At 36.9% G+C, this 144179-nt stretch overlaps 2 protein-coding genes across 3 annotated transcripts; both read right to left on the minus strand.

Moving 5' to 3' along the window:
- Positions 1 to 11565: 11565 nt before the first annotated feature.
- cplx2 (complexin 2) lies at positions 11566 to 62604 on the minus strand. 2 transcript variants are annotated; one of them, XM_049483824.1, is made up of 4 exons: positions 62583 to 62604; positions 24131 to 24287; positions 16560 to 16735; positions 11566 to 14905 (listed from the first exon to the last, which is right to left on the minus strand). In XM_049483824.1, the coding sequence occupies exons 2-4, from the start codon at positions 24159 to 24161 to the stop codon at positions 14708 to 14710; spliced, it is 405 nt and encodes a 134-aa protein (XP_049339781.1). In that variant the 5' UTR covers positions 24162 to 24287; positions 62583 to 62604; the 3' UTR covers positions 11566 to 14707. The 2 variants fall into 2 exon arrangements, with proteins under 2 accessions (XP_049339781.1, XP_007246492.1); XM_007246430.4 differs by lacking the exon at positions 62583 to 62604 and adding an exon at positions 50555 to 50640.
- A 4148-nt stretch (positions 62605 to 66752) lies between these two features.
- On the minus strand, positions 66753 to 76030 carry slc25a48 (solute carrier family 25 member 48). The gene is made up of 7 exons (XM_049483825.1): positions 75829 to 76030; positions 74099 to 74142; positions 72047 to 72118; positions 71588 to 71840; positions 70470 to 70745; positions 69413 to 69546; positions 66753 to 67766 (listed from the first exon to the last, which is right to left on the minus strand). The coding sequence occupies exons 1-7, from the start codon at positions 75872 to 75874 to the stop codon at positions 67662 to 67664; spliced, it is 930 nt and encodes a 309-aa protein (XP_049339782.1). The 5' UTR covers positions 75875 to 76030; the 3' UTR covers positions 66753 to 67661.
- Positions 76031 to 144179: the final 68149 nt, after the last annotated feature.

Genomic DNA, 144179 nt, shown 5'->3' on the forward strand with positions numbered 1-144179 from the left:
AACAACAGAGCGGCACAGGGCCACCGTGGAGGCGGTAAACAACAGCGTTGCCTGTGGACTTGGAGCAGCCCCCGGTCACTGGGGAATGATCGGTGAGAGAGATTAGACACGGCCGGGCTGTTAATCTTCCTCAGTGGTGACAGACTTTGCCGGCGTGAGCGTACCGTGTCCACATGAGGAGCTGAGAGGCTGGCTGGTGGCAGCTGTCCTCGCCCCACTCTCTAGTGACTCAGCCCTGCAGGCTCCAGGATGTCTCACTTCGCCACTTCCTACACACCGACGGGGAGCTACAAGCACCCTCTGAATTCCCCTTAATTACGTTTAATTTAACAGGAGCTATATCTCTTACTCTGCCCGGCTGCTGGCAGGGGGGTTGGCAGGTTCTCCACGCTATAGTCTCTGTATTGTTGTTGCTCTCCTATTCATTCAGCATAGTTTGCTGCTGCTCAGATTATCTTAGTCAGACTTTATTGGTCCAGTTTACAGTATATGAGGAGCATGAGGAGTTGTAATGTGTATAAATCTTCCTGTTAAGAAAATAACCCTAGGCAAAGAACAGTTGTAGCTGGATTCAGACTAAAAAGCAGTCTAAATTGCTTTTTGATGGTCAATGTGATTGAAAAGCTGGTCATCCAGGCAAAAGCACCACCCTACACCACACTTTCACAGAAGGCCTATTTATAACCCCTACTGGTTCCTTCACTGGCCCTGAGGGGGACCCATAACTGACTGATATTTGTGGGGCAAACATGGAACCTGTGGACAAAAATGAGACTTGGACTTCACATACAGCTCTGAAAAACAAATGAGACCACTTCAAAGGACAATTGTCAGTGAACATGAATGAGTGAAATTGAAATGAAACACAGCATTTCTCACAAATTCCAAATAGAAAAGTAATTTAGAGCATTTATAATGAAAAAATAATGAAAAAGATGCAGTGATGTCAGAGCTCAAATAATGCAAAGAAAAGTTCATATTCATTTAGAAATAAGAACCATACTAATTTTTTTTAGAAATCTAAATTTTGATGGAATAACCCTGTTTTTTAATCACAGCTTTAACACATGTTGGCATGCCCTCCACCAGTCTTTCACGCTTCTTTTGGTTGACCTGGAGCAATGAAAGATTCAAGCAGTGCAACTATGTTTGATGGCTTGTGACCATCCATTTTCCTCCTGATTACGTTCCAACGGTTTTCAATGGGGTTCAGATTCATATAGGAGTTGGTCATACAGGAATTGGCTTGTTGTCACCCTCCTAGTGCTGAAGATTTGGAAGTGATAGGGGGAGTTTTAGTAAACAGTGGATTAATTAATCTAAGATATGTTTGGTTACAAAAGCTCTTGTACACAGTATGTGCTTGTCAGTCCCTGTGAGTACATTTCACATCCATTGCTGATGTAAGCATCCCCAGCAGTCTCAGCTACCCTACACTTTAAATATATTGTTCAACTGTGGTGGCTTGTAGACTCTGCTATGTTCTGAGTAAATGCCTAAGCACTTTTTAATGTTGCGTTGGATAAGATAATGTCTGCTACAGTGTATGTGAAAATTAAATTTCGGTTCTCCTACTCCTGTATTTAGTAGTTTCTGTCCAATGAAAGGAACATTTCTCAATCTGTTTTCAATGATAAGATAATTGATCTACCCCCACAAATGTTCTGTATTGTTACATTTGGGTGCCAAAGCAGGGATTATATGCTTAGACCTGTTTGTTTAAGGAACTAAAGTCTGTATGTCTGTATAGAAACTGGAGCTATACTAAATTTGGAGGATTGCTTGAGTTATATAATGCTGTAATATAGGCCAGCGCTTGGACACTGCTTGTGTGCATGCTGTAAGGAAAAAAAAAAAAAAATCATCTTGGAGATATTTAAGGACGTATGAGGGGAAACTGTACACTCTGTAATACAAAATGTTCTCCATTTGACTCCAGGTGCTCCTGTAGTGGGTTGGAGGCTGGTAGCTCTGTGATGTGAGATCAGTCAGAAGGCTATGTCATTCTGGTTCTAATACAATTTCAAACCATTCACAGGGGTTATTCCATATCTGATAAAAGGCTTCTGTCAGGGTCAGCAGGAAGGGCACAATGTCCAACTCAGTCCAGGTGCCGAAAAAGCCAGTGCATTCTGATCTGCCTGTTTGGAGAAGGTGCAGTGTGTGTGTGCGTGTGGGTGTATGGATGTGTGTGTTCAGTAATTAGATCCAAACACTTTCATTTTCTGAAAAGGAAATGAAGCTATTTCTGTATCTTTAAAAGACCATTTCTAGAAAATGATGGCACCACGACTGCAAAAGGCACTTTGATTGATTTGGAGGTTTCAATTTTTGTTCTGTAACTCGAGCTCTGAAGGATACAGTGCTTTTTGTCAGTGCTTCTATTACAGAAGGAAATGGATGCCAAATACCAATGAAAAAAAGAACAACAGGGAGAATGTCTTACTGAAACTTTGATATAGCAGAAACATTATTTATGCACTTAATAAAAGAGGTTCTTCAAGAGTTTTTTAGTGCAGGCAGTGGCTAAATATAGAGCATCATTCCAAAACCACATTTGCAGCAAGAATCACACAGCACAGAAATATCTTCATAGAAATGCCAAATACCAGAATTATATTACCTTGCTAAAAATCCTAGAAAACTCTAGGCTTTTGCTGGTAAGTGGTCTTGGAAGGCCTTTGCTGGTCAAGATGGTTAAAATCCTGGCAAAAACATATCATATTATGCTAGTAATCTAGCTGGTTAGCCAACCCATGCTTAACAAGCTTTATCTGGCCAGGCTCTTCAAAAGGGTGAACTTGGTACACAATCAATGTTCTCCTCGATCTCTTTTGTGTTGTTGTCTGTTGGATTCTTGCTGTGTAACTCACCACAAAGTTTTTAAGATATGGACAAAGTTCCAACTTTTTATTTGGAGATTCTAATAAAGGTCTTTATTTAAAGATTATTTGGTTGGATAGTGTGATGTGGGCTTGCATACAGCTGTTTTTCTTTTTGATTGGAGACAAGTTTCTATAATCTGAATTCTCATTCCTTTCATTTACTCATATTAATGTTCTTAAGTGGCCAGGGTATAGAATTTCCTTTACCCAACAGCCACCAAACTGAGTGTATTGTTTCATGCAAGTCCTCAAGCTCTAATCCACAACCATACTGACCTGCACTCATCAGCTTTTTCCTCAAATTTATCTGTGTAACATTTCTAAATAAATAATAATAAATAAATAATAAAATATAATAGAAATACTTTATAGTGCTGTAATAATAATTACAGTTATTGTTATCATTATAGAAATCCTGTTGTAAATATTTAAATCTTTTGCAATGGTTAAACAAAGCCTAAAAAGGGTTCTGCCTTTTTTCCTGCCGAGTGTGTTTCCCCCCTCTTCACATCGTCTGTAAAGCCAAACCCCAGCCTTTCTTTATGAGTGTATTAAATCTGATCTGACTGGGGAGATAAGCAATGATCTCATATAAGTCATATAACCAAGAATAGCTCTGCCTGTTCTTCTATAACACAACTCATCTTTCTCATAAAGGTCTTCTGCTGCTAATCTAAATGGAATCTCTGGCTTGAGGAAAACAAATAGTGGGCCGTCTTACATCAGCCTGCTGTCTAGGCACCAGTCGGAGAGATACAGTACAAGATGAGGATGAAGATGAAAATGGAGATGCATTTGCAACAAGGTCCAGTATTGGTTTCAGACAAGAAAGCCTTATTTAATGGTTATTTCTTTCTTTGAAAAAACAAAAACGGGCAAACTGGATCGGATGTGATTCTGAAATCTGATCTGTTGAGATGACTGTCCTAGCTTTTATTTGCCTGTGATCAGATTGGCTTGGACATCATATAGGTATCTGTGTGGGTTGCTGTGGTAATGAAGGTTGGCGTGATTAACTAACCTTTGGTGCTCTTGGACCTCCATTCCTCCATCACTCTGGATTTGATCAGATGGTTGTTTGTCGTGTTGAAAAAAACACACGCACACAAAAACAGGTTAAAATCTGAATTAAGCGTCTATAGTGTATGGATCTGATTTGCAAAAAACTGATTTGTGGATTGTTTGTCCACAAAAATCAATCTGGATTAAATATGTGGCTTGATATTCCAAAAATCTGATTTAGGCTAGCAGTTTGAACACACTTAATCTAGATACCTTGGAAGCTTCAATGGGATTTTATTTGCATCTTTTGCATCACTCTTCATGCAACAAAGAACAACCTCATTATGTCCAGAGCGATAGCAGGGCGAGGCCTAAGAATACTGCCAAAAAAATAAAGTTACAGACACATTGCCCTCCTTACCAAAGCAACTTAGGTTGATAGATTTGTGATGTCCTGTTTGATCCGATCTAATCACTTCATATAACAGTGCAGACAGTCTGAACATCTCAACAGATCTGATTTGGGAAATAAATCTAATCTACCTGTAGTCTGAACACAACCTACAGTATCTGAATGTGCAGGGCAGGGTGCCTCCAGCATCAGAGTTCATTTAGAAACATGTTGTAGGATGTTGAAAACATAAAAGTACAGTTCCCCTGAAGAAAAACATACGGTAAAGCAACACAGATTATAATGAAAATAAATTAATCAATCCAGATTTTGCCAAAAACAGCATTACCATCTGCTGCCTCTCACTCCCAGTCTTTTCCACCTCACTTCCCATTTGTGGTTCTTCTCCAACGAGCCTGTCACCTCCTCTTCTCATGAAGGGGGACAATGTTGGTTAGTGAATGTCAAGTCTCTCTCAGTCCCTCAGGTGTTTATCCGTTCATTTCTCTCTCTCACCCTCAGCTCCCGCCGTCCTGCCTCTTAGCCTTTAGTTCTTTATTCATATAAATGATGGTGCTTCCTTTGAAACAAACCACTTTTGACATGCAATTTATTAATAATCCCATCTAGTAACCTTTTTGTCCTTCCATATCTCTCTAGAAAGCATTTGATTTGTGAAGAATGCATGCTGGTCTTTTTTCTCCTGAAGCCTTAAGTATAGCTTAATTGCATTTGTCTTTCGCAGGTGGATGTAATGAATCACTGCTGTCCTACAAAACAAGAGAAAAGCTTCTAAAAGGAAGCCCCTAAAAGAAATGTATTTGCTTTTAACATATTTAATTACTACAAATCTCAAAAGTGTATCTTAGAAATTGCACACTAAAGAGGCTGGAGTGCACAAAGGAAACAGTCTGAGCCTTTGAGATGAATATATGCCGTATAAACAGTTTTTGTGTTTGTATTCTCCTTGTGCATTTTAGTTGATTCACGTGGAGCCTAAATCTATGTTGACTCATTAATGTCTAATAATGCACAAAAAATGCATTTACTTTGGTCTATATGTTGTCTGAAGAAAGTATTATATATATAAAAAAAAAAAATATATATATATATATATATAGTAACACTTTACAATAAGGGTCACACACAACAACACTTAGACAGTAATAGAAATTGTTACACAATTAAGTAATGTCTCAGATTATTAATTGACATTTGTTAATGCATTATTTAATTTTTTATGCTTAAGAATGTGGTGAATAATAACGAATTTAAGCATTAGATATGTTAAAATGTATGTCATTTATGATAATGTAAACTATTGTTAATTATTAATTATCTGTATACACTGTGACACATCTCCAAAATCATAGGCTTTTCTTTTTAGCCTTTGATAAGGGTTAAGGGTTTTTTCCAATAAATTTTCGAGCATCTCTATTGGTCGATTCATCTTAAAATACCGAAAAATAAGGAGAACAAAAGCTGATCTGTCCCTGTAACAATGCAATTAAACAGCAAACTACACAGAAATATTTTTACAAACAGTTTTTATTTGTGTATGATCTTTTCCAAAAAAGTTGAACTTTTATTAAAATGACAATTTTACAGTGATTTGGTTTGACAGATAGTGTTCTATGTGACATGCAATAAAAGAAAAATCCCATTTGAGCTCACACTGTACGTTCTCTACACGCACACCCTGATAAAAAAAAAATGGTTTAATGCATTCTTTTATTTTATTTATTTTTTTTTTTTTTATCATAGATTAAAACCTTTCAACTTTATCATTTTTAGACACAATAAAGAATGAAGAGTCCGAAAAATACACCACAGCATTCAGGCAAAATAAAGGAAAGTACTGGTTGTCATAGCATAGGTATTATTTGTTTTATTAAACTGGAAAAGAAAGCTTTTCCTCAATCCCATTTTGTGCATGACTACTTTCAGTGTTCACTTGCAGAGTGCAATATTGTATGCATAATCTCTAGTTTCCTTTAGTAATATTTGCAGAATTGTAAGAATTTTAGAAGTACTCTTACAGTCTCAGATACTGCCTCAGGCTGTTTTAGATTGTGGGTCATGCTTAAATTATTTTTCCTAATCAATTCTCATCATTCTCATAAAATTACCAATTTTAGTGTCCCCCAAGAGGCCTCAAACAAGATTCAACAAATATAGTAGTTTGATGTTGTTGCTTTGATTGTAATAGTCTACAGTTTAAGTGTTGCTATTTAACAGCACTTACATTTACCAGCTAAAACTGTTACTTTTACATACATTAGTCCAAAAGATCTGTTTTTAATATTCTAAATACTCACAATCTAGTCTGCCATGCACTCAAAGAAGAATTGAGAAAACAGTGCTGCAGCAAGGTAGCTCTGATCATTTTCATTTACCACATACATGAAAAAAAATCCAAAATAAGTAAATAAATTAATAGCTAATATTAAAATGCACACAGAGGGAAACCACCTGCAACCAGTTCCTTAATTGAACAGGATGCTGATGCACAACTTCAAATGTCAGCATTCAAAAATCAAGAGAGTAAGTTAAATGAAAGAAGATTATCAGAATAAGATCAACACATATGTTAAAGGGTATTAATACATGCATACGTCTCACAACACTAAACCATTTCATTTAATTACATTCCATTTTTAGAGAAAATTAAACCCTCTATTTTGACATGATAAAGTTGAAAGGTTAGCCATGTCATTATTATTATTACTTTACTATTCTCACCAGTTATAATACCCATAAGTGCATGACCAAATAACTAACATAACATAAACATTAAGCAGTAAACGTTAACACACTGGTTCTACTCACACATCACATGTCCAGTTACATCTGTATAATTGCTTTTCAAGAAAGAACATTCCAACGTGATTCAAAAGTCTGAGCTTTAAATACAGTTTAGTGTGTAAAAGCTGTTTGACTCTTGATCAGAAATGCAGTATGAACTGACTGAGTTTGAGAAATAACAGTATTTCCCTGATTCAACTTAACCTAACAGATCCCTGTCAACAGAAACTGATTGAGCAACATTTAAGTTTTACGAAAGTTCTGTTGTCCTGCCAGAAATCATTCCCAGCAATAGAAATATACTCACAAAGATAAATAGGCATTTATTAGCATTAGCGTTATTAGCATTCTCTGCATCCACTGTGCAAACCCTATCATAAGAAGAAGAAAAATATATTTATATTTATATCTATGATCTGAGGTATCTAATATGATTTATGCATGGATGATATTCAACCAATTAAGCCAGTTTAGACATTTAACTTTATCTAGGGAAGTTATAAATTGTCAGTCCCTATTATTTTGCTTGGGAATAAATTGGATGTTTTTAATCATATTTTTTACAAAACAGATGTGTAAAAAATCAATGATCATTGTATATTGATCTGTTACTTCCCAAAGACATGCTTTTTATAGTGTATTATTAGCCACTATTAGAAATGAAGCTGCTATGAAAGGTTCTTTTTTGAAGAATGCCATAGAACAAGGGTTCCCAACCCATCAAACTTGAGCTTGATGTAAATGTTTGATGTTTTTGGCCTCCACAATCCCCAGATTCAACTGAGATTGTGATTTGAGGTGATTTGGAATGAGCTGGAACTTCACAGCTTGAAGGAAAAGCTGCAACTATTGTTCAGCACCTCCAGGAACTCCTTCAAGACACTGATACCTCTTTTCCACCGACAAAATGCTGGTGCCGGAGCCGGTTCCTGCGAACCGGCGAACATTTTAAGAACCGGCCCGTCTTTCCACTGCTCTAAGGAGTCACTCACTACGTATGTGAATGTGGGTGTAGGCAGAAGCCGGGGGGCGATTTGGAAACGACATGGCGGAACCAGAGCTCCTCTTGAAACTTGTGCTGCTGTCCTCTGTGGACCACTGTTGATTCATTTTCATTCATTTAGCCGCACGAGTCACAGGTTCGCTGGTTCCAGACCAGAAAGATTGTGGGGCCAGAATGGAAACGGCTTTTCTGGCCCAGAATCTGTGATTTTGTGGTGGAAACACAAAGAACTGTTTTTGAACCTGGCACCAGCACCGGCACCATGCCGGTGGAAAAGTGCCCTGAGAAAACTATTCCAGGTGACTTTACCTCACAAAGACACTGAGATTAAAATACCAAGAGTGTGCAGATCTGTCTTAATGTGGCTCCTTAAAGAAATCTAAAACATATAAAATGTACATGCTAAAACCACAGCCCACACACTAAAACTGTCTGAGAAGAACCACTTTTTTCCATAAAGAACCATCTTTGTAAAAGAGATCAAGGATTGTAAACATATATCTTTCCAGAATCAAAATAGTTTTTTCTTGGCATCGCTGAAGAGCTTGGCTTCCTTCATAGCAGCTTCTTTTCTAAGAGCACAGAGAACAGTCACAAGAAAAAAAAAGAGTTCTGAAAGTATTTGGCTGACCTGAAGAGTAGCATGCTGCTGAGGTTGTGTAATTGTGTCTTGTTTATGTTTGTTGAGAGGGGTATACAGAGCACTGCTTAAATGTCAGAAACATGGTGTAGTGTGCAGCCCGTCCCTTTGTGTACATACAGAGAAAAGCAGTTAGAAAAAGACCAGCCATGGCCTGAAGTTAAAGTCTCCTTAATCCATCTCAATTGACATTTCTTTCACTCGTAATTTGTTGGTCCGTTGGGCTACAAGTCCTAGCTCCTGTGTGCAGATGCTAACAATGCTAGTTTGAGGTAAATGGGTGAAAACAGCTGATTGACTGAGGCGCTGAATATTTCCGTGTACCTAGTTTACACAACGCGCAAATGAATTCAGGAATTAAATCTGTATTTTTCAGCTGAGGAGAAAGCGCACATTCAGGAAATTGAGACAAATGTTTCAATCCCCCTTCCAGCAAAATTAAGCTGTTTTTCGAAAGAAACAACAAAACATCACGGAGCCATGGAAATGGAACGCTGTCCCCTGTGGAAATGTGCTGATAATAGCCCTTAGCACAGGAAGATCTACAGTGTTTGCCTCAGAAAGACACAGATGAAGGCCAACACACACTTATAGCATTTGAATGTGGACAAATATATGGGATATATGGGATGTATGAATGTTTTTTGAGGTTGAACAGTCTAGTAATAAAATAATAAAAAGAAAATCCAGCCATCGATGCCACACACATGTTGCGTATACATGGTAACTACTAGATATTTGTAATGTGGACAGACTGATGTTAAAGTGATTTTATACATTAATCATGATTAACATCATGACCTGACATGACTTGCTTTAATAACCAGCTTTTGTTTCTCTGCACAATTTAATATGCTAATTTCACTATTTTTCAGTGGTCAGGACCCCAGAGAGCAGCTATTATTTGCGTAGTGAGTCATGGTGGTAGTGTGTTAAAGTGTGTGTGTGTGTGTGTTATGCTGGTTCAAGTGAATCAGACACAACAGTGCTGCTGTTCACTGTCACTACTGAACTGAGAATCCACCAACAAGAAATATCTAGCAAATTGCATTTACATCTACAAGGTGGAGCTGTAAGGTAGCTGTGTCTATTAGAGTGAGCAGTGATTGGACACAGTGTTTAAAAACTCCAGCAGCACTGCTGTGTCTAAACCACTTGTACCACCGGCACAACACACACTAACACCTCATACACCACCACCATGCCAGTGTTATTTACTGCAGTGCTGAGAATAACGACCCACCACCCAAATAATACCTGATCTGTGATGGTCCTGACCATTAAAGAACAGGAATGAAAGGATGATAATAAAATAAGCAGAGAAACAGAGGGATTACAGTATGTAATTATACATATCACAATATCATGTGTATGGGTATGATACCAGTGTGTCAAAGTGGCAGTATTTATTCATGCAAAGTAATGCCAAAGCTATTACAGCTATAGCAGCAAATCAACCAGTTTTTAGTTAATAGAGTAAAAGAGGAAGAACCATGAACATGCCCACCAAGACATATTCCATATTATCATATTAATATAAGAACATTTTTTCAAATATTAGTCTTCAGATTTTCAGATTCAGTAAATTCAGGGTCTTTCAGGAGTAAAGATTGATCAACACATTCAGCCCTTTTCCCCAGTTGATGAGTATGTAATGTAGCTTCACACAGAATATAAATGCCATTTAGCAAATAAGATTAGTGTGAAAAGACGTCAGAAATGTGTTAGATCAGAGAGTGTGAGGTGTATGAAATATTTAGTGTGCTGCAGTGTTCTGTCATATCAGCTGGAATGTAGAAATCTAAGCTGTAATATTTTGTCATCAAAGACTGTAAAAAAAATGACCTTAACTTTAACCCTCATGTTATGTTGAGACTAGCTTCATGCTATCATTGTGTATGGGCCTAGAGATCTCAATGTTGCAAATGGAAAATTAAGAAATAGAGAAATTAAGAATAGTGCAATATAATTAAATGGATTTGTATGTAAATCCAGAAATTCCCAAATAAGATATTATTAGACTAAATAATGCCAATAATGTCAAGATTCATATTACATATACACCAAAATTATTTTTATATCATATTTTATATAGTCACTGCCAGGTAGAAACTGTATATCTCCAAAAGGGCAACTTGGACCAAACTTTCTATTGGTCTATTCATCATTATATTCTGGCCAAATGTTAACAAGAAAATCTGCCAGATTTAGATTTAATGGCAAACATTGAGATACAATGTTTTTTTCTGACAGTGACAAAATTATATATAGGTCTGGAAAAAAAATAAGAGACCAATTTTACCATATTGAAAACCTCTGGAATATAATCAAGAGGAAGATGAATAATCACAAGCCGTTACAATAAGTTGAACTGCTTGAATTTGTGCACCAGGAGTGGCATAAAGTTAATCCAAAAGCAGTGTGTAAGACTGGTGAAGGAGAACATGCCAAGATGCATGAAATCTGTAATTAAAAACCAGGGTTATTTCACCAAATATTGATTTCTAAACTCATGTTTAGACCAAACTGAATTGGTCTCTTCATTTTATCCAGTGCTAGATTCAAATTATGTCAATATTTAAAAAAATAACAACAGAGATCTTGTTTTTAGAACAAATCTTCTATGCATATTTTTGTCATTTTCCGTATTTTCTACAACCTGGAAACATTTCTTGATGGATGCACCAAGAGAAATGGTCTAATTACAATCTTACACTGACTTCTACAATATATAGATGTACAAATCAACACAGAGATAGGCCCTTGATACTAATCAAAGCTTTTGGAAACCCCCCTGAGACCCCAAACAGAAGATGTACAGAACTTCAGAAACATGCCACCAGGTCACAATAATATTTATTCATAAAATAAATCAAGTATCAAGCAGATAAAACAGTGTGAAGTTTTTTTTAATATATACTTTAAAAAGAGTCTGTGGTCTTCAGGACCCCAATCATAACATGAGAGTTAAAACTACATACTTACAAACATGTTAATCCTCGACCATGAATGTTGAAAAGCAGAAGTCCACAGGGCCTGCTTGTTGTTAGCTATAAACGTATTTCTAGGCAGTGGTCTTAATTCAGGGACTAATTCAATCATTAATTCATTCATTCATTTATTCATTCGTTCATAATAGAAAATGGACCCTTCAGTCTAGTGAGCAGCTTCTGTTGCAGGGACAGGGACACAGACACAGCACAGGACCTTGTGTTTTGGCATCAGACTGCATGCATGTTGGACATTAGCCTGCGCTGACCCCGAGACAATGAGACGGTTTGATTGGTGCACATTAGAACATTATGACAGCCACAGCATCCACATAGTACATGAACCAACAACGGGTTTTACAGTACGACCAAGCACAGACGTAGACACACTTACACACAGAACTCGAGGTACATACAGAGGACATTAACAATGGTTTTTTTAAACGTGTTTTTCGATGGAAGAGAATAAAGACACATAAGCTAGGTAGATAGGATCCACAAACCTTTACATCTTTACAGCAAACAAATGCATGACTAAAGGTGAATTACCTAGTTATTATTCTTCATTAATTATTGCAGTCTAAACAATATGGCTTCAACTAGTGAAAAAACTTTCAGCACTAGAAAAAAAGTTTACATTGTACTTGTTTACTTTCTATGAGAAATAGAAAACTCACCTGGTGTATCGACCTAAAACTATTCCTAACCTTTTTTATTGACTCGTAATGTAATTTGATGCATTAAAAGCCAATTTACTCAATTTCTCTAAATTGGGTTGCACCACATTTAAAATGTACAAATTCATTTTTTTCTTTCTTTCTTTTTTATTTTCTACATAGTTACTAATGATAACTACTATCTTTGTCTTGTTCACTATAGATAAAGGGAATATAGAGTCCATCATGCAGTACTAAACCCAGGACATTTTCTTTACCTGACTTTTTAAATGAGATCACTTAACACATAAATACCTCCCCTCCCAAAAAGTGTTGTTAATTCAATGTTAATTATTGATTTTTCTCTAAATTTAATGGATTTAAAATGAAAAGGAATACAGAAAAAAGGCTTTAGACACTGAAAGGCTTCCAGCCACATTCATCCAACTAAACCAGCTTTTTAACCAAAGACTCTGTTGTTTTTTAGTTATTTTTGTAATGTTAGAAATTACATGGTGGTTTAAAGACTAGAAAGAGATGAAGAGGTCCAATAGCTGCACATACTGTTTTGTTATGTTTGAAATGAATGAGTTGATTATCGGATAGATTAATCGTGGCAGATCCTAAAAAATCTGGAAACACCTCTGATTTAATTAAATCTAAAAAAAAAAAAAAAATAGACAAAAAAGTAAATAATTAAGAACATGTGGTTTTGATAATGTTAGACAGCTAGGAGCTAGACTGTGAAATCTCATCAGATTTAATTGAATTTGTAAGTTTTTATTTAAGGGCTAAATGTAAACTGCAGAAATTCTGAAAGCCCTGGCAGTTATCTGATCAGTTATCAGTTCGTGGCAGATAGCAAAATTTGCCCTGAACGCCAGTCAGGTTCAAACAAAATGAGAACTTCTTTGGTCTAATGATGGTGGTCAGGAACAATGAAGAGAAGGAAAAAGTATTGTACAGAAAAGAAGAGGCGTCTGCAAATTGGTGGTTTTAAAATTAGCCAATTAGAGATCCTTTTGGAGATCATATACAGTATTGTATCATATGTTATATAAGACGTATTTTACAATAGTCTAGTTCGGCTGAAGTAAACTGCAAGGCCTGCATTTGGTCCCATTGGTCTTAATATATGATTTATATATATTTATATAAATTATGTGGCAGGATGGAGGAGTTTCTCCACTAGCAGTGATTACTGTTGATTGTCTCTGGGGCAGGTTTAACAGCTTCAAACAAATCTGCTTGCTTTTTTGTCTGAACAAAATCTAGCTCCCTCCAATGCATTGATTTAGATGACTACTAATGCATGTGTGATAGATGTTCTCATGTTTTAAGAAAAAATCCTTTGCAGAAAGGATTTGGCCCTATAAATCATTCATTAAGTAGAATGTGGCAGTGTTTTAACCCAGTGCAAATGTAGACATTTTCCTCTCCTTAAATCTTAAGTTGGCAGGACTGATGCAAACAGGATTAAAATCTCTCTCACACACACAATAACAAAATATTAATAATATAATATTAAAAAAGAAGAAGTGAGAACTTCCAGACTGCATACAAGTTTAGCATTCAGGTGGTCTGGAATGGCATTACTGAGACAATCAATCATCTCACCTCTCAGGCATGTTACGAGAAGCGCTCCAAACCTAAGACATAAACCAAGTAAACAACTGTTTTGTTGGGAGGTTGCAGTTTTTTTCCACTCCATTCAAAACATATCACAACCTGACGTCTTGCATTTCACAACAGAGATGTCTGCAGTCTTTTTTCCCAGAAAAAAAAAAAAAAACAAACAAAAAATAAAATCAGTTATACTTCCATGCATAGGAAGTCAATGGAAGGCAACATGCTTAAATTGCTGTTGTAAATTGCCCTCAAAGTGTCACACAAGGGGGGATAAAGAACCAAGCTAAGTGCATCCCAGTGCCATCCCAGTTCAGCAGTGTCATCTGTATGGAATGTGTACCTTGACATTGTTCCCTTTACTATTTAGGCTTGACCACCTAAATACTGATGGCCCACAATTGGCCCACCGAATGTATGAGGCCGTGGTTGTGCATATAAGTCAACTAATAGAAAGACCTTTAAAGTGTAAACAATTTGAACCTGTATGGCAGTGAAAACCTTACTTGAAAACCTTGTAGGGGAATTAATTGTTTACAACAGTAGAAAGAAAAACTAAGACTTCTTCAAGGCAGTGAAAAGCCTTCCACAGTTTGGCAACATACCCACGATGCTCCAATCCCAAACTACACATCTTCTTTTCTCCCCCCCTCCACCCCACAAAAGAAAAAAAACACCCACCAATCCCGAGGACAGAGTCTTGTGTCCATTACTTTTTAAACATGTCCTGCAGAGGTCCAGGCAGGAATTTCAGAACGGTATCTAAAATGCTCTCCTCGTCCTCGTCGTCCTCGTCCCCGCATCCTGCAGGGATGGCCTTTTTAGGGCGGGTCAGTGAGCCCTCGCATGCCTGCTCCATCGCTGCTTTCTCCTCAGCCTCCTTCTCCTCTTTCTTCTTCAGTCCGTACTACACAACACACCACAAGCATAAAATAGCTTTTCAAAGAGAAACTGTTTCGTCATGTTACAATAATAAGTGAAATATAATTTTACTGATAGTTTCTTACTAATTCAGTATCATCAGAAAAAAAAACCCACAAGCTGTTTTAAAATGGATGATGGTGTTTTAGTTCATATTTATGCAGAATTTGCTAGTATTGACCCACGCCCTTCACTGGGCAGAGAAGAAGAAAAGAGGGGGAGCGAACTCAGAGTATTTGGGATGGAGTTCGGGGCAGCTTCGCTGTAAAGCGTGAAGCCGAAGCCCCCCCTCTCATGAAGAGAAACATGAGAAGAGAATAAAATTAAAGAAGGAGGAAGATGGGGAGGAGGTGGGTGCGAGGTTTGTTCAATGAGCAGGTAGAGAGGAAGTGACAGTTTAAATAGGGAAGGAATTGGGAGGAGTGAGGGCGTGGTTCACTCCCAAAATTTAGTTATTATACATAACTCCACATATAGAAAATTCTGAAGGGTTCACAAACTTTTAAGCACCACTCTATGTGCATTTTTTACCCTTTAATTTTCTAAATATAAACTGTTCATTGACCACTTCGAAACAGATCCACACTGCAAACCTTTAGAGTGTTTTGTCTGATTGTTTGAATTTTTTTCTGAAATTTTGTCTGATCTCTGATACGTTAAAATATGTGTGGACTGGCACAAATCCTGATCCACTGGATTGGATTGGAACGCTAGTTGTGATCATGGTGTTTGACTAGTTTAGTCTTGTCTGTCAAAGAACACCAAATACAACACTCAAATAAAAACATACCCTATAATATTTTTAAATAGTATTTTTATAGATGCTTTTTCTTTGAAAGCTAATTAATGTAATGGTGGTAAAACGTGGCAAAATAAAACCTGCAAAAAAGGCATGTTTTGTATTTGATATATAGCTCTGGAAAACATTAAGAGACCACTTCAGTTTCTCTGATTTTGCTCCTTATAGGTAGCTGTTTAAGTAAAATGAACATTGTTGTTTTATTCTATAAACAATGAATAACATTTCTCTCAAGTTCCAAATAAAATATTGCAATAAAGAGCATTTATATGCTGAAAATAAGAAATGGAAAGAAAACAAGTTCATATTTATAACTTTTAAGAGTTTAGGAAATAATATTTGGTGGAATAACCCTGGTTTTTAATTACAGTTTTCATGCATCTTGGCATTTTCTCTTCCACCAGTTTTACACACTGTTTTTGGATAACTTTATGCCACTACTGGTCCAAAAGTCAAGCAGTTCAGCTTGGTTTGATGGCTTGTGATCATCCATCTTTCTCTTGATTATATTCACTTTCACTTTCAAGTTTCTTATATTTTCTAAGAAACTCATAATTTTTTTAGTGGTCTCTTATTTTTTTTCCAGAGATGTATTTTGTTCATTTTGGAAAAAATGTTTTATTTAATGTGTAATTCGTAATTTTAACAGAAATGTAGGGGAGGTGATTGTGAATATGTGAACTATAAGCATATACTGTATGTATCTAGATTGTTGAAATCTGATATAAGTGCTATAATGGTGTGTTCAGTTTGAGGTTAAGCATTGACTATAATTACAGTAGTAGGATAAACACCGAGTGTGATTAGTTTACACGGTTTGTGGGTAACAGGAGAAGCTCACCTTATCTCGGATGGTCTGTCTGACCTTTTCCCTCTCAGCCTCCATGCGAGCGTGTTTAGCCTTCCTCTCCTCCTCCTGTTGCCTCAGAGCCTCCTGTCTCTCCTCTTCCTTCTTCTGAGCATCTGGATCTTTCTCCTCCTCGCCACCCAACATCTTCCCCATGTCTTTGGTGGCCCCTGTAGGAGACAGCCAGAAGTCAGCTTATAATCAGACGGTTATTATTAAGGTTGACTGTGTCTGTAAGATGGTGACAGTGACCTGCCGCTTGATTGCTTGAGAGCTGAAGGGGGAGGGGAAGGGTTGGTGGTGTGTTACTCGCAGTCAGCAACTTGATACAGTGTTTGCCTCACATTTACTATTTTTGTGTTGGAAAATCGACAAAAAATCACTGATAATGGTGTTAAGAAAAGCTGTACAGCCATCTGCAAGGAAATTATCTTCACTGGTTACTTTTTTCCTTTTTTCTTACAGCTTCTGAAAACGCCAGCTGGCTTTTAACATGGTGTGAACAATTCATGGCAAATAGACTGATAAATGTGGTTCCTAATTACTACAATGCAAAAAAAAATGTTATATAAAAGAGGTGATGATACAACAGTGACAATATGCTCTCCACTATACTGTGCTATTTGCTAAATTTGCGAGAAATATTTTTTTGTAAGAATCAAATTATTAATGCAATGCTCTGCATGCATATACAGCTCTGGAAAAAATTTGGGCGAAATGTTGTCTGTAGTTTATAGAATAAAACAACGATGTTAATTTTACTCAAACATATACCTATAAATAGCAAAATCAGAGAAACTCTTAATCTCTTAGTCTCTTATTTTTTTTCCAAAGATGTATATTGCAAAGTCAGATTATATTTAAATTAGCATTGAGGCTATGCTTTTTTTTTTAGCAGAGAGTATATTGCAATGTATCACTTACACTATGGTAGTGATTTTCTTTTTTCTTCTTTTTTTCTTCTTATACAACAACACCAAAGAAAACATTACCCAATATTGCAAACGTTATCCAGAGAGATATCACATTTCAGGAAAAAATACTTACTATATTTTTAGCCTAATTTAGAACAATCTGAAGCACCCAGCAAATGACACACACTGCAGTTAACTGTCAAGGCCTGGATACCAAAAGTGAAGCCCATGAAACAGAACTGAAAAACAAACCACTTGGCAACAAGGCCAGTGCTATTTAATCCACAATGTATTTTAGATACAGTGCACATTATCTCTCAGACGTGTAACTGTAGACAGTTATACTACAGTGTGTCAGTGTTATGGTATATGTGAAATGTGATATATAATATTCCAGCCTAACATACAGTAAGTATTCTCTTAACCTTACAGTTTCATCTAAAAACACTATATTTTGTGCAACACTTGTGAGCCTGAACATTATTTAATAGTGACTGCACTAACATACAGCACAGCTCCAGTGTTTCCAGATGAAACTCCCACATTTATTAAACTAAGCACCAGGACTGGGAAATAAGGCCCTACATAATATCAAAATATTTCTGGGTATTTTTGCAATAATGGTATTTTTGGCAAAGACAAAAGCATATACAATAAAAATATTATATAATTTTAAGAATATACAACTGTAAAAAATACATTTCATAGTTTTATATAATATATATATACACAGCTTTAAACATTCAGTAGAAACAAAAACCTAACTTACCAATACACTGATGTGGTATATTAATAATAATGTAACAAATTAAATAATGTACCATAATAGATTAGAATGTATGTTCATGTACATGTACAACAATCTACCAAAATGCAAAAGTGCAGTATATTTATAGATGCATATAATTTGCAAATACAATTACACAAAAATTAGCCAAAGCTTCAAAGTGAAAATAGGGTGTGTTCAAAATAGAAAAAAATATATAAATCACAATAAGGATTTTTAAATCCAACATTATGTTGCGTACTATATGATATGAAGTTCACCAGGGCTGTTGCAGGCTGTCTTTAAGCGACCTGTGGCTGCTTGTGAAAAGGCTGTATCACTACCATGGTTCACTCTGTTGGAAGCTGTGATGTTCTCAGTGTGACATGCCAGTTAACTGGCTCTTTTTTAACGCTTATCCTCTCGCTGCCATCTGTTTCACATGTCCATGCACACCTTTATACGCAGACCTCCAAGTCAGTGTGCATTTCTTATATTTCTGTTTTCTAAGACGTAGGTCGGCACTGTGCTTCAGTGAAGTCGGTACAGTTACTTTGAAATATTTACAGGAACTTATTTATGACTGGTAAGAAAAATATACAAATAAATATTGAAACAATTTGATCTTATTAAATGTGTTTTCTCATTAATTAATAGGAGAAGTAAGATAATATTAATAGTGTAGTGTAATATTTTGTATTGCATTCGTGTATACATTTTTAAATCATACTATACTATATACACCGGTATATATAGAGTTCAGAAATCAACATTTGGTGGAATAACCCTGATTTTTAATCACAGTTTTCATGCATCTTGACATCATGTTCTCCTCCACCAGTCTTACACACTGCTTTTGGAAAACTTTATGCCGCTTCTGGTGCAACAATTCAAGCAGTTCAACTTGGTTTGATGACTTGTGATCGTCCATCTTCCTCTTGATTATATTCCAGAGGTTTTCCATTTGGTAAAATCAAAGAAACTCATCAAGTGGTCTCTTATTTTTTCCATTTCTTTTTATTTTTGGTAGGAAAGTATATATAGAAACCATCTAGAAAAGTGTTATTAAACTGCAAATGAATGAGACCATAGTTAAACTGGTCCAGACCGAGATCCTCTTGTTTTGGTCTGAGCAAACTTTGGGTTCTTTGGGTTCTTGCGAGGAGCAAAGGTGCAGTTATTGCCTTTGGTTTTTACATCATTGCATCATAATTGTTTCATATTGCTTTAAGCAACTGAGAGGTGTGTTCTCTTTGAAATCAGGATATTATTAATCACAAGCATATATTACAAACCACTGCCCATCTGAAATCTATCCCGAATGTTAAAGCTCTGACTTCACCTGAGTTTAATTACTTCCATATGCCTCGCAGGGCATTCGGGCCAAAGGACTGCCAGTGGACGCTTTAATTGGCAAATGTGTGTGTAGGACACCTTGGGCTAACAGATTAGTACTCAGCTGAGGTCTAGCGGCAGGTACCCTACTACCCCCACAGGCTGCAGAGGATCAGCAGTGGAAGGTCGTTCAGAATCTTGGGACTGGGCCATTTCTACCAGCGTCCTAATAGATAATTAACTAGCCAGTTTGGCGGTCCCCTCTCTGTTAACTGGATTTGTATGCCTGAGCTTTTATGACATTCCCCACGAACTCAAGGTCATTAATCTTTGCTTTTCATTCTCAACTGAGTGCTACAGTACAGTATTATACGGTCCAATGTGTCTCAGAACTAAATTTAATATAGTCTCTTTTCATTTGCTCTTAAAATGTTCTAATAAAACGTATGCATTTCCAGTAAATCATTTTGTAATTTGTTCTTATTCTTTTATCTATATAATATATTTAATTTGCTATATATAATTTGCTTCTAATGGCACGTCTAGTCAGCATACAGAAACTATGTAGGCCATTTCATTCATTCCAGTAATTTTTTAAGCCATACTGAAGATTAACCACCATAACAAAAGAAGAGCTTTTCCTCCTCTATCAGATTCTGCATGGCTTTACATCAAAGGCACTGCAGGAATACAGACAGTGCTGATGGATGTGAGACAAAATCCCATGATTTATCATCCAGCACTCGTGGTCTGAGCTATATTCACATATGGGAGAAAAAAAAAAAAAAACTAATTCTTGTTGATATGCAAATCATCAGGGCTCCTTAAATTAACATGTTAATTAGGTTCTTAGTATTCTTTGATAAAAGAGTAATAAAATAGGTCACTTATTACCACCACCACCCCTGCAAGTATCTGTACAAAAGTTTAAAACATAAGGTAAGAGTTATAAAACGTCTTTTTTCTTAATCATTTTGCTTTAAAGTCTCTTTAAAGCATTTATGGAGACAAATGTACTGCATCAGTGCTGAAATCTTGGTTAAGTGTTACCTTCAAATGATACACACTATTACTAAAATATTAAAGAATATTAAAGTATCAATATCTTCAAAACAGCAGAATGAATACTAATATGCAAACATATTCTGGTTTAATCTATAAAAAAAAAAAAATATATATATATATATATATATATATATGTGTGTGTTTTGTGGTGTGCTATATTGTATCAAATGCAATAATATCGCCAACATTTTTGAATATCGTGCCATATAACCCACCCCTAATTATCACATTAGGGTTATCACGTCAGAGTACATTTTTGCTGTTTTTAGCAAAAGAAAAATTCACACTGTTCCCATTTTCCATTATATATCTACTAGAGACAGATTATATCTGTCCAGTATTATTCATTTTACTTTAATTCTGGATATTTTGAGATATTTGGAGTGCATTATTAGTATCATGGCATTCTGGATCATTGACTCACTGTTACAAATCTGATAAAATACTTGTATTTTTTAATATCTTAGTTAATGGTGTGCCATATCATATTGCATGCAATACTAAAATTACATTTTCATTTTGTTGCAGTAATGTTTTCTTGAAAAAACCTTAATTTCGTATCGTATCCCCAAGAGTATCAGTATCACAAAATTAAATGAAATATGAAATATTGTGATATTATTTTAGGGTCATATCGCCCACCCCCAATGTACATATTTGTGGATCACTGGCCTATAAACTATTATTTTTGGTCTACTCTTCATAATAAATGATTACACACATGCGTAGCTTTATTTTTACAGTCTACTGAACAAGTAGGAGGGCAGGAGGCTGGGCTGGAGCCTCGGAAGGAGCTGCTGAAATGTTATATTCTCCTGAATAATTTGCAGCGGATGTGGAAATTTGATGAGAAGAAGTGTTTTGAATAATGAATGACCTTCATGGATAAATCATGGCCCTCTACCATTAAGGTGAAGAGAAGTGCAGACACATTTGCTCTAAGAAACACATCACACACAGTGACACAAAGGCTACAGATTTGATAAGATCCTCGTGTCCAGTGTGAATGCTGAGGTCAGATTTACTCTGCATTGATCTATTAGGGTGGAGTCGACTCAATGCTGTAATACAAGACCTTTAGAAATAAATAATCTTTTACTTTAGTGATATTTTAACTGGGTTTCAATTTCAGATATTTTAAGAGGCCAGATATTCAGATATTTTTCTTTCCATTCTTTAGCTTTTCCAAAAATCCACTGATAATGTTTTTTTGTAAAAATGTATTTAATTAATTAATATATTAATTTAATTCATATAAGATGATTTTCTGACCATACAATAACATTGACTATCTTTTAGACTGGCTGATTGGCTGTTTTGATAAATGAGTGAATAATCTGAATAATGTGTACAGACCTTCTGATTAAGGTGCTCAGTACTTTTACATATACAGTACTTTCTCAATTAATGTAAATTAATACAAAGAAAATGTCATCTAGACTGGGATGCTGTTAATTTGTGGTTTCTGAGGCTGGAAAAACTGATGAACTTATCCTGTGCAAAAGAGGTAACTCTTGAACCGACTGACCTCCATTTCTTAAACTATTTTTTTCTTTACTTAGTTGAGTAGTTTTTGCTATAAAATGGAATAGAATAGTACTCAAATAGAGCTATTCACTGTTTACCAACTCTACCTCTTCACAACTTTACAAATGATGCTTTTAAAGAACATTAAGGGGGCAAGAAACTCCTGACAAGTTCAGCACAGCTGTTAACTATTTTAGGTGACTCCTGATTTCCTAATAAAGCTGACTGAGAAAATCCAGCCAAGATGTGCAAAACAAGAGGTGCCTACTTAGAAAAATCTAAAATAAAAACATATTCTGGTTTAACATTTTTACTGTACTATAACTATAAAAATATATTTAGGTGTGTCCGGTTCTGTACATTATTTCTTTGGTGACACAAAAAAACATTTTGAATATAATGCAAGTGCACATTTATAAAAATGCAAATGCAACAAAGCCATTTTAAATATTTAAAAATCACTGTGGTGCGAAGCTACTGTGAATGTTTCAGCTGACTTTCAAAAATAACACTCGCTACACTAAAGCACGACTGAGGCAGCGTTTTATAAAGCCTTTCTCTTCAGAGTAAACAGACCACTACTGAGGACAGAAAGGGTAATTTTCCCAAAGAAAACAAGCTGCCCTCTACCATAGACCTGAAACTAGGGTAGGAGTTTACCTTTCAACATAATAATGACCCTGTTCATGCCAGCATAGCAGCACAGGGCTGGTGCTCTGACCTGAATCCAGCTGAAGCTGAAAAGCACAGAACTTCCATTCTGCAGCAGAAACTGCTATCTGCAGCATAAAAAAGGCTTTTAGATAACTACACAACCAGAACTACGACATAAATAATTGTACAGTGTTTATACAACCAACGCATCTGTACACTGCCAGACACAGTACATGAAAGGTCATCACACGGTCACAATAACAGAAGCGCCGGTCACATCTGGCCCATTTGGGGGAAGTGGCAGGCAATGAATATATTATCTATAGTCATTCAGCTGATGAAACCAAACAGGGAAATTGATTTGAGGACTCGTTGACCTTTGAACACAATGTGTCCTCTGAAATCAGAAAATCTATAGTTCATCCATACACAAGGCTGTAATCACAACATGTTTAACGCCAGTCGATATAACAGTCAACATCCTTCTCAGAGACGAGTAATTGAGTAATGCTGTGATTGTGGGTGCTTGTCTTGTTGGTGGGACTTTTGCTTGATGAATTTGTATTGGGAGTATATTTCTAATAATTGTCTTAACCCTGTGCCATGCCTGATTTGATCTGTTATTGCATATTTGCCTTAAATATATATATATATATATATATATATATATATATATATATATATATATATATATATATATATATATATATATACACAATATTTTTCAACAAGGAGAACAAAAAGATTTGGATGGGATTTTTTTATTAAGCTACCAAATAAATGCAGATTTATATGGACCATAACATGTTGGTAAAGTGATCTTAGTTTAATGTTACATTTTATTTAAAAAACAAAAAAAAAATTGTGTACATTTTAATGTACTGAAATTAAATTTCACCCATAGATTTGTAGTTTTTTATGAAAAACAAAATGTTCCATTTTCTTACAAATATATATTATATTATATTATATTATATTATTATATTATAATATATTATACATGTCTTCACTAATAAGGGAAGTTTTTTATATAGACATTGGCTACATCAATCATGCTAGTTTGAAAAATAATGTATCATACAAACATATATTAAGATAACAATTGTAAAAATAAGTTTATATAAAATAATCATCGACATGAATCATGTAATGATTTAATTTCTAGTAATGCTGTTACTACAAATTCTGCATATATTACAGGTACACACATGAATGCCTAACAAACTGTCTGTTTAATTTTAATATATCTTGAAGAGATATGATAAAAATATAAATGTCTGTAATAGTTAAAAAATTACTCTTACCTCCCAATGCTTGCTTCATTACAAAATCCATGGTGAACTTCAGTGTCTGGTTTTCTTACAGCTAGAGAGAATGGTGCATGTAGTCGATCTGTAGTTCTGACTGTTAGTCCTCCACAGTGTGTGTAGTATCCTTTACTTTACGATCACACTTTCACGTCTGCAGGGGGGAAAAAAAGAACAAGAGACAGAAACTATGAAAAGCTGGTAGAGACATGTATACTTTACTTGATTAAAATTAAACATTAGATTGAAATGCTTAGTCTAGGCATGACAGTAAGATATGACATGTGGAGATTAATAACTTAAGATACTTGATATTTAAAAAATATAGTATATCAGGTCATCTGAATTCTACTTGAGGTTGACCTGGCAAATAAAATATGAAAACATACCCATCCACTGGTAACTATGCTTTGCATGACCTTTCAGAGTTAGATAAGGGTAATGGACCCAAAAGCAAACAGGTGGAGAATTGCTAAGCTTTTATGTGGAGCATGTTGGCGAGAATCAAACCCATTATGGTTTTTAGTAGTGTGTTTAGTGCACCATTATCATTATGCTTGTTAAGCAAACCCTGGATCCTCAGGCTAGTCCTGAAGAATCACTGCCTCAGCACCTTGGTTGCCCTAGCAGCTTGGCATGTTTTGGAAAAAGGGGAATTGCAGGAAGTGAGGCATCTCTGAAATCTATGATGAAAGAAACTGTTAGTACTTTGTAATATATGAATTATTTACTTGCTTCGGTAATATTGAAGAAGCTGAACACATTAAATCCTACATGTGTATACAAACTTCAGTAGATCCTATATGGAGCACAAACCTTGTCAATCATTGACCTAAGGTGCTACTGTAAATATTGTGGCGTGGAAGAAGAAGGAAGACCCGTGAGACTAATGCTGAATGCTCAATAGCTCCTTTATTACACAGGCTTGCCACTCACTTACAGTCTTTAACAAGACTAGGAGAGCTAAAACCATCCTATTCTATAGGCTACCAACAGAGCCAAGTGACTGAACTCACTATCCACCTACTTTACGGTGAGTGCCCTAACCAGCACCCATCTGCATGGCCCCTCCCCATACCCTAGGTTACGGGGGAGGTACCAATTACGTAGGCTGGAGCAACACAGCACAACAAAACACAAGAGGCCCCACACACAGAAGAATAGAAACATGCCTACAGGCAGCCACACACACAACCCAGAGCCGCCACAATATAGTAAAGATGTTTCTTAGTTATAGACTTTTGAACAGGGCTGGGCCTTAAATAAAAAATAATCAAAACCAACATTCAAAACTGTGTTTCCAGAGATTTCTAGAGAGTAAAATATACACTTGAGTGAGTTTAACGTGAATGGGCTTTTATGGAGAATGTTTATACTGTTAAATGTACTAATTTCACCCCTAAAAAAACAAACAAAATGTTTCAGTATTGCAGACATAATTTGAAAAGCTTTTAACTTCAGCTATAAGTCTTTAAATCATGCTCTGACTGTGAATCCAGCATCAGCTCACCATCCAGGCAGCAATCAAAAGTAGTAATGCTAATGTCACTATTGCCCCAAACAATGCAGATTGCTGTAAAAGCATGGACATATATAGGTAAGCTTTCTTAGCTTTATTAGCAAAATACTTAAGTCTACTTTTCTACAAAAGTATAGTACTTTTCCAGTTAAGTACACTATTTTAAATGAGAGTTTTTAGCCATTCAGCTCCATTTACCCACAATAACTGTGTACTCACTCACAGGCTTCCCCTTCTACTTTACACTCATTTTCTAAAATAACAGGAGAAATAGGAGGTGGGCAGGCTCTATTCCTTTAAGACGTACTGTTTGTATTGTCACATGTGGGCCTGCAACGAGGCCATGTAACATTTATTTTTGTGGACAATCTATTGTCACAGAAATTATTGCGAAAAATTATATTCTATTTATTTATTAATATATAGTTCTACTGTTATAATCTTAATAAAGTAGCCCACCCAATCAATTACATATGTCTAAAGACAACCTTTTTTACCTACAGCAGTCCACATGGTGTGTATGTAGTTGTAGATATTTGAGCATTGGTCCTTGTGTGATTGGCTAAAATACTGTTCACTGTTCATATTTTTGTAAGTTAATTTGTTTGTGAGCAAAAACATCACAATTATCAAAATTATTGAGGTTATGTGCATGTACTGTACGATAAATCGATAGTTTATTTATCGTGACTGGCCTCAAACACTGAGCCAACAGCGCAACTCCAGCAGACTATGTCAGAATCAAGATAAAATGTTCAAATAATCATTATAGTGATTTGAGATCATATTGCCCTGCACTACCATTAAAGCTTTGCTATATTTTTGCAGCTGATGAAAGATTAATCCTTCACTTCTTAGAAGCTCTATTTCCAAATATCCTATTGTATTTGTAAATGAAGCATGCATAAGGCTCCAATTCAATCTTGGCTGGAACATTACTTATTTCAATGGCGCAAAGGGAAACCCTGCCAAACAGAGCGTGACCAAATGGTACTCGTGTGGAGAGCGTATGGCACTGCTGGGACTTGTTGAAACTGGTATCCCAGCAGGTTTCTGTTTTATGTTGGAAATACATCATCGTGTACCTCATCCTGGTTCCACTCCTGAGCACTTAAGTATAACATCAATGAAAACACATTATTGAACTCGTAAAATACCATATTTATTTTATCTGTCTTTCTTGAGCTAAAAGAACATTCAAATTACTTATTAACGGTATGACCCTGAATGATTCAAACCCACAGGTTTTTTTAACCATTTAATATTTTAAGATACTGTTTTTTAAAAATATACAGCTCTAGAAAAAAATAAGAAACCACAAAAGTTTTTGTATCAGTTTCTCAGATTTTTCTATTTATAGGTATATGTTTGAGTAAAATGAACTAAATTTCCTAAATTCCAAATAAAAATACTGTCATTTAGAGCATTTATTTGCAAAAAAAATGAGAAATGGCTGAAATATCAAAAAAGATGCAGAGCTTTCAGACCTCAAATAATGCAAAGAAAACAAGTTCATATACATATATTCATATTCCCAATTCATATTCGTTTAGTTCAGAAATCAATATTTGGTGGAATAACCCTGTTTTTTAAACACAGTTTTCATGCATCTTAGTATGTCCTCCTCCACCAGTCTTACACACTGCTTTTGGATAACTTTATGCCTGCACTCCTGGTGCAAAAATTCAAGCAGTTCAGCTTGGTCTGATGGCTTGTGATCATCCATCTTCCTCTTGATTATATTCCAGAGGTTTTCAATTTGGTAAAATCAAAGAAACTCATTATTTTTAAGTGGTCTCTTAATTTTTCCAGAGCTGTATATATATATATATATATATATATATATATATATATATAGACATCTATATCATCAAGTTAACAAGTATGCATAAGGCTAAGTCTCATGGGTGTTAATGGGTTAATTCTAAAATTAATTCTGAAATGAAAAGCATATGCTCAAATACAGTTATGAAAGAATGAAGCAGTCAGCAGTTATGAAAAGCAGTCAGCTGTACGTTGTGCTTTTCCTGGAAACCTTTAGCACATTTTTCATGCAGAACTGTGGAGGAGTATAATCCTATGAAAGTTTGGTTTGCTGAACTGTACATGATGTCTTACTGAAGAACAGAAGCAGCACTTTTCTTCCTGCAGCTATTAGCAAACTATGATCCTTACATAACTTCCATTTCAGCGGCACACTGCCCTACCGCAGTGGAACACAGTGGAATCCAATTTCACAACATAAATCAACAGATATATGGAACTACTAATGGCAAATACGTTGCAATCAGTTCATTTCAGCCATCCATTTCCTGTTCCTGTGCTTAGTGCACTAAGATTATGCTGCGATTTAGAAGACCTACAATCAACACAACATTAAATAAAGCATGTGTCAATCTCTTAACTGGACAAAAGTGGAATAAGCCAGAAGCTGATCTGAAGTTTGTGTTATTTCTTTATGAACTGAAAACTGTTACCACATTAACAGGGATGCTACAATATAATTTTGTATAGATATTGTAAATGTATTTTTTTTATTGCAAAATATTATACTGTTAGCTTAGGGCACAGTGTAATATCAGAACAGTTACGGGGTTACATGTGGGGACCTAATTTTAATTAACATAGTCCAGTTGTGTGGGTAGTTGGTTGGTTGGTTGGTTTTAAACTGCTCCTCAATTCATAGCATAGTCAGTGTTAGGCATTGAACTGAGTAACTGAGTAACTGAGTCACTGTAAAACTGCAATATAAAATGTAAATATCTTTCTAAAATGTCCTAAGAGCTTTAGATGCCTGTGGGTTGGTTAGATTTGTCTATTAAGAAGAGCTATATCTAAATTGGCTCTGTGCCTTTAAAAACATGGTTTTGGACGCCCAATGTCCAGCACATTTAGAGTGTTTTTACACCTGAAAGCATCTGAACCAGGCTGTGTGTGCTTGATACACTTTATGCATTTGGTCAGGTTAGTTTTGGTTTCACTCTGCAGTTTAGTGAGCGGCTTAAAGAACGTGTGTGAATTCTCCCTATTGTTTACACAGATTATTTTGTAGAATGTTGTCGATACAGGGAGTTGCCTTTCTAGGTGTTTTGCCAGTTTCTGCACCCATGGCAGAATCACATTCCCTTCAAGTGCTACAAGAGTTGTAAGCATAATCTTTTGTGACCGTCCAAACTGAGAAGTCAGAACGTCTATAGCAAACAATGTAGGAATAAGAAAAAAACTATTTCTTAGCAATCTTGACCTAAAAAATCAAATAATTAACAAGTCCTTACTGGGCCCATAATCATTGCTTATTATTTTTTACTGTTCAGCTGCTGAAATGGTTCCTGAAATGGTTCTTCTCTATGATGGAAAAACCTATGTAGATAATTTAATGGAACATTTAAAGTAGATCTATAAATTGCACCAGATGTTTTTTACAGTTCTATACAGAAACTTTTTGCTATTTTGGTTAGTATGACTAAAACATGTATTATAATACTTCTACTATGTCTATGTCCTGTTTTTTTAAGACAGAAAACATGTATTTCTTTTTTTTATTTTTGTTTTTATAATTTTATTTCTAATTTTCCTATTTTCTCCCCAATTTACACAGCCAATTAACCAACCCACTCATTAGGACTCCCCCTATCACTAGTAATGCCCCAACACACCAGGAGGGTGAAGACTCACATATGCTTCCTCCGATACATGTGAAGCCAGCCACCGCTTTCTTTTGAACTGCTGCTGATGCAGTATTACCGAGCAGCCAGCGCGCTTGGAGGAAAGCGCAGCGGCTCGGTTCCAGTACATCAGCTCACAGACGCCCTGTGCTGAGGACATCACCCTAGGAGTGATGTGGGGAGAGAGTGCCATCTACCCACCCAGAGGAAGCAGGGCCAGTTTTGCTCCCTCTGAGTGCCGGCAGCTTGATGGCAAAGAGAAAACAGGTATTTCTACCACCCTGCTACTTCATATGTTCTGTAATCCTAGTAAATCAGTGCTTCAACAGAAACTGAATGACTTTCCAGCAAAACGAGTGTGATCCTGCATCCCCACAACAATATGACACAATCATTCTATTATGAAAAGAATCAAGGATTTTCCTCTCATACATCCCTCAAATGTATTTTCCAGACATGCTGATCAGAACACAGAGGTTCTACTAGAATAAACTGACTGCAACACGAAGTAGGTGCTTTGTATTTGTTATATCTGTTGAAGGCACCTCTCTGCATGTTCCTCGTGTGCTAACAATGTTCTTAAAATGAGGGAATCTTACAGGTGTAGCTGTTTAAGAGGGATACGCCTGCACAGTCACTAGATACTTTCTGTAATCCTACTGCAATCAAGGGTCTTCTGTTTTCAGTCACATTAATGACTTTGGTAATCAGGGCCAGGTGGTTGAACAAATCAGTGGATAAGGAAGGACATCTTGCAGCTGTCAGAGCGACATGTTAATACAAATTGCCGTTTGGCCCAGCAGGTGCTTATATAGAAAGATCTTTAAGAAAGGTTCCAGGTCTCAAAATGTTTGTTACATACTAACACTGTTACTAAATGAACCTTTTACAACATAAACATCTCACAGACTCCATCCACAGCTAGCCAGTTCACAGGCCAAGCTACTTTATTCCTGTAGCTGGATGGTGATCAATTATAGTAGCAGGTCTTGCTGGAGGGTAAGGTGGCCTGGTTCTATTAATTTTTTTTATAACAGAATGATACACGCAAGCGCAAGATCTTAGAGGCCTATAACAAATTGGTATGACTCAAATCATTTTTACCCTATAGCCTGTGAATAGCTTCTAAAAAAAGCCATCTCATTTCCCGCTGCTTGAAGGACAAAGTCATTACAAAATAGATATCTCACAGCAAATGATCCTTTGTCAGCTTAATACCAGACACATTCTAGTGGGAGATTCTTTAAGTGTCATGGAATACAGTAGATGGCTGGTAATATCCTGTAGTCATAATGTACAATAGGTTATTCCAACAGATTTATTTTTACTACTTTTTGATTATTGTTGTAGATTTGCAGCACTGTCAGCACAGTTCTAAAAAGTGAGAGATACCTTAAGAGAAAATTCAGAGTGGTTAGTTCAGGTGAAATGATTCCTAGCAAATAGAATTAAACTTTTTTAAGGCCTTTGGTGGCTAACCAAAGGTCTACAGCTCAAATCCCTGCTGTTTGATCAAAATCTGGATCTCCAAAATAGAATATGAGAAGAGAAAACTTTCTTAACATTCAATGGAAGTCATTCTGGAGCATTTCTACTGGTCCATTCATTATGACATTTTGACACAATATAAAGGACAACTAGTTGATGCACTAGTGACAACAAACAACAAAAATGGGGAATCATGTTTTTTGCTTAACCATGATAAAATATAGCCAGTTTACATACTACCCAATTTAACTTCTGAATCTTCATGTGTGTTCTGATAGTAAAATAGTGATTAATCTGAAAATATTATCTTTAAGGACTCTGTTATCTCTCCAGTCTCCACGATTACTGTATTTAGTTCAAAATCCTCTTGATCATCTTCAAAACTATCATAAAATAATATCAGACAACATGTACATAATCATTTCATGCAATAACTAGTTTAGTAGGGAGCTTTAAGGAAACGCTTTAGATGTCTGGTGCCGATCACCACTGTAATTGCATGGCAGTTCAGGCTCTGCCCACACATCCTTTGTAGAAAATGTGAGGCATCCACACAGCTCAGTTTTTGTCAAAATGTCTAAATTTAGACTGTTATGTTAAATATGTAAAATGTAGGTTTTTGCAGTTCAATCAAGGTGAAGTTAGCAATGCAGCTAATTCTATATTTTCTCTCAGTCTGCTGATCTCAGGCATATCAGGACATTTGAAGTAGGTAGTATCAACAAAATGTGGACAAATAAAGGATGAGACATTTTAAGGGTTCAAGGCTTAAAAGTAGGTGTTTTGGAGAGTGAGTTATGCATTAGGTTATCATTCAACCAATCAATTAAAAGTTACACTAATAAACAAATACATTTAATTCATATCTTATGCATTATTCATATCTTCTTCAGGTACATTGTTTAGATAGCTGTAATTGTATGCAATGTTATGTAGCATGTCTTAAACAAGCGTTTAGAAGTATTTTTTTTCCAGCAATGGATGCTGCTTGTTTAACTTTGCAATGTTGGCTAAACTAGAGACATCAGTGGGTGGAGCCTGGATGAGTCAGCCTCAGTGATTCACATAAAAAGGCTTCAACAAACATAATCATGACACTGTACAGCAGTAAATGGATACAGTGCAGTTATAACCGTTACACTATTTTAATTTCCAAAAACTGACAAAACTGGAAAGGGTCTTAATTACACAAACCCCACCCTTACCTAATGTTACAAACCCAATAACTCTACAGCATTTCTACAACTGTGAAATACAGTGTAAAATAGATGGGCTATTTCCACAGTCAATTTCCCTGCTCAATTTTAACTTCTAATTTTAGTCTGTCTCCACCTGATCTGACGTACTGCACAGAGTACAGCGCAATGGAATACATTACAGCCAGCAGAAGGAGGTGCAGAGAGAGAGGGAGAACTCTTCTCTCCTCATTAGTGAAACTCTGCATTGACTGGGCCCTTTGCATGTGCAGGCATTGAGCGATGTGCAGCTGGAAAAAGGCTTGAGGTGAGTAATCGGATTGGCGGAGAAGATTGTGGTTAATCACCAAACCTCTGCCCTAATTTCTGCTGCTCTTCCATAACTCTTAATTTGAGCTGAGAGCATCGGATTTGTAGAAACTGGGCACATTTTGGCTTGTGTGACTTTGAACCATGTAGGAGCATTCTGGAAAAATCACTGTATTTCCACCCTGGTCATTTGTTACAAAACAATTTCACAAGATATTAGTCACTTACTGCATTTAAATTTGTTGTATATTTATCTAAAGTTACTTAGACTACAAATCAGCTCATATACTGTACAACATCCCAGCATCAGTTTAGGAAATCTTCCCAATTTATGCTATTGTCAATTTCCTTACAGCAGCAGTTGATGTCTACAAGAAGATGCGATCTTTATTATCATAATAGCATAACATCATAATTTACCTCATATATTAGCGTTCACCATCTGGAACCCCATATGTTATCGTGCAGCATTTGATAGCACAGCTTTATTTAACCTCACTATCTTACAAGCAGAGACAGAGAGTATTAATGAGGAGACAGGCCACTGATGGCTGCATTAATGGTATTTCTTCTAACGCTTAACATGGCAGCTGTTTATGGATAAAGTCCCGACCTTAAACAAAAAGAACCAATCAGTTTGCTGCTTGTGCAGAGAGTGGTGGAGAGTCAGTGGGCAGGAGGGGATGCCCGCCTCTCTATCTGTGGAGATCTGTGCAGGTGCAGCAGCCATGACAAGCCGAAAAATATTTTTTTTGTTGGGCATTTTTAAACCAAATGTTATAAACTGTTCATCAGTGATGTAAAATATGTTTGGTCTAGAGTGTTAAAAAGTGTTTTGTAGCAAGGCAGTGAAAAATGATAAGGCAAGTTAGAAATTAATCTAACCAGTTATTTAAGATAACTAACACACTGACCTTCAAACCAGGTGACAAAATTAAACTCAGAATAATGATGGCCAAACAGTTTCTGAGCTTGGCTAAAAACAAGTTTGTTGGCTACATTTGTTAGCTATCTTTTCTGCCAGCTAAAATCAGTGAGACATTTAAAATACTGAATTACTGCACCCTAGGGCAGCTTTTAAAATTTGATTAGTATATATATATATTTGTATTCCTGCTGTAAAAGAAAGGAATTTTGTGCTATAAAATGTTCATTTATTAATTACCGCACCAGCTTCTATAATAATTAATAAATGTAATATTAATCCAATTAAAGTAGCATTTATTTGTAGTTATATATGATTGGTTATATATAATATATAATGTAGATTTTCTACATAAATGTACAAATGTTTATGTATCAATGTAGCAATTATGCAGCAGTTATGTAGATACTGGCCTAAAAGCATTGGCCTAAAATGTACCGAGCGCTGTTCTATTATCTGTGTTTATTTGCTTCCAGCTGCACTTTAACAATGAGTAAATTCAACACTAGGGCTTTGACGGTGTAAAGTTTGAGCACTCAATAGGATCAGTGCATTTTTTCATTTGGAATTAAATTGTCAAATTAAACTCACAGCTCATTCAGTGTCACATCTGGCTTCTTTTTTCTTGACAATTATCATGAATTAGGGAATATAAAAGGCATTAGAGAAGCCTACAAGGACCTAATTTTACGTGGGAGAAAATGACAATAATGGATGGCATTTAGTCTTAAATGAGAGTTCTCTTAAATGCATTGGAACTGAAAATGAGTATTCTGTCTCTAAAGGGAGCAGCTACACTTACAAACGATTTCAATCACACTGTAAATGTCACTAATTGTGGAACACAAAAGAACAATGATGTTTTGTTGGGTTTAAAAAAAGTGTGTACCTCTCAGTATATATAAAATATAAAAAACTTAATATCTACACCTATTAACCAGATTAGTATAGAAGAAAATGACATATTTTGAATATAATACATTTTAAAGACTTTGTTTCATTTCAGAATATTTATTTTGGTCTATTTTTCATGTTTTTTTTAACACAGTGTAAAAACTGACTGCTAAATGAAAACAATGTAAAAAAATGTTTTTGCATGACAGGAAGTATATATATATATATAGTTTGTACTGCTACTATGAATTTTAAAATATTAATTTAGTTTAGCAGTTTAAAATAATACTATATAATCTATATGTGTGATTCAGCACTGTTTTTTTGGTATTGATATTATTTCCACATGAATAAGATGCATTACAGAAATACGTAGGTTAATGTCACTGAATCCAGTCTTGTTCTTCAGTACAGTCTTTATCATTACTCCATTTTTTTCATGTAAAGAAAACAAAAATGCTATGAACTGTTCCATTGGGGTGAAAATGTTCACTGGCTCGAAAGATAAAAAAGACTGAGATCCTTCCCACACGAGGAAAGGAGTGGGAGTCGCACAGAGGGATACTGGAAGTCAGGGCATGAAGGGTAATTAGGTTAAACTCTGTGTTGCTCTGCCTGGTTTACAAAGTGATTCTGACAGCAAAGCACCATTGATGATAAGATTAAATATGGGGCATGCAGCCAGGACAGAATGCACTGCACATGGGAGGAAAATGAGCCTGTTTTTACTTAGCTTGATGCAAGCATACATCCTGGGGCCATATCCTGCATTTCTCCTGGGTTTTATGTTTGCACTGAGGACTGATTATGATATTTGGGTTTATGCATCACAAATAGGAATCATTTTCTTTCTGAAGTTTCTTTAAGACTTAGAAGAAACCAGACTGTTTTTAATATGCTAACTCTGAGAGTGGTATGTCTGCTCTGACTGGTTGTCATTTAAATAGCAATCCAGACTAAGACACTGTGTATAACTGTGAATAGTGTGAATAGGTGAGACTAAGTAGATGTATACATTCCTTTTTTTGGAATTTGCTTTTCATATATGGATAACAGTTGTACATGGACCTATCATTGGCCCTGATGCAGTTGCATCTAATTGTGATAAATGATCAGACCTGTCCGAATGAATCACACCAAGGGTAAAAACGAATCAAGAGTCTGAATTGCCCAGAGTAAAGAAATGCAGTGGAAATATTAAGCGAACAGAAAATAAAAAGCACCTGATAGCTAACCAGCTAAAGCTATTTCAATCAGCATAATCCAAACCTAGCATTCTAGCTTATATGTATGTCTCTTTGACAGCTTGTCATTTGTTTATTTGTTTGTCCATTCATTTAATCATCTCTCCATCCATCACAGCACAGTATGGGTGCATTGCCTAAATGCAACACCACGTAAAAATGGGATAATGTTTTTAATGAACACAGCAGATCTATAGTAAACTCTAAAAAACAGGTACGATAGAAGTACTTTCTTGTATTTAAGGGTACACTCTTCATAATTGTACCCTTAAAAGTACAATATTGGTCTTTACAGGGTCAAATTTGTTCCCTCTGAAGTACAAAGTCTTTCCTAACAGCAGGAAGTACATATTTCTACCATTTAACCAGACAAAAGGTACATTCTGTGTTCTTTGTATCACTGTACTAATAAACAATATATATTTTAATTGCACATTTTCCATTTGAAAGCCAGACAATTTTGGATCATCAAGTTCTTGACACATATTTAGTTGATAATGTTTGTAATCTTTATAATCTTTATTGGCACAAAAAACATTGGTACAAAAAAGGACTTAAACTGAAAGGTACTTTATTGTACCTCAATATAAGGTACAGCCCCAGCGACAAGCTTTGTACTCTTTTAAGTACAAATGCAAAAGAGTTTGATTCACACATTTCTCACACACTTCAGGCTGGGTGTTTTGATAAGAAAAGACAGGCCTGCTCAGCTGTCATATTTCAGCCTTTTTCACCTAAATTAGTATATATTTAATAATAATCTATTTCTATGTTTTGCAGTTTTCTCCACTGTGTTTCTTTACAATATGGGTACATAACAATAATTCCCCAAACCTTGCTGTACATCTGCTGTCATGTTGTTTCAGCATCACTTGCATGCATGCACAAGACTGAGAATTCTGAGAATACCGGTTAATAAAGTTTAAGAGAATGCATGGACTGGGAAATACTTTATCTGATTTCTTAATTGGATTATTGGATTTTATTCCAACCATAGAAATTAAATTATGCTGTTTACATGACTATTTGGACAATCAGACAACTGCAGAAATCTGTTTAGAACTGGATTATGAAGTGGATGTTAACACACTTCTTTCTTAGGCAGGATGATTTGAAATGTTTGGCAATTTTCACCCCAAACAATGTTGCATACCTTACTGTTTATGTATCAAAGAACAACTTAAAACACTCAATTAATGCACGGTAAATGTAGTAACACCTTTAAATCATGTCAAGTGCATGATTTGTGCTACCATAAAAAATGCCAGTGACTTTGTGTAGCCCTAAAGCCACAAGTAAACCTAGCATGGGCTTCTGCTTTTGGGAAATTTTCAAGTGCGTAGCTTGCGAGTCTCTCGGGTGGTCTTTTCTCTTATCAAAAACATTACAGAGCTGTGTGAGGTTCGACTTTATTTGACTCTTCGTTCATGCCTGCTGTGTCACTAATTAACTTTGGCCTCTCCTTTGTCTGCTTCATGACATGCTTGGCTGAACAATAATTCACGTGTTTTATGATGAGTGACGGTGTTCCTGAAGCTGCTGTGTGTGTGGATGACCTTTCTCTGGCTTTTCACACACACACACACACTATTATTCCAAACCAAATTCCCTTTAAATTTTAAACTCACACGTGGGGAGATAGTGAAGTAGGTAGCAGTTCCCCCATGGTTTGGAGCATTCAGAGAGTGACTATAATCTATATTAGAATGATGCAACGGCTAATAGAGAGGAGAGGGCCTCTTAGATATCTTCACACTAAGCGTATATTTATGCATTGTCTCAGGTCCCTCCTGAGCGGGTCTCATAAATTGGCTGGGGCAAATGAAGTGGCATTACAGAATCAGGTGTGAAGTGTTGTTACCAGGGCAACGGCTTCTTGTGTAAAACATCAGCTGCCAGGAGAGGATGATGAAGCCTGGAGGAGTGCAGGAGGGCTGCAAGAACTTCGCACATCACTTCTTCATTACCCATCACTCCTTCACTGCACCCTGAGCCTGTCCACACAGCGAGCAGTGCAGCTGTATTATCTGTCTGTGCAACACCTTCTTGACATTTTACTGTAGTATATAATGACTCAGTATTGACCCACTCGAGTCAGCATATGAATGTTCCACCCACTGCAGAGTAAAAGCAGTTGGGGACACTTGCTATCCGGGAGGGGGTCTGCATTCATTGCTACTGACCTCCTGCTAAGTGAGTGTCAAAGTATATCAGTAGCGTGAGAGGTCACGGGAAACCCCTTCTCCAATGGGGGCCAATTAGCCTCTGTCACACTGCAGTATATACACAATGCTGGTGCAGCGTTCACTGACTTCAGTTTAATCAGTGTTATTAGATTTGTGCAAAAAGAAACTGAGAATAAAGATCCACAAAGAACAAACAAGCTATTTATAATTTCAATAATCAAATATGTTAATATGTGTTTTAAGATTATCATTACTTATTTACAATTCATTTCACAATGTAAAATACTGGATCAAAATCCTCCAATTACATTTTTGTTCCATGATTTGTTTATTTCCTGTCTTACACAGGGACATACAGACATACAAACCAAAATACCCTGTGAAGCATTTAGGTGTTTTCATCTGAGCAGCTGTTAACTTGCGGTTTCTGAGGCTGATAACTCTGATGAACCTATCCTGTGCAACAGAGGGAACTCTTGCTCTTCCTTTCCTAGGGCATTCCTGATGAGAGCCAGTTTCATCCTAACATTTTTGATGTTTTTTTCAACTGCATTTGAAAATACTTTCAAACTTTAACATTAAAGAAACTTAAAGTATTTTTTCTTTCTTTAGTTCTTAAGTTGAGTAGTTCTTGCCATTACATGGATTAGAGTATACTCAAATAGGTTATTCACTGTATACCAACTATACCTCTTCACAGCACAACTGTATTCAAGTGATTAACTCTTGATAAGTTCAGCACAGCTGTTACCCGAAAGCCATTCCAGGTGACTTTACCTCATAAAGCTGACTGACCTAATGCCAAAAGATGTGCAAAGCTGTCATCTAAGCAAATATGTGCTACTTTGAATAATCTAAATTAAATATATTCTGGTTTGTTTAACACTTTTTGTTTAGTCAATAATTCCATATGTTTTTCTTCATAGTTTGGATGACTGGTTGAGCTGTTACATCTCTGTTTAATTTTTTTTACCATTAAGTATCACTTATCACTGAGTATCGCTCATTTTTCTTTCTTTTTTCTTAATGTTTTTCTTTCTTTTTTCTTAATGTTTTTCTTTCCTTTTTCTTAATGTTTTTCTTTCCTTTTTCTTAATGTTTTTCTTTCTTTTTTCTTAATGTTTTTCTTTCCTTTTTCTTAATGTTTTTCTTTCCTTTTTCTTAATGTTTTTCTTTCTTTTTTTCTTAATGTTTTTCTTTCCTTTTTCATAATGTTTTTCTTTCCTTTTTCTTAATGTTTTTCTTTCCTTTTTCTTAATGTTTTTCTTTCTTTTTTTCTTAATGTTTTTCTTTCCTTTTTCTTAATGTTTTTCTTTCTTTTTTCTTAATGTTTTTCTTTCTTTTTTCTTAATGTTTTTCTTTCTTTTTTCTTAATGTTTTTCTTTCTTTTTCTCCAGTCTGTGTGTAAGCCCTGCTTTGCCTATCAGGCTCGTAGAAGAAGCCTAATTAACGTCTGTTGTTTTGTCATCTTTTAAGCACGAACCTCGGGAATAGTAGCAGGCAGTTAATAGAGATCCTACAAAATAAACCCACATGAATAAACAGGTTTGCTACATCTGTCATGCAAACACGTCTGTCAGTTTTGCACGCTCCACATGCAGTTTTTAAAGCAGGTAAAAGATGTTTGCCCATCTGTCTGTTAAGAGTAAGACTTTAAATGAAGTGCATTATAGATCATTTTTAAATGTTACCCATTTTGCTTAAAGGATAAAACAGTGTTTAATAGAAATTGTATAATGGATTAATGGATTTTGATTCATTGCTAGGTTGAGGTGTATAGCATTGTGCTAATTATTTGGCGTAAGCTTCTTGTTTGTCAGAGTAAATTAACACTGTAACTAGGGATGTCCTGATCAAATCCAGTGACTTGGTATCAGACCTGATCCAGGCAAATTTTAATGCATTTGCAATCTGCTATTTTAATTATTTTAACCTCAATCCAGTTCTGAGACTTTCTGTTACCCACAGTGTTCGGAGCTTCATCTGGGGTCCACAAGCCCATATTAATGTACATTTGTGTACATCCAGCAGGAGAGCTCTCAAAAAGTAAATAAAAAAGTTTAGTTAGAGTCTATAGTGTGGATGTATTTTACAGTGGAGCATGAAACAAAATATCTGACATTGTTTAAAACTATCGCTCTGTTTTACCAGTGGGAGAACTGCACATATTTTACTTTTTGAAACCCAGTGAAGGCTGTTGCTAATGCTAATACACACACACACTTTAGAAACGCAAACCATAACACATTCACTTCACTGTGAAAGAGTTATTCACATCAGCAGTCGACAAACAACAACAGATATCAGTGCAGAGAGTGTACCATTACACACGCACACATAGACTTGACTGTGGCGTTTACAAGGAACTCAATGAGCTAAAGGCAGGTCAGTCAGACTGGATTATGAAATTAAAACACACTATAAATCTTTTTAAAAAATGGGCCCTGCTCTCTCTGGGCGCATAGATGGCGCTCTCTCTTTCCTTATCACTCCTAGGGTGATGTCAATCAGCACAAGACGTCTGTAAGCTGATGTATCAGAACCGAGTCGCTGCACTTTCCTCCAAACTTTCCGATGCTACTCGCCAATGCTGCATCATCAGCAGTTGGAAAAGAGGCAGAGTCACATGTTCACATGTATCGGAGGAGGCATGTGATAATCTTCACCCTCCTGGTGTTGGGGCATCACTAGTGATAGGGGGAGTCTTAATGAGTGGGTTGGGTAATTGGTCTTGTAAGCTGGGGAAAAAGTGGGATAAAATAATCTAAATAAAATTATATAAAAAAGTAGTAGTGGAGATTAAATAATTATTGAATAGCTCATGTAAACAATATATTTGACCTCCAAAACTCCACAACTCATATCTGATTACCTCTATTTTTTAAACTTTTAGCTAGCTTGAGCATCTTTTGTGTGTTTGAAGAGTGCTCAGTGTCCATTTGCGTCTGCCCAGGAGCTAACCACTTAGAAGGAGGGAGAATCTGGGGAAGGGAGATAAGCTCTCATTTGAAATGCTTGCCGCGAGCAGCCAGTCCAAAAGAGCATTATCTCCACAGCATTTTGCTAGATTAAAGGTCTTTTCAATTACAGCCAACTTCCCTAACATCTCACCACAGCCAGAGATGGTGTCACTGGCGTCTGCTTAAAAAAAAATCTTTGGAGAATCAAGTCCACTCCCTGTCCACACAAATAATACAGAGGAGCAATCAAAGGCAATAAACATACTACTGTACTACTTGTTGACAGCTGCAGCACTGCCAGTTTATTTCTCTCTTGTATTGAACTCCAATCAAAAAAGGGTGTTTGCTGCCAATTTCACAGCTACAGGATTATCTCAAGTAGCCAAGCTAATGAACTACAGTGGAAGCCTTCAAAAAGACATCAAACTCTCCGTCGCCAACTCTAATCTGCAGCGGGCCAGCAGCGAGGAGGAGAATTGAACACGACACAAAAGACTTTTATAAAAGTGCTCCTGCCGACCTGTCACTGCCACACCTGTTGAGTTCCTTTAAGCTCCTTAGCTTTCTGACCGTTTTTTTTTGCCAGACTGACATGTTTGAGGCATTTCGTGAGGAATTAAGGTCAACATAGTCTACCAAAAAATGTAAATCTAAAACAAAAAAAATCACACCACATCTTGACAGGGCTTGTTTTTTTTCGTACAAATGTGAATAATTTAGCAAGTAGCATTTCTATCCCAGCTGGTAGGTCTGTGCTGAGGCATTTTCAGACGTAAACACAGCAGAGAGAAGGTTTCACAACCTGCAGCTCCCTCACCTGCTCTGTACAACACATTGTCCACAATAGCTGCGTGTATTTTGCTGCATGTATAACCATGTCTTAGTGACTTACATAAACCTAAACCTATGATCTACAGTGGCAAGAAAAAGTATGTGAACCCTTTGGGATTTCATGGTTTTCTACATAAATGTCATAAAATCATAACATGTGATCTGATATTCACCCAAGTCAAGGGTACTGACAAATATAATGTGCCTAAAATACATGTACAAAACAAATTATGATCATTCATGTCTTCATTAAGAAGAACTATAAAAACCTCAAAGTGCTAGTGCAAAAACCTGTGTTTTAATGGCCTATAAATTTTAAGTAGAGTCAACTGTTACCATACATGATGAAGTCCTGCTAGTTTGGAGGTGTGTGTACTAGAGCTAATTTTACTAATAAAAAATACGACTAAGTTTTTGTCAAAATGATCCTAAGAGCAAAATGGAGACACAACCCAGAGTGACAGACAAAGATTTAAAGGCCTAACTGGTACAAGCTAACATCTGTGTTTATGAGTCTACAATCCATAAAATCTTGTACAAGCAGACACCATGAAGGAAGCTGCTGCTTACTGAAAGAACACTGCTGCATGCCTGAAGCCTGAAGTTTGAGAAAGAGCACACTGACACCCCCACAATAGTACTGATACAATTTTGTGGACAAATGAGGCTAAGATTGAACTATTACTGCACTATATCTGGCATAAAAAGGAGCTGCACATCATCATGAACACATCATCCCAGCCGTAAAGTATGGTGGAGTGAACATCATGATTTGGGCATATATTGCGGCATTAGGGCCTGGCCAGCTTACAATCATGTAACCAGATATTGATTCCAAAGGTTCATTTTCTTTTTAACTTGTTCATTTACACATTTACCTTGAATGAAGATCATTTTAAATTTTATGACAAATCTATGCAGAAAATCATGAAATTCCAAAAAGTTCACATACTTTAAGATATAGTATCTCATAGGGGTGGGAATCTTTTACTATCTCACGATTCGATTCGATTCCGATTTTGGGGGCCACGATTCGATTCAAAATCGATTTTTGATTCAAAACGATTTGATTTATAAAAATTTCTGCTTCTGGCTTATGAATCTTATTGAAAAAAAGCCTCCATAATATACACTGGTCCTGGAGAAGGTAATGTGTTACAAAAACAATAAAATGTGCAGGAATGTGGGTCTTCAGTGACAGAGGAATCACTGGGATATCACAATGACGTTAATGAACAATAAATAAATAATAAATAACACTGCTTTATTACCAGGCTACTAGCGGTGGTGTGTAGGTGACGCTGCTGGGCTGATGTGATGATAGCAGTGGAGCGCTAAAGTTCAGGAGCAGCTGCTGATTAACTAGTTAATTTTAGGCCGTTGTATTTCTTCAGAAAGGGGGCAGGAGGTGGAGAAATTAATTCATATTGTCCATTCCTTAATTCCTCTGTGATGAGGAGCTGAAATTAGCTCTGATTAGCTTATTGTTATTTTTCCGTTCCGCCTTAAATGCTGCAGCCCGCTGCCACCTGTTGCATTATTTAAGGTGGAACTGGAAAGTTAGCTAGTTAGCTAGCTAACAGAAACGGAAACTAACTACTAGCGATCTTTTTTATGCTTGTTATGAAGCATTCTGCCATAAAACATTAAAACTACACGTTAATCTAAGGTAATATAGTGCTTGTTCTGCCATCTTACCGGTGATTCTCATACACCTACGCTCTGTGTGGGTCTGACGGTAAGTTCAAACTGCAGCGGCCACTTGTCGCTTTGGGCAGTGGGAGGCGGAGCGAAAAACGCTTCGTGCCGCTGCAGTGTGAACTTACAGTGAGGGGTAGGGCCAAGGGAAGAAATGGGATTGGACCTTAGAATCGATTTTGGGACATTTTAAATCGATTCTGAATCGTAGTAAATGAGAATCAAGATTCTTATGTGAATCGATTTTTTGGCACACCTCTAGTATCTCACTAAATGCACAGGTCTTAGTGTATATAAAGCCTTCCAGAGCTTCTCAGACACTTTCTGTCTTCTCCACTGATCTGTCTTGTTGTTCAATTCTTGTGCACTTAAAAAAAGGCTGTGTAAAATATCACTGCTCTGTTGGCATGTGTTCTTTCTTCCCTCTCTGCCTATTTTTAAAGGTACCCTAGAATGGTACACTGTATTTTCCTTGCCACTGTTGAATAATGAAAGTACTGCACACAAAACTGACATACTGTGAACCTCAAAAACAATCTGATACAACCGGTATATAAACAGAGCTGGGAAACGGGCCAATTTACAAAACACAAACCTTTTTATGACAAGCTTGATTCAGTAAATGCCCAGTACATTTACAGCCCAGTAGCTAAGACTCTGGTTAAAGAGTTAACCAATGATAAGCAGTGGTGGTTTAAGGATAATATTGTGATGTTGGTAATAGACTTTGCGTTTAAGGCGCCAGTGTCTGCAGAATAGGCACTCAAACTGGGAAAAGCCACTGTTGCAAGCAGTGTTGAACTCTACACTAAAAGTTCCAGTAATGCTAGCGTTTCATCATCGCTTTTCTACACCAACCACTATCTTAAAAATAACAACAATTATAAAACTAGAGCTAAACACACATGAACCTGTTTTCATGCTGGCAGGTCACAGAGCGACAGGTGACCATTTATTTCCTATGAAAAAAGTGATGTGTGGCCGCGACATGGCGGCAAGCAACAATGGACAAAGCAAAAAAACATTGCTTGAACTTTATGCAAATGAATTATGACACAATGAAGCAACATTCTACACTGTTCGGACAAATACATTCTGTGGGCCAATCACAGACAGGGGGTCTGAGGTCTGTAGCTTCTGCTCTATAAACTTTTGATTTTACAGTACTTCATTCATTTCCCCAGCAGTGTAAACGGTTCTGAACACAACAGAAAGGTTCATAACTGCTGTTTCTGCTCTTTCCGTTTTATATGATGCCTTTTTGCACAAATACAAGACAAATTGTAAAAAAAAAAATAAAGCTTCAAAGAAAGTGGATAGCTCAGTAGGTAGCTAGTTAGCATGCTAACTGCCACACTAATACTAGCCCACTCGCGACAGCGTGAACATCCACAAAGATAAACGTGGGGCCACACAAGCGATATGTCACCTGCCAGTGTTAGCGCAAGGTTAGAAGTCAAAGAACTGGCTCATTTTTTCAAGTAAGATCTGAGAAATCCAAATACAGGGAACTGAGTGGAGGCAAGGCTAAAAATTAACTCAGTTACAGTCTATTCAGCTTGAAATTGCAGCACATTACTCTAAGAGGAGTAAAACTGATAAAATCAGGGAATAATTACAGTGTTTTTTCATTGCTAAAACTGAATTTAATCAAAAATGTTTTTTTTTTACCACTAGCCTTTTTATAAAAGTATAAAGTGTTTTTCAATTGAAGGTAAGATAACAAACGTCACAAGATCATGTTTCCTCTGGGCTTATGAATGCCCACATCTGAAGCTATAAGTTGTAAGGTGTTATTTTGTAAGAGAGGCTGGACACTTGCAAGCTTAATCATGGCAATGAGACCTGAATTATCGAGTTTAAGGACTGATAGTGGCAGCAAGATAAATGAGAGTTTCGAATTTTAATTTTTAAACTGAATCAATAAGCCATTGGAGGCACATCTATATTTAATTCAAGAGGCTTTACACGTATATCCCACAGGTCAATGAAGTGTTCTTTAACTGTGACACTACATTATCTCCCATGACTTTTGACATGTCAATGTATACATCAAAAAACAACTCAATAAAAAGAAAATACTCAATAAGGGCATTCTTTAGCTATTTTTATACAACACAGGATTGTTTTGGGCTGGTGCTTTTAAATGGCTGATCAAAGCCCTCTTCACAACATTTACCTATTTATGAGATGCAGGCTGACACACTGCATTATTTATTTGTAACATTTTCTTTTTTTAATCTGAGCTAATCTGCTGGATAAGCTTTTTACGATCTGAGTGCTAATCACTGTACGGCCATTCAGGCTTTGATGTATGTGAATGTACTGTATGTCCTCCTCGCTAACCTTCATGGAGGGAACAGTACACTTAAGTGTACGCTGCAGTGTAGCCCACATTAATCACAGCTTCAGCATGTTTTTTTTTTCCTGACACAGTTACAGCCATGACAGCATGCTCGCCCTTTCTGAGAAAGCAAATGAAGGATGGTCAGGGGCTACGTATGATTCTTGCTTGGCCTCAGGAGTCAGTGGTGTAGAACAGTAATGTGCATTTGGAACATCCAGTGTGCAGCAGCCCACTGAAAACTAGCACTGCTGCTGCTGAACAGGAAGTCTGCTTTACCGTCTCCTGCACTAAAACGATGTGAGGTTTCTGCTACTGTAGATTTAACCATGTGTATTCAGCAGGTGGGTATTAAAAAGTACACACTGCCTTTGTTTTTAATCTACTCTCTATCTGTTGTGACTGTAACAAGGAGTTTATCATCATAAAGCATAATTTTGATTCAACTGATTCAAAAACGAACTGACTGAAATTACATTTAAAATAGACGTATATGGTAATGCTGCACAATGTATTGTTTTTAGCATCAATATCACAATGTGGTTATGTCGAAGAGTCAAAAAGAGGTTGCGCAAAATTAAATTGTGTAAATTTAGCTAGTTAACAGTTCTCATTACTTTGTTTTTTCAGACTTTCAGATTATATACACCTAATATAATTTATTTTACTCCAATCTTGGACACACAGAGCGCATTATTAGTATCATGTTGGATCATGGACTTTGTCTGCATTTTGAATATTGCAATATATATCACATACAAACAAAAATCGCGTTTTTATGCAACATGATATTGTAAATGTGTAAGTTGTTGTCTGTGGTAATCACCCATATGATACAGGTACTGTGCTTGTGACTCTAAATGTATTTAAATATGATTATATTTTATCCATATCGCCCAACCATTTACAGAATGAGAGGTGGCAAAAAAAAAAATTACACAACACTACAGTGCCTGTCACAATGTCATCAACATGTGCAAAACCACATATGGGACGAATTAATAATTCATAGGTGCTATTACACACTATACCCTGAGGTCAAAGCTGGTCTGTTTTGGTCAAGGTGACAGAACAACTGAACAGCTGGTCACCCAAGCACAAACTAGTAAGCCAGAGGGTTAAGCTGGTTGACCAATTTAGCTCTTGACTAGCGACGTGTACGTTTTCAGATGCATGTGGTGGATTAGTTGGGTGATTCTCACGAAATCAGACTAATGAGGTGGCATTAAGGAGTGTGATGAACAGGTAAATGCTATCAATTTGGGAAACACTGGTTTATAAACATCTCATCAAAGGCTATATTGGAAGTGATTAAAAGTAGACATTGTGATATTTTAAATTATGTATTTTTTATAATTTAGTGTGAAATTCTCAGTACCGCAACGCGTCCATTGCTGAATCTCGGCTCTTCAATTACACAATTTTAATATTTAAAATAAATAAATAATAAAAAACTTAAATGTATCTCATAAAGTAAATTGTTACAGTCAATAAAAATGTATTACTTGGAATTCATTGGTAAAAGAAAAGAAAATATTTAGAAAAATAACTTTGGTCAGAACCAATGTTCTCAGCCTCCGCAACAATTTTCAAGCACCATTTAAGACCACAAGGAACAGAAAAAAAACAGCCATTTTGAGAGGGGGGACACCTTTTAGTATGACACCCAAGATGGCTACCAGGTAAGCACCTAATTTTATACCTCTCCAGATAAATGTTAAAAACTTGGTTGTCAGCGAGCATACACAACTTTTTGTTTCTCATTACCGAAACAGCTAGTTTTTAATGTTTAAAAAAATGAAAATGTTATTGTGTTTTGGGAATTTTTAAGGTTTTTAAAGTCTAAATACAAAAAGCTAGCAAAAGTTTAGCCAGGCATCATGGTGGCCCCACAGAGATCAAAGAAGGTTAAGGTCCCTCATACTCCGCAACAGCCTTCTCATACACCGCAACAATTTAAGGCCTGTTGCGGTAGAGAGATTCACTGTTGCGGTAAAGAGAAATTAATGTTTTAAGTGACATGAACTTATATATATATATATATATATATATATTTTTTTTTTTTTCATAAAAAAGCCTTTATTTACTTATAATAAACAATATATAAAACAATACATGATGCAATTTCAGATAAAAAACAGATTTATGTAGCAGGGCAGTGACACCCATATAACTTCCGCATAAGATATAAAAATAATATATAAAAATAATAATAATAATATATATATATATATATATATATATATATATATATATATATATATATATATAATTTTCATATATATAATATATACATTTCATGAAACAACTTTTATTGTTATAAACTGTTAATAAAGGTTGTTTCATGAAATTTATTTTTATAAACTTTTATTGTTATAAACTGTTTATATGTATATATATATATATATATATATACACACATTTTATGAAACAACCTTTATTAACAGTTTATAACAATAAAAGTTGTTTCATGAAATGTATATATTATATATATGAAATTTATATATATACACACATATATACATTTCATTAAACAACTTTCTTTAATTTTATCTTTAATTTTAATTTAGTTGCACATTGATGTTTACATTTTTCATGAGATTAATGCTTAATACAAAGATGTTTAATGAGATGTTGAATTGCTTGTTTCATACTTAAATATTTAATTTCAATTTAGTTGTACATTGATGTTTATATCTGTCATGAAATTAATACTTAATAAAAAAGTTGTTTTATGAGATGTTGAATTACTTATTTTGTATTTAAACATTCCATTTCAATTTAGTTATACAGTGATGTTTAAAGTTTTAAGGAATTTATGTCTAATGAGGTATGTTGAAATTTGTTTTATTAAAATACACAGTTCAAAATAGGATATTTTCACAGCTTGAGTCTTACTGAGAATAATTTTCAACAGCAAATACCACATTTTGTTCAATATTACTACTCCATACAAAACTCAAGAAGTACATCATTAGAGTTTGTTATTTATTCACAGCATTCACACTCTGTGTTTGTTGTGTAAAGTGTTATTGTTAATTAAGTAGGAATCCTTGTAATGACTCTCTTTACCGAAACATTGACTCTCTTTACCGAAACACCATTCTCTTTACCGCAACACATATTTATTTACTAATTATTTTACTGTTATAAAACAAATTCTAGTTTATAATGGTATTTGGATAAATTGTATTTCTTCATAGGTCATCTGTACTAAATAAGAAATTATACATGTAATTTTTCAGTTAAATATCCTGAAAAGACAGGACATGAATCATGAAATCTGTTGCGGTAATGAGACAAATCATAAAATAAAAAAAAATGGGAAACTTATAAATATAATATTTTCTGGGTTATATACACATATGAGCACAACTGTTAATAATATCTATTTAAAAAGTAACAAATGTGTAACTTTTAAACCATATCTGTTCTGTGTTATCATGTTGCGGTACTGAGAATGTGTGTGCTCTGACTGACTAAAATGGTGCAAAATATACAGAAAAAAATTATAAAATTAAAAAAAAAAAGTATTTCTAAAAAGTTCAGACCCTAGTCTTGCATAACAAAAAGAAATTTTATATTTAAATGCCTTTTGAAATTTTTCAAGTGTGAACCCTTTTAAATCTGTTTTTCGTGAGAATCACCCAGTTGGTCAATCAGCATGACCGGCATGATTGAGTTGGTGGTTGTCAAGCTGATCATATTAATAAATCAGCAGTGTTGGGCTGGTCATGGTTGTCTAGCTTGGCTTGGTAAATTTTTTATACTGCTATATCAGCTAAACTATCAAGCACAATATAAATCTGCTTATGCTACAAATATAGAGCCGGTGGAACAAATAACAGAGACAGAGCAACAAACAAATGATTACATTATTTTTGCATGGACTGAAATTTACCAACTAAAATTATTCAGACAAAAATTCCACAAGACCTAATAATTACTACTGATCAGTGAGGATATTATTTAGACTTCAATAAATAAATTTAAATTTTAGTTTTGTAATCTCTTTGCAGTTTATTATGCTGTTTAATTTATGCACAGGCGTAAAAACTGGAAAATTAATGTTTTTCCATTTCTGTGTTTCTTCATTAATTTTGCCACCTTTTTATCACTTTTTTCACCATTGCATCAGTATGCTTAGTGTGTTTTAGTGTGTTTGACCAAGTAAGTTTAGACTAAGCTAATTTAGCGACCATGCTGGTTGAGCATGACCAGTTTAATTATGTCTGGTTTTCATTCTATTAATAAAACCTGTATTTTTTCTAACAAATTAAAATAGCACAATAAACAACAGTAGAGGGCCTGACACAATGTCAATAACTTGTATAAAAACACAGGTGACAGTGACAATTATTAATTCATATATGTTACTACACACAATATACACACTATACACACATAAATAAAGAGAGAAAGAGATGAATGTGAAGCAGTGAAGCATCAAGAAAGATCAATAGAGCGCCCAATCAATTATTAAAGACATAATACATAAAGGCTTGACACCAGCCCAGCCAGCTCTGAGCCCTGAGGAAACGAGAACATTAGCCTGCCTGCCTGTGGACCCCCAGTGTAGCCCACCACACACACACACACACACACATACATACAGCCTCTGCTGCAGCCAGCTATAAGCTTTCTATAGCTTCAGCACATCAACAGCAGCCTCTGAGGCTGTGTACAATACAATCAACACCCCCTCGTGCACAGACCCTCCAGCACGGGCTGTACCTGCACGTTCCGTCCTCTTTTCTCCCCGCGAGGACAACACTTCCGAGCACGAGGGACAGAATTAAGCCCCGTAGAGCTCGCGCTGCACTTGCACTTGTTTTGTTCTTTTCTTTTCTTCCACATCTTTTGCAACATGGAGCTGAAGCTGCCAGATCACGCCTTACCCAGCATGCTCAGCCCTCCCTCATCCCGCATCCACCATCCGCGCGCGAGTTGCAGGCACCACTGCAGCACCATCACCACCACCAGCACCACCAGCAGCAGCAGCAGAAGCGTTCAGGCAGCGAGCGAGCACGCGCTGACGGGTGGCTGCCGTGAGTCTCGAGCTCGAGACCTGCTTGCTGTTCGCGCGCTGTCTGATGATAGTGGCAATTCCAGCTGTGGAGGAAAAGAAAAGAACATGCAAGAAAGATAGATGATGCACAAACCTGCGCGCGCGGCTCCAGGCTCCTCACTCGTGTGCGGCTCGAGAGACTGCTCCTCCCGCACGGTCTCCAGCATCCCCTCCTCTCCTCCCATCCACTCCTCCCCTCCTCCCACTCCCTCCCTCTCCCTCTCCATCCATCCCTCCCTCCTTTCTTCCCTCCCTCCCTCCGGGCTGTTTCCTCACTACATCCCCCCCCCCCACCTCCTCTCATCAGCAGCACTCTTGCACTTCACTCAGTGGAGTGAAAAAGCTGCTATAGATACAGACTGTGGACTGTGTGGGGTCACCATATGTAAAGACTGTTTCTTTTAATGTATGCAAAAACAAACAAAGCAAACAGTATTCATATTTCATATCATTTCCACATAATTTTGCTGGAAATTACTGCTCAGGACCAGCTGTTGCTGTTAGATACATATATGCACCATGATTCAGGGGTTTCAATTCAAAATATCAGTATACCGAAATCTGTGTAGTATAAAAGTGTATAGTATATAGTGAGTATAAAAACACACTACAATATTTATAAAATCTGGGTAAAAGTTTTTAAGTAGTTTTTTTTTTATGCAGTCATAACAATAGGATCTGGAGACAAATCAAAATACTGCTATCTAGTGGTTGGATTAAACACACCACAATGTGAACCACTTATTGCAGCCAATCATTATACCTAAACTAATATTTAAAAAAAAAAAAAACCTGGTGGGCAGCTGATCTGTGGTGGGTAATGGGAAAGCCTGATTTCATGAGGCTTACATTATAGGCCGGAGAGGTGACAGGAGAATCTGAGGGTCAAACATCCATTCAAATCAGGCCGAAGAGTGGGCAGTCAATAATTTAGATGAAGACAGAAAGATGGCTTTAGTTTTGACTGAAAAAATTGTTTTTTTTTTTTTTTACTGGATTTATGGAGAACAGACAATATGCAACATTATGAGAGTGTGATGGGGCACATTTGGGAATCCCAAAAGGATCCAAAAGACAACACACATAAACACTGTTTAAAAGCTTTAGTTAATCATAGTATGTATTCGACCAGGCCCATGGTGAAAATATTGCATCACATAATTTTGCATTTATTCAAGTAAAATTATGTTGTTGATCTCCTGTTCTACCACTGAAGGCCATTAAAACTGAAATCAGAAAAACTGAAATCAGTTTGAGATTTTTGCTTGGTGGTTATGCTGGTAGTATTCTTTAGAAAATAGATCATTTAAGGCCAATACAGAAATAGACTCTGGCAATTAAGCAATGAGTGATTGCTGTTAGCATCATTTGTTTTCCTCAGCAGAAATTGATATTCATCACACCAGCCTATATTTTTTCCAAATTCTGTACAGTTCTGATTAGCCTATGGCCATGGCAGCCTCAGCTTTTAGTTCTTCGCTGACAAAAGTGAATCCACATAAATGGTCAATTAAAATTATGTTATAATAAATTATGTTAATAAAAAGGTGTTTAGGTGTTCCAAATAAAGTGTTTGATGAGTGTATAAATACAGTACTGTGGCCACTAACAGCTTTTCACAGTGTAAGAGTTATCTGTCGCAGTTACATCGACAGGCCTTTGTGGAAAGTGTTGAAATATAGCACAGCCATAACTACAGTCAGGGCCTTTCAGCCAGTGGCACCATCAATCAACAGCTTAGCATTACACATGTTCTGTAGTTCAGCCTGTACTTAGAGGGGTTGTGAAGAAGCCCTGCTCACCTGTCATTACCTGCCCCATTCATCAGATCCATGCAAACAATACTGACAGCTGTTCAGCCTGCGCTGTACACAGTGTTCCACAAGGTTAAAACAAACAGCCTTTAAAAAAGCTAAATATAATTTCTTTAAAAAATACATCATACATACTGTATATTATGGTAAAATACAGGTGCACGTTAATACATATATATATATATATATATATATATATATATATATATATATATATATATATATATATATGAATATATGCATTATATGTGTGGCACATTACAAATGTATAATAGGTATGTAAACGCACTTCATAATTGCTTAAATAGCAGGGTTGGTATCATTATGATATTGGATATGGGCAAAACTGAAGGTGTATACGTCAGCAACCATTTTCTGGATCAATGTTCATACACCTTAGACACCTTTTACATAAAATCCACTATGCTATATCATTTTTATTGGCCAAATAAAAATGAACAGTATTCTGCTGTGCTATCTAAAAGTGAAAAATGAGATGGTGTGGAATGACATTACGTCTGGAGAAAGGGAACAATGAGGTCATGAAGCTCCAGACGCAGTGCAGTCATAGGAGAGATGTCAGTTAATGGGCGTGGAAGACCATCAGCCCAGACTTAGCACTGCAAATCCATGTGATGGAGGATTTAGCTAAGGTCGAAGTCAAGGTCATCCGTATAACAAGGTAATATTCCAGAGACAGAACTCATGCTATGGCAGTATATCTAGACTGTTAACAGTGTAAGAGACGAGGGTTTGCTTAGCATTAGCAAAATGTAAAATCACAGAAAATATGAAAATATGAAATTAGTTTCATTTATGCATTTCATAAAGCACCTTTTGAAATGTTTTCACCTATCATTGTGCTAATCATACACTGAAATACAATAAACACAATAAACACAATAAGAGGGCTAGATCTAGCTCTGTGCAGCACACTATCTCCAGTGTCCATGTTTTTCCACAATTAAGCTTAGCTAAGCTAACTTTTAAATACATTTTATCATACAAGCAGCTACACATCCATACTTTAGCCCTATTGAGTTAGCTAGCTTAGCAACCGAATACAAGCCATTTTGGTTAGCTTCCAACAACATAATCTGAAGTTTCACAACGTTGACCAAGCATATATGCACATAAACACAATTTACAATATCAGATATGCTTTAAAGTGTCCGTTAGCCACATTTTGGACATTTCTGAGCACAAGTCTAGCACAAGTCCCCACTTCTCCCAATGCAGCTCCTAACCCCTCCCACTACTCAGGCTTTAGACTGACAGCCAGCTAAACCGATCACCTTGAACCAACTAAAAATAATGAATTAAAGTGACTGAGCACAAACAAACTATTATACGAATAAACTTTCTTAGAATTTCCTCTTAAACTTTATTTAAGTTACAACAAAATTCAACAAGACTACACAAATGTGGTCAAATAATTATGAAATGTGAAGGTGACATGACCCCCTCAGAGTTAATAATGGCGATTCCAATGGTAGCATTAAGTAGCTTGCAAGCTAACGTAGAGCAAACTAGCGCAGATAACTACCCAGAATCTGGAACAAAAAGCTTAATTAACCGGCTAAAGTAGGTGAATGTATCTGAAAATTAAATCCTTTTTTATTCTCCGATAGGGAATGAATGTATGTTTCCACCTACCATACAGAGCTAGCTGTAGATACTGTCAGGATCTTATGAAGTCCCTGTGGTTTTAGACAGCCCTCTGCCTTGTTTAACTCAATATATCCAACCCAGTAACTTTAAACATGTAGCAAAGAGATTTCATTAGCAGATACATCACTTTGTATTGTAATCATTTTAATACATGTTTTATGCTAAAATATTTAGCTTAATTCTCAGAAATATGGGGATGTATATCTATATAATGATCATGTAAGATCATGTTGTTTGTGTGAAGAAGAATGCTGCAATGCCACAAACACGCCTTAATGCAATTGAATTAGACAGGCTAAGATGCATTTGAATGTCCTCAGAGGAAAGCTGTGTCATTTGGGTAGATTAGTGTCTTGTGTGCACAACAGATCTGTGTCTGCTTGCTTGTCCAGTGCTGCATCCTGACAGCCAGTGGCTCTGTAGGCAAGTTTAGGGAAGTGCAAAATTAACATGATGCTGTATTTATTACAACCTGGGGACTGACCTTGTTATTAGGATTTACAAAAATGACATACATAGTATTTTAAAAGTGATGATAGCTTCACCATCTTACATTGCTCTTATTATCTTTACAATAAGTTGAGCTTGGAGCCAAAAAAACATATACGATACTAACATTTCATTTTGCTGTTTTGAATTGTGTATTTACTTTATATTATTTAAAGCTTATTTGTCATAGTGAAGACGAATATTTCCTACAATCTGCTCTTAATGTTCATTGACAGACTCTGCCTTCCAGGTGACTCAACCTACTTAGAATAATCTAAAGTATAAAACAAATTCTGATTCCCACATGTGTTCCTGTCTAGCTGTAATATCCTTAATATTAAATTTAAAATATAATAAAAATCATAAAGAAATAAAACACATTGAATTATGAATGACACATTGAATGAGGTGTGTTCAGACCTTGACTGGTACTGTATATGCCCTTTAAAACTTTCTTATATATATATATATATATATATATATATATATATATATATATATATATATATATAACCTACAAGACACATCATAATTGTGGTCCAGGTCCCAAATGATATTACCTTGTGATCCACAGTATTTTATATTCTGCAGCAGGTTTTGGTAAAGAGAAAGCCGTAGTGAGGCCAGAGGTTGGTTATTATGTTATTCTGGTCTTGTGTTTGCTTTCTGTGGTGAGGCACTCTCGGGGGGGGGTTATATTGCCAACCAGGAACAGCAGCTGGCATGCGGAACCTTTCCTGTCCCGACAATAAAAGAGCAATAAAACCTTATTCATGACAGCCACGGACAAGCAGAGGTAACCCAATCACAACGTCTCTCCAGAGAAAGTGTCACTGAAGCAGGGTGAATTACAGTGTGTGCACTCTATAGTGCAGCAGAGATCAACATGTGCTCACCATTAGTGAACAATAGGGTTACTATGGGTGCTCTGGTTAAGCTCACAGCACACATTTTAATTGAGAAAACCATAAAATATATTTTTCAGACACCAAATACAATATTGTTGTAATGGTACAACCATGAACAATGCACTGAATATTTATCTAAAATGTTGTCTTTATTCAACTTTTATTAATAGAAAGCTTGCTCTATATGACAACAAACAACTACTCCTACTTTCCTGGGAGGACTTTACACTAGTGTTTAAACATCGCTGTTAGGATTTGGAGGCTTTCAGCCACAACATTATCAAACTAAGACATTGCACTTATAAATATATAGGACTTCAATAAAATAATCTTCAAATGCTTCTTTAAGCAATGCCACGGAAGAACAACATCTAATTCCACGAAAAAACATGATTGTAATAGGGGTATATAAGTATTAAAACTTAGTAAATTGGTAAATTGGTTCTTTGACTTTCAAAAGGGTTTTTCACACTCACATATGTCCATTAAAGCATAATTCTTTGTGGAACCAAAAAGGTTCTATGGCATCAAACAATTAACAATTTGAAACACCTTAATTTTAAGAGTGTTATTTGATTATTTATTCTGGATAACAAAAATGACATTCCACCACAACTCAAAGGTTTTAAGATGCTGCATTCATCCAGAAAAATTAGGGGTGTAAGAAAATACCAATATACCAGAGTATTGCAATATTATGCTTTACAATACTGTATCAGTTCTTACAGTATTTTTAATTTTTTTTTAATAGTAAAAGATTTACGATTTACGGCAGACTTTTCATGGATACATTCACACAGTAAGTAATAGTTGCCCAAATCCAATTTTCTGACCAAATCTGAAATTCATTTTAGGCTGTTCTAATTGGAATATAAAACATTATTAAAACTCTCTTATGCTCTTTTTGTGCTATATGCTGTTTGAATAGCCACATAAATGACACACCTGTGTCACATATGACGTAAAATATCAGATTTGGGCCACATGTAACTGCTTTGTGAACATAGCCAGAAGTGTTGTACTTTGTATTCAGATCCCAGTGAAAGTATTTAATTCTAGTTGCATGCATATAATGCTGGATGATGTGTTTTTCATACCATGAAAGCTTTTTCTAAAATATGACTTTAAAACATCACAATAAATTGTCTTGCTTATATCATAACCCCTGTATCATAATACGTGTCGTAACCTATTGTATCATATTGTACAGTATTATATAATGCACAGCCCTTTTCAGAATCCAGTTCTGGATCTTTGTATTTCTACACTCAAAGCTTGGCAATAGGCATGTTGGCACATGTGTATCTTCTCTAGATCATCACACTCTGTTGACAAATCAATGCATTATTTAATTCAGTGCATATCAAGCCTCAAACCATTACAACATATATATTTTCACCCTCTGTATACATGCAATAACAATGAAGAACTATCTTTATTTTGGCTTATGATTCCTTTTACTATCTGCGATGTGACATCCAGGAAGCAGTCCAGTGAAGCAGCCGTGGCCTGGCTGACAGAGATGGGGAGGACACCCATCCATCTCTGTTAAGAGTTTATGTGAGCTCTGAGGCTACGCCTGAGTAGGATGTAAACCTCTCCCCTCCATTTTAATCCCCTGGAAAGGATCAATGATCAAAGTGGCTTCCTTCATTTTCATATTGCACCAAGGGGCTTTCAACGGACACTTCTGCATATATTTGTACAGCTTCAGTATGAACAATATGACCATGATTCTTTCCCTACCTATATAAAAACTGTATAGATATTATACTCCCAAGATTCTAGAGCATAAAAACAACTAATATCTGCTTCCAGGTGGGAAGATTCAAGCGTTTGGAATGATGCAGGTCTATACTGGAGTATTGATCATATGCTGTTAAAGTGATCAATCACTCTGGAATTAAATGGATTGTGTTTGTTTAGCATCAAATTGGTTGGGAAAGGAGACACCTCTTGAACCTCCCCTGCAAACAATGTCATTTTGGGATAATTTATGAGCAGATGTCAATACGCAATTAGAGAGTTTTTTTTCTAAAAGAAATAAAGCTGCTGCTATTTAATGTCTGTTCTCCATCAGAATGTGTATGATAAAGGAATAGTTTTGTGATGATATGTATCTGTAAATTTGCAATGTGGGGTTTATATTTCTGTGTATCCTGCTCTACAAGCCTGGCCCAATGACAGCTACCACGATCAGTGGTAGTGGTAAGTTAAATATAAAATCTATTCATATTTGCCTATTTAATTTCACACCAAATAGATTGATTCAAATAGATTGAAATACCTTCAAACATGCATACACATATAACTAGGAATTAAAATGTTTCATAGCATTATGCTCTTACTTAGAGTTTAAAATAATAAAAAATGTAATACTTCATGCAGGTTTAAGGTCACATATTGATATTAGACAATAACCCGAGTTACATAATACTGTTGGATAATGAATAAGACACTGTCCAATGAAAAACATATTTCTCGAAATATGGTTACTTTAAAGGAAAATGCAACAATTGTCTTAATTTCTAATAAAGTTAAATTTAATATGGAAAACTGAGTTTATTCCAAGTTATTTTTGAGCATTTCCATTGGTCTGTTCATCTAGAATTATGCACCCAGTATACAGAGCAGCTACAGGGTTACAATAGAGAAAATTGAAAAGGAACAAAAATGTAGATAATTTTTTTTTCATTGGACAGCAGCATATAAAAACACTATAAATAACAAAAATGGGATGGGACTCAATTTTAATATCACAATACATCATATCGGTTTCTTTTTCAATACATTATCAATACATAATTACTCCATGAAATGGCGCTAAACAAATGAATTAGGTAAACGTGCTGTGAAGAAAATTATTTGTGTAATTCAGTGAAATTGACACCAATAAATTTATCATTTCTGGCAATTGCTTATGTAGGAGTATTCAACTTCTTCAGTAACACAGATGCCACGAAGCATCATGTAGAATTGTCTTGGAGAGTATCGAGTATCACAAAATCACAGTACTGTCATATCATTGTTATAGTTGGCAATGTATCATAAAAATATGATGCACTATGATTCCCACCCCTAATGACCAGTACTACCTGTAGAGTATAAAAAAATATATAGCAAAAGAAACACAGAGAGATACAGAGAAAGAGAGATGAAGTGAGTGAAAGAGAAAGTCTGGGTGGTCAATCCTCTCTCCTCCCCCTAGCCCCGTGGGATTCTCTCTTTCTGAGTTGTACTCCTCAGAGATGTTGACTTTATCCTGACTAGATTGTTATCTCCTAAACATCTGCTGGTGAAACCAACCAATCCAAGGTGCCCAAATGTTCAAAACCCCTAACTGACCACCACCACCACCACCACTTTGGGGCAGTTTGAGGTGGGGGTTAAACAGCCCTAAAGCATCATGTTGCTATAATAAAAAATAAACTCATGTCTCAAGTGGTGCCTTCATTGGAACTAAATTATGATTTAATTTAACGTAACAAACTGAGTAATTTCACCCAAGATTAGGCAATTTTACATAATATAGTTCAGTATGTAAAAACGTATAAACGATCACAAACACAATTTTTAGTTAAGATTATTATTTGAGCCATTTCAATGACTAACCATTCATAACTATAACCATATATCAATATTACATATTTTTTACGTGCTTTATTTAAACATATTTTTTTCATTTATTAATAAATGTAAAATTAGACAACGTAACAACAATAAAAAAAAGGGATAAATGATTGATGTGTGTTTATTTATTGAAAGGGCTTACTTCAGAGCAAAGTATAAAACATAAACTCAAATAGATATGGGCCAGAGGCTTTAGATGATATCATTGTTAACTATCAGAAAAGGGAACAAACATGAAATCTCAGTCATATGGTTTAAGAATTTCTGTAATTGCTGATCTGATCGAATCTACAGCACTCAGGATTGTTCAATAAATAAATAAACATCAAATGAGCTTAAAGAACTGCATTGTTTAGAAAGCAGAGAAGTCAAGTGAAAATGGCTGGACTGGTTGGAGCTGACAGAAAAGCTGCAGTAACTCAGATGACCACTTTGTACAATTGTAGTGAGCAAAAAACAAAAAATCTCAAAAAATCTCAAGAAGCACAAAAAGGAAACCTTGAAGTAGATAAGCTTCAACAGCCAAGAATTATGACAGGAAACATTTCTGTCAGTTAAGAACAGAAAGCTGAGGCTGCAGTGAGCATAAGCTTACCAAAACTAAACAGATGAAGACTGGTAGAACATACAGTATCCTGGCCTAAAGGATATTGATTTCTTATACAGATCTACAGATGGTAAGATCAGAATTTGACACCAACAACCTAAATCCACAAATCCAATCTGGAGGAGAAGGTGTAACGGCGTGGTGTATGTTTGTTTTGGCACATTTTGTTTTTGGAGGAATAGGCCTCCATAATTATCTATCTAACTAGTGCATTTTAATCACACACATCAGCAACCGGGGTTGGCTGCTAAATCAGTGGAAATTGGACCTCATGATGATAAGATATGTAGGCCAGCTAAGGTAGAAGATTGATAAGGTTTATTAACATCTGATAAAGGTTTTTTTTTTTTAGACTAGTTCCAATTTATAATCAAATATAATCTTTAGTATCTGTTCACAATAAAACTATTATACCAGATGTTTTATATGGTTTAGTTAGTATAGATTTTATTCTACTTTAATATCTGCTAGTTTTTAAAACATAAGGCAAACGCAGGTCACACATTATAATAATAAGGATAAGCATGCACTATAGACTATGCAGTTATTCAGCTATATGGTAATGGCTTGATTAACTTTAAGTCTTAAGGGCCTTAAGTCATTCTGTTAATGGCGTTTGGAGAAGACTATGAGTGAGTGGAGGAAGGGCTGGTGGTCAGCTTTCAGCTGTAATGAAGTAGAGAAGCCGTGCAGGCTGGTGGCCCATGGTCTCAGCTGTTTTCCCTTAAAACTCATCTACCACTCCACTGCCCATGGATAAATGGAGTCAACTGTGAATGTTGCTTTTCTGATGCAACACTAAAGAGGTGCAATGAAAACACTCCTTTTTTAGTAAATTAGAATGTTTTTGACTTTTTTATTTATTTATTAAACAATACCTTTAACCTTTTTCCATGTCTTCCAACTTCCATGTCTCAACTTCTACTTCATTACAACTATCAAATAATCCATAATATCAAATAATCCATGAGAGCGACCACCAACACCAACAGCTTTCGCATTCTTAAAGAATCACAGGAAAGAGCACATCCTGGACAATTCAGTTCTTTCTTTGTGTAAATAATTATTTCATCTGAATGTCTTTTCAAGCACTTTCATCATTGTGATGCTGAGTGCCATGCCGTGTCATATTTCTTGTCTGTTAGATCATTTGTTGTTAATAATTGATCTAAGCAGCCGAAAGCTTTTCACCACCTCTATATTTTCACTGTCAATGATAAATGTTAGCGGATTTTCTTGCATACTGAAGGTAAATGAGAGTTCCCCACCAAAATCCTTCTAAATCTTTAATCTTCATCCAGTGTTGCCTATTATACTATAATTTCATGTTGTGGTATACAGCATGGTCTAATAATTCCTTTGCTGATGTGAACCAGCCTGTTTTAGTAGGTGAAAAGGTAAAGCCAAGGTTTCAGCAATCTTAAAATAAAAGGTATCTAAAGGCTTATTTTCTTTTAAGGCAATGGTCCTACAGTATAGAGGACCATAACAACTAAAGAACCAAATTTGGATCTTAAAACTGGTTCCACTCAGGCTTTTCAGCAAACCAACCCACATTTGCATTAGTTTATTATTATTTTTAAACCAAAGATACGTCACAAAATACAGAGAGATTTGCATAACAGCTCTTAGTTTTTGCTGAAGAACCTACTATTCTTAACGTCAGGATCTAGAAGGTGTTTTTGTTGGTGGAAATGTGTTTAGCCGTTCAAAATGAATACATTTACCTTGTATTAATAAATTAAGGTTATAGTAAATTAGTGATTCAAATATGTTAGTTTGTGTAATTGTGCTCATTTAGTACAAAATAGTTGAGGTTAGATTTACAGTCAGTTGTTTAGGTAGCACTGGGGGACTAAAGGGGGGAAGGGCAGGGCAAACAACTGCCCTCCCCCAGGTTCCCCATGATTGAAAAAGCAGCACTATAGTTCCCTCTATGGTAGCAAAAATGAGAATAAGTGCCCTTTTGGCAGCCCTTCTGATTGTGAATTGTAATGGTGATGTGCCCTCTAGATCGAGAAAACTGGCTTACTGTTTGCCCTTCTATGGGTCCCCTTCTGCCCTTCCAGTAGAAAAGGATGCTATTTTGAAGGAACTTCTTTTCCACCCATACTAAACAGCATGCCAGGTGCTTGATTAGGTGCCCACCAGTGGATTAAATGTGATATGGTGCCCTATAGGTGCCCTCAGAATGAGATAAACTGTATGTGATCAGGTGCCCCTGCCCCTAAACTGTCACTGTTATGTAGTGCAATTTATTTTCCATCAAAATAAAACTTCTAATGTTAAATATTTGGTTATTTATTACATTTTCTTTGGTCACCTTTCTTAGATTTTGTGATATAAAGAAACCTCTACCAACGTACAAACCATTGAACATTTTTCCTCATAATAACATCTTGTAAACAATGCACAAACTCTGAGTTGTCATGAGGGGAGAATAGTACTGTTGTCATATTTGTGTAGGCCAGGAGCAAGGTTTACCAATTCTGTGTAAAACTTTATTTTATTCAGTTTTATTTTTTGTATGTATTGTGGCGTGGAAGAGGAAGGAGGACTCGTGAGACTCATTGGCCCCGGATTACCATGACCCGCCCCCACAGGCACACTAAAAGCTGGCACACACACACACAGACGCCACAGTATTTTGAGTACTTTGAGGAAGATTGTTTAAAGTTTGCTAAATAGTTCATCATGCTTACAGTTTGTATTTTCACATTTTTGTAAATTTATATGTTTTTTTGCAAGAAAAATGTGTTTACCAGAAATTAAAATGTTTCTTAAGAAATTAAATAAATAAATAAATAAATAAATAATACATTTTATTATATACATTTAATATATTTTATATATACTCAAAGTGCTAAATGGTAAGAAGTATTACTATGAAAAGAAAAACGTCTTAAAACAAACTATAGCTTTGCTCTAGGTAAAAAAAAAAAAACCTTCACGGCTAATTTTAAAACGTTTAAATGAGTAAAATTAGTAATCTCAGTTACTTACATGGCTCTTGAAACAATGTCAAAAGAGGTTCTGTAGTCATTTCAAATTCGTTTTTTTTTCGTGGCTTTTCTCTTAAGAACCCTGTCTCTTATCTTCAGTAGAGCGGTGCTGACCCCTAGAGTTCAGTTTAAAGCATGACATGTTGGGTAGATCATAAAAGGAATTTTAACTTTAATTTTGTTTTAGATGCAATGCAGCCACCTAGTGGAGGAATCCTTCAGACAGCGTTTACTGTAGTTTATTTTCTCCCACAGGGTAAAACCCCATGTGCCTGCACTCTCTGAACACAGAGTGGTCCTGTGAATACTTTGACCTTAAAATTGGTTAAGATCGTGGCCATCTTTCCCCAAAGATCTTCTCTTTCCCACAGTTGTTTGTCTGTTTTTCCTTCGCAAGTCTTTGTGATTGTGAATGTTTCCAATTAACTGAAAGAATTTCCCTTTGGTTTTGTGGTCATGGCCAACATATGTGAAGAACGATGCAGAGAAATGATTCAAGGCTATGTTTTTAAATGTTCAGTAAAAGAAGAAAAGTGTATTAAAACGAGAGTGGATTTAAACTAATTTTAGAGAACACTGAATATTTGTAATTTTATCTGCAATGTGCTTTTAAGACTTTATTATTTCTGGTAAATGGATTTGAAAAGATAGGGCTTAGTTCTTATTTAGGGTTTAAGTGTTGTTTTTAGTTCAGTTTATAATCACAGGTCAGCTCTGATAGGTCATACATAAAAGTATGTAAAATTACTGCTTATTTGCATAATGGAACATATTGGTAAACAAAACATGTAAAACAGGCTGAAAATTCATTGTTTATTTTTTTGCAGAAAGGAAAAAATAGCAGAAAATTTTTATATTGTTTACAACAAAATAAAAAAAATCATATTTTTAAAAGAGTTTGACAACTTTTTGATATGACTGTCCATTGGGAATATGTCTATTGGTTGTATAATGTCTATAAAATTTTAATACATCTAATTTTTAATGTTTGCAACATTTCTTTTTATTTTATGTGATTGCAAACAATTGTGGGGTGAAGTTGAAATGGCACTGATTATAGCCACAAAGAAATGAAGTTGTATCATCCATTATGAATACTATTTAACAATTCAGCCAACAATTTGTACAAATAATTCTGGCATTAGAATTGAAACTATTTTCAAATTTCGTGAGTGAGTATTATGCCAAAGTACACTTTTAGCAAAAGTCATGGGATAGCAGTGTGTAAACTTTTCATGACGTGTTACCCCACGGGATGACTTTTGAATGCATACGCCTGTTTAAGTTGTGAGGTGTTTTCTTGTAAGTGTGACTGAACATTGGCCAGTGATGATCAGAGTTTAAGTGAAGTTATGCAGGTATTTAACATTACACAGTTTCTCACCTGTACCAAGAATTTCTTGCAGAAAGCATAATTATCACCCACAATGGACAATGCAGCAGATTGTCTGTGCAGAAATCACAACTACAATCAATTCAGGATGCTCCATTTTTAATTCCAAAAGCTAAACTCCTTTAGAATCTACTCAACAGCAATATTACATACCTCAGAATTTGTTTTACAACAGTTCTGAGACACAATATAGACATTTTAGCTTGTAAATTTCACTACAGAGCACTATTCACATGACCTCAGCGTTTTAAAAGGAATTCCTCTGTCAGGGTTGCTCTTAAACCTGATGTCTTAAAGAGGTCCTGAACTTGTTCATACACGTTGGCAGAATCAGATGATGAAAAGGTGCTAAGAAAGCAAACACAGCAGCCTTGCAGAAAAATCAGTGAATGTTTAAGATATCCTAAAGATTATGCAAAAAGACAAGACACAAGAGATGTGTCAGCAGCTCTGTTTCTAACACAATATTACCCTGGATTCTTTATTACAGATTTTATATGTATTGCAGCTTTTGAACTCTATAGCTAGCAAATAACAATCAATGATTAACTCAGTTTTGAAGGTTTCCGTGTATAAAAAAAATGGACTAACTGAAAGTCTGCGTAGCTTCAATCTATAATTCATGTTACAATGTCCATTCCTGTTTTGATAAAACTAATGTTTTTCAAAACAAGCTGCACTGAAGCCACGGAGTAAACATTTATTGCCAGTAAAAAGAGCTGTGTCTGTTTGCTTATTGCATAACAAATAATAAGCAGTAACTGTTTACATGCTCTTACAGTGGCATAAAAAGATTTCAAAGCTTTACATTTTTTTTTATTTTTTAAGCAATTTGCTTTTTTATATAGCATCCTGGATATTAAAATATTGTATGCCCACAAAGCAGCAGAAGTTTATTATTAGTGTTTTTAGGTAGCTGTTCCATCAGTTGGTAATGAAAATTAAGAAATGGTAATTAACCCTATAAGATCTCATAACATTTGCACATATACAGCTCTGGAAAAACATAAGAGAGCACTTAAAAATTAGGAGTTTCTTTGATTTTACCAAATTGAAAAAACTCTGGAATATAATCAGGAGGAAGATGGATGATCACAAGCCATCAAACCAAGCTGAACTGCTTTAATTTTTGCACCAGGAGTGGCATAAAGTTCTCCAAAAGCAGTGTGTAAGACTGGTGGAAGAGACCATGCCAAGATGCCTGAAAACCCATTATTAAAAACCAGGGATGTTTACCTAAATATTGATTTTAGACCTCTTAAATGTTTATGAATATGAATTTGTTTTCTTTGCATTATTCGAGGTCTGAAAGCTCTGCATCTTTTTTATTTTAGCTATTTTTCATTTTCTGCAAATAAATGCTCTAAATAACAATATTTTTATTTGGAATTTAGGGGAAATGTTGCCTGTAGTTTATAGAATCAAACAACAATGTTAATTTTACCCAAACATATACCTATAAATAGCAAAATCAGAGAAACTGATTCAGAAACTGAAGTGGTGTCTTAATTTTTTCCAGAGCTGTATGACTAAAAGTGCCAACAGTCATCCTGCTTTTCTTCATTATGAAACATTAAATGAATAAAATGATGGAGACTTAAGCAGTGGGAATTTGATATTGTAATTTGGTCAGGATTAGAGTAATATAATAGATATAATTAGATCTATTTTGAATGTATTTGTGGCCACAAAAAAATCAAATAATTTAGTTATATCTTTAAATAATTTAAAGTAAAACAGAGATAACTTATTTGAGTTCATGCAGAAGAAAACATTTTTTGAAGAGCAACATGTCTTTACATATCTTATATAATATGATTATTACATCTCTTACGTTAATGACTAGTTTTTGCAACCCTCCACCACCCCATCTCCTCCGTCTTTAACTCCATCATCTCTTATTCCTGGCTCCTTTTATCAAAGAGGGGGACTGGCTCCATACAACAATGAATTTCAGTTCTCGCCTCTATCTTCAGTCTTTTCCTAATAATTACAAACTGATGGCATGTTTCAAACTGCCAAAATTATGGGTATACAGTATGTATTTAGGTTGATGTGTTTAGGTTCAGGTTAGTTTGGAACATTCAGTCTTCATAAAATGTGATTTCTGCTTGCGTCGGTTGTGTCAGTGATTTGTGTACATGCACAAGGTTGTAACTACATTACCACACAACGCTACACAAGTTTTTTTAAAACCTTGTTCCCACCTGGTCATGTAACTTGATGTAACTAGATTCTGCACTCCTGATAAGACTTTAGTCACATGCATTTGCATTTGATAGTCAAATGCAAGTCTGGTTGGTTTACCTCTAATTGCTGTGTGGGACTGGATAAGCAAATTTGCTTTGCTAAATTTTAATGACAGTATTACTGGTATTCTTGCTGTACTGCAAGGGGGGGGGGGGGGGGGGGGGGTTGTGTTGTTATTTTGGAGAAACAGAAATTTTCAGCAAACTGAGAATCAGTAAAAATGTATACACACAAACACCAAAGATTAGGGAAAAATACACCAGACTTTATTTAATATATACAGTGCATCCAGAAAGTATGTACAGTGCTTTAGTTTTTCTACATTTTGTTATGTTACAGCCTTATTTCAAAATGGATTAAATTTATTTTTCCCTTTTTTACACACAATAATACAGGGTTCATACAGTTTTAAACCAAGAAATTTAATGACTTTTCTAGAAATTGTCATGAACATATGATTGTTAAAACATCAGTGCAGACATACATTTAAAAAAAAATGATAATAATAAACTAAAACTATAAAGGACTAAAATTATTTTTTTTAATAAAATAAACATTTCTTTAAGCAATGTTAATACAATATTCAATAATAAAATGTGTTTTTAGCACAAAAGCTTTTCTCCGTCAATAGATAACAAAACACAAATATTTGTAGATTTTCATGATTTTCAAAACATTTCTGGCTATTTAAATTTTTTCAAAACTCATCCAGGCCTGGAAATAGCTATTTAAAAAATTCCATGACATTTACAGGTTTTTCATGACCATATAAACCCTGATAATACCACATAGTGACAACCTTTTTACTTTGTAATTATGGGGTATTGTGTGTAGAGAATTTTGACTAAAAAAATAACGTCATCCATTTTAGAATGAGGCTGTAACATAACTTGGAATGTGGAAAAAGTGAAGGACTGTGAATACTTTCCAGATGCACTGCATCTCTTTATGGAATGCCATTTCTTGTATTTACATATTTGCACCATATTCACAATATAAATATAAATTTCATGTTTCTGATATTTTGTATCTACAAAGGATAGAATCATGCAAAACAAGTATCTTAAGACAGGTTAACTGTTAAGCAACACTGATCATTTCTCCAATAGCAGTATAAGTGTTTATAGTTTGTATATTTATAAGACATGTAACCATTAGACATAATATAAAAATTAGTATGCTGACTCACATACACATACACACATTAAAATTCTCTGGTAAAACCAAGTTTAACACATATAGGTTATATCTTATTCTTGTCTCTGTAATTTCTTAATATAAGAAAATACATAAAAAGTGCAAATGACACTGTAGCAAAGTATCAACATCTACTGTACCCAACCTACATGCAGATGCTGGTAAACAGTAGAATCTTGGATGAATATTATCCATATTAAGAACGTATAAGTCTCTGTGTTAGGGAGAGCTCTGGAAAGGTTAGTTTCCTCGAAAGAACTTGAGTGAAAGTTCGTAAACCAGGAACATTGTAGCACTCATGGGAAATCCTCTGACAGCGTTCACTGTAGCACCACGGAAGAAAACCTGAATTTGGGAACAAAATAGCAATTTGTTAGAAAAAGCTCAATCTGCAATGCCATCCTAAATGGTTAGTACTTGAAAAAATTAAAATATGCAGTTTTTATTAAGAGCTTGATTATGATTATTATACACTCATCATCACCCAGAAGGAAGTTTAATGACTACAGTAAACAGTAAATGATTAAAATGCAGTCTGATATGGGCAATATTTATTGAGCTACACCAAAGTATAACACATGAGTAACACAACATGCCAGACATCTTGGCATGGAATTGTTGTTGTTTCTAAATGTGTCCTGCGAAAATTTATTCTGTGAAGCTTATAATTTCATGTTTGCCTGGTGATTCAGCTGGTCATGGAATATAAGCTGTGTCTTTAAGGCAGGTTACAGAGATGGCAGCAGTATGAAGATGAGCATTGACACCAGGCTTTCTGGATGTTTGATGTGTAACAACAAACCATTTACCTCTGTGTTAAACACAGTGCCTCCACAAACGGATTTGCTGATCATCTCAGAAAATGTGTCGAATGCTATTTGACACAATTCAAACCCACAAATCCCACAAATCCATACTGTACAAACTACATGAATAGTCAAGCTGCATAGGCTGGATTAGTGCATGACACCATAGAAACCTCTACAACAACCTCTTACATGTTGTTACACACTGTTGTCACACACTGCATGTTTAACTTAATAGATATTGAGCTGCCATATCAGTCTAAATTATTAATATTGTTCCTGGTAACACTTATCTACCTTCCAAATCATATTACAATCTACACTTCCTTCTGGATGAAACTGTTTTTTTGTTTTATGATGAATGTATATCCTGCAGTAACCTCTACTTTTCTAGGAAGGGTTTACATTAATTGTTGGTTGGAACATTAAGTACAGATCTGAATGTATAAAGCCACAAGAGCACTAGTGAGGGATGTGGATGATTAGTTCTGTATCACAAAAACACCTCTGGAAGTTGTGGTGAAGGGGTGTAAATATTCTGACATACATACATACATACATACATAAATATATACATATATGTTATTAATAAATCAGTGAAGGCTATTGATGCAACAGTTCACAGAAAAGCTTTTTTTTAATTTTGAAAGTAAAAACCCAGTAGTGCTGGATGGTGTACATAATCACACACTGATCTGAGCTAGATAATATGGTATACATATTATATCACAATATTTAGGACTTTTTCATGTTTTAACATGTAGATTTAATTCCAAGTCATTTTGGAACTGGCCCATTTATGATGAAATGTATGAACATCTGCAACAATTAAGATACAAAAGTTTTGTGTGATAGAAACAAAATACTATTTTTTTCAAAAACCGAATGCAAATACACTGCAGTCAGCTTGAATGCTCTCAGCTGGTGTACTCTTTGACCCTATGGATCTCTTCCAGATTGGCTTTCAAACAGACAGACAGAAAACCCAGTATCTTTCTAATCTATGCAAGGTCAACCTTTCGTACTAATTTTTTTTATTATGCAACAGTATCAGGTACAGGTCACTTCCTGTCTGGCCCTACCATAAAACTTTCACTGGTAATCATGCTCAGCTGGTAATCACTTTCAGCCTAGCACAATTATGACGCAGCATAAAATTTTATCGATATAGTTTAGTGAACTTACATGTAATCCCTCTGTCTTGTAACTCTGTAGAATGCAATGAACAATTCCTTTATATTTCCGGTCGTGCATGGCATCTGCCTGCAATCGGCTCTTTACCACATCTGCTGGCGTTGCGGTGACCCAGGATATGGAGCCTGCAAAAAAAAAACAAACCAAACACATATGTTACACTCGAGTGAAATGAATATAACACAAGACCACGAAAAACGATTTTAAATCAGGTGTTTTAAATATGCTTAACAGGAGACAACAGCACTGAGAAACGGTGCTATTAAAGAATAAGACCCTTATAGGTGAGTAGTGGGTATAGTATAATTTAAGCATTTAGAGACCTCTCTGGTGAGAATATGTAATTACATCATGTGGAAGAGTAGTTTTATTGTTGGTTCGTGTAAAACAACTGATGTACAAGTCTGTGGTTTTCTGTGGTTGTTCATTTAGAACACAATCTTATCCAACTAACCTACCAGACAACTCTGTTTTCAAAGTGAATATATTAGACAATGCAGGGATGGTCATGGCAGGACACTGAGACCATTAATTACAATAATGTGGCTCCTCCCAAATCAGAAAAACTATTGATTTTAATTTAAACGTTTAATTAACTCATACTGCAGGTACTGCAGCTTTAATATAATCAAACTAGGTACTGAGTATCGAAATGCCGCAAAATAATTGTCATCTGTCCTAAACTCTGATAAAGTGCAAGTAGTCATAGTCACAGATATTTTGCATTATATCAAGGTCCCATAAATACATAAGAGTCTAATATTAACCAACTGATAACAAATACAATATGACCCCTGAAAATGAACAGTCATGCTGAGTGTTAATAACCCTATGACCTTTTGATTCATTTAAACTGGTAAAAGAAAAGAAGAGCCACCTGAGTAAATACACACAGGGCTAACATTGTACTGGCTGTCCCTGGAGTTTCCTCAAGACCACTTGTGACAGACCACTTGCGTGTCCGTTCTTATGATTAAACAAACATACTAAATCAATTCCAATGACTAATGAGGTCAACATTTCACATTTGGTGACCAAACTTATATACCTGCCAATCCTCCAGCAAGACATATTGTGCAGGGGTGAGGAGAGGTGTTGCCATTCGGGTTTAACCAGCCACAGAGCAGCGTGTAGGGGATAAAGTAAAGGGCATAGCCAGGAACATCTCTCAGTAACATGGCTCCTGCTCCTCTGTAGAGCCCTTGGATTCCTTCATTCTGCAAAATGCTGCTAATGCAGTGAATGGGGCCTCTATAAATGGGCTGGGACTGCAGACCTACTGAGCGAAGAGGGACGCTGCCATTGCCAGCAAGGGTGACGTTTTCTGGAAACAGAGATCAGAAAGACATTAAATAAGAGTATTATTATATTGTGTCAGAATGTTTTGTGATATTATTGCATATGTTTTTAACTTTCAGCCTTTAAACTAAAAAAAATACAATGTGTGATTTCAGTAAATTTGATTTTTCAAAATACCTTTTCCATTTAACCCCCTACACCCTGATATTTGGTTCTCAACTATAAAAAAGTTGATATGTCTGCAATATTGCAACATGAATATATTCTATATTTTATACAAGCTATAAACAATACTATTGTATGATTTAATTCCAAAACAGAATGTGCATGGCTCATCATAATTTGTATCATATATCTCCAATTTTCTTTAATCGTATTAAGATACCAGTTCTTAGTCACATCACCCAGCACTATTTCCAAAACAATGAATTAATACATTCATTTTAGTGTGCAAAGGCATCTTAAAACATCTGCATAGTTTAGATACTTGGAATACCTTTATGAATGCCTTTATGTCAACAAAAAGGACTGAGTAACAGGTTTGTCTGTTAGTTGTTTTATGTTTTTAGTAGATTAGATTAGATTTAGTAGACTAAAGATTTTTTTTTTTATATTTAAAAGCAGTAGGAGCACAATATACTGGTGACGAGAAAAAGAACAAGCATTCTGACAAGTAGTTCTCACAAATTAGAGAAGTAATTTGACTGGATGTAAAAACAAAACTGAAGTAATCAGAAATCACTCAAGTCATAAGCAGAGTTCCCATTTAACAAGAGCATCTCCAAAGGAAGAGCACTTCATGTTTGTCTTGGCAATGACCTTTTCTAAAAATACACCCTCTCTGGATCATCTGAATTTCACACTTACCTGCGAGAATGGTCTGTGTTTGCATCTGCAGCCTGATTTTGACCAGGTCCACAGGGGCTCCGATGCCTACTGATACAAAGCCGGTCATCATACTAGCCACAGTCAGGTCTAGCAGGCCAGACGGGTGCCTCCCGTCACCATAACGAAGTTTGCTAATAAGTCTTTGAGAGTTGCTGAAGAAGCCAAACACCAACGAGTTGTAGAGAGTGATGCTTGCCAGGGGGAAGGAAAGGCCTTTGAAAAAGCCAGCAACCTGCGAGAATAAATCAGAAAATCACAGGTGTTGCTGAGACGAGGGCAGAGCTGGTCAGCTGAGCTCGTCCCTTAGGCAGTTCTTGCATCAAATATCTAAGTAAGTTATTTATGAGAATCAATCCCCTCCAGGGACATTCCAGAGCCAAGGTGCTTTCATACATCCACACATCCACACATAACATTAGAGGAAAAGTGTCTACTTACGGTTTCTTTTTTGTAGATGGTTACAACACAGTGGAAGGTGTTCTTGTAGCTATTGCCTGCTTGTAAACGTGTCTGTACGATACACAAAATGAAACAACACTGCGTTTTATAGATCATAAGACAACTTAATTTATTGCACAATTAACAGTTTGCTGCCCTGTGTAAACTAATTTGACAAAATGTATCAATTACGCTTCTTTGCTACAAAACAGCCTGTTATAAATACAATGTTATTATGATGAAAACAAGCAATGGACTTCCATTTCTATCCCTCTAAGCTTACAGTGCTTTTTGTTTTGTTTTGTGTTACAGGTATTTTTGAGATCTGGTTGCTTTTTAAATGAGGCCACCAGAACAGAGCTAATTTGGGTATTTATGTCATCCTTAACATTATGGGAGAAGTGGCATTGGATTTTTACTATTAAGCTCCCATTCTTCTTATGGGAATTAATGCACTTTTACAAAAATGCAATAAATGCAAATCACACTTTCATCATTTGTTGACAAGCTGAAAGACAGTGAAGTGAAAGAAACATGGCCAGCTGACGCAATAGAGTAGTATTACAGAACTGTACACAGATATGGCTCAAGTTACACAGTGTCACACAGTTCTTGCGGGAGCTCTTGTGAGCTCAGATTCAGATCAGATTTTCATGTTTGTCCATACCTTATAGCGTGGTTAAACCTAAAAGTCCCAACTGGAGCAGTTTGTGATGAGAACCTCTGTGATCAGACCTCAAATCTGACCCAACTATCAGGTGTAATCGACAGGTTTGAAATAAATGGCATACTGGAGGTGTTGTTTAACCTGGTATACTGCTCAATTAGGGAAGTCTGTGTACCATAACAATGACCCTGACATAAAACGCTAAAGGCTGAGGAAGGTTGGGAAAAGCTAACTGTTTGCTCATCTCTTTCTCAACCAATCAGAATCAGAATAAATCCTTCAAGATTTGTTTTGCTCACCTTTGTTCATGTTGCTGGACTATTGCTGAAGCTTTGCAAAATAAGTCATGAGGGTGGGTAGGATCAATGTTTTTGTGTCTTGCTTGGCCCTCTATTTTTCATGTGTGCTTTTTGGGAGAATTATTTAGTGTTTTATTGTTGGGAATATTAAGGACTTGAAACTATTTGGAACTGGTGCCTTTTTCTTTTGGGATCTTTGACTTTTGTGTTTCTCTTTTTGTTTTTGTATGGAAGTGGATATATGTATCTATATAAAAGATACTGAACAATGTCAGAATTTTCAGTACCGGGATGGGGTGGTGGAGTGGGAGGGGGGATTACGCTGGTATGGCCTAAACTTTTGTCTTTAATGCCATTTTTCCCCTTACATAAATTTAACTTTTACACTTTAACCCTTTCAGACCCTGCATACATTACAATGGACAGTGTTTTGTTGCACATAACACTATTTGAGAGCTGTTGTCCATCAGAATAGGCCATTAACCAGCCAGTGAACATGTTTATAAACCAATAAAACAGTAGCTTGGCCCCGCCTACTGCACTGAAAAACAGCAGTACTAGAGCCACTAAGGCCTTAAAGTGTAAAAGTTAAATTTATGTAAGGGGAAAAATGGCATTAAAGACAAAAGTTTAGGCCATACCAGCGTAATCCCCCCTCCCACTCCACCACCCCATCCCGGTACTGAAAATTCTGACATTGTTCAGTATCTTTTATATAGATACATATATCCACTTCCATACAAAAACAAAAAGAGAAACACAAAAGTCAAAGATCCCAAAAGAAAAAGGCACCAGTTCCAAAGACCATTTTTACTAATTTAATGTGATTTAGAACACTTTTTATTCATGTTTTTTGTGTGTTCTGTGTTTAGGGATGGTTTACAAAAGACAAAAAGAAACAAAACAGCATTTTTTTTTTTTTTCATCACTGGAGATAATTCAGGTCTGAAAGGGTTAAGTCGTTTTAAAACCAGTATTTTTACACTTTTATTAGTAAAAAAAAAAAGTAAAAAGCTTGAGTTGATGTAAAAATGTAAATTCTTATTTACACACTGTTCTTTCAGACAGAAAAACAGGTTCATATACCTTAACTGTATCGAGTGGATGTCCTACAATCACGCTGGAGGCACCTGAAAGAAAATAAAGCAGTATTATTGTGTGTGGGCAAAAAAAGTGAATTATTTTAAAAGGCCACCACAGGCCACGGGGAATGAGGAGCAGCTTGTTATGACAGCTTCTGTGGGTGGACGTCCTAGCAGCAAACTGATGAATAACACTTTGTCCTTTTTGATGAATACAACAGCATTGTGCTTTATGGGTGTCAGAACACAGACAAACAGCAAGTAGTAAAAGACTGACACAACGCCAGCAGGCCGGCCGGCAAGCAAATCTGAGCACTGGGTGGCCACACAGGCCGGTAACCCACAGAGCCTCGAGCTCTCTCCCCACAGCAATATGCGGTGCAAACAAACTTGAAACCCTTTAAACTCCTAAACTAGGAGTCTGGGAAAACCTATCCATGCTAAAAAAATACAGCTGGTAATTCAGAGAAAACATACCCTGTGCTGGTCAAAATCTTGTTAATGAGCTTGCCAACCAACATAGGGTGAGTTTTTTTCTGGTTGACTGGGGTGTTCTGTCTAGTTGTGCTACCTTGTCAAACTGTGCTTCCCTAGTGTATATTTAACTTAAAAAACAAAAAAACAAAATAACCACTATATTAGGGCATGTACCCAGTAGAAGTAGGTTAGTATATTTGGATAGCATAAACCACTATATAATGGTAAAGATATGGCAATGAGAGTCATTACAAACTGCTTTTGAATTTAATAAATATATATATATATATATTTATTATTCATTTCCATTTAAAATTTTGTGCAATGACAGTAGGTCCAGGTTGTTTAATGCAAAAAAAAAAACAGATTTAATACAAGAAAATAAGAAAAATAATTAAAAAGTGAACGTCAGCGCATGCGCAATACCTATAGGAAACACGTATCGATGGGTAACATAACTCGACAGAACACCTGCTTTTCTTGTGCTGGAGTTTTTTACGTTTAGCAGGGATAGCTTTTTTTTCACTAGTGGAAGCCCTGCTGAAAAAAAACAAGCAAACAATATGCTGGTAGTTTACCTCATTCAGCTAGTTTGTTCCTTACCAGCATAGAGTACCTAGTTATATTTTTTTATATCTTTTTTTCTGGCTAGCTGGTCTTGAGCTGTTTTTTTGCATGGAGCTTATTTCATATAAACTGGGGAGGTTCTGTAGTGTCTTTAGGTGTGCAATCATGTTTTTTCTATCTATCCATATATCGTGCTTGCTATGTGCCATTGCAGCTATATGCATTTCAGTTGCACTGAAAAAAACGAACAAAAAGAACAAAAATGCGAAAAAAACCCTGCAGAAACTGAGGTAAACTAAGGACAGAAACGCCCCCTAAAACAAACAAGCAAACAAAAAAAAACTATTTTACGGTTTCTGTGTTTATTTTCTTGGGTATTTCTTTCTTAAAACTCCACAACTGTCCACAGAAAATCACGAAAAAAGCTCTGCTCCTCACATTTAAGTTATCTAACAATAGCTAGCAAACGGTTCTGGCAAACTGTTGCAAACGCGGCTCGATCTGGTTACTTTTCAACTGAAACAAACAAGCACGTGCACAATGTAACTAAACTAGTAACTAAACTAGGCAATTGTGATGAAATATTACTATTTCTGTCTGTTATTATTATTATTTTTTTTTCAGTTTATCCGCCTCTGTGGCCACATAAACACACAGCAACAAGCGAGAACACACAGAAAAGCCACTCACCTCCGATCCATCCAGCCAAAAAATCATCCAACTGAAAAAAAGCCATCCTGCTCGAGCTGCTCGACGCTTCGCTCTGAGGTAAAACTGACTGATGTGTTTGAGCACAGACGCCCCTCAGACTTCCGAGTACATTTTAAAGCTCATGGGCGGATTCTGAAAGCCCACAGCACCCAAACAAGCCAGACCTGAAGCTGAGAGCACAACTTTCCCTCTGATATGTGCATTTTGGGGGCGTTGTTGAGATACAAAGTCTGAGCACCAATAGCGTTGCGAGGAAGGCTGGCTCTCCTTATCAGGATCAAAACATATACCATGGTGGCACACTTCCAGCTAACTCATAGCCTTCATATAGATTATAAGCTGTAAATGTATAGAAAGGGGCACTGCCACTTTACTGTCCTGTTAGTTTGGCTTACTTTATGCAGTTCTTTAAGAAGTTGCCCGATGCAGCCAATTTCTGTTTTAGAACTAGTACTGACTGACCCATATTAAAACTGAAACCTTTAGTATTTGACCGATACTGATCTAAAATGTATTTATTTATTTATTATTATAAAATGCGTACTGTAAAATTATAATCACACAGATAGCAAAAGTATGTAGAATCAACATTATAAAAATTCTTCTTTAAAACATCACTGATCTCCGATGTCAGAACTGATTTATTCAACATTGATTCATCGTTATGGTAGTGTATAATTGTGTATAAAGTACTAGAGACCCAGACTACAAGTACAAGTGCTTTATCAAAAAAGTGACTTGAATATAAGTAGATGTGTTTTTAAGCACCACACTTAAGTGGAGGTACTAAAGTATTCAACAGTTTTGGAATTTAAGTATTGCGAGTACACAGAACAAAAAATAATGGCTCAACTTAACTTAGTCAAGTCATCATTTTGCCTTGACTCAGTTAGGTTGTAAACATTTAGAATTTTAAGTTCATTCAAGTTAACTGAGTCAAGTTATCTTTTAGATTTTGTAAATACATACAATTTCGAGTCAAAACTAGATGATAACTTAAATCATTTAAGTTTATTTAACTTAACTGAGTTTTGTTCACACAACAATAGTTTAATTAACTTAACTGTTTTTTTCCCAAGTATTGTGGGCTTAAGGAATTTAGCTGTAGGTCCAGGTCAACATACTGTGACAACTAGGAACACAGAATAAAGGTAACTTGCTCTTACAGCCTACAGCACTGAGGGCTGACAATCAACAAATATATTACTCTAATTCATGCCCTGGATAAGGTAGCTTTGGGCAACAGACAACACATAGATGGTAAGTAAGGAAGAGGGCACACCCAATATGCAAATATAGCTGTATGAAACAACAATGTAAAAAGAGCATTGACACGTGTAGTACACTAAAAGTTGGTTGAAGTCACATTTTTTAATTGTCTTAACAAACATTTTTAAGTTTTCAGGTTGAAGTTCTCTGAGCTCATTTTATTGAGTTGTACTGGCCGGTAAGTTCACTCAACTTTATAATATTAGTTCTTCTGACTAAAACACTAGAGTGTAGTTTATTCTTAAATGTACTACTAAGGTACTGAAAGTAAAAGTACAGTACTTTGTTATTAGTGTAGTTATTACAGAAAGTACTGGAAAGTTTTCAGAGTGAAAGACAGAATGAGAGAAGTGCTCTTATTATGAGATCAGCTTGATTGCTTCATTTACTTAATGAGGAGCTTCATCAAAACCGGTAACAGTGCAGATCATCTACTGCTCTGGCTTAAGTGATCATGAGGGTTTGGAATTGTTTGTAACTTTTTTGTAATTGCAACGAGTAACGATGCAGCACATAAAATATATTAAAGTAAAAGTATTAAACTCATGAAAAATATGCAGTGAAGTGAATGTGGAAGTAGGAAAAAATAATAATTCTTCAGTAGATACAGATACAGCAACTATACATCTCTGGTTGTTTTTAATACATTTTACTGACATTAAATAAGTATATCTTGTTTGTATACTTTTCTTGTAGCTTATAGTATGTTCTTACGATGTATCTTATAGCAGCTTATAGCGTGTAACAAGATGCAAAACAATGCAAACTGACCAGTTTTACCAGTTGGGGAAAAAACAGGAACCACTAGTGAGTTAAGAGGTTAAATAAATTTTCCAGCTTAGAAATAAATATTATGTATCAATGTTCAAACATTACCATAATTATTGTGTTTGTCTAACTGTTAATACTGCATGATAAACTTTCTAAATGCTTACCCTCTTGCAACTCCCTCTGATCACATCACACAGTGTAAGGTTGTGTGTGTTATTTTCAGGCCAGATCAGAATAAATTTATTCTCCATAGCATTAGGCTGTGGAGCTGTAGAATCGCCTTCTATGCAGTAATAGAGCTTTATCTGATTCCTTAGGGATGAGTTGGAGTGGAGGTTGTGATCCAGAACTAATCATTCAACATCAGCGCCTAACCTCCCTAATGATTAAATGTAATCAAATCCTCACTGCAATGTCCTAACACCTTGAATAAAGCCTTCCCAGATGAGTAAATATTGTAAATACTTTTGATTTCTAAAGAAATACTGGATAAGCAGGTGTCTACAAACTTTTTGACACACAGAGCCAGTCTTTCAGACTCAAGCATAAAGTAAAAGCATTGTGTCGTAGCGCCAGCCCACTGCTTGGTTGTTGTTATTCTACTTTGGCGCATGCGCGCTGTCTGCCCTTCTCCTGTGTGTACCCTTCCCCCGCTTCGCTCTTCAGTAAAGTTGTGCTGTTATCACACACACATACTCTCTCGGCTGTGAGTTGTTCCTAATTACTGGCGTGGTGGCAGCGCAAAGTTACCGAACCCAGCCTTTCATCTCCACTTTCTCCAACTCCGACGAACGTGTCAGCAGCCGAGGTGGTAGTTTGAGTGAACTACAATTTACGTGATGGCAGCTAATATCAACCGTGCACCGAAACAATGGTGTCTGACCAAACAAGAGACTCTGAATTCATTCGAAAACTGGAAACAAAACCTACTATACACACTCTCGATGGATCCCGTGTTTGCTCCATTTCTCATCGATGGCACGTCATGGGGTAAGAAGAGCCGTGATACTCCTCTCCGAGGATTTCAAGATGATGGTGAGTCACTTGCTGCAGCACACAGGCGGACTGCCCAACAAAAAGTTCGCCAGTTAGAACTCATGCTAGGCCAAATTGCCAATTACTGCCCTGTGATTTCTCGTAACACTATTGTCAAAAATTCCACATCCGTGGAGGGCATATGGCAAGCCATTCGTTTACATTATGGCTTCCAAACCACAGGGGCTCAGCTTATTGACTTTGTAGACATTCATTTAGAAGCAGACGAACGTGCTGAAGATTTATATCAGCGGCTTATGGCCTTCACAGAGGATGGTCTCCTTAAGGCAGCCGGGTTAACTCACCATGGCGTTACTCTAACTGAGGATGAAGAGCTGTCCCCGTCCCTTGAGAATTTTGTAGTCGTGTCATGGCTGCGTTTGATTCATACTGACCTACCTAAGCTTGTCAAGCAGAGATACGGCACTGAATTGCGCACTCGTACATTGGCGTCTATTAAACCCGAGATTTCCCAAGCTCTAGACTCCCTGCTCTCTGAAATCCGTTCAGCTGACGACGCCAAAATCATGCGAGCAGCCACCTCTAACCGCACATACAGTGGCGCGGTACCCCGTCAGCCCCTCTTCGGTGCCCTCAAAACACAGATGCGATCAAGCCCACGAGAAAAGTCGTGCCCCCTGTGCACACAAGCAGGCCGTCAAAACAACACACACTTCCTCAGTTCATGCAGATATTTACCCGAACAAGACCGTAAATTCATGCTCAAAGCCAGGCAGATTGTCTCTGTGCTCGGTGAGGAATCCACCGACCCATCCACTTACCACGTATATTCTGATGACGAGCCACCTCCCCCTGTGTGTCCTGAGCTCACACAGCCCCACACTGCCCGCGCTGTTCAAGTCAGACAGTCACCGTATATAGACACCTTTTACAAACACCACCATGCACGCATCATCCTCGACACAGGCGCCACTTGCAACATGATCAGACTGTCTGCTGCGCACCGCCTTGGTGTTCACATGACCCCAAGCTCCCAATCCGCTCACCAGGCTGATGGTTCCTCTCCCATGAAGGTGGTGGGCGAGACCCGTCTTACTTTCAACCGGGGTGCCAATAAGTTCCACTTCGACGGCCTGGTTGTGGAGAACCTGGATGTGGACATACTCGCAGGCACCCCCTTCATGTCTTCGAATGACATTTCAGTGCGTCCCGCCAAGAGACTGATTACCTTAGCCGATGGCGCCGTGTTCCCTTATGGCTCCACCGACACAGGTCTCTCAGAGAACGCGGTTCGCCGCACCATTACGTTGCGTGCCCCTCCTGTGTCAACCACCATATGGCCTGGTGAATTCCTTGAAATTCCGCTCCCACCCCACGCTCCATCGGATACAGCCTATGCCATGGAACCCCGCCTGGGGACACGCACAGGCAAGGACGTCACAATACATGATTGGCCCTGCCCTGGGGTAGTATCCAGCGTCGCAGGGAGGATCCGGATCCCAAACCTGTCGGGCGAACCGCACGTCGTGAAGCGCCACCAACACGTCTGCCAAGTGGACCCCCTCTCCACACTGACTGTTCCGTGTCATGCGGCTGACACACACACCGTCATGCCTATGGCCCGGCACCTTCCAGTTCGACCCGCTAATCTCCAGCATTCCAGGGGCGTCCAAGTTGATCCAAACAACCTCCTCCCTCCTGGCTTCAGAGATAGGTTTCACTCCTTGCTGGACCGATACGATGAAGTTTTCGACCCTGCTATCTCTGGCTACAACGGCGCCGAGGGCACGTTCGAGGCCAAAGTGAATATGGGTCCAGTCGAACCTCCACAACGAAAAGGTCGCTTACCACTGTACGGCAGAGACAAACTTGCTGAGCTACAACAGAAGTTTGACGAGCTGGAGCGTCTGGGCGTCTTTCGTCGCCCTGAGGATGTAGGTGTTTCGGTGGAATACCTCAACCCCTCCTTCCTCATCAGGAAACAGAGTGGTGGTTATCGTTTAGTAACCGCCTTTGCTGACGTCGGCCGCTACTCAAAGCCACAACCATCCCTCATGCCCGATGTTGACAGCACCCTACGTCAAGTTGCTCAATGGAGACACCTCATTGCCACAGATTTGACAAACGCATTCTACCAGATACCACTGTCACGCGACTCCATGAAGTATTGTGGCGTGGTCACCCCCTTCCGTGGAGTTCGTGTCTATGCACGCTCAGCCATGGGCATGCCCGGCTCGGAGACTGCACTTGAGGAACTGATGTGCCGCGTGTTGGGTGATCTGCTGCAAGCTGGCGTGGTGGCGAAACTTGCTGATGATTTATATTGCGGTGGCAACTCACCTGAGGAGCTGTTGAACAACTGGTCCTGTGTCCTTCATGCTCTGAGTCGTTGCAACCTGCGTCTCTCTGCATCCAAGACCGTCATTAACCCACACTCCACTAACATCCTTGGGTGGGTGTGGACCCAGGGTACGCTTAAGCCAAGCCCCCACCGTGTATCTACCCTGGCTGCGTGCGAGCCACCTAAATCAGTGGGAGGCATGAGATCCTTCATTGGCGCAGTTAAAGTAATGGCCCGCGTCATCAAACACTGCTCTGCCCTCCTTGCCCCCCTTGACAATGCCATAGCAGGGAAAACGTCACAAGATCCCGTCGTGTGGACTGATGAGTTACACTGTGCCTTTAGTAAGGTGAAGGAGTGCCTCTCCTCTGACCGTTCAGTCGTCCTGCCCCGCCCAGATGATCAACTATGGATCGTTTCTGATGGCGCAGTTAGGAGACCTGGCATAGCTGCTACACTGTATGTGATGCGCGACAACAAGCTCGCGCTTGCTGGTTTCTTTAGTGCCAAGTTACGCGACCATCAGTTAACATGGCTGCCCTGTGAAGTGGAGGCTCTCGCCATTGCTGCGGCCGTCAAGCATTATGGTCCCTACATTATTCAGTCGACGAATAAAGCATGCGTCCTCACTGACAGCAAGCCATGCGTCCAGGCCTACGAGAAGCTGTGCCGAGGCGAGTTTTCAGCAAGTCCCCGTGTGTCTACGTTCCTCTCCACGGCGAGCAGATTCCAAGTGTCGATCCGACATGTGGCTGGCGCAGCTATCCTTCCATCTGACTTCGCCAGCCGTAACCCTCCCGACTGCACAGACGTGACGTGCCAAGTGTGCACCTTCGTGCAACGCACCCAGAACTCAGTAGTCAGGCTGCTGTCCATCGATGACATCCTGGCAGGTCGTGCAAGACTGCCATTCACAAGCAGGACGGCGTGGCGATCACTCCAGTCTGAATGCCCTGATTTACGCCGTACCCATGCTCATCTTACTCAAGGAACCCGACCATCTAAGAAGCTTACGGACATCAGAGATGTCAAAAGGTACCTCAGCGTGGCATCTATTGCGAGTGACGGCTTGCTCATCGTTAGACGTGAAGAACCCCTCTCCCCATGCCGGGAGTGCATCGTGGTTCCCAGGCAGGTCCTCGACGGCCTTGTGACTGCGTTGCATTTACAGCTCAGTCATCCCTCTGCCAACCAGCTCAGAAAGACGATGGGCAGATACTTCTTCGCTCTCGATCTTGACAAGGCTGTCCTCCGGGCCACAGAGGGCTGTCATTCGTGTGCGGCCCTCCGTCATACGCCTCAGGCCATCATCGAACAGTCATCATCTGCCCCCCCCGCTGCGATTGGTGTCGCCTTTGCTGCTGATGTCATGAAACGCGCACGCCAACTTGTGCTGGTAGTACGAGAGTGTGTGACGTCGTACACAATGTCGATGCTGGTAGATGATGAGGGTAGTCAGACCCTGCGGGATGGACTCATCAGGCTTTGTGTGGAACTACGACCCCTGGACGGTCCATTTGCTGTGATACGGACTGACCCGGCCCCTGCTTTCAAAGCCCTGGCTTCTGACCCGCTCCTCACAAAACATAGACTCTCGCTGGAGCTGGGTCGAGCGAAGAACCCAAACAAAAATCCTGTTGCAGAAAAGGCGGTGCAGGAGTTGGGTGAGGAATTGCTGCGACAGCAGCCTCGCGGTGGCCCCGTATCACCCAGACTCCTGGCAGTCGCAACTGCATGCCTAAACTCCAGACTGCGTTCCCGCGGCCTCTCTGCCCGGGAGATGTGGACACAGAGAGACCAGTTCACCTCCGCCCAACTGCCCCTCGCCGACGAGGAACTCATACGTTTGCAGCACGAAGGGAGGATGAGGAATCACGTCCACAGCGAAAAGTCCAAGGCCCCTCGTGGTCAGACCCTAGTCCCATCTCCAATTGGGGTCGGTGACCTTGTCTACCTCCACGCTGACCGCAACAAGGCATGCAGCCGTGACCGATACCTTGTTGTGGCTGTTGAGGGTCTCTGGTGTGGCCTGCGCAAGTTCGCGGGATCGCAACTTAGGGACTTCACTTATCGGGTCAAGTTGTCGGACTGCTATAAGGTCCCGGTTACCGGCCCTGACATCACCCGTCCCTCTGAGGATGGCGACGCGTCTGATGAAGACTGCCTTCCAACCCCGGAGGCACCCCTGGTGGTGCTTCCTCTGGCACCTGCTATTCCTCCGGAGATCGCATCGGTCCCCTCCAATGCTGGGCCCTGTGAGCCCTGCTTTGTTCCGGGATGGCAACTGCCTGCCGCCGGTACTGTGCCCAGTAACCCGCCTGAGGGCCCAGGGCCCCCCTGCATTGACCCTGGCTGCACACCCTCCTCGCCCAGGCGTGGTGCCAGGCTACGTCGGCAGCCGTCCCACCTCAGTGACTATGTGTTAGACTTGTGATGGACTCACGTATCCTTTCTTTTTGAGTAATGTTCTGTGTAGTTCTCACTGTGTTGATGGGTTCTGTGTATGTGTCTTATGTGTTCGGATAGTGTTCCTTGACCCGTGCTGGCGCGCTGGTTGCCCTTGTGTTGTTGGGTTGCTTTGCTGTGTTTCCTCTGGTTGGGGGCGGGTGTGGGGAAGAAAGGTGGTCACGCCAGCCCACTGCTTGGTTGTTGTTATTCTACTTTGGCGCATGCGCGCTGTCTGCCCTTCTCCTGTGTGTACCCTTCCCCCGCTTCGCTCTTCAGTAAAGTTGTGCTGTTATCACACACACATACTCTCTCGGCTGTGAGTTGTTCCTAATTACTGGCGTAGGATTATTTCTGGAAATGAGTAGGCAAATGTAAAGCATGGGCTCTGAAACATCAGAACTCGTCTGTTTTTCCTGTCACTGCTGGACCGTCACAGCTGCTACAGTAATTATGAAAGGCCCTAGGGGTGGGTCTCCTTCGCAGATGTTTACAGAGTTCTCACAACTGTGAGGGACTGATAACATAGCTTCTATCCAAATAAACCCCCTGTGCACAAGCAGTTGACACTTTTAGCTCTCTTTTGGTTATCTCCTTTTAGATTGACAAGAGTGCAACTCACAGCTAGATCAGATAAGCTATACTTTACACTCCAAAAATGGGAGGTGCCATAAAGGGGAAACGGAACAATGGAAAAGAAAACGGGAGCAAAGAGAACTTAAATGACTTCTTTACAGAACCATTTTTATGTACGATTTTAAAGTTGAAAAATGTCAACATGATACGAACGTGTTCAATAAGTTCAAGCAAAGAAGCATTCAGCATTCTTTAAAAAACACATTTTTTCTATTTATATAACCAAATTGTCCTAACATTTTTTAATGGAACCAATGTCATTATTTCACGAGTCCCCAATATAGTGCGAAAGATAACCCATATTTTACACAGAACCCTATTTACAATTTACAAACAGCTCATTTTTTGTGTTTATGTTTGTTTGGAATATTAGTTTGTCTGAAAACATGAATCACAAGCTTACTGTATGATTTGTAAACTTAACATTTTGTTTTTGCAAATGTATTTGCAATTTAATGTAATTTGTTCTAATTATTATTGAAAAGTATTATAAAATATACCCTGTATATTCCTGTATATTTATACACTGCACTTCAAAAGTATTGGAACAGTCTGACCGATTGCTTTATATCTGCTGTACATTCAAAACTGAGAATTTGGGTTTGAAATTATCATGTGAATATGGGACAAAACTTCAACATTTCAGCATTTATTTACTTGTATTTATATCTGAATATTATACACAGTTCAGAAGATATCACCTACCGTCTGAACCCACGATTTTTCTTTTATTCAAATTTTAACAGTATTTTAAATTTTTTCAGTATACAGCAGAAATACAGATTTACTTTTGAAGAGGAGAAAAATATACTGTGTACTTAATTCGCATGTAAAACAGGTTAGCTGTGTCAATCCATCAGGTAAGCTTCTTGATGAATCAGTGGAATGTAAACTTGTTAACATTTGGAAAACCAGTAGACTCTCTCACTAAATATAGCCTTGACTCTGGTTTCATATACCATGTTTTAAATCTGAGCAGCCCATAGGATTTAAAGCAGAGTCTCATTTTGACCACCGCTTACAGCTAAACTCACAGCTAATGAGCATGGTCACAGCACGGTTTAAATAAGCCTTTGCCTGGTTAAAATGTTTCTTAATGACTTTATTTTTTAACACAAAGCACCTCCCACTTACATACATCCAGAACAAACAGTTTTTTATCTGGAAGCTGTAGGCAATTTTGTCTTATGATTAACACAAGGGCAGTTATAAAGTGAACTCAGATGAGTCATTCTCACTTTGTAGCCTCTAACCAAGGGCAGGTGAGGTCAGAAGAAGAAAGCGAAACATGCATTTTGTTCTATGTAGTTTGACCATTTTGAAAATGATGTCATATTCAGATGCTTTTGCTGTGCTCTCTGTGCTGCAAGTGACATAAAATCCTACATAGATACTATAAATCCCTGTATCACACTTTTATGGCTGGATATTTGAATGAATATGCTGAGCAGCATTCACTAACGTAAAGGTTACGGTTTTACTGTGGTCAAACTCCATGCCAATTTTAATCTGCAGTGCAAGAGAGGCTCGGGCCCTATCTTACACCATGCACAAGGTGCGTCATGATGCTCATTGTTAACTTACACCCCGGCAACAGTCTATTTTTACGCCTTGCACTTTTATATAGCGACGGAGCTTAGAAGTATATCTACGAGATGAGTGTGGTTGTCTGGAAGTGAGGTGTGTTCAGATATATTTTCGGCGTATTGCTATCTCGGCCACGAAAAACACAGGTGGGCCGCGGGTAAACCTCCGCTTGTTACACAACTGTCCTGTCTTTAAATTGTCTCGTCTTTTGTATTTATTGTATTTATTGTTATTTAGTGTTATAATTTTATAATTTTATGTTGCACTGTCGTCACTCCTGCACTTTATGTTGTCTATTGCTTGTGGTTCTATGTTGCACCATGGTTCCGGAGGAACGTAATTTCATCACACTGTGTACCTGTACTCAGATGTAATGACAATAAAAGCCTCTTGACTCTCTTGACTCTTGACATACAAGGACATGCAGCAGTGCACAAACCCAACTTGTACATCAACAAAAACATTGCCATTCTCATAATTGAGCTGCTCTAGCACTTTTACAGTGTGAATGAGCAGGTCAGTTTCCTCTGCTGAGAAGAGCAGAAGCACTGCGCCATTAAAATACCAATCCGCCAAAGCCACAGTGCACTTGGCTCTAAAAGGAAATGACAAGTGACACATTGATTGGTTTATTTCACGTTACGGCCAAAACACACCTATGATTAAGGGAATGAGTACATGACTTTTGCATGCTTTGAGATGTCTACTTGTTTAGGGCCCTAAGTGTTAAATTAACAAAGAGGGCACATTGTGGTGGCCACTGTAGGCCTTTCATCTCATTTTTCAATGTGGCTTTTCCTCACTTCACTGTAAGGGCACATCTTCATGTTGTGAGTTGGCTAAAAGGCCATTAAGATGCTTTTTTCATGATTGTCAGATTTTTACCACTCTAAAGGGCAATTTAGTAAGAACATTTATTTGCATATTGGATGTGTCTTTTACCATGGTTTGTCTTCCCCTTCAGGCACCATGAACATTTTTGACAATGTAAAAGTTGGACAATAGGTCATTTTTTCTTGCTTTTGACATTCCAGAGCAAAACCCACCACAGGAGTCTGCCAATGCATAGGTATATAACCTACAGGGAAAGACTAGTAAAACAATGATTAACGACACATCCAATATGCAAATAAGTGTTGCACTAATCAATTGAACACTACATCCATATATTTACTTTTCAGCAGAAACAACACATTGACTTTTTTATTGGACTTGACTGACTTTAGTCAATATAACACTTGGGACAATGTTGTTTTTTTCATACTTTCAGTCCAGTTTACAAATAGTGGTGTCAAACATTTAAAAAAATAATCAGATTAATTACAACAATATTCTGTGATTAATCATGATTAATCACCCTTGTTCAACTTAAGGGTTTAATAGTAGATATATAAATATAAATAAAAGAATGAATGTACTATTTGCTAAATGGAATAAATTTATATATGTGCAAAATCTTAAAAAATATATTTTATTAGTTACAACAGTTTTCTCTTATTAAAAATAAAATAAAAAAAATAAAATCTGGTATTTCCTGTATTACTGGTAGGGGGACAAGAATAATCATGTAGCATTGGCATTGTTAGTGCAGACACTGGTAGATATATATGTGTGAATCTCACTTGCTTACTTTCGGCCTGCAAAACTGAACATCTTTTCTGTAGCTTCAGTTTCAAGTTGCAGGGGTGTGAGCTTAGAAATGTGACCTGACTCTGAGGGAAGTGTATTTAGCTCTGAGCGTGAGCTTGGCCTCATCTTACAGCAAAGAAGGTGGATTAAAGGAGGAGGAATAATGCTGTGTTTAGTTCCAAGTAGGACATTTGAACTGGGATGCTCCTACAGGTTAGATTTCCTTCTAGGAAAGTCAAGTGAGGCTCACCAACCCTGAGGTCAGAATCCAAGATGGCCACAGCACTACACGCCAACAGTAGTAAAAGCAGTAGCAATACACAGTGTTATGAAAACGTCTATCTATCAACGTTGGTTGTAGACACAGTACTGCCCAAATTCTATATGCAAAATATAATGGGCTCTATCTTACACCCTGCACAAGGCACATTGTGATGCTCATTACTATCTTACACCATGCCAACAGTCTATTTTCACACCTTGCACCTCTGCCATTGAACTATTAAAGACACTTACAAATATATCTATGCTGATGTGAAGTAAAATGTGTTCAGGTACATTTCTGTTGTATTGCTTTCTTGGCAAAGATACAAGTGCACCACTGACTGATTAGAACCCTGACAACAACAGTCAACCATAAGACGTTCATTCCTTTCTTGGCAGTGTGGGTGCAACCTTCAAATTGTGAACAAGCAGGTCAGTATCCTCTGCTGAGAATCACAAAAGTGCTGCACTGTTAAAATACCAAATCTCCAAAGTCAATAAGAGCACCTGGCTCTTAAAGGAAATGGCAAGTGACACGCTGATTGGTTTATTTTACGTTACGCCCAAAACACACACTTGATAAATTAAGAGAATTAGCACATGCCTTTTGTGTGTTTTAAGATGCGCAAAGGCATATTTCTTGCATCCTCACAATACCAAAGACACACCGACACACCCTTATTCATGCTGCGTTGTGCGCGATTGATGGCTTGCCTATAGATTGCTAAAATTTAGCCCAATGAGTTTCCTAAACTGAGCAAATATCTGAAACCTAGTCAACTTGGGTGTGACCTTATTCCCAGCTATGACAACTAATTTCTGAGATAAATGGATTCAACATAAGTAAGTAAGACCATTTAAAGAATGTTAAAACTCTCAGCTTAGTTCATATCCCTGATCAAACAAGTAAATGAATTTATCTTTGTCACTTCTGGATTCCATTTATCCAACCAGTGAATTCTGTTTGAAACCGAAACCTTTATGCACACATTCTACTAGGTCGTTGTCTGATGTGATAATGAAAGTGATAATGGCTGAAAGACATTCTTTATTAACAGGGGGTTAATGAGGGAGTCGTCTAAATAACACAATGTCACAGTGAGTGTACTTAAAAAAATGTCTTGTTGTGAGAGTTCTTAGGATTTGCTTATCACAGACACCTCCCATTTCTAAGCATTAATCCTGTAATTGTCAGCATGCCTCCTTTGACCTCAAACAAACCTCAACATAGTCATGACCTAACAAAACATGTTTTTATCTACGTTTGTGGCATATATTGACTGCAGACGCAAAGAGTAGCAGTCAGAATCATTAACCTTAACCCCTACTACCTGTTTAAAATGTTATTACAGCAAATGGAAGAATGACAAAGGAAAAAAAGAATTGCGTCATTCTGACACAAAAGCACCTAGAATTTCTTCTAGGGAGTGAGAGCAACTTGATTTTTTGTAATTACTGTCATTATGTATGGATAAGCCCCAGTCATACCAGTTTGGTCATGTCTCTGCATAACTTAGCATGAGTAAAGGTTATTTTTTATGTAAGTTTTCTGTCATTTTTTTCTATAATTTCTAATTAACAGGCTTTAAATGTAAATGCATCTAATTTTATTTGGATAATTTCTTATTAGGTACCTATCCAAGCACTCTATTCAAGTCAAGTCAAGTCCAGTCAAGTTGAGGTTCAGTGGAAATTTACACATGTAAGGACATTTCATACATTGTGTTGTGATTGTAGGCTTAGATAATTAATGTGTCACTATTAACACTGTTTACCTTTTCACTACCGGTAGCAGATACAAATCCAATAAAACTTGCAAACTGAGATTTTCAGTGTTTAGATGATGTCCTCAATAAAAAAAAAACTGTTTAGATTATTTTCACTGTTTAAATCATGATGGCTAAAATCACCTTAAAATTACAATCCACATTTTTATTACACTTTTTTTGGTTTGGTTTCAGATACTGCCTCTGAATAAGGCAGTCATTTAATTTGTTTAATATTCTTTTTAGTTTAATAGTAAAATTAGGTTTAGTAATTGAAACAGTAGGTTTATGCTTTTTATTGTGTTCCTCTCATCATCACATTTTATGACCAAAAACCTAAGGCACAAAATGTCATATGACTCTTTAACTTCCCTTAGAATGATCTGTCCTGCATCAATTGTTTTTCCAGTCATAGAAATTCCTTTAATCATTAGCTGTTGGTTGACCCCTCATGAACAGTCAATATCAAGAATAGAGTGTGTTGTTATTCAGAGACCAAATTCCCTGAAATAACATTTTATTCCAGCAGTAAATTCAGAATCCCTGTTCCTACTGATCCACGTGTCCTCATGTGAGGTTTCAGTGAGATTCAGATAATATAGAGATAAGAGAGATTGGGAGATAAGCAATTAGGACAATATTCAGCTAAACTGTATTAAGAGAAAGTGTAGTTTCATTTACTCAGTGTTTTGCATTTGTAGAATCTTTTCTTCCCTGGGCATTTTTTTAAAAAGTAAAGAGTTTACTTGAGTATGGGTAAAAACTTTAAATATAGATTTCAAATTAAGCTTATAAGCATTAAGCTTTAGGCTATTGTCTACCACTTTAAATGTGCATGACTTTAAGATTTGGAATTTTAGAAGTTGAGAATATTTAAGGGTTCTAACCAGAGTAAAAACTCCTCCATATCCAATGAATGTGTCATTTAACTTGTTTTAATCTCATTCTTGTTCTTTGCAAGGCTGCAAATCTTATATCTGATCATATTTTATTACTTAGTGTTGAATGCTGAACGTTCATGGTTGAATATCAGATTAAATGTATTCATTACATCACTGAGTTACATCAGTTTATCTATATTACATTATGACACTCACTGCTCTATAATCAACGTTATCATCAGTCTGGCTAAATCAGTGTCGGGACTAAAGAAGATAACAGGGTTGTGATGCAATTGAATTCTCTCAGCAGTTGCCAGAGCAGGCAGGTATAAAGTTAGACCTCACGTTTTGGAATTTGTCCACAGATTTCTACATAAATGATGACAGTCCAGCTGATTAGCAAATGTTTCACCACACCTCCTGTTCTTGAGCATTGATTGGCTGCGGTGAACCCATACAAAGCATTTCAGCAATGACCCAATCACCCCAAGTTCAGGTAACGCTGTCTAGAATGAACAGTTCTGTCTGCGTTGAATGTTTGTTGTCGCATGTCCTGCAGTTACCTGAGTTGGTAAATATTTTTTATGGACAAGGTTGCCCTCTTTGCTTATCAAAAACAACTTGGATTTTATGTGCAGCTTTGCTAAAAAAGTAGCTTTGCTGTGTTGTAAAAAAGAAAATGAAAGATGGGTTCACACCCACCCCTCCTCTGGGGTACAACTCCCCTACGTGTTCGTTTGATAGAGTCGCAGACAGGTGGAGTGAAGTTGGAAGCAAACCAAGTATTTATTACTGAATTCAGGAGAACCAATACATACAAGACAGTTATCAGCCGTCCCAGTAAAAGTTCTGACCCCCCTCTGATCTGACTCCATGTTTATACCCCAAATGACGTGAAACCTGCTTATGAGGCGTTGCTAAAATCATTTCATGTTAGTATGCATAATTTCATGTGTTAGTAATCCATTTCACGTGTCTGACCGGACCATCAGTGTTTGGCCTTGACTGTATCCAGCCGGACAGTGTGGCGCGCGTCCTCCTCCCGCTTTGGTAGGTGAAGAACTTTGCACGCACAGAGAGAGAAAGGCCGCACTGTTCGTCCCGAAGTCTCCTCTGTATCAATTCTGTTCATACAGAGTGCACTAGCTGATGATTGATGGCCGTTAGTCAGAGACATGCAGTGAACGAAATGCTTCAAGCATGAGCTACACAATTCACACAATAGATTTCATATGTTATATGTTAATGTGTTAGTAGCGCGTGGTTAGTCCGCCATACAATAGATCCTATGTGTTAGTAAATGCCTTATGTATCATGTGGGTTAATTTGTCATAATAAAGTCTGTGTTAGTCACATGCCTGATCAAACCATGTTTTACTATATATGTAAAGAATATATATTGTGATTATTGGTTAATCTTCTATATAAATGTGTATAAAATACACTGTGAGTATTGGTTAATGCATATAAAATACAAGGTTTCACACAATGATTATGTAATTATAGATACTAAGTTAAGTAATCATAATTGAAAGATATTTGTCAATACACCTAAGGTATAATAAACAGTTACTCTTCAGCTGCTGTACTCTGAAATGCTTAAAGCACTTTTAAATTCTTCAAATCAGTCCTGTAGAGCCAGTGTATCATCATCTGTACATTTTATGGTGCAGTTTGTGTGTTTGAGCAGGGAAAGAACAAACCAGTGCAGAAAAGCAGACTTGTGTGAAACAGAATGTGTGAAAGCTAAATAGCTAAATTAATAGCTAAAACTAGTTAATAATGGTCACCAACATTGCTATTGCAGTGTTAGCACACTGGCCTAGTACAACCTTTTTTTCTTGGTTTTGGCACACTGGCAAACACCCTAATTTACCACGGCTACTGGCCTCATCCAACATTGCTACCACAACATTAGTGTATCAGCTATACAGGTTTCATCCTACATTTTTACAGTGGTATTACTTCATTGGATAACGGCCTTGTCCATAATTTCTACTGGGATGTTAGAATGAAATTTGCCAGCTTTGTCCAACACCACACTTTTAACATTTTTGAGTTCTGAAAAACAATATATAAATATAATCAATTATAGATCTGTTCCTGTTATTTATGGAATATTACATGCATGGCCTCTGTTTAGTACCATGTTATCAGTGAGTCGCAAGCCATGATTACGAGCCCACCTAAATGCTTCACAGAGTATTTTGGTTTGTACAACACTAAAGCCCTGTGCAGACGGGATTAGTTTCTCAGTGGGACGTCTGGAAAAAATATTTCACACTTCTACTCAGTGATAAAACTCTTGCATCCAGACTGCAATTGAAAAAACAGGAGGACCAGTGAGTGAGTTTTTGGGCTTTCTTCATCAAATGACATCGAGTTCGGTAGCTCCTTCATTTCCACTCGCTGTTGTGTTTTTACATGGATCTCCGTGGAATTGCGCATGGGATTTGTACGATGCATGGCAGTGTACAAATAGCTATTTTATTTAACGCAAGGAGATGAAACTTAGAAATATGCATCCGGATGGGAATAACATTTCCGAAGGACCACAGAGTTCAGCGAAAAACAGTAGGTAATTCAGCCTTTAATTTTCTCAGAGGATGTCTAAAAAAAAAACACGTACATGGTCATTCTGGACGGGAATTAAATCACAGAGGACCCCCCATAAAAGAGAAAATTACCCCAGGACCCCCTGAGAAACTAATCACATTCAGATAGGACTTAATAAACACTTACGTTTACTAAATGATTCCTCATGTCTTCCATCATATTCTGGATGACTTCAGCATCAATTACCAATGTAGACAAAATAAAATAAAATTGAATCAGAAGATTTGTCCAAACTTTTGACTAGTACTGTACATTGAGATGCCAAAAGTCATGGGATAGCAGTATGTAAATGGATCATGAGGTTCTACCTTAGAAGACAGCTATCTTGTGAGTGAAGATGAACACTGGATACCATGCTCATGGCAAGGCGACGCACACTATCAGAGTTCAAACGAGGTCTGATAGTGGGTGCCAGACGGATGGGAGATTCCATTTTCAAAGTTTCTTAATCGATAGTGTCATGTGTCTTTCAGGAATGTGGGCAGTCTATGTTCCATGTCAGCTTTTTTTTTTTATAAAGGTTGAGATTGTGACACTGCATGGTTTTCATTTCTCTTAAATCTATGACTCACTTAAAGTTCCTATTTCTGCCATATTAATACTGCTGACATACAGACGCATATAGAAAGGGTTGAGTGCAGTAGAGTCAGAGTGTATGGACAAATAACATCCTACACACTTATCTAGAGAAGGCACACTTAACCAAAAATGGGATTTAGAAACAGCAGAGGAAAAAGATCAAGATCAAAAAGGGCAAAGAAAATTAGCTGAATTGAAGCTATTTAGTGCATCTAAATTAACTTAGCCACTTTATACATCATTCCAATTAGCGTTCAGAACAGCAAACAAACTAATTTTGAACAAAATGTGAAGAGACTAAAAGTGTACAATATGAACAGGTAGACCCATGATAAACTTCAGTATCAATGAATACAGAAAAAAAAATAGGTTGCCAGCATGAAATATAGATGTGGCTTATTGATGTTTCACTGCCAAATGCCTGTAGGCCCTTGCAAAGACTAATGGCTTCATTAAGTAGTGCTGCCTTCATCTACTATGTTGTGGCTGCAAGTAGAAATCTAGAGCCACCACACACTCCAAAAATCAACAAAATGTGCATTTCAGTTCCCTGATTTGAACAGTGGTGGACTGGATGGAGCATGGTATAATGTTCCTAACACTAGTGCTACAATGTGTAAAAGTAACTACTTAGCCAACATGCTCATGTGGGTCTTATATGGGTTAAATGTGGGTTAGGTGGGTTTCAGGTAGATCCAGCTGGGCTATTCAAATGGGCCCCACTGTCTCATCCCACTTTAATATCTCATGGGTTCAGTCTATGCCCCCAATAGGGCCTATGTTTAACCCCTCCAGGTCCCATCACTGACCCCGATGGGGCCCATTACCGCTATTCATATGCGGCGCCAACACAGAACCTGTGGAAAAAAGGTTCTGGTTCTCAATCTAAGTACATACATGTCAGAATTCAGTCAGAACAAACATTCCATTTACACTATTCATATCAGGACATGTCCTCAGCTCATATTTCTTAACATGGGTAAAAAACAGTGCCTTCCAGTCGTTATGCAGGAGACATGTATGAAGTGTAAAGTATAAGATTGATTATACATGTTTTTGTAGATTTTGCTCGATCAATCCTGACACTGTAAACCCACAAGTTAGCAAATCTTAAATATTTATTAATAGTTAATCATTGTCTTTTAAATGTTAGTAAGTTTATAAAACTAAATGATGTTTTGGAAACCTACATACAGTAATAATCATGGTGGTTGATAAGCTGATCATCCTGGGAAAAACATATACTTCATTGGAAGCTTTATATGTATGGTAATGTGCACACTGCAGAAAACAAAATCTAGTGAAATTGAAGTGAAATGATCTAATTTCAAGACAATAAAGCTTATTTTTCTATTATAAATGTTTTTGTATTATTAAGCATTGTAAGTAAGTAAGTAAGATTATGTTGTTTATAAGCATATATGTCTCAATTTACATATGTTTTATTGAGTTTTTGACAATGGATTTATGCCTACTTATTATGTTGCGACAAAAAAATCAGCCTATGCTTTAAGAATGAAGCTGCTATGTGCTGTTAGATGTGTGCTTTGTTTTCAGGCATTTTACCTATAAAGCTTAACTTTATTTTTAGATGATCTCTCTGTTGGAGAATGCTTCAGTTTGGCAAACCCTTCTCAACCTGGGAGCAGCTAGATTGTTTTGGGCCTCCCAGGAGCTCTAACAGGTAAATCCTCAATATGCCACACAATGTTATGCCCTAGGCTACGGCCTGGGTGCCACCACGTGTTCTTTTGATTGGACTGGACAGGGAATTTGGAGTATTTGATTGTTTGTTTATAATTCAGTAGCTCATAGATTTAGACAGAGCAGTGTGCTTTTTTTGTTCATGGTCATGCATGTGTTAAACCAGCCAAAATAATAATGCAAATTGTAGTTGCTTTGTCTTTAAAGCACATAAGCTAGCATTGTACTTCTTTTAAAACTGATCCTGAGCAGTAATGAATGTTCCACTAGCACATGTTGTTTAGCTGCAGTCAGTACTGAATACTAATATGGTTTTAGATTTATGTATTGCATTTCTTGCAGTAGGGGGCAGAAGAGTACAGCATATTTCTCTCAGTCTGTGCTTTGGGTTGTTATGAGGAGCTCCCTGGTTAAAGCTGAACCTTTCCCTGTTTAAATTACCACTGACTTCTCCTCTCCTGCGATGGATTCATATCACGGACCGTGAGAGTCCTGACCCGTTCCTTCACCTCAGAGGAAGTATGGAGAGGGCAAATTTCCCATAAATCTCTCCTCCTCTGTCCTCCCTTCACCTCCCTAAGTGCACATAGATGGAACTGAATACTCATTTGCTGTGTAATGCAATCGAGTCCTTCCCTTTTACAAGGAATTTCATTGTGACAGCGCAATCTGTTGAAAGCGTCATTTGTAAGATATTTAATTTTGTCCTGCTCTTACAGCACTAATGGAAAAACACCAGCAAATACTATGATATGAAATGTTGTAACCAAAATGACAAATGTATGGTATATCTTTCAGCTTGGAATATTGGTGAAAATGGTTTTATTCTGAGAAGATATAAAAGGAGACGTGTGTACACATATAGCACACATGTTATAAATGACCACACATAAAATTTCTACAAATTTCTGAAACTCATTACTTAGCAATTCAAGCCTAAACTGGTTTGCATTACATTCATCTAAGCATCAAAATATAAAAAATTAAATAAGATCAGAATTCTACCTTGGAAAATATGAGATAATAAACTGAATAAAATGAGACTATAAAACAGAACAGTAATATTTGTCGCAGAGAAGCTATTATAGAAAAAACTCAGACTATTAATGAACACATAAAGAATCATGTATACAATTTAAATGTGTTAAACAAACCAAAATATTTTGAGAAACACTTGGTTGGCTCTTATCTGAGCTGCTGTTAACTTGTGGTTTCTGAGGCTGGTAACTCTGATGAACTTATCCTGTGCAACAGAGGTAACTCTTGATCTTCCTTTCCTGGGGCGGTCCTGATGAGAGCCAGTTTCACCATACAGTTTTTGATGGGCTTTTTTCGCCAGAACTTGAGGATACTTCTTTGAATTTTTTCGGATTGACTGACCTACATTTCTTAACATATTTTTTTATTTGCTTAGTTGAGTAGTTTTTGCCATAATATGAATTAGAACATAACCTTAATAGGGCTATTCACAGTATACCAACTCTACCTCTTCACAACTTTACAACCGATGCTCTAAAAAGAAATTAATGCATAATGAAAAAACACTTAATGTAATATGTTTCCAAACTTGTGACTGGTACTGTATAATACTATACTATAGAGCTGTGTATATGTTTAATGAATACAGTGATGTTAAAGCACAACTTTTTGTAGGAAGGCTATTTGTATTCATTCTAATTTTGGTTTCTCTGAGCAAATAAACCCTTACTGCCCAGTTAAGCAGCTATTCTGATTTCCACAGATGTCTTAACAAATACCACAGTACATTAAGCATATATGCAGTTAAATGTATTGATTTGAATACATTGATTATCTATACAAAATAACCTGAGTGTATTCCAAGTGTAGATTAATGTATCCATAGATATAGAGGCAGTTTCTTAGACAGGGCTTAAACCTAGTGTCAGGTGCGGGTGCAGGGAGGACGCGGAGGCGGACGCAAATGCAAACAAAATGGGATTTATTAACGAAAACATATTAACACCTTAAATAGAGGTGCACACACACAGGGAACAGGAAACACCTGGGACGAAGGGGCGGAGCTACGAATGAACACAGGTGAGTGGAAAAACACTGGGAAAGAAACACAGACCTGAGAATAACACAGACATAAGAAGCAGACAGACTAAAGACCTGACACCTAGTCTTAAAGTACGAAACTTTTTTAATGTAGATTTTCCATAAAAAAATATATATAGTGTACAGCTAGCTTATTCCTCATAGTTAGAATTATTCCCTGGTATCTGTGCAGTGACTTTTAACTTGAAAATCTAAGAAAGAAAAAAAAGGACATTACGCTTGATAAATTGAATTTCATTGTTCACGTGTTCACTGAAAGGATCAAATTAGGAAAGCTCCATGTCCGGAGGGGAAGTGAACTGAGTGAATTGAGGCTAAAGATTGTTCATCACACCACTGACTTGGTTTAAACCCTTTAACTACAGTCCAGGCTTTTAGTAACTGCTAATTTTGACAGTATTGTGCAGTTCACACAGCAGCTATTGCTTATTCAGTAACTGCAACTTGTGACTGTGACTGTTTATATAGTTTTTACGAGTTATATAGAAGGTTTATACAATGGAATATTATATTATCAGCATGACAATTTAAATGGACAGCAACATCTTTAGCATTTTCACTTGAATTCCAGAGTATTCTGCCTATATTTGTTGGTATTTGCTTCAAGTGTGCATTTAAGCTGACCTAGACCTCACCAGCTTGTGAAGCAGACCAAATCCACCAGAGAGTGGAGTAAACACGAGCTTCAGTGGATGAGATAAGACCAAAAACAACCTGACCTTTTGGTACAAAGGTCGCTACACAGTAAATGTCACAAATTGGGGGAAATCTGAATATTTACCCAGACACAGAACATAATATTTACGCTTCATTGTCACAACATTTCTTTGTATATTTATTTATAGGTTTGTATGAAATGAATGACTTGATTTATTTTATTTTAATGTATATATATATATCACCCAATTATCTTAACCCCTATTCATATTCATGTGGGGGGATAGGGGCAATCGTAAAAAATGGGCCATGGTTAAAAATGCGTCACTAAAGTGCACTGTGGTGTGGCAAAAAACACAAGCACCCTATTGGCTGCCCTTCTTGTAAGAAAATCAGAATTACAGTGATCAAATGACTGCTAGGATACACCTTGTTGCAACAAATTGTGATAATGTGCCCTTTTTAAGGATTTAAAATATGTAATGCATTTACTCCGCCCACTCAATGTACTCCACCCACCCACACTTTTTTTTTTTCAGAAAGGCACCTAAGCATGGATTAATGTATGGACAGTCAGGGTATAAAACGGTTCTCACTTACTCATATTATACCATATCAGCATTTAATTAAATGGCTCTGGGTTTGGGAATACTGAGAATTTTCCAAATAAAGCCTATAAATGTTGTTCAAATGGGACTCTGCTCAGATTTAATCGAATTACGTTCATATTTACTGCAATAAGTGCAATAAGAACAGAGAAGAAATTAAATGATTTTCAAATTAAGCTTTAAACAGATAAAACAAATTCAATTCTTTGGCTCCAACTGGTTAACAATGTGCAGCAGATACATATTCAGTTCCATGTAGGCCTATATGCACTATACGTACTGCAGCCACTCCAGTTAGTCTAGACTCGTATTACTATAGACTTTAACTGTCATTATTATACACCCACAAAGGTGCAGTATATAAATACTAAACCATAAGACTGCTCATACAATAGTATTTCTCCATGTGTGTGAAATGGACAATTACAGAGAAAGAGAATCAGTGGTTCTAATGCGCTTACAGCGTTAGAAATCTGGCTGCTCCTCATGGTTAAGCCCTGTATTGATGCTATCATGTTACTGAAGTGTAATTAGCTGCAAATGAGCTGATGCTGAAGTATTGATTAATTACCGAGGGGTTTTGTTTCCATTAGTGCAGGCACCCTCTCATTTGTAAACTTGATCTTTACAGTGATCCCGTATGCATGTAGACTGTAAACACATGGCGAGGCACACGGCGCTGACTTGGGAGCAGATGTACAGAGCTGATTTGCATTCAATGAATCCATCCCTTTAAAAGTCAAGGGCATCAGAGAGCTCAGGAGGGGGAATACAAATTTGCCTGGCTAGGACAAACATAACGCAACCGTGGCAGCAGATACAACAAACCAAATGGGCTGACTGATTGAGGTTGTAATGGATAAGATAGTGGAGACAGATCAAAAACATACAGAAATGTCTTTCTGGGAAATCTAATTACTGTCAGTTTAAGTTTTTTTTATATATTTTTTTAATGTATACAGTGACTTGCCAAAAGTCTTGGGACAGAACCTAGTATTTCTACCATGTCCCATGATTTTGGCCATGGAAGCTAAATAACCCTGCACTGATCTGCAGGATCTGATGGTGTGGTCTTATGTATTGAGTGTGGATGTTATTTTGACAAGAGTTGCTTTTCTGTTTGCTTGGACAATTCAAGCCAGATGCCAATGGTCACAATTATAACCAACCACAGCACTGTTCATTTTGGAGGGCAATTTGATTAATTCTGTCTATGTTGTTTTTACATGTACTTATGTAACTAAGTGGATTGAGAAATGTGAAATGCCAGCACATCTCTAGAAATGGAATGTTTCATCAATCTAGCACCCACTAGCATGTCTTGCTTGAATGAGGCTGGCCAGTGTTGAGCTTCACTCACAAGATAACACCTTATTTTTTTGAGGTAATAATATACATACTTCTGTCCCATTTTGGCGTGCTAAACAGCTGAGATAGCCAGTAGAACAGATTGTAGCATTTTTTAGTTGGGTTAGCTTTTAGGGTTAGCTTTTAGCCTTATAGTGACCTCCCCACAACACAATGCAGATCGTTGCAGGGTTAGTTAGCTTCTGTGGCCAAAAGTCATGGGACATAAGTCAAATAAAAGATTCAATACATGACACCATAAACATTACATAAACAACATAAAAACCTTAAACTGACAGTAATTAGATTTCCCAGAAAGACATTTCTGTATGTTTTTGATCTGTATGTTAGTTCATGTGTTTGGTATACACCAGGCTGCATTTTAAACGAACTTGCTTACTGTATGTGCTACGTGTGTTACTGAGGACAAGAGGACACTAACCAGGTTTCCTCATTGACTTTTAAAATAATATGCCAGCTGTTCTGCTGAACATATTTATCACTGTGGAGTAAAAAGGACACATCCTACAGATATGTATGGTAATTGTGGACCTCCACCAATTTGATGCTGCTTAGAGCCTGCACTGCCATGATTTCTGAGGAGGAGTAACCATATATAGCTCTGGAAAAAAATAAGAGACTACTTCAGTTTCTAAATCAGTTTCTCTGATTTTGCTATTTATAGATATATGTTTGAGTAAAATGAACATCATTGTTTTATTCTATACACAACAGAGAAAATTTCTTCCAAATTCCAAAAAAAAAAATATTGTCATTTAAAGCATTTATTTGCAGAAAATGAGAAATGGCTAAAATAAAAAAAGATGCAGAGCTTTTAGACCTCAAACAATGCAAAGAAAACAAGTTCATATTCATACAGTTTTAAGAGTTCTGAAATCAATTTTTTGGTGGAATAACCCTGTTTTTTAATCAAAGTTTTCGTGCATCTTGGCATGTTCTCCTCCACCATTCTTACACACTGCTTTTGGATAACTTTATGCCACTCCTGGTGCAAAACCTCAAGCAGTTCAGCTTGGTTTGATGGCTTGTGATCATCCATCTTCCTCTTGAAAAAAACTCATCATTTTTAAGTGTTTTTTTTGTTTGTTTTTCCAGAGCTGTATATACAAATATATACATGAACATAGGTAACAGATAATAAATCTCTGTTGTTAGGTATGCCGTTTGAACAATGCTAATTTAAGTTGTTATAACTTTGCACTCTGGTTCAGAGTAGAAGCAAACCTTGGGAACATTTTCTAATTGTTTAAATTAGTTTATACCAGATACAGTGATTTCATATGTTAAATGGACTTGTCTGTTCGTTCCATCTGGTCATGTGTGAGGAGAGAGCGAGTGGCGTGACCGCCCTGGCGAATCCGAGGCTGGTGGAGGCACATGGGACTTCGCTGCTCCACCAAAGAGAGAAAGGTTAACGCTGTCCTTGAGTCACACGAGGAGACTTTGAAAGTGTGAGTCACACGAGGGGAGCTGCAGCAGGCGGAGGTCTGTGAGGTGCTTATGTAAAAGCTGTGCTTCCCCCTACAGCAACAGATTGGGCCTAATGCGGAGTGACACTCCTAAAACCCGAATTGGCTGCGAGTTGCGTGGCAAGGCTGACTGTCCTGGCCGCAGGTTTGTTGAGGTTCTTGCAAGATTAACACCGGCACCCTGGGAGGAAGTGGACTTTGCCTGAATAAGAAAAAAGTAGCAAAACATCACATTACTTTGCACACATCTGCATATGCAATGCAACGTGGAGACAGAACAGAACAGAACATTCACATTGTTTTAAAGCTGTAACTCTATCTTTTTTTAACATTTATACCTCATCGTATTTTTTTCAGTACACATATTTTATATTTACTTTATATTTCATTATTCTTTTACGCATGTGAACATTTACTCCATGTAACCTGCTCAACAGAACTTTTATTTTGGAGACACGAATGCAAGCAGAAATAGTTCAGTCTCAATAGAATTTAACAGTATGATATTAAAACTACATATGTCAATCTTTTATATGTTTAAAAAACAGTATTCTGTGATTTGTCACAATTGAATTAATTGCACTTCTGATAATTAAAGTGGAGTTATGAATATGACTTAATTTTCGGAGATTGCACCGCACCCTTACTCCGCCCACTCTCCACCCTATTTAAATCGTCACTCCTCTCTACCTGTTTGTCCAACAACTTTGCACCCATCTTCCTTCTTTCCTTTTCCTTTTTTTCTTCCTCCATCTCTTCTAGTTGGGGGGGGGGGGGGGGGGGGGCTTCAGCTTCACGCTTTCCAGCGAAGCTGCCCCAAACTCCTGCCCAAATCCTCCACATTTTTATTCCAGTCTAAGGGCATGGAAAATATTAGAAAAATAAGGATTAAAGAATGTTTTTACTCATACCCACTTATTTTTTTGGGAGAGAGACAGTAATAATTGTGTAACAGATCCTTTATTTTCATATTTTCATATTTTCTTCGTCATACAAATCAAACCCCTTAGGCTCTCTTATGCTGCTTTCCAAAAGCACTGCAGAAACAGCAGCAGCTGCAGACTATTTACACACGTCTCTGTCTGATTAAGATTGATGGGTTTCTGATGTGATGTGTGTGCTATTAGTGATTTCCTGAGTGTTCATTGGCCAGTTTCACTCAAAACATTGACGCAATCTTCCAATCTACCAATAACAGTTGAGAGGCAGATGATTGCAGGGGAAGTGGAGAAGTAGTGGTGTGATTGAATGAGTGAATGAGAAAGACAAACATGAGAAGGAGAAGGAGAGAGAGAGAGAGAGAGTTTATCCATTTGGATCCAACAGTAGTGAAGCTTTGTTTATATTGCTAAATAAAACTGCAAATATTTCACATTATCATTATCACATTATTAAGTTGGGACCAAATTTGATAATGTGATTAATTTGCCTCCAGTTTCCAGATTCACTGTGTGCATTGACACTTTAATGTTGACAGCACTAATCTGGAAAAAAAAAAAAAAAAAAAAAAAAGTTTTGGTAAAGGCACTGTCATCAGCCCAGATCTTCTCGCATCTGGGCCCACGCAGATCCTTCCATACTTGTTTTTCCTAATGTGTGATCTAGTCATACTCAGTACACCTTTTTATATTTCATGGTTGTGTTAAATCATATATATATTTCATATGTGAACTTTTACAAATATTTAATTTCATGGTGTAACCACTAGAAAAGCCACTCTGGGAGACATCACATCCATATTCAGTGCAGGAGGCCAAACATGCCTAGCCCACAGGTCAGTACAGTGTTCTATAGCTTCCATTAAACTGGCAAAAGTCATTAAACTAGGTATTGTTCCATGACCTTTATTATTTCAGTGTGTGGAACTTCCTAATGACATGCAAAGTCTGGCTTGTGAATTTTTTATCAAATAGCTAAGCAATGTGGCCATCTGTTTGTTGAGAAGCTGATAAATCAATCTCTATCAATCAATATCTATCTTGCTTTAAACTCGGAGTACACTGAAGAAGACACTAAGGGAGCATTTAAATCATACAGTAACATTATAAACTCCATTATCCATTATGTGCCCATCACTCTTTTAAATGCATATTACCTGTTTTACATTAGCTATAGCTCTCCAGTATCTACTATATATGCCCATCATCTTCTCACACTCATAACTCAGAATCTGTTTTTTACATTATCTATAGCTCCACATTATCTCTCTGTACAGTTGTTTTTTTTTGTACTGGATTGTTTTTTCTGACTGAGTCTTGGTTTCTTCCTAAGGTTTCTTCCTCTTAATGTAAGAGAGTTTTTCCTTGCCACTGTTGGTACCACAATTATTGGCATCATTGTGGAGCTCGCTTATTAGAGGCGTGGACCTGTTGTCTCTGTTTTTGTTGTAAAAAGTGCTATACAAATACATTTTAATTGAATTGAATTGAATAAACTAGAACAAGGCATTTCCTGACAGCCAGGCAAAATTGTTGCACAGCTAAATTTGGAGGAACAATGGATGAAATGACAAATGATAAAAAGATGAGTGTGGGTTAGTATAGCTGTGGACTCTTTTACCTGCCATGATGAATGCCAAGATATTTGGTTGCTGTCAGGAAACTCTCTATGGCTTATGTGTGTGTGAAAATGAACAAAAGTGAGTGAGAGATATTATGGATGAAAAAACAACAAATAGATGAGTTCATGTCAGTATGAGTATGTGGAGTATATAAAGTTTGGTGACCGTTGGGCAAAGGGATGGCTGGAATTTTGTTGGGGGAGGCTCAAAATGAATGTGAGTGAATGGGAAGAGCGAGAAATGTGACAAAGCGAAATATTAACAAATTCAGGTCAAAATGACAGTAAATTTCACTGAGATTGTATATCTTAAATGGTGTGTATTGGTAAAGCAGATGTAGAGTAGTAGTTTTTACATTCTTAATGAAAAAAAACAGATTTCGGTGAAGTTTATTAAAAAAACTGTGCGTCTGTGTTGATATCTTGAAAAACTGTGGGATGATTTATGCATCAAAATAAAAATATAAATTAAAATAAAGAATATAAAACAATATAGTTGTGCATTGCTTTGCAATTTCTGTTTACTATGCTGCTACCATATGTGGTCCTATGAACACATATAAAAAGCACAACCCAACTGTGTTGTTATGTGACTTCTCTGTGAGGACAGGCCCAGCAGATGAAGCTGTAACTTCTCGTCATGCCTTCTGCTACATGTTGAGATGGCTGACACCCTGGCCTGACAGTGCTCCCTCCAGAGACATGCCTTCAGCCCCTGTCTGTTCCCTCCAGCAGCTTTTAAGAAATAAATAAAATACTCTTCTAAAAGATGTAATATCTTACTAGCTGTCTTCTGCAGCCTACGTGTCCTTCTGATCAGTTAGCTACAGCCGTCTGCGGAATGCAGACCCCACACTTAAGACTCCATGCTAAGAACGGAGTAGCAGATATTGTAAGTTTTACTTATTGATAGACCGGATTAGTGGAAACATGCTGTTAACATGGCGTGGATTACATAAGCAGGCTTGGAAAGTTTGACACAGACTTTTAGAAAACTAAGCATATGCTTCAGAGCACAGCTCGGTGCTGCTGGCAGCTTTTTGTGCTTAGTCATTGCTGGCATCGCTCTGCTGTGCTGCCAGGCCTGGCCTGTGCCGAGCCGACGGGAGGAGAGCTGTCACCGGTCATGTGCAGCTTTGGAACTGTCGAGCTTTTCACTCTTCATAACGTACCTGCAGGAGGCTCCGCTGTGATGACGGTCAGGTTGTTAATCTGTGGTAAAATGACTGCAGGGAATAAGATAAACACAAAGTTTTAAGAATGTATTTAGCAAACACGCTAAATCGTGCAGTAAAAAGTGCCCACAGATGGATGAATAAGCTTCTGCAAAATCCATGTGAGTGGTGCACTTTGCTTTAACTTTTATACTATTATACAGTCCAGAGTGGCCTTACCTGAGCTCTCTACTGCATGAAATACTGTATAATGAATAAGTCTACTACCATATATCCCTCTTAAAGTACCATAGCTACCACCTAAGCATCCTCCATAAAACACCTTAGCAAGCCCCTGAAATACAGTAGCAATCACCTAAGAATGTCATTGTAACAACAACCTGTAAACACATCTTACATATCATATAAACCACAGAGGAATGTCTTAGCAACAACCTAGAATACTCTAGTAACCACCCATCACCTTAAACGTATCTTAAATATCATATAAACCACATAGGAATGCCTTAGCAACAACCTGAAATAGCATAGAAACTATATAGCAACACCCTATCAACCACAATACATATCATATCAACATCTTATCAGCCAATTGGGTTGCCATAGTAACCACATACACTTTAGTTGTAGGTTATACCACATTGTCCAAACATTTATTCAAATCTATTACCTCAATTTATTGAAGAATTGATTCATTAGGAATTGTATTACTGGAATTACATTAATGTGGGGCACTGATCTGCTGTATTTATCACAATATACTTTATTTGTATTTATTTAATTATTTTCTGTGTGTGTGTTTTAATATCAATTTTCTTGGATCCTTTAAATGTAAATTATGTGCTATAATTTATTTTGAACTTGAAAATAACTTTGGTCAACATTCTGACAAGCTTGTCCAACCTAACAACATGTTTATGGGTAATACATAATGGTTTTTGGTCCATTATCACCAATGTTCCTCTAACTAGCTTTTAAAAACAAGAAATCCATCCACAAATTCATATTACATTTTACTGCATTCATGTTTGTTTGATTTTTTTTACTATTATTACATGCTGTTTCTCAACACAAACACACAAATACAAAACAAATTGGTTGGATAGGTCTATAGATACACTGTAAAAAAACATCATTTATTCTTGGATTGTTGCATTTTACTTCTGTTTATTTTAAAATTGTTAAATTCAATTGTAAAAAATTACATTTAAGAAACACAAGTTGAAATATTACATGATTAATAATACAGTTATAGCAGTATGTGTAGTGGGTGTTCTGAAAAGCTTCAGAAACCTTGGGTTCAATTCTAACTCTGATCACTGTGTGGGAATCCTCCCACCTCCCAGAAACACATGGAGTGTAGTGCTTCTAGGTGTGAGTGAGGTGAATGGGTGTGTTGGTACTGGTTGCCTACAATTTCTACAAGTTCTGGAACCTCATAATGAGAAATATGAAAAGAGATTTTTGGATGTAATAGATACAAGATGATTTTGTACGCCAGGATTTTACAGGTGTGTAAAATGTTCGTGTGAAGCAGAACAATGTGGGCCAAAGAAAGGGCTTTACTGTAATGTCTCTCAGCTCTAGGGTTGAGATGTCACGTATGTCCCCTCACCTGGAAAGGAGCTGCATACACACCTGGAATAACACGTGACTTTCTGCTTGTACAACCACTGATTCATATCAACATTTCACTCCCTGGATACCTGTTCTCTTTCTGGGATGAAGCAAAATCCCAGAGGGAGGCAGGACAGCATCTTTATTTCTTTATTTATTTTAAAGAAAGCATTATATTTTCAATGGCTCCTCAAGGGATTAGCGTGAACAATGTGCAAGCAGACAAAAACCCCTCCACAATCATATTCCAGTGCTTTATAGAGCAATGTCTCCCTCTGCAGCAGAGATGCCTGCCTTCATTCCACTGGGATATCTGATGGCATTTAATACAATTGTTTTGTTTCAGACCAACTGACTGAACAAAAATGGACAAAAAGGTAATTCGTAATCAGCCCATCCTCTTAAAAGTTTCACAGCCAGTGCTGGAGCTGTTTGTTTGCTAAATCATCCATGAAGGGCTTGTTATTGTGTCCCATGGACAAAGTCACTGCTCTCCTTTTTGGCCTTGAGGCTTGATTATGTTCTGTCATTGCCTTAAGTAGGACTGAACACTCATATTGGCTTTTTGCCACAGAGTCCGCGTCATGTCCTCCCCTATTTTCTGCAGCTGACCTGGGAGGCCGCAGCCGCTGTAATCTCCAAATAGCAGCCCACTCCAATGTTTGGATGTTTATTGGTTATACTGGCTTGAGGCAAAACACAAGAAGCTCATTATGGAATATGAGAAATGGTCTGGGTTCCTTCCCTTTCATCACGACACATGAAGTAAATCCTCTTTTTATCTTCTGATTTGATCATGCCGCTCTTTTCACTGTGACGAATGACAAGACACAATTTCATTGTTATAGACTGTTTTTCCGTTTCTTTCTTAACACTGTTTTAGTGTTAATTCAACACTAATGTATGTTACAATGTAACACTCACATTTAACACTTACAGGGTTAGTTTTCCAGACATAGATTAAGCCTTGTCCTGAAGAGAATCTCTTTTCATAGTACCGTACAGTCCAGTACTAGACTTATCAATCAATCAATCAATCAATCAATCAATCAATCAATCAATCAATCAATCAATCAATCAATCAATCAATCAATCAATCAACCTTTATTTCCACTCGAAATACATTGAGGATACCCCTCATTTTCAATGAGCATTTACAAAAATAAAAGGGACTGGAAAATAAGTTTAAATAAAAAAAATACGATTTAATTGAGAAGAAAAATAAACTACTTAGAATAAAAAAATGTGCAGACCGGCTAAAATGTAAAGCAATCAAATAAAGAGATAAATAATTTGAATAACAAAATTTAAACAATTTTTTTTAAATAATCCCTGTCTGTGAAACAGCCCACAACCCACAGTGTTAATTTAACCCTTAACACTGTTGATTTAACACTGGCAAACTTGTTTTAGTTTCCCTGTACATTTGCGGACACAGCAAAGCTATTTGCTTGCCTTTCTTCACACACCTATGAAATTGTGTGACATCCCATTCCTAATCCATAGTGTTTAATATGATGTCGACCCACCCTTTGCAGCTATAACAGCGTTAACTCTTCTGGAAAGGCTTTTCACAAGGTTTAGTTGTGTGTTTATGCACATTTTTGACCATTATTCTAGGAGCATGTTTGAGAGATCAGACACTAAAGTTGTCTTTGCTTCTAGGACTCTGTTCAGGGCAGTCAAGTTCTTCCACGACAAAATCGCTCATTCATGAATCTTATGAAGCTTTATGAAGTTTACTTTGTGTACTGGTGCGCAGCAATTTCGGAACAGAAAGAGGCTATCCCTAAATTGTTACCGCAATGTTGGAAGGATAAAATTGCCCAGAATCTTGTGGTATTTTGTAGCTTTAGGAATTCCTTTCACTTGAAGTAAGGGTCCGAGCTTCAGCTACTGAAAAACAATCCTGAGACTGTGTCTCCACTGTTTTAGACTTTAGTGGTTGCATGCTTTACACCACTGCATCTGACACTTTGGATTACGTTTGGTGATGTAAGTCTTGATTGCAGCTGCATGGCCATGGAAACCCGTTACATAAACTGTATACATACTTTTCTTTAGCTAATCTAAAGGCCTTCTAGAGCAAGTGATCGGAACACAATAATTCAGAGGAGACTTTTGGTGTATCTAGTATTTTTGTAGGCCTATTTTAACTTATACACTGTAAAGAGAAGAACTGTTTTCTCTTTATTGTCTGTGCATTGATTTTTAATTTGGTTTTTCCAAATACTTGTTAACATGTGCTCTTGTCTACCTGAATGTTTTGACCTTGTTAACTAGAGCTAGCTATATTTTGTATATATTACTGCAGCAGTGCAGCCAGCAGCCTCCTATATTAATTCATAAAACTGTTAACACTTTCTTAATTTATCACTGCAGCAATAACACACAGAAAAGACATATTTATTAGGGCTTTGGGCTTTTTGACATGGTTCTCGAAGTTTCTATGCAGAAACAGTGCAAGATGCAGTAAAGTCAATAATATCTACAACCTAAGTTATTGGAGCTGATGGTACTATATATTTCTATATGTATATTCCACATTAATATGTTGTTTGTCCCTTAATATTGTTAGAAAAAGCAGCTAGTGAGCTGACAAAATCAAAACACACAGATGTTTTCTGCTGGATTTCAGTCAACATATAGTTTGCTTAGGGAAAACATGGGCAATTAGCTCATTTATAGCTTGTATTCACACAGAATACAGAACAGAAATACAGTAGCTCTGTCACTTCTGGTCTGAATTGGCATGATCAGTATGGTTCGTTCATTGTTTGTCAGTGAAAATAATTATGATTGGTTAACTGTCTGACAGTCATTCTCCAGTTTCCAACAATACATTTTTTTAATATACAATTGTTTCTTAATATATTAAGATATGATGCATGCACATTCATTTTCATATAAATCCCATTAGCTTTAGCTGCATAATACACACGATAATGAAAACTCATCTCTGGATTTCTGTGTAGTTTTAATTAATATTTGGGAATTAGCAATCTAGCCAATTAGTTCCATAATTTAAACACATTCTCTACCATATTGATCATATTTTATCACATTAAAACCCAAAAAGGCCTCTCCAGATGTGCCTTTCGTCAAGAATTTGAGGCTCTCTCTATCATACACATGCATGTGAAATGGAGTGTCAAGCTGAATTCTTAACAAGAGCTCAGTCCTTAATGTAATTTTAAAACCTTCATCAGTGTTCCACTCTTCCATGTCACTAATTTATGATTTTATATTAATGCATTTTCGCATTAAGCTTGTATTAGTCTCTTTAGTCGCGGTTCCAAAAGGATATGTATATTTATTTCACACCACTTCATTTTTTTTTTAATGTTGGCAACCTCCAAACAGTGGTGTTATCCTCTTTGTACGGTGTAAAACAGGTGGTGTAAACAGATTTGACGAATGAATAATATACGTGTTCTCGGCAAACATCCACACGGTTTACTGGGAACAGATGGCAAATACATGATAAGAGCACCCAGGGTGCTGTCTTTATGGATTTTGTTGTTGTTTGCTGTTGTTGTTTGCTGTGTGGTGTGAGGTAACATTGCTGTTTCAGAGGAAATTGAAGCAGTTTGTCATATCTGCTGGGAAGACTGTATTAAAAAAAAGCCTTTCCTTACATTTCCCCTCCTTTAGAGACTTAAGGACAGTTGTACAGTTTAAAAACCAGGAGCACACGTAAAAAGCCCTGCTCTGCAGTCGGCTGTAAGCTGTGCATTCACTGCATAGACATTACATTTATATAGACCATGCAGTGGAGTATAAACTTGTTATTAATATTATATTTCTCCATGCTGTAATGGACCTACTACACAGTAAACAGTGACAACTAAACTTTCAGGGGTCTGTGTGTGCTCTTAAAAATAAAGCTAATTTCATTTTAGAACAATTTTGGGTTTCATAAGAGTTATTTTATTTTATTCTATTATAATTTATTTATTTTTTCTAAAACTCAACCCACCCCCCCCAAAAAAAAAAGAATATTTATTTCTTCTTAAGATGAAAAACTATTTATCAATCCAATCGTTTTCTTAAATGTGAATCTCCGACATGTTAAAGACACCAAACAAAAGGATCAGGCAACCTTCTTTTTGTCCTTGCAGTGTTTATTGTTCATTTGATTGCATCGCTTGTATACACAATAAACAAGTCCTGCAGTGATAAACGGCGCTTAATCACGATGATTTAAAGGGAGTAATTGCAGAGACTGAGACTGTGTTAATTAAAATACATGTGCCACAGCGTGATTGAAAACAGGGTTGCCATCCACTCTTTAAAAAAGGAAAAGTTTTAAGTTTTAATGAGCCTTATTGTTCTTTAAAGAGCCATTCCTTTAACTGAGAAGTATGAGAGTGATATATAATGAACCACCATTCATATTTATATTCATATTTGCTTATTTCTGGTCAGGATAGTGAAGCGTCAAGGGGCTTACCTGGAATCACTGTCTGGATGCTGGGAATACCACCAGGACATTTGATCAGTCCATCAAAGGGTACCACACACACACACAGACACATTCCCTCACACTCACACCTAGGATTGATTTATTCAGCTACCCTGTGTGTGATTTTTAGGCTTAAAATGGTTCTTTGTGGAACCAAAAATGCTTAAAGAACCTGTTGTAGCATCTTTATTTTAAGGAGTGTTAGAACTTTTCTGACAGTGCTTCTGTTTAATGCTTACAGTGTGGTTAAAATGAACTAAGCCAAAGATGGGAAACCTTTGTGTAGTCAGATAAATTAAAATATTCAACTTTTAACATGTTTTGGCACAGAGAAGACTGTGCCGTTTCTGTATTGTGTTAATATACCGTGCCTAAATAAAGCATGATACAGCTTTAAGTTGCACTTCCATTTTTGTACTTAGGAGTGTCCTTACTTTTGGTGGCAGCAGTTTAGATATAAAAAAAACACAAACACGCTAATATTTTGTTGAACTGCCTTTGGCTTTGTTTTTAGCACACATTCATTGTGGCATTGTTTCATTAAGCTTCTGAAATGTCACAAGATTTATTTTTTTTAATCCAGTGTTGCATTAAGTTTTCACCAAGATCTTGCAGCAGCATTGGTGATGGTAGAGTCTGACCACTGCACAAAGTCTTGTCCATCACATCCCAAAGATTTTCAATGGGGTTAAGATCTGGACTCTGTGGTGAAGTCTCTCAATCAATGTGTGAAAATGATGATCTCATGCTCCCTGAACCACTCTTTCACAATTCTATCCTGGTAAATCCTGATATTGTCATCTTGGAATATGGTCGTGTCATCAGGGAAGAAAAAATCTAATCCATTGATGGAATAACCTGGTCTATATTCACTATATTCAGGTAGTCAGCTGACCTCATTCTTTTAGCACATACTGTTGCTGAACCTAAACCTGCAGACCAAATGCAGCATCAACCCCGCATCATTTACTTAGTTAAATCCAGGTGTATATATCCTGTTATACAAGCTTTACACTGACTATCTTACAGTGTATCAAAGTGTCATTCATACCTTCAGTGTTATCCAAAAAAAGAAGGTATTATAAAATTACAAAAATATACAAAATATAACAGAGTGGGTTAGACTAATAAAACTCAGTGAAAACTGTGCAAGGCCATGAAAGATTTGTGGCATGATAATGTAGTCCTATTTATAAAGTTCCATGACCATGGCCAGTGCCCTATTATCTTCTTACCACTGTGGTATTTTTACACATGCCCAATCAACATCAACATTTTAACGAGCTGATAAGTTAATGACCAACGCCCAGGGCCTGTTTGGGTGCCAAAACAACAAAACAACAGTTTCATAATCTCACAGAGCTACCAATTCTAATAAAAAAGCAGAAGCACTTTTAATGAAATGGAGCAAATAAATAAATACTATAAATAAATTAATTGGCAAACAAACAAATCTCATTGTAGTATATCAAAAAATAACAGCCAGACGTACAAAGAGTCCTGGCACTTAAGCTGAGGACTTGAATTCTTCTTTTAAATCATAATGACTCAACTAATGAATCAACATTGTACCGCCTACCTCCTTAATATATCTCTGCCTATAGCTGTTTTTATGTATTTATTTAATACTAAATTCTGCATTAATAAGCTATTCTCAAGAAAATTAAATTCTTCTAAAACTCAGATAAGAACTGCCTTTTAAATATAAAATAGGCTAACTGTGTATCAAGCATGTGTATCATTATTTGATTATTTGCATATTTACAGCATACAGTACATCAGCCATGGGTCTGATAGCGTTTCAGCTGTCTATAAGTGTTGGGAGATATCACACTATTCCCCCAAAGCACACTTTACACTAAACGTGGCATGGTGTAAAATAGGCTTAAATGTGCCAAAACAATTCATGTTTGTTTTGTTAATCTGAAATAAATCTAAAATTACCTTTTTTTAATACAAAAACAATGCACAAAAATACACATATACATGTTCTGTGAAAGAAACTAGTGTCGCGTCCCAATACTTTTGCCACATCCTAGTAAAAGCTAAAGTCTGCTGCACTAATTTGCGGGATGTGATTTTTTTTTACTGTTCCCATTGACAATTCTAACCAGATGCTGCCAGCCACGATTATTGGAACCAGCTGTGCTGTCCACTGTGTGTGGTAATGCCTTCTATGATGTATTTCAGTAGACAGGTGACACTGTGGATTGAGTAATATTAAATGACCACTAGAAGTATGTCATGTTGTATTGTATTGTATAATAATAATATAGTTGTAATTTGTGAAGCAATGAAAAATTATAACATTTAGTTTTGAAAGCTATAATGTAATTATTTGGATATTTACTATACAAAATAGACAAAATGTTGAGAGATTTTTTTTTATTTACTAACTTTTTTTAAATGTACAATATTTTTATTTTATTAACTTTTATACTAAATAAAACTGTAACATTTATTTGTTGCAGTAATATAAAATAAAATATTTTTTTTTTATCTGCAATAACATTGTTGTCGAAAGTACACTATTAAATATTGTCAAAGTATTTCAGGGCTATATTGCCTACCTCTAAATCCCACACAACTGCCATCTGACACCCACTATCAGATCTCACTCAATCTCAAATAATTCACATTGTCTTGTCAAATCTTTCACTAGATAACACCACAATCTATACAGATTTTGGCATTCCTGAACCATCACAAAAAAATAACACTTTCTGGTCAGTTTATATATTGCTATCCCATGACTTTTGGCATGTGAGTGTATTGAATAGCAAAAATGTGTTATCCTAAAATAGATATTTCTAATTGGTTTAAAAGCACAGCAAATGAAAGAGGTTTGTGAAACATGCTGTACTGTTACTCTTTCATTTCTCTGTGGTTCTCTCTCTCTCTCTCTCTCTCTCTCTTTCTCTCTCTTTCCGCATATTCTGTATATTAAAGTGGAAGACATGCTGAGCGACATCAGCAGCCAGACAGCCGCCCCACTGCGTCCAAAAGGGAGACGCAAAACTGAAAAAACTGCCACATCAAAAAGCCCTCAGGCGATGTGAGCAATTGTGTGATCAGACTTACGAACTATCTTTCAAGGCCAGTTTCCACTCGGGACTCTTTTAAGACTTTGTCACAAAGGTCACAGATGGTTTTGATGTCATCAGACTGACAGGCCTTGTATCTCGCAAATTATGTCACCGGGGAGTTCATCAACTTAAACACCGCATCTTAAGATACCTCGAGAGGTTACGCTCAACGCATCCTGACATAATAGGAATAAAATGATGAGACACTGTGAAATAAAGTTTCAGTCAAATTTAATGAAAATATATTTTCAGTGATGAGTCAAATATTTTATAAGTCTGTTATCAAATCTCTGTTGGTCAGTCTAGTCTTTATGACATCAAAATAATGAATGTCATACTAAATTTTGATCTGTTAAATGTCAAATATGTCTTATTAGAGGCTCCCTTTTTAAGTCATTGTTATTTAAATCATTATAACTTCAGGGGACTTCTGTCTTACAAAAACACGTTTTTCAGTAGAAGAGTTTTAAATCAAAAAGCCTTCCTTTAAACTCAAAATACATTGGGGGTGACCCTTATTTACAATGTTTACAATGTATCTGAGCATTATATAATTAAACCCAAATTGGAAAAAGTCAAGTCAAGTCAAGTAGTTTTATTGTCAATACTGCATATGTACAGGACATACAGAGAATTGAAATTACGTTACTCTCCTTCCCAATTTTACAGCAAGTACAGATAATAGATATAATAAAGGAGAATGGGAGACACTATGTGTACAATACAGCAGGGACACAAATAGACATACATGAGACAAAAACAAGGTGCAGTGGTGTGGGGGAGGAATATATATATAAATATAAGTAAATAAGTAAAAATAGATATATAATTATAATATAAAAGAGTGGGAGACACTATATGTTCAATACAGCAAGACACAATAAACATACGTAAGACAATAGTGCAATATTGATGGTGATTGAGATGGAATGACAGTAAAAATAGTAAATAACAGTAGTGCAAATACTGTATATGGTATATAGCTTAAGGCTGGTAAAGTGTATGGGTGCGTAAGTCCTTAAAGTTCACAGTTTAATTAAGTGGAATTAAAGTGCGTATTGACAGTGCAAAAAGTTGGTATAGACGGTATAGAAAATGCAAAAACATTGTTTCTTATATTTCTTTTGACTTTTATTTGAGTGGCGACAGTATTAAGTTAATATATTTAAATTTTTGTGATCTGCTTAATTTAATTTATTAATATACTGTACATCGCATCCATTCCTGCTTTCCAGGCCTGCAACACATTCCAAAATAAATTGGGAGGGTAAATCATTTACAAGTTTGTAACACTTTGTTGTCCCTTCTCAAAACATACTTTTTTAATGTCAGTTTAGTGTCAATTTATTTTTATGGTCTTTTAGAATTTTCCACTTTTTTCCTTTTCACATACAGTATATATTTCATTCATCTATATTAAATGTTGATTTAAAATACATATTTATTTTACTTATTTAATTTTTACTATTTTGTTGCTTATTATTTATATTTTTTATTAAAAGTTTTCAATCCTTTTTATAAACATAAATAAGCAGTTACAATACATAAATAGAAAGGGCAACAATGGCCTGCCATATACCAAACAGTAATTTGTTTATACTGCTAAACCTCAGATCTTACTAGATGCTTATCTTACTTTGTCTTATCCATCAGTCAGCATTAACATTTCTGTTAATAACTTTATTCTTTTAACTATAATAACATATTAAACGAGTAAACTGTCTTTCTAAATAATTTTATTAGATATGTAAAAAAGTTATTGTCACTGTTGTTCTTTCTATTTATGTGTTGTAAGTGCTTATTATTGCATTTAGAGTATTAACCACTTAATTTATAGCCATTATTAACCTCCTTTATGAACTCTTTCTGAACCCTTTATGAAGGAGCCTTATTTTAAAGTGGTACAGAAACTTTAAACATGCAGACAAAAACTATAATTGTAAGTTGTAAACATGTGAGTGTTAATCTTCTATAATCCTTCCTGGATCCTATTTTTTTTATCTTGATTTATGTGGCATACACTGATATGCGTGAGGATGGTTTGCATGGTCTTTTACATGCAAAATCTCAAAAACATATAATGAAATAGAGAAAAAAATATATATAAAATGTTAAATCATAATTTTAAATGATCTATAATAATAACTCGTTAAATGATGTTACCATTTCAAGGATACAAAATTCTACCACAACAAAGACGAAGCAAAATAAAAAAAGGAATGTTTTCTAGCTTCACAGTTTATTCATTCACAGTTCAATTCATTTCCATGAAACCATCCAGGTCTGTGTGTAACCTACTGAACTGAATGCAGAATCTGTTTGCGGTGTGAGTAATAATAAAACTGCAGGAATTTAATCTGAAATGGGATTGAGTTACGTGCAGCATGGTGCAGTATTCAAGGCTGTTCAGTCGCATCAGCCCTTCAATGTCAAGCCATAATGCTCCCTGAATGGTGCTGATAGAGGAATGACGGCTGAGCTCCCTGGAGAGGAAGTGAGGCTGGGAATGACAATGCCAGCCCACAGCACATGTCACCACTGACGCCTCAGAAATGCAGAGAAATTGTCATTGTACTGTCCAGAGGTGTCTAGAAGACATCCGCGGCAGGAAGTGGACGGGACGGGGGAGTGTTTGTTTTATTAAGAACGAATAGAATGTTCCGCGATGCCGGTGATGTAGTGGGGAAAGCTGTGGGGCAGGTCAATGCCGTTGCACCGCTCACCTTCAGAACTTCTTTCCTTTCAGCGTTGGAGGAAAAAAAAGGCTATTAGATCAGGTACAATTCCTCAAACACACACCTGGTCCCAGCTATAAATCTCTGTCTCCATTATAGCTCTGCCAATAGTGCGGCCATGCTGGCTGCACACACTCTTTATTGTGGGGTTTGATGTATATTTCACTCTGGTGGGGGGTGTGACAGAATGAGGTTGGGAAATGAGGGAGCCGCTTCATTATGGCGCCGCAGGATCGCTGCATGGAGAAGCCCCAAAATGGCAGAAAATGAAGAGAATGTGGCAGGAAATATGGAAAGAAGCATAAAAAGGGAAAGAGTGGGTGGTCTAGGTCCACAAACCATCACCTCTCGGTTTGATTGGAATATTCCGCAGTGGAGGAGTTCCTATATGGCTCTACCTTCAGCCATATATCGACAAGACTGCAGCAGTTCACAGCCTGCAGCTTTAAGATGCCTTCACAATGGGTTCCCACTTCATACAGATGCATTAGGAATTTGTCACTGAGTGATAAAATACAACAACAAAAAACAGCATGGCCAGCTAAATGTGTTATATTTATTACACAAGAATGACTTAGCATCTCAAAATAACGACTTATTATCTCAAAATAATTAGATAATATCAGAATAATGACTGTGTTTTTCAAAATATGCAGTAAAATATGCAGTTTTTTTTAAATAATGACTTTGGATCTCAAAAAAAGGATTGTGTATCTCAAAATATTCTGATAGCATCTCAAAATAATGAATAAGTATCTCAAAATAATGACTTTGGATCTCAAAATTATCAAATAGAATCTCAAAATAATTATTATTTTTTAAATATTCAGATAAAATTTCAAAATAACAAATTAGTACTTAAGTCAACGCTGAATTTTTAAAAAATATTTTAGGTAGCGGGAATGGAACAGGGAGCGGACCTAAAAATGTACATAATTTTTTTTTAATGTAATTCAGACAATGTATGTTTAATTTGAATATTTAGTTGAAAGCTTGCGTCTGAATATTATTAAAGCAGTCTGTTTGCACTTTTGCTATCTGCTGATCTGTTCAGTCCACTTGAATGAAATCTATTACAGACATAATATTTTACTTTTACTGTATCCTATTCTGTACAGTACATACAGATACTTTGTTCAAGTTTCCTGCATTCATGCTCCTACAGTTTGCCTTGAAAGCCTCCGGGCTCACTTTGATTAGATTTCTACTGTGATTAACATTATGACACATCCCATTAAATTCTGCAGCAGTCGAAACACTGGGCAGAACTGTATATTGATTCCAGTGGTGCTTTGTTTTTGTTTTTATATTACTTCTCTATCTAATATTTGTATCATTTCAACTTGCTGGTCATCTAATTTAAAGTCGACTGAATGTATTGTTCTTGGTTCATAGTCCCTATCTTACTCCAAACTACATTAACCATTGGATGGCCTCTGGCTCCTTTCTAATATCTAGTGTAATCTTGATAACATAATTACATCATATCTCACAGAGGAGAGAGAACGCACACCATAAATAAAGCCAGTGAGAGAGAGAGAGAGAGAGAGAGAGAGAGGGAGAGAGAAAGAGAGAGACTGCAGATGGAAAAAATGATTTATAACCTACGGAGGCCCTACACCTCCACCGGACTGTAGAGACAGAACTGACTGCCTGTTGAAGAGGAAAAGTCCTTTAAACAAATCCATTACCAAAATATAACTGACAAGCAATGTTCTCCTCCTTTAATGCTGCTCACAGAGAATTCAGTGAATTTCATTTTGTAGTGTCTACATTCAGCACACCCAGACACGTTCTCATAGATTAGCCATATTCTTCTGCAGGATTTACATTACATTTACATTTACAGCTTTTGGCCAATGTTAGAAGTGTTAGAAGTGTTGCCCAAGGACTCTTATTGGTGTATCGCAATATAGTCACTCAGACTGGGAATTAAACCCCAGTGATGTGGTAGCTCACAAGCTCACAAGTGGTGTTATCCACTGCGCCACACCAACCACCATTACTTGTATACTGGGATACTGATTCAGAAATGGATTTCAGAATGTTAAAGGGATCATATCATACAGAAAATGTTGCTTGTCTTTAAAAGTAATTTATATTTAATAACAAAAAGATATTATACTTTTAAAATATACTGTACTCTCCCCAGTTCATACAGTCATATATGTAAAGTAGGTGACAAAAATTGTCTGTTCTAAATTTTTATTATTATTCTTTTTTTTTAACAACAGCAATCGTCCTTCTAGCAGCTTAGGTTAGGTCCAACCCCTCCCCTTCGAAGTTCTCAGAAGTGATGCAGACTAGACTGCATGTTGTATGAGGCACCACACAAACAGCCAATCAAAATGGAAATGTGGAATATGAGGAGAAATGTAAGATACAGGCTCTGCACCCATATGCAAGGAAATCTACACTACATTACATTACATTAACACATATTAAAACCTACCAAAAAGTACTGTGTAAATATGTATTTATAAATAATACACCATACCATGTATAGTACTAAGTGCACAGTATATACAGTATGTTAGCATTTATTTTAATATATATTATTATGCTGTTTTATATGTGTAAATTTAATGTATGCAAATCTTAAATTGAACCTTTTTAAAGCATTTAGTAGATAATGTCAATCATGTTATATAAGCCCAAACATCACACTCAATTAATTTTAAATTTTTAAGTCATTCAAACTGTGACTTGAAATATATCAAATTATTTATTATTTAGTAACCAAAAAAAAAAAACATTAAACAAACCAGAATTATGTTTTAGATTCTTCAAAGTAGCACCTCTTGCGTAGATGACAGTTTTGCAGATCTTGGCTGGATTTTCTCAGTCAGCTTTATGAGGTAGAGTCACCTGAAATGGCTTTCAGTTAACAGCTGTGCTGAACTTGTCAACAGTTACCTAAGTAAAGAAAAAAAAAATGCATTAAGAAATAAAAGTCAGTAAATTTGACAAATGTCAAGTATCCGTTGAAAGAATCCTAAAGTGTATTCGCAAAAAATGACAAAAAGAGTTACCAGCTTCAGAAACCGCAAGTTAACAGAACTCCAGATAAGAGACCAGCTAAATGCTTCACATAATATTTTTGTTTGTTTAACACTTGTAATTTTACTACATGATTTCTTATGTGTATATTGTGTATATATGGATATTACTGTTCTGTTTCATGCTCCCGTTTTATTCAGTTTATTAGCTCATATATATTTTTTTCAAGGTAGAATTCTGATTTGATCTAATTTCTATATTTTGATGCTTAGATGAATGTAATCAAAACCAGTTATGTAAGTATGCATTGCTTAGTAATGAGATTAAGAAAATAAGATCTGCAATGTTGACTAGAGTTTTATTTAATATCTATATTTTCTGTTTGCGTATCATGGAGCACTCCCAGGTTCATACCTTTATTTTAAAGAAAAAAACTTTCAGGCTCCATTTCCTCAAGGCTGCTTCTAAATTGCTGGGAAGTTTCACGGTGAGAATCAAGGATGTTACGATTATAAGGAGAGAGTAAAGTCACAGTTTTACTGCCGCAGAAGCTCCTACTATATAGTCCTATTCATTGGACACAAAACAATCTGCAGTTTACCACCAGTTCCCCCCACCAGGCTGTAAAAATAAAATGTGGGAGACGGGTCATCAGAATCAGAATTGCTTCTTAACTTTGGTGCAATATAGCATACTAAATGAGAAAAATATATTTTATTGCCCTTTGAAATGCTGCTCTAAGCTTTTTTTTTGTCTTCCAAGGGCAGCATTCAGTCTGACCTATCAACATTCAGTCCAGCAGCGGCTATAAATTGCAAAGCTGTGTGTTAGAGAGGACTTATATTGATTCCTCGGAGTGAGGAGGACACTGAAGCTCAGCTCTATTTAGATTCGTATTAGGACACACGGGTGCACACACACACACACGCACACACGCACACACACTCAGGGTAGCACAACTAGAAATGTTTTAGTCGACCAGTTATTTAAAAAAGTAGTCAACAGGTCATAGATCCCACAGATAAAGCAAAAGGAAACTTGCTATTTTTATTATTTTTTATTAGTGGCGTCTAATACTGACTGACAACAGTATTTTAAACACAGGCTTTAAATTAAACCTTAACATTCACAGCTTCTTAAATACATTTACAAATACTGCACAGAATTTTACTTTACACTTTGTATACTTCAAGTAAGATGTATATGTATATATTTGTCACGGTCTCTTCCTATTTTTGCGTCTCTCTCAACTGTCGCTGTGTTTATTTACCCTCTGCACATGCCCTGCATGTATCCTGTGTCTCCGCCCCTATCTTCTGTGTGCTTACCTGTTCATTTGTAGCTCCACTCCCTTGTTACCCGGTCCCAGGTGTTTCCTATTTCCTGTCCCATTCTGTGTGTATAAATACTCCTCCTTGTTTCTCTGTTATCCGTCCGTGGTCCGTCTCTGTTATCATCATGCGTCAGTCAGGTTACGTGTTTCCTTTGATTTATTTGATTGACTCAGTGTTTCCTTGTTTCTTTAGTTTTTTGGTTTGTTTGTTTTGTTTGTTTATTTTTTGTTTATAAATCACACTCGCAAGTGCGTCCGCTCTCCTCGTCTCCTTCCTGCTCCCTACCTGACAATATTAAGCAAAATATTCTGCTAATGGGCACTTAAAATCGGAAAATTTTAAAATCGTTAAAATTAAGACATAAATCAAGTAAAAATTCCAGTTTTAAAATTTAACATTTGGACACAAGAATCAGAAAAAATGACTGGTGATATTTTGTGCTTAATTTGCATTTAAACTACTTGAAAATTAGCTGAAGACTCTAAATGAGACTGATTTTGAGACTGTTTTTCCTAAAAGAAACAAAATAGTCTTACAAGTGATTTCTATTGTAATTATAGGCAGCGTAAACTACATATTGTGCAGATGTCAAATTGGATGAATCTCTTTTGACATACTGTAATATCAGACTACCAGGGTTTGATTAGCACAGGTTTGATTTATTTTTTTTACCTGCATTTTTTACTGTCTGCTGCAGCCGTGCTACTAATTTTTTTCATCCGCCGACTATCCGACAGCTCCCCACTGTGGCGACTACACTGTAAACTCAAAATTAGTTTGAACTGAAACTGAAATTTCTGTTTTGTGTAACATTGCATATTTCCAAACATTACTTAACTACTTTTTAGTTGGGGGAACATTTGTGGCCTCAATTTCATTAAAATAGAGATCCTCGAGTTGATCAACTTATAATAACTGAGTTTAGTCTATTGGTCATTGGCTTCTTTTTTTCTATGGACTTTTGGCACAGTCTATTTGCATACTGGGTGTTTCCCTCACTTTCTGACACTCAATCACTATCAGTTTGCAGTGATTACCAGCAGACAACCTTAGCTAAACTTAGATATATAGATCATATACTCTACTATGGTTAATTGCCTGGCCTCTCTGTTGTAGGCTGTAAGAGCAAGCATCACTTTCTGAGCTACTGTCTCTGTGTTGGCTGCATGCTGTATTAGCATTTTATTTTTTATCAAATTTTCTATGAGTTTTTTTTAATCTATATTTTGCTTAAATTAAATTAAAATGAAGATTGAATACAAATTAGTTTTATTCACCTTACAATAAAATTCAGAGTGCAAATAAACTTCAATCAATTAAATAAATTATATCTTGCAACAAATTACCTCGAATTTACTGATTTTATTTGACTTGACAACTATTCAAATAATCTAGGCAACCCTAATACACATACACACATATATGCACACACACACACGTATGCTTTCACAATCACGTATGCATTGTATCCTATTTTATCTTTGCAGCATGGCTTGATTGGAGGCCTCATTGTAATAATGCAGCTTCAAACTGAAAGTCCTACAACTAGTTAAGAAAAGACGCGCCTCTGTAATGAAATAAGCTTTGAAGAGGGTTCATTTGAGCATTGTGGCACCGTGGTTGATGCTCCCTTGACAATGAGCGAGGCTGGATCAATAGGAAACAAAATGAGTAAGAAGAGAAAGACTGGAAAGTTTTTTTTTTTTTTTTTTCGGCTATTGAAGACTGAAGGACTTTCATACTCACTCTTTAAAGAAAACTTTTTCTCTTAACCTTTATCTGTTATCATGACTGATTAAGATAAGAATCCTCATTTCTGTTGTTTTAACTGCTATCTTTATAGTTTATTTTTTTTCAAGTTGATGTGCTGATGTGGAAACAGATTTATTTATAGATAAGGGGTTTCACAACACGAGGTCAGCTATGTAGGCTTGATCTAGTTACCATCCAGCAGTATTTTACAGTACATTACATAGCCTATAGTATTAGTATTAATGGGCATGTAACTGGATTAATGCATAGGGAGACCTCATTATCCACAGGCTTGGATAATGATAGACTCAGGATAGACTATGATATAACATTCCTTGCCCACCGTGTCGTGTGTATCAAGCAACATCATAGAAAGTATAACCGCCCACCGTGGCTATCCATAGGTGCTGAATGATTGCTCCACACCTCCTTGGTAGAATCCGGAGAGCTCTGACATTTAAAACGAGGCTTTAAAAACTTTAAAAGTGCACAAGAAGCTTATTAAAAACCGCTGTTTACATCCCGTAGTGCTGGCATCACGGTACTGAATGTGACCATAGCAGAGGTGGAAAAAGTACTAAAAAATTTTAATTAAGTAAAAGTATCTTTACTTTGCTAAAATTCTACTGAAGTATAAGTAAAAGTGCCCACCTAAAAATCTACTTGAGTAAAAGTAAAAAAGTACTCAATTTAAAATTTACTTTCAGTAAAAGTTACATAATTACTTTTAATTATTTGATGTATAAAAGTAAAAACAAATCATAAATTAAATCGTTTTTAATGACCTATTGTTCCACATAATATTTTAAACCTTTCAGGCAGTATTTGTTCAGACCACCCCATAAAACATTTTTAGTGGCATAGGTTTCTATGATCCATTTTTTTTCTTTACTCTTAAAAAGTTATGGTCATATAGGTGACTATAAACTATATTTTTATAGTTTTACAGTTCATTATTATGTTTTATCTTGCAATTGCTGTGCTTTAACTGCTATTTACATGTTTTTTTTTTTTTTTACATTTAAGCAGACTGTTTAATGATAGAATTACTTACCACCACGTGCTTCCTCAGGTTTGATGTGAAAGTTTTGAAAGCTGGCAGCTCTATCCAAAATTACCTATTTTAAAAACTACTTTAAAAATGACAAATTACTCATAAAATTTACTTAATTACAGTAACTTGAGTAAATGTAATTCATTACTTTCCATCTCTGGGCCATAGACATATATACATAGACGCCGAATAGCCTGCCTCCTGGCGTAGAAGGTGAGTACTATGTTGGATGAGTGAACCAATTCAATTAAGTTTGTCAGACAAAAAATGAAACCTTGAGTTCATAAGTCAAAAAAATCGCTGGAAAGAAATGCTGATTTTATTGTTGCATTTTCCATACTGTCCCAACTTTTCCTGATCTGGAGTTGGGTCCAGTTTAATCAGGACCTTGATACAGTCATCACTTGCATTACACCAACACAGTTTTAAATCCTTATAAAATAACTCTGTAGATTTAAATATTCTAATCCTAAATAATGACATTGATTTTGCATAGTTATATAACTACCCCCTATGTGTATTATGTATCACTGTAATATGCAATGATGCAATTTTACACCTCCAGGAAATGAATCCAGCAACCAAAAAGATTGCTTTAATTCAGATTTAACACATTAAAACACAAATAATGAGTCTCATTTTAGATATTTAAATAAATAAGCCCCTTTGTGTGTTGTTTACCACACTAAGATGTATGAGTCTCAGATAAGTGGCCTGTTAACATTACAGTATTACACAGAAGCGTATGTTCGATCAAACCTTCAAACAATATTCATAAATTGTGAATCATTACTGGAAGAGGTTGCCTTAGTCAATCTATATGAGCTGAAATGTGGCATTTTGAAAGAACAATAGATCATCTGGAACCAGCTGTCATTTAGAGACGGTTGAGTAAGAGAAAGAAGAGGCTTTATATTGCTCAGGTCTGAGGCATCTGGCAACATAAATGGTAAAATATAGCACCCCACATGGTGCACTTTTATTGAGCGACGGAAGATTTCCCAAGAGGCTTCAAATCAAGATTAATGCATTTAAGACTTATAGTACCATCACAATCACAGACAATCTTCCACAGGAATTTAAATGAGGAACGAATTCAAAATGGCCCTATTCTACATTTTTTGTTCTTTGTGAAAAGCACTTTTGTCCAAAATCAGGGACAATAATAAAGAGTTTACCTACAATCAGTGCAATAAAAAAGCAGATTATGTTGCTACTGGTGGTCATAAAGCTCAGCAAAGTTTATCTCAGATTCATTCAGTTGTTGTGTGTATGTGTGACTGTTGGTTATGAACTGGAATACACTGGAATATGCACTAAATCAGCAATGCCAGATATCACACAAATAGTAAACGACTCCATAAACCACATTCATTTGCTCTTAGTGTATTTTTTGAAAAGATCAAATAAAGCATTTCCAGTTCTGACCCTGGAGTTCCCCATCACTGCATATTTAGGTGTTTTCCTGCTCTAACACACTGAACTGACTCATCTGATCATAAACAATGTGTTTATAGAGTGTATTACAGCAGTGGAGACACTAAAACCTGCAGTGTATTTTAAAATAAGATGCCATGCATTGAAGGACCTTTCAGTTAATGTTTTTGAAGAATAAGTTCGAGTGCAAATGAATGACTGACTTTAAGGACTATTTTCACATCATTTAAATTTTTTTGTAGTGTATTGTTGAAACCAAGAAAAATGCCATTGTAATGTGTGCAGCATGTGGTGTTGCATTGTTTTGTTAAAAACTACATGGAAAACCATAGAAAAGATGTCGTATTGCTGATAACAATATATATGGGCCCTTTTTTTGGGCAAGTACTCATGATATTTATTTCGCCAGCATTTATTTATTTTTTTGCTTTATTCCTAGCCCGGTGCCCGGTCCCCGGCCCCGGTGTTGGAAGCCTGAAATATATGATTGGATGTGTATTTACAAATGAAATTAATCTAACCAGATAAAACATGAGGTATCTTGAGTTTATTTTGGATGTAATAAAATAAATGAATAATTTCTATATATATACAGCTCTGGAAAAACAAGAGACCACTTACAAATTAAGAGTTTTTTTTATTTTACCAAATTAAAAACCTCTGAAATTTAATCAAGAGAAAGATGGATGATCACTAACCATCAAACCAAGCTGAACTGCTTACATTTTTGCACCAGGAGTGGCATAAATTTATTCAAAAGCAGTGTGTAAGACTGGTGGAGGAGAACATGCCAAGGCGCATGAAAACTTTGATTAAAAACCAGGGTTATTCCACCAAATATTGATTTCTAAACTCTTAAAACTTGCTTTCTTTGCATTATTTGAGGTCTGCATCTTTTGTGTTATTTCATTTCCATTTTCATTTTCTGCAAATAAATGCTCTAAATTACAATATTTTTAATTTGGAGTTTGGGAGAACATTGTCCGTAGTTTATAGAATAAAACAACATGTATATTTTACTCAAACATATACCTATACGTAGCAGCGGTTATTTGTTCTATAGCATAAGCTTGTGGGTAAGTGAGAAAATGTATGTTAGAAAACGGAAATTCCGCATATTACAGTTTAAAGTCAAATACAACCTAATGTGTCAGCAAATTGATTTATATATTTAAAGCATCTTTCAAGGAAAAAAATAATGATATCTGCATTTGCCATGTCATTAAACATTGCTTATTGTCTAACATGGTGTCATTGCCTAATTTTTGTATACTTTCCTCTTTAAAATAAAGATGCTTCAGTGGTTCTTTGAGCGATATTATAGGAGAACCAGTTTTAGTTCCAGATAGAAGTGTTGGAGTTTGGCAGCACTTTAAGAACCACTGAATCACCTTTATTTTAAAGAGGGAGGTGTTATTAGTCAGTGCAGCAACATTTATTTAAAAATATGTTTCAATTACATTTTAATGCTATTTATTTATTTTTCTTAAATTAAACATGGTGTCAAAACAGATGTCCAACATAATAGCAAAGCATACAAGCTACATGTTATTAAATCAGCACTAAATATGTATCCTGTTTTTTTTTTTATATATGGTTCTAAAGACCGAAGACCACACAGTCGAAAGAGGGAAAGACCACAGGGACAGCAGCCACTGTGCGGAGGATCCCTCCTGGCGGTCGTAAAAAGGATATTTATATTCCATGCGGAGCTGACTGGGTTTGGATAGATTGCTCCTCCGTTTCTCTTTGTTGTCCTCTTGCCTGTACGGAGCCCGCTCGCGGTATTGACGGAGCCCGAGTCCATGTGTGGCGAGAGCTTTGTGCCTGCATTGCAGAGGCTGTCGGAAAACAGATTGATTTGTAGCTACTGAGACAACAGTAATACGTTTCTACGAGACTACGGGCGTCAGCACTTGCCTTACAGGCTTTAGAGAGAGGTTTGGTGGGAGAGGTGAGGAGATCTCACATGATTTCCTGTTCATTCATCTCTTGATGGTCATGGGCAGCATTTCCAGCTGCACCGTGTGCATTCTATCACTGGGCAGTGCTACATTAAATTATGCTGCTGTGTTCTTCTTCAGGACGCGTCGCAATCAAAATGCGAACCCTATTAAACAGAGGAATTGCTGAGCGTGGTGTTTCCTGAGTGATAGTTATAAAATGGATTATAAGAAGGGAAGCTGGAGCTCATGTTCAAACTGCAGAACTCTCACAGCCATGGACAGCCATAGCTGAGCTGCACTTAAAGGTTTTGGGAAACCAGCAGTTTATATGCTATGTTATAGACTGATGTGCAAAATGTCATGGGACTATGGGACTTTTCCCTTTTTAAAGAAAGTTTATTATTTATTATTTATTATCTTATAACATTCCATCACATATATACAGTACATTTCAAAAACACTTATACAATTAAAAAACAATATTAATCACATGCAAATCAACTTCTATTTAAACATAATTAATTATATATCCTGTAGTTTTAAAATTGCCCAAGGGTATTTTTTGTAGTCCTTTGATCCCGTGTTCTCAGTCTCTTTAATTCACTTATGATCTGTTTGACAACTAAATGAGAGGGTATCTGAATTTGTTTAATTACCATCTTACATCTAGTTATTCAATATAGACAATATATACCAATAAAATGCATGCCTCATTAAATCTAATAAATGCTCCGGGATGCTTACCTGTGAGTGCAGTGTTAATAAAATATCCTATACATCTGGCACTGACAACCAAATATCACTCTAATGCTGATAAAATGCCACAAGAACACTGGCCAGTGATCATTGTCACTCACAAGATAGCACCTCACAATGTATACGCATAGGTGTGGGTGTTTCCAAGCCATCACCTGAGGTAAACACATCATGATTAATTTACACACTGCTATACCATGCCATGTCGGTTGTCTCATGGCTATGACAGTAATGTAGCACCAAATATTTATTACTTATTAAAGAATTAATTAATTATAATGTGTTCTGTTCATAGTGAAAACTGACAATAAATATTGTAATATACTTAATTGTATTTGTACTTGTAATTTGACATTAAACTGCTAATATAACTACTGGTGTAACAGAGTTAAAAAGAACTGCATAAAATTATATGAATTCTCACAAAATTATTATTATATTAACCTTTAGTAAACAAAAGGGATTCTTGTTATATTTTTTTTACTCCTGTTGGAGGCTGGTTAATGTGTTTTAACAGTAAAAAGGTGGTTATTTTTCTGTGCTTTTATTTTGAACGACAAATCCCTGCACCAGCAAGGCAACTGCATGTTTTTTTTTTTATTAATTATCCCCCTGCGCCCCCCGTAGCTCCAGAGGAGCTTGCAAGCAGCGCAGGAGGTAAGCAGAGCTGAGAAGCTCCGTAAAAAGTGCTGTTTTAAGCAGATATAAATATTTTTAAGACAAATTACCGGCAAAATTAGGTTTTATGTCAGTTCTGGTAACACTTCTATACATTTGTATTGAGTATTGAAGCATATTTTGCCTTATATTTACTTATTTCTGCCCCAGTTGGGTTTTCAGTTCTGAGTTACAGCCGTTTTGGCGCCAAAGCACTACATGTGCCTGAAAATGTATGCTCATGTGCTGTGTTTTCCTTTGTTTCGTATTTTATAGATATACATGCAGTTGCAGTCACTAAATAATCGGCTGGGATTATTTGTTTGTTTGTATGTGCAGGTATGTTGTGATTCTGTTCATTTAATTAGTGTAAATGTTCTGTTCTGTTATATATATATATATATATATATATATATATATATATATATAAAGAAAAAAAAAACTTTCTCTCTCTCTATAAAAAAAAAAAACTATACGATCACATGTAACAGATTAAGCTGCTTATTTTATTTAATTTTCTTATTTTATTTTCTTAATTTTTTGTGCAGCTATATGTGTATTCAGTTCTTTTTCATACTGTTTGTGTATGTAAAGGGCTCCAGAGGAGCTTGCAAGCAGCGCAGGAGATATACATGCAGTTGCAGTCACTAAATAATCGGCTGGGATTATTTGTTTGTTTGTATGTGCAGAGTAATAAAGACCAGAGGAGAGAAAGAGACAGCCTGCCTCCCCGCGTCTTTCTAACTTCCCACCAAAGGGTCTAACAAGTGCTATAGGGCAGCAGGAGAGCCGCCACATTGGTGCCGTGACCTTTTCATTTGGATCATCAGGATCAGCTCAACGCAGATCGCCGAGGGAGCTGCCAAGCATCATTAATGGTGGTCAGAAATAATTTAGTGCCAGTTAATTTTTTTTTTTATTTAATGAGAAGCTGATTGTTATTGTATTATGTTAATAATTTGATTTGTTTTGTCACTACATAATTTGTTCAGCATAGAAAAAAAAATGGCTCAGAAAATGAGTAAAAGTGAAACAAATGAGTATTCAAGACCTAATTTGGGCAGAGGCAGAGGATTTAGCCATAGCCCAAGTTGGTCTCCTATGGGGCAGTACTTGAGAGACAGTCCACACACTTCAACTCCTGTGTGTGACAGTGCTAGTCTTGAGCACTTAGCCGATATTGTAGGCATACAAATAGGTGACTCAATAGCAACTAGGCTAATGACAGCAGGGCTTTTTGACAAAGATGCTGACAAGAAAAAAACAATGGATAATACAGTATCATGCTCAAGCAGACAAGACACACCACAAGTAACTGTACATGTTAAAACTGAACACGAGCCTAAAGTGTTCAGAGGTGACAGTTCTGACAAATTCTCAGTACAAGAGTGGGTCGACATGACTAAGACATGTCTAAAAAAACAAAACTGTGCATTGACTGATCAAGCGGAAGAGATCTTAAGCAGACTAATGGGCAAAGCCAGAGATGTAGTGAAGATCGCTCTAAGGAGCAACGAATCACTAGACGTGACACAGAATCCAGAGCTCATCTATGACATTGTCATACGCTACTTTAGTGAGTCCTCCTCATGTCTCCCTCTTGAAGACTTCTATACCACGTTGCCCAAGCCTCAGGAAAGCCCTGTTGATTACTGGATCAGGCTTAATAAAGCTGCAGACACAGCAGATGAAGGACTACGACGGCAAGGACGGAAAATGGAAAATATTAGTGGAGAAGTAGCTCGCATGTTTGTCAAACACTGCTCTGATCCAGAACTTTCATGTGTTTTTAAATGTAAACCAATTGGTGACTGGACATCAAGGGATATTCAAGCAAGAATTGATGAATATCAGAGAGAATTGAGGGCTTCGGTTAAACCTAACAGCCACAGCTACTTTAAGAGTCACCCTGTTTCAGTTATTGATGCTGAGTCACATCAAACAGCATATGTCACTCCTCCGGCTGGCATGGATATTAAGCCTATGTCTCCATGTCCTTCTTATGTTCCTGCCATGCCATACGCTGCTAATACCTGTCCAGTTCCAGCTTGCTTTCAGGCTCATGATCAGCACATCCAGTCACCTTCTCCTTCAAAAAGTGCGCATCAGTCAGATGGAATTGTACTTGGACGCATGATGAATATGTTGGAGCAAGTTCTGTTGAAAGTGGAACAACGCAATAGTGCCTCTCGAGCTCAGCAGCAAAGATTTCGTCCTGGCTTAAACTCTACCCCATGCAAGGTCTGTAAAGATGGGAGTCACACCACACTGTCCCATTGCAAGTCTGATCGTCTCTGCTTTAGCTGTCTAGCCCCTGGTCATTCCAAACAGCAATGCCCAGATAGACCTACAACAAGTTCAAGACTACCTCAGGGAAACTAGGCGACCTGTATTCAGTGGGGGAAAGTACAGGTCATAATGTAAACTCCCATTCAGACAAAATAGATGTTGAAGATTTTCTACAAACTACTGACTCTGTTTGTACAGATGGAAATGTAGACATTGTGTTTCAGAACACACAAATTGTTGGCCAGAGTGACAGTTTATTCTATACACCTGTGAAAATTAGCAACAAAGTGACACTGGGTGCGATGTTGGATAGTGGCTCAATGGCATGCACGATGAATGAATTCGCTGAGCGCACTCTACTTGACGCAGGTGCTGTAACTGAGCTTGACAGGTTTTCATGTGATGTCACATTAGTAGGCGTTGGAGGTCGACGTGTGAGTCCAAAATCAGCCTTTAGTGTTGAAATGGAAGTGTATGGTTGCAAAATGATTGTGCCTACTTTAGTAGTAGAAGGGCAGCACGATGAGTTAATTCTGGGAACCAATGTGATAAAACACATTTTAAGAGAATCCAAGAAATGTGACAGTTATTGGAGAGCCGTTTCCAAGCCACGTTGCCCAGACCCTGAAACAGAGCAGTTCTTGTCCATGTTGGCCGGTTTAAACCGCTGGAGTGGTAAAAACGTACCAGACAAAATAGGTACGGTGAAGTGTAATTCTGCCACCTACCTTGAACCTGGTCAAGAATATCTTGTATGGGGAAAGTTGCCGAAGACCACTTCAGTTTCACCAGGCAGTGCAGTCATGACTGAATGCACGTCATCTCATTCAGTTCCAAGAGGCATTATGGTAGCCAGAGTTATAACTCCTTTGTGGGGTGACAGATGGGTTCCTTTGAGGATCATGAACATTTCTGACAAACCTGTTTTACTGAGACGCAACGCAAAGCTTGCAGATGTCTTCCCCTGTGTCGCAGTAGAAGATTTTGAACTGACAAGCTGCCCTCAGAGCATTCCACCCAGCCATGCAGCACCTAATCAAGCGAAGGGTAGAGTATCCTCTGAAGAGAAGCTAGCATCTCTTGGTCTTGACAAAGTGGACCTAAGTCTATGTGATGTATCAGAGGAGTGTAGAACTGAGCTATCTGACCTAATTGTCCAGTATGAAGACATATTTTCACGCCATCATCTGGACTGTGGAAAAGCAGAAGGATTTGTCCATAGGATCCATCTCACTGATCAAAAACCATTCAGACTACCTTACCGGAGAGTTCCACCAAGCCAGTACCAAAAACTGAGACAGGTTTTAAATGAAATGGAGGAGAAAGAAATCATAGAGAAATCCACCAGCGAGTATGCATCACCTCTGGTACTCGTATGGAAGAAAAACGGGGAATTGCGGTTGTGTACAGATTTTCGTTGGCTGAATAAGAGAACTCTTAAGGACGGACACCCATTGCCTCACCAGGCCGACTGTCTGGCTGCACTTGGCGGAAATTCTTTATTCAGTACAATGGACTTGACTTCTGGCTTTTATAATATGCCATTACACGAAGATGACAGAAAATACTCAGCCTTTACCACCCCAATGGGCCTATATCAGTACTGCCGCCTTCCTCAAGGCCTTTCAAACAGCCCAGGAAGCTTCATGCGCATGATGACTGCTATTTTTGGTGACCAAAATTTCCTAAGTCTGTTATGTTACCTCGATGATTTGCTGATTTTCGCTCCTGATGAAAGAACAGCACTAGAACGCTTGGAAATGGTGTTCAACAGGCTCCGTGGGCATAATCTAAAATTGGCTCCCAAGAAGTGCCACTTTTTAAGAAAGTCTGTAAAATTCCTTGGGCACATTATAGACAAACGGGGTGTGTCTACTGACCCAAGCAAAGTAGATAGTGTCTCAAATATGTCCAAGGCAGATTTAATGGAAGCTGATGGTGTAACTCCTTCTGAGAAGCGCATTCGTTCGTTCCTAGGAATGCTAAATTACTATCAGCATTTCATCCCAAATTACTCATCTCTCGCTAAACCCCTCTTTTCATTGTTGACTGGCCAAAAGAGGAAGGTGAAAGGCCGTAAAGTATACAAGAGTGCTGTAACCAGCCGAAAACTGAGCTCATGTGACTGGACTTCTGATCATGACCGTTCTGTTGATGAACTTAAAGCAGCCCTTGTCAACTCTGTTGTGTTAGCTCATCCAGATTTTAGTCGCCCTTTTCTACTCTCTACTGATGCTTCTTTGGATGGACTTGGTGCTGTCTTATCACAGGTTCAGGAAGGGGAGACAAGAGCTAGGCCGATAGCGTTTGCAAGTAAGACACTAACCCGCTCTCAGAGGAACTACCCAGCTCACAGACTGGAGTTTCTTGCTCTCAAATGGTCAGTGTGTGACAAATTTAGCCATTGGTTAAAGGGGCACGAATTCACAGTTTGGACAGATAATAATCCGCTCACCCATATAATGACAAAGCCAAAACTCGATTGTTGTGAACAGCGCTGGGTGTCTAAGTTGGCTTGCTACACTTTCGATATCAAATATGTGCCAGGTCCACAGAATGTTGTAGCAGATGCCCTAAGTCGTGTCCCCTTCATCAAGTCACGTGTGAGCTACAGATTGTTACACGAACCATTTGAAACGCTGCTCAGTGAGGTCAGAGGAATGTCAGACTCCTTGGTTGAAGAAACATTCAGGTCTTCGAATGAAAGTACAAGTCAAGCATGTTCGCGTAATAATCAAAAGATCACTTCTGTACACCAGGCCCAGTCAGTATTCAATCTGTCTCAGTCAGTTTCAGCACAGGAAGTTTCCGCCATTTTTGACTCTCACAATGAATGGGAATTGGGAGCGAGAACTCGTGGAGTAGATATGGTACACCACCTGCCCCAACTTGTCCCTGATGGAATGGACAACTTGCCTGTTTTCTCAGCAAGAGAACTGCGTGATGCCCAGTGCCAAGACAGAACCCTTTCTCGTGTGTTGTTCTACGTAGAAAGAAACCGCAGACCTTCAAGGAGAGAGCGGTCAAAGGAGACAGTCCCAGTTTTGAGAATTCTGAAACACTGGGAAAAGCTCGTTTTACACAATACTGCATTATAAAAGATATGGTGCTGTAATATAATGGAAGTTAGACATTATGATATTTCATGCCATGAAATTTTCTTTAATTGGATCCTATTTAAAAAAAAAGGCACACAACTCAATGGACCATCTGAAGTGCATTTATTTGAACAAGCATTTCATTCGTTTTAGTATCTATGTGTCCATGTAACATTTTTTTTTATCACACACATCCACTACTGTTTTTTGCAAAGGTTTTCAGGCATACTCAACTTTTTTTTACTCAAATTGTTTAATTAATTCCTCTATGTCTGTAAGGAATTAAGGTATACAAAGAATTGCCAAGTTTACCAATTACTTTCTATTTAATTTTATGTAATTAATTATTGATTAGATAAATAAGACATTGTATGCTATCTGTAAATACTGGTGTTCCTCAAAGACTGCACAGTAAATAGTAAAGCTTACATCATTACACACATCAAATCACAATGTATTGATTATTGCTGTACTTGTGTTTATTCTAAAGCTACTCTTTTATTGGACAAACAAATACCTGCCGATAAATGGCTTCATATACAGTGTCATCCAACTACTACAATTTATAGCTGAACTGCTTGAATTTTTGCACCAGGAGTGGCATAAAGTTTTCCAAAAGCAGTGTGTAAGACTGGCAGAGGAAAACATGCAAAGATGCATGAAACTGATTAAAAACCAGGGAAACCAAATATTGATTTCTTTATGAATATGAACTTGTATTCTTTGCATTATTTGAGGTCTTTTTTTCTTCAAATAAATGCTCTAACTGAAAATATTTTTATTTGGAATTTGGGAGAAATGTTGTGCATAGTTTATAGAATAAAACAATAATGTTAATTTTACTCAGGCATATTTAACTAGCAAAATCAGAGAAACTTATTCAGAAACTGAAGTGGTTTCTTAATTGCTGTATGTAGTGGCATTAAATACTTTTTTTTCCCAGTGTCATTAAGGTGTACACAATATGTGCATTAATACGCAAAGTAGTACAAGTTTATTAAAAAATATGTTTTAAAAAACACACTTAACACAAAATTTACTTAATTTTGCAGAAGGTATCGTAAAAAGCACTCAAAAGCACAACCTAATGCTTTTGTGTTGTAAGTGTATGCTGAGGGCAGCCATGGCCTTGGGGTTAGAGAAACCGGCTTGGGACCAGAGGGTGGTCAGTTTAACCCCCTGGACTGCTGTCAGAAGATGAAGGCTGGGGTTATCCTTGATCAACCTTCACTGAAAAGATCCCAAATTGCCCCCTGGATGGCCCAGTTTACTAGCAGGTGTGTGTTCACTGCAAAGGATGCGTTAAATGATGTGGAGGTTGAAAACCATTGTTTAGTGGCAGGAAAGCACATTTCTAATTCTAATTTTCTCTGATGCATATGGATAATTTACTGTAGTGTGATAAAGTAGGATATCCATCTTATTCTGCAACAAACTGAATTGTCTGGCATTTTTCTGCACACACATATATTGCAGTTAGGATATTTGTATGCAGATGTGTGCTACTCCTTCCACATTCTTCATGCATACTCAATTTTCAATTGATTTCATTTCCTCTATAGGGAATTAAAGTATGCACAGAATTGTACTCAGGTTAGAGGCAGACCTGTTTTTAAGGATATCCTGGACTTTTCTGCACAAATGCAAACTAAAATAGACTTTTTACTTGTTTATAATGCAGTAAACAAGAAGATGACCTGAGATCACACTAAACTACAGTAATCTCTACAAAACTACACTGAAACTGTTTCAATAACTGTGTTGTGTTAATAACTGCCTAGTTTTACCCTATTCACATAAATTGAGGTGATGTATGATAACAATACATACAGCAACCTTAAGAATCTAACAATACAGATTCTTTTAGATACCATCTTTTTCCCTAAGCTATTGATCATAGATTTGTCCGAATGCACTCTGCTTGACATACCCTGGCTGTGGTGTCTAAGTGTGTGTTGTGTTGAAATGAGTAGACCTGACTCAGCAGTGCTGCTGGAGGTTTTAAACACTGTGTCCACTAAAATGTCAGAGATGGAAGCTGCAGAGTTTGTCTTGGTCCTTCATCAGTGGCCACAGTACACCACCCACAGGATGCTGCCCACAGGAGGCTGATCCACTCATACCAGTACAACATATGCTAAAATACCACAACCACCTAGTGTCACTACAGCGCTGAGAATGACCCACCACACAAATAACACAGGCTCTTAGGTGGCCCTATGGGGTCCTGACCATTGAAGAACAGGGAGGAAGATGATGGGAAGGATAATGAAATATGCAGAGAAACAGAAAATATTTTCCATTATTCAATTGTCTCTTTTCAAATTGCCAACAACACTAGTATAAGATCAGCACTAGCCTATTTAAAAAGAAAGTCAGCTATAGTGCAGCTTTGTAAAATAAGGAAAATCAATACTAAATGCCCTGACCTTCATGCTAATTAGCATCCTAAACAGTAGAATGCCCATAGGATATTTCACCACAGTGAGGACCTACAGAATATGCTGCGCCACCATAATGCATGACAGCTATAGACTGGACATAAAAAAACCCTTCAGAGCTCTTCATTTGCATGTTTACATTTTGTCTGTGTTTATAAGTAAATAGAAGTAAAGCATTTGAGAAAAAAATACACATCATATCTCATGGTAGACTGCTGACGGGGAGGAAAGTTTTGACAGTTATTTGGGTAAATGCGCATAGTTTTAGCAGCTGGCATCGTGACAATTTTCTTGAAAATGTATGAAACCACTGGTTACTGGCTCTGAGTCATTCCTTAGTCATTAATCAAATCCTTAGCTCTGCTTAGACAGGCTGGTTTCTTCAGCGAGGCGAGCTGAGCTAAGAGAAGTTTCCCTATTTTATTTTTTTTTTCTATTCTCCTCTGGAAGTGATGGTGGCTTATATATCTTTCCCTGTGGGGAACAGTTCAAAAGCTAAAAAAGAAACTACCCATTTCATCTGCCCAGACTGTGCCTGCATTTCTCACTTTTCTTTTTTAGACCGTTTCGGATCTTCAGCCTATTAGGTGGGTGTTACATGCCTGAGAGAAGCTGACACGCTGAGAGAAAAACGTGTAATTATACGTCTGTTAAAATTTTCGGAGAGGACACAGCATCTTGACAAAAGCGTCCAAACCTCACTGTGAAGACCCAGTAAAGACAGTGTGAAAAAAAGCACAGACAGTGGTGAATGCCAAAGCCTGGAGTTTGTGTCAGATTACTGAACAGGATGTTCTCGTAGTCAGTGTGGTAGACCTGAGCCACTTTAAATCATTATGGGCAGATGTCATAATGATTTGAGTTGGAGTATCTCCAAAAAGCTTGTCCCAAAACTTGTCAGATGCTCCTGGTCCGCAGTAGTACATTAGGTATCTGTTAAGAGTGGGCCAAAGAGGAGAAAACCACAAACTGGTAACATAATGGAGTTAGGCACCATGTCATGTGAAAAAAAACCCTGAGCCAACATAGGGGCTGATGAGGGGCTCACTTGGGTGGGATGTGGGCTAAGTGGGTTTGTAACAGCATGTTTTGTTACTTTGCTCCAGTTGAGCTTCCTAAATGGTCCTCACTGTTAAAACCCAGCTTATTCTCACATCTCAGATGTGATCTAGGCCTCATGTGCAGTGTAGAACCCAGCTGGAGCCTAATGGGGACTTTAACTGCCATTATATATGGAACATCATGGAACCTAATCATGGACAAAATGTTTTACATTTTACATTACATTACATTTGGCAGACGCTTTTGTCCAAAGCGACTTACAATAGTCAAGTACAAAGTAATAGGAATTAAGATATACCATTTTAGATAGGGCTTAAAGGAGGTCGAAGGGAAATAAAGGGATAGAGAAGTGAAGGAGGGGAAGAAGGAAATGAGGTTAGAAGTAGTTAGTGTGTTAGAGGTGTTAGGAGAGTAAGTGCTCTTTGAAGAGCTCCGTCTTCAGGAGTTTCTTAAAGATAGTGAGAGATTCTCCTGATCTGGTAGTGGAAGGTAGTTTGTTCCACCATTGGGGAACTCTGTATGAGAACAGTCTGGATTGCTTTGTGTGAGTGTTCTGATTCCCAGTTGGCCTTACCATACATACCTCACCTGGGAGAGACTAGTTCATTTAAACTGAACTAACTATATGGCTCCTGGGTCAAAACAAGCAAAAAAAAAAAAACATCAGGGGAAGTGGGGAACTTTGACAGAGAACATCTACGTAGATGAACACTGGACCCCTGACCTCTAGGAACAATGTGCTATAAACAGGAAATGTTGGCTTCAAGCTTCACTTGTAATTTTATTTTTTTTCTGATGTCTAATCGTTCTGAGATCTAAATCCTTTGCTAGACTCATCTTCATCTACACCCTTCTTTCTGAATGACTGAGCACTTTGGATCAGTTGATCATGTTGATGGACTCACTTCAACCATCAAACTCAAACCAAACTAATGTTTGAATAAGACAGTCTCCACCAAAAACCTCTCTAACAGTGATTTAATCTGCAGATTATTTGAAGCACCAGATTCTAATTTAAGGTGTCCTGACTAGTTATAAATGTGAGGGTGTACTAAATGTTTCATTAAATTAAATTGCAATTTTATTAATCACACCTTACACATTATTTTTGGTTGTATGCATTAATATTACCTCCTTCTCTCAGGGTGCTTCGAATAAAACTAAAATTAATGTCAACTGTACATGGTCACTTGCAAAATTTTGTATTTTTTTTATTTAACACCGTACAACATTTCTCAGAACTTAAACTGCTGAATAGAGTTCTACTAAAAGTACATACTGATAATAATGATTATGTTTGTAGAATCTTGTATCATCTTTGCAATGCCACAGGGCAATAACTTCCAGTCATATCAGGCTCCTATCTCCATGAATAAGATAACACCAAAATGCTCAAAAATACAAAAAACAACAACAGAAAAAAATCCTAATTTTTGAGTCTAACATCCAGAGTGACTTTTTCCCCCTCACCCTCACTCCCTTTCACTTTTCCCACTCATAAAGAAACCAGCAAGCTGATTGGCTCTTTTTGTTGATGGGTGAGACTTCATTTGTGAACAGATGTCATGTTGAGAATTATGGGAACTCCCATTCATATTTCAACCAGTGACCTGTCTCCTCATTTATAAAACTTCTCCGCCAGTACATAACACTACCTCTTCAAGCACTGGATACCTCACACCTTATTGTTATTCAAAAGAACATTAGGTATGATCCCTATTCCATCACTGCTGCTACGTGGTGCGTGATAAAAGACAAACGTTCCGGGAGTACTGTTACTTAGTAGTGAGCTAATATTTTGACACAATCTGACATGCGCTTTTGTCTCAGAGGCAGTTTGAAGCTGATTGGCAGCGTTTCTTATGCTCTGAAAAAGCACATTGTTAGCAGCCTTTGCTTGCCTTTTGTACAGATGACAGTTTACATTACAGCTTCAGGACTGAGCTGCCTGCAGCGCTTTGTCTCCAGCTCAGGCCTCTCATCTTAAAAAGGTGAGATGGGACTCTTTTGAACTGCACACATTTAACGCCGTTCTTCTCTGTTTCATTATTCATTAATGGAGTCACTTACAGACTTTCCCCATACCATGGCCTTGGGATTTCAGAGAGTAGAGTACTACTACAGCAGCAGCAGCAGCAATAACATGATACCTAGAGAACAGCATACTGGGAATGTTTATTTAGAGACCAGAGGTCCAATCCTAAGATGTGCTGAAACCAAACTAACAATTTTTGAGAAGTAGAACGTTTTCGGAAAGTTACAATTAAAAATCTGTCAAGTTTTCTGGACGTTCTTAGAACATTTTTTATTAAATGTTCCGGTAACGTTCCTGCAACTTATAATTTTTTGTTTTGGGAATGTTACTTGTATGTTTCCATACCTTTAATGTTTCTCACATAACTAGGAGTGTTATGTAAGAAACTTTCTAATAACGTTATGATGCAAACCATTATTACCTTCCTAGAACTGGTTCTTATAATGTTCTCTTTTAGCTGGGAAGTCATTATCTAATACATATGACAGCATACATCAGTCTACTTACCCATGCATGTTTTCTCATTTAACCTAATCAGAAATTGTAGTCCTGTTTGGACATGCCTTTCGTGTCCAAGCATATTAAGCAGTTAATACATTATATATATAGCTCTGAAAAAAAAATGAGACCACTTTAGTTCCTGAATCAGTTTCTCTGATTTTGCTATTTATAGTTATATGTTTGAGTACAATTAACATTGTTATTTTATCCTATAAACTACGGGCGACATTTCTCCCAAATACCAAATAAAAAATATTGTCATTTAGAGCATTTATTTGCAGAAAATGAGTAATAGCTAAAATAACAAAAAAGATGCAGAGCTTTCAGACCTCAAATAATGCAAAGAAAACAAGTTCATATTCATAAAGTTAAAAGAGCTCAAAAATCTATATTTGATGGAATCACAGTTTTCAGGCATCTTGGCATGTTCTCCTCCACCAGTTTTACACACTGCTTTTGGATAACTTCATTCCACTCCTGGTTCAAAAATTCAAGCAGTTCAGCTTGGTTTGATGGCTTGTGATCATCCATCTTTCACTTGTTTATATTCCAGAGTTTTTTTATTTTTTTATTTGGTAAAATCAAAGCCTCTTATAATTTTTAAGTGGTCTTTTTTTTCTAGAGCTGTATGTTTCGTTTGTGGGAGTGAGTATGTGAGTGAGTTTTTTTTAAAGAAAAAGAATGGTTTATTTAGCTATTTTCATAAAAATATCAAGCTGTTTAAATGTACTAATTTTACCCAATTAAAACTATGCAGATTAGATATGACAACGGAGAATTTGCTACAATGCTAATGCTGTTTCATTTACATTATTAAGAATATACGTCCCTAAAATAATCATAATTTTGATCAAAATCAAGGGTAAGTGAGTGCTTCAATGCCTCATTAGGTTAAATAGCATCACTCCCTTGGGTAGCCACATTTCTGCTGCTTTGACCCAATAGTGAACCTTCTTAGAAATGACCAGGATGTTTGAAATGACCAAGAGTTTTATGGCCAATTTGGATATAAAATGACATCACACCTTTGAAAGTCAAACACTTTACACAGTGGCGTTCGATATTAGCATTCCAAGGCCTCTGCTGAGAACAGGAGACTGTTAATTACATCTCTGTGAACAGTCAAGGGTAATTAACCGAAGGTAAGGGGAGACGTGCAAATTATGCATGGGCTTCTGAATTAGTATCTTTGGCTTGTGGTACAAATTCCCTGTTGAACAGGAGGGTGGTGATCGACAGTGGTGGGTATTTGAACACAACAATCAGGCATGGGGTCCCTTCTTAAATATTATCGTCAAATCACAGAGGCAAAAGGTTACAAAGGATGAATTAGTCCCCGCTGAGAAACTATAAAGTCACCAAGACGCCATTATTAGAGTGAGTAATGAAGTTAATTAAGATATCCATCACACACTTGGGCTAATATGAATTCATAAACAAACAGTGTATGCGGCATAATGAGACTATTCGTCCTGGCTGTTTTCCTCTACCCTGACGCGATTCTAAACTGCAGGGAAAGGAGCGCTGGTGTTTGCTGGAGATTAAGAGTCAGGGTGAAAAAAAAAACAACAACATTGCTGTCTTATCACCTTGCCATGATTACACCTTCCTCCTTTTTATTTGCCAGTTTCCTCCACATGCTCCGCTGGGAATCCTGCACGATAAGCTTGCCTGATGTAGCAGTAATAACATTAGCACAATGTTTCACGTAAAAACATGATTAACATAGTAAACTCAGCTCAGTGCACAGGCATACTATAAATACAGTATAACAGACTCACAGGCACACCACATGATCATGCTGTATAAGGTTTTGCTCATCTGTGAAATGCTAGCACTGTTAGCCTGCAAGTTAATTAACAAATGGAGAGCAAAATAGCATTCACAATAAAGACAAAACATTCTATAGTACAGTATGTTGGTACTGGCTGTGACTAAAATGGATACTTCCTCATTAGTGTTGCACTATATAAGGAGAGATGATGTAGTTCACTAAGGGAGTGAATTTGGACACTATATCATTAACATGCGCCCACTCTGGTTGCTTAAACATGAACACCTGAGCGGCTGAACTGTGTTTAAAACTCCATTAACACACATTAAAGTTAGTGAAGCTCTGAGCTGAACATAGAGTAATCTCTAATTGTTATGTTTACGCTGTATAGAAACATAATCCTCACATTAATATTGAACTACTTGGAGAAACATGCAAAAAAGGTTGCCAGATTGTGTGTTTTCATGCCAAATGTGGAGTTGTGTCTGAAACTGTGTGAAGGAAACGCTGTGCTTTGACGGGTGAACAAAACTACCAAGTGTTAAGAGTTTGGAAATTGAACTCATCAGTATTGGAGATTGTTAACGCTAACCTGGCAGAGACAGAACTTTTAATCCTGCTAAAGGAAATTTGAATAAGCAGTGTAGGTTAGTATGTGTGAATATTTAATTGCTTGGAGTTTATTTTATGTACTGTAATTACTTTTCTTTGTTTTTTTTTTGTGTTCTATCATACAATACACAAAACACATATAATACAGACATGCAGGTAAAATAATTTTAAATATAGTTTTTTTGTAATTGGTGATATTTAAGGTAAGGTATTCTATTTAAGATCATGTTGGAATAAACCCTGTTTATAACACTGTTGATATGCAAAACATCAGCTGTTTTTCTTTTTTGTCTGATATTTAGTTTATTTGTTTGATAATCTAAAAAAATGTATGACAAAAAAGCAAAAAAAGAAAAAAGAAATCAGTAAGGGGCAGATACATTTCACCTCTACACAGCACTGTATTTGAGTCCTTTAGCCCTATCGGCCTTTCTTCTGCCTTCTGGACTTACATAAAAGCATCTAATCTTACATTACAATAAATCCTAAAATAAGCTTTATTTGAGCTCATATTTGTTGGTTATTAATAGCAAATAAATTACAATAAAATCATTATTATTATCCCAAAAGGGAAGATATTGTCAATATATGCTTCATCAGGCCAGCCACTTCCTCTCTGCCTGCCATGGATTCTAATTCAGTGAACTACACTCCCCAGAATTCCCCTGTGCTCTCTCCCCAGGACATCAATTAGTCTAATTGTTCTCACCTGTGCTTCCCTGTATAAATACCCCTCATTCCCTGTTCTTTGTGCCCGGTATTGAATCTAATCTCCCCCGGTATTGAATCTAATCTAGCTCCTCTACCTCGCGTTCTCTCTAGCTTCTCTGCCTTTTGTGTATGACCTCTGCCTGTTTGTTTACCGACTACTGCTTTAGCGTAGCCCTTCTGTTTAAGATTGTGATCTTAAACAGTCTGTTTTTTGGACTTTACTCTCTGCCTGTGGTTTGTGTTGTTAATCTTCTGTGTATGACCTTCAGCTTTAATCACTCTGGTATGCTGTTTGTTAATACTGCCTTAGCTACAGTAGTTGTAGTTGTTAGCTACACCTTGCGTACTTGGTTTTCCTTATAGTACTGTTGTAGTACTCTGATTCTAATCTGCATGTGCCTCACCCATGTCTGGCATTCGTGATACACATAGTTTGGTTTGTCACTGGAAGGATTCAATTGTCCTTCGGTTTATAAAATAAATGTGAGAATTTCAGAAAGAAATAAACAATTTTAAAAAAACAATAAAGTGCACATGCAACCAACAAAATCTCTCCTCTCAAATATGCA

The sequence above is a fragment of the Astyanax mexicanus genome, chromosome 10, assembly GCF_023375975.1.
Source record: "Astyanax mexicanus isolate ESR-SI-001 chromosome 10, AstMex3_surface, whole genome shotgun sequence".
NCBI lineage: Eukaryota > Metazoa > Chordata > Actinopteri > Characiformes > Acestrorhamphidae > Astyanax > Astyanax mexicanus.

Coding starts and splice junctions, on each gene's coding strand:
- slc25a48 (XM_049483825.1), bottom strand. CDS start 75,874: ATGGCTTTTTTTCAGTTGGATGATTTTTTGGCTGGATGGATCGGAG. Junction 72,119..74,098: donor ATCCACTCGATACAGTTAAG/GTATATGAACCT, acceptor TGTATCGTACAG/ACACGTTTACAAGCAGGCAA. Junction 69,547..70,469: donor TCTTGCTGGAGGATTGGCAG/GTATATAAGTTT, acceptor TTTTTTTTGCAG/GCTCCATATCCTGGGTCACC.
- cplx2 (XM_049483824.1), bottom strand. CDS start 24,161: ATGGATTTTGTAATGAAGCAAGCATTGGGAG. Junction 16,736..24,130: donor AATGAAGCAAGCATTGGGAG/GTAAGAGTAATT, acceptor TGTCTCCTACAG/GGGCCACCAAAGACATGGGG. Junction 14,906..16,559: donor GACAGACCATCCGAGATAAG/GTGAGCTTCTCC, acceptor TGTGTTGTGTAG/TACGGACTGAAGAAGAAAGA.